Raw genomic sequence first — 122,570 nt, 5'->3', positions numbered from 1 at the left:
ATGATGAATTGATCAGTTTTGTCTTTGTGCAGATAGAAGTAGCTGGAGATATGATGGGAACATGGGTTAAAACTACATTGCGCAGCACTATGAATATCAGAATTGTCTGGTAATTATATAACTGGTCAAATTAGTTCACATTCTTTGGTTTCATTTTTCCATCTGAAAAATAAAGGATTGGATTTAATTAGGAGTTCTTAATCTCTAGTCTGTGGGCATCCAAGGGGATCAATAGATAGAGCAGGGGGGAGGGCACGGATTGTGAATCTGAATGGGAAAAATATATCTTTATTTTCATTAACCTTGGTTTCCCTGTGTGGAATACTTTGTATCTTATATATGTACTTAAAACCACTACTCTGAGAAAGGATTCATAGACTTCATCCATGATACAAAAAAAGTTAGGAACTTCTGGACCACAACTTTATTCTGTGAGTAGTAAAGAATCCTTGAAAGTTTTTGAGAAGGAAAGAGACATCATTTTGGAGGTGTTAGAAAAATTAATCTTAATATGTTATGTAAGAGGCCATTCCAATAGACTTTAATGGAGGGGCAGCTAGGGGGCGCACATTCCAATAGACTTTAATGGAGGGGCAGCTAGGTGGCGCAGTTGAGAGAGCACCAGCCTTGAATTCAGGAGGACCCGAGTTCAAATTTGATCACAGACACTTAACACTTCCTAGCTGTGTGACCCTGGGCAAGTCACTTAACCCCAGCCTCAGGGGGAAAAAAAAAGACTTTAATGGAAGAGATCCAGAGAATCCAGAGAAAGAATTATGAAGATTGAATCCATATTCAAATCAAAGAATAGTATTTTCACTTTGTGGTGGTGGTGTTTTTTTCTTCCTATCTCACGTTTTTTCCCCCCTTTGAACTAAGTTTTTTGGCTCAGTATAACAAATATAAAGCATCTTTATAAGACTTGCATACATTTAACCTATATCAGATTGCTTGCTTTCTTGGGGATGGGGAAGGGGAGAAGGGGGAAAATTTAGAACTCAAGGTTTAGTGTTTTTTTTTTCTAGTTTTAACTTTCAGAATGCCTGTCTCTTCTATCTCCCACTCTTAATCAATGAATCAATATTTATTAAACATCTATTACCCGGTGGGTCATACAGGAGATTTTTACAAAGGTGAAATAGACAGGCTTTGGACTTAATTTGGGAGGTAAGAAATACTGAAAAATCTAGGATGGTTACTAAGTTATGAGCCTGAGGGATTTATGGTAATAGGGAAGGTGGAATGGGAGGGACATTTCTTTTTTAATTAAAGCTTTTTAATTTTCAAAACATATGTGTGAAATTAAGACAACTCTAAGGTACCACTACACATTTCTCAGATTGGCTAAGATGACAGAAAAAGATAATGATGAATATTGGAGGAATTGTTGTGGAGTTGTGAACTGATCCAACCATTCTAGAGAGCAACTTAAAACTATGCCGTAAGGGCTCTCAAACTGTGCATACCCTTTGATTCAGCAGTGTTTCTACTGGGCTTATATCCCAGAAATATTAAAGCAGGGAAAGGAACCTACATGTGCAAAAATGTGTGTGGCAGCCCCTTTTGTAGTGGCCAGAAACTGGAAAATGAATGGATGCCCATCAGTTAGAGAATGGTTGGGTAAATTATGGTATATGAAGGTTATGGAATATTATTGTTCTGTAAGAAACGATGAGAAGAATTATTTCAGAAAGGCCTGGAGAAACTTACATGAACTGATGCTAAGTGAAATAAGCAGAACCAGGAGATCATATTATACACAGCAACAGCAAGATTATATGATGAGCAATTCTGATGGACGTGGTTCTTCCTAACAATGAGATGATTCAGGGCAGTTCCAATGATCTTGTGATGATGAGAGCCATCTATACCCGGAGAGAGGACTGTGGGAACTGAATGTGGATCACAACACAGCATTTTCATTTCTTTTGTTGTTATTTGATTGAATTTTATTTTCTCTCTCATTTTTCTTCCTTTTTGATCAGATCTTTCTTGTGCAGCAAGATAATTGTATAAGTATGTAGGCCTATATTAGATTTACCTATATTTTTACCATGTTTCACATATTTACTTGCCATCTAGAGGAAGGGGGTGGAGGGAAAGGAGGAAAAATTGAAATACAAGCTTTTGCAAGGGTCAATGTTGAAAAATTATCCTTGCATATGTTTTGAAAATAAAAAGCTTCCCAAAAAAACATATGCATATGTAAATTAAATTTTAAAATTCATATTCCCATCCCTGTTAAGAATTAATACCTGAGAACAAGCATTTTTATTGAATTGTGAAGTGTGACAATTTATATTTTAATTTACACATAGCTTTTCTGCTGCATATTATGTCAAGTGAGATATACTTAGGCTCTTGTCCTCAGGAAACTAATACTTTAATGAAAAGGGAAATGGGACCACCAGGAGAGGAAAATTAAGAAAGTTGTTTTGGAGGAGTTTTTATATTGGTACCAATATGTAGAAAACAATTTATTTTAAAATATGACTGTCTATTTTCACTTTTTCAGTTAAAACTAGCCACAGATAGAAAATTTGATGTAGGAATTTCAAAATGTAGATAATTGTAATAAGAATGAACAGCATTGTTTGAATTTTAAAATTCTGTTCATTAACACCAATACATTGGCTCACAAATGTTTGAACTTAAAGCTTTTAAAACAATAGTGATTTACAAATTTAGCTTGTTTCTTTTCTTTTTTTTTTTTTTTTTTACAATAGCTTTTTATTTTTCAAAATACATGCAAAGAGAGTAAGAAAGTATATTTGAACCCTGGTGCCTTTCCATAGGGCACTTAGGTGATACAGTAGATAAGAGTGCTAGGCTTGGAGTCAAAAAGACTTCTTGCATTCTTCTTGCATTCAAATCTGGCCCCAGACACTTATTAACTGTGTGTGATTAACAAGTCACTCAGTCCCATTTGCTTCAGTTTCCTTAAGTGTAAAATGAATTGGAGATGGTGACCCATTCCAGTGTCTCTGCCAAGAAAACCCCAAATAGGGTCACAAAGAATTTGAACAAGTAACCTTTTCCATTGCTTTCTCTTTCCTCCTATCATATCTTCCCTCAATATCCAGAGACCTCATGATATCTCTTAGGTGCCTTGAGTCCCTAGTATTCACATTTGGACCTAATTCCCTGCAGTTTTCTCTACCTCTTTCTCTCCTCCCTTAAAACCTTCATTCAACCTTAGTTGTAGCCCAGGTGAAGTAGTTATGATTTGAAATAGCTTTGATCCACTAATTCACATTAAGGTGTTAATTATTAATAAAGTCAATGTGTTACTTTCTTTAGTAAGAGGCAGTTAGGTAGTACAGCAGGTAGAATGTCAAACCTGGAGTCAAGACCTGACTTAAAAATGGACATGGATATCTATGTGACCTTGGACAAGCCATTTAAGTCTTGTTTGCTTCAGTTTCTACAACTGTAAAATGGGAGTAATAAAAGCACCTACCTTACAGGGCTGATCCACAGATCAGATGAGGTAATAGTTGTAATGCGTGCCTAGCACATAGAAGGTATTGTTAATGTTTTGGGTTTTTGTTTTTTCCCTGATCATCGCCTTTTATTTTCCCCCCACATATATATATTTTATTTTACATGTTTATTTTTACATTTTATATGATCTCTTAAGAGTTAAATACAAATACCTTTTCCTCAATTCAAGTGTCTCTGCAGCTTTTGACATTGTTAACCACTCCCAACTATTCTCTCCAGCCCCAGCACTTGTGACACTGCTCTCTCCCAGCTCTCATTGTCTGTAACTGTACCTTCTTTTGCTGGTCATCTGTGTCCCAAACCTTAATCATAAGTTAGTGAAATTGTCCAGGCACTCTTCTCTCAGTGATTTAATTTTCCAAATCTATATTTTTAGCTTTAATTTTTACCTGAGATCCAATCTCAAATAACCAATCTAACAGTTGGGTAACTCAAATTCCTTATGTCCAAGCAGTCACAATCTTCCCCCCAAAAACTATCCCTCTTCCAAAATTGCCTACTTCGCTTATAGGTACCACCATCTTTCTCATTAATGAGGTTTGCAATTTTGGATTCTCCATCTCCCCATATCCAATCAATTGAAAGGTCTTATCAATTCTATATAGGCCACATTTTCCATATTCCTTCCTCTCAATTCATAGTGGCCATATTCATCCAGACCTTCACAGTCCCTTTTCTGGACTGGTGCAGTAGCCTCCTTTTCAGTCTCCCTGCTTCTAAGGAGCATTTTCCTCCCTTCTAGTTATTCTCCTCCCAAATGCCAAAATAGTCTTCCTAAAGGTCTGACCACATCACTCTTCTAGGATAAAATACAAACTCCTTCATAATTTGACTCTAACCTCCCTTTTTTGATATTTCATATGAGTTCTTTTCACATACTCCCAGTAAAACAGAACTAGTGTTCCTATGGTGAACCATTTTCTTTTTTACCTTTACACTGGCTGGCCCAATCTCCTCCTGTCCCACCTCCCTGCTTCAGTGATTTCTTTCTTTACCTCCCTCCATTTTAGACTTCTTAGTTTCCTTCAAGGCTCATCTCAGGTACCACCTCTTCCAGGAAGCCTTTCCTGTTTCCACCAGTTTTCTCATTCTTTATAATATCGGGCATTTATTCCTCTGAATTCATTTGATATCCCCCAGGAAAATGTGAGCTCCTTCAGGACAATGTCTGGCTTTTGCTTTTGTCTTCCATCCTCACCATGATATAAGGAAGCCAGATAATGTGAATCAAGATCAATTTTGGAGTTAGGAAGACCTGATTTCAAATCTTGTTTTTTCTATATGTAGCCATGTGATCAAAGACAAATCATTATACCTCCGTGGCCCAGTTAACTCTCTAATACTTATGTTAGGGAAGAATTGCTGAACTGGGATGGTGAAATTTCCACCCCAGTAGTCTGTACATTCATTTTACTCAGTGACTTGCGTTACTTTGTAATTCGCTTATGGAATTGAATGTGACCATGGGCAATTCTCCCCTTAGTGTGCTCCCATTTCTTTAATGGGCACAACATTTATACTTCCTACTCCAAAGGGACTGGGACATTAAGGCTGCTGGTGAGACAGAATGAGACAGAGTGAGTTGAGCTGGAAGTGAACGTGGTTGGAGACTGGCAAGTAGTGGTGACATAGAGTGATAAGGCATGCCCAGATAGGCAAGGTTGCAGGTGTGCTTGCGTTGTAAAATTATATTAAGGGTATATAATCTCAGCCCCATGTAAGTGGGCCCAGAAGCTACGAAATAAACAGTCCAATGACCACTTTGTCCAGTTTATTTTCAGTTCATGGAAGTGATCCTCCCCTCTGTTGCTTCCCCTGCCCAGACACACAAGCATATATATAAACAGACACCTCATTCAGCTCTGTTGAACTCTTTCTTTTCCAGCACAAGAAAGGATCCAAGCCCTTGATGGAATCTGGTTGTCTCATAACTTGGTCAGACTTCGTCTTTCAAAAGTAAAAAGTCAGGATATGAAAGTCCAGAGCTTGTAAGTCCTAGGCAGAAAGGGTGAGCCCCAGAGGCAAGAGGCAGCTCTTTGGATCCATCCAAGGTATCACCTTTCCCAGAAATAGGCTCTGTGTGAGGGGCAGTCTAACAAGTTCTGTGTCTCAAAAGAGCCAAGGGGAAGATGTTGATGTGTTTTATCAGAGATGATTCTTTTCAAAGAGCAATACTTCCTTCTCTGCCTCTTCTCAGAGCTTGTGAGCAAATCACTTGTTCCCATTTCTTGGAGAAGTAGAAGGAAATGATCCCCAAAGCTTTCCTGGGGTCATAGAAAGCCACAGAACCCACTGAAAGAAGCCCAGCTCCTTCTTTCTTTATTTCCAAAGGAGAATCATTTGCACTGTATCTGATTGAGATGCCAAAACAAATTTCACCTTGCTCAGAACGCATCCCAGGTCAAAAAAGATAGCAGTTTAAAAGGCAGGGGTAGGGGAAAAGGGGTATTTCAGGTCAGTCGCTAACTCTGTTGATTATCTTAAGGAAATAATAATAAGGGTAGAATTTATAAGGAAGAATGTTTCAAAAGTTAAACTTCAACTGTGTGTGCACATATTGGCAGCTATTTAGGCCAAAATTTAACCATTTACAGGCAAAAAAATTTCCTTGCTCCTGAACCTGTCAGGACCAAGTAGGCTCACATGCAACAACGACATGGCTCTCTATCTCTTAGCTTATTCACTCTGCCTCCAGGCCAATTCAGAAAGTTCTTTGTTTAGCAGCATCTTTCACAATTAAGATTGGAGCAAGGTACAGTACAGGCTTAAGCCCTGCTCAGAATGGGGGACATCCTAATATTCAGACATCATTACTTACATTTTTCAGAATCCTCCTCCTCCAAAAGGTGTTATTTACATCACCAAATAACCCCACCAAGGGGACCTGGTCAGTACCAAAGTCTATCTTTGTTACCTTTTCTGCAGAGCTCTTAATTACTCCTTTCATAATAATGACATCCATGTTGTCATTCCTAGATCATCTGCTGCCTCCGGACTCAGATAGCGATCCTATCATACTGTTGATGGTGAGTCAGTTCTATATGATAAGCACCTTCCACAGGCCCACTGGAATGCTGCTTCCAGGAGGACCTCCACGAGGCCAGACAGCTCAGACTTAAGGGCATTGCCTGTTAACTATGGATCAAAAAACTCATTTTACAACTTCCTACAAGAATTTCAAAAGTTTAGTTTTCCAGATTTGGGAGATCAGGAAGCAGAGAGGTCCTTTATGGAGTGCAATCTTGGGAGAGAGCCTAGACAAATGGATTTCTCATGCAAATGCTTTACTAGAAAGGTATGACCTTAAGTACTAATCACTTAGCATAGGATTTACACAAAGCATATACTTAGAATTTCTTTCTGCTACCTCTCTCTCTTCTGCCACAAGAGATAGTTCTAGTTTCAGCTATTTACTAGCAACAAGGTTGAACCAGAGGTTCTCCAGTTCCATGTTCCAAATCCCTTCTAGCTCTAGCATTCTGCTTTTATAATACATCTTAGGGATGCACCACAGATATCGCAGTCAGAGAAATCAGAAGGGCAGTTTGAAAATAAAGGCCAGATAAAGTTTGTAGGACATTAGGCCTTTGCTATCAAGAAGTATTCAAGCTTTCTGCAGGGAGTAAAAAATAACCAGCCACTTTATGGCCAGAAAGGCTAAGCTCCTGTCTCTTAGAGTTCCAATGCTGGTCTTCATAGAAGTCTTTTTGGTACTGAGGTTTCTCAGTTCCCCACTGGCCTCTGATGCTGTCCCTTGAAATGGGACTGAAACTGTGCTGACTCCTTATGATGCTCACATATCTGGAGTTAAAAGTCCAAAAGTCCGTTCATCTTTTTGTCACATCTTTCTTATCCCTAGAAGAGACAGCATGCAGTCTGGCCCAACCTTCATTTCTCAACCATCTAGGAGTTAGCGTGCTGCTCCCCTCTGGGTCATCATTGGTCTCAAAGGTAACTTTTTCGTGATTCTCTGTTGGGCCCAACTTTTTAGCTCTTTCTTCCATATTCTCCTGCCTTTTCAGTACTGCGGGTTTGATTTCAGCACATTCACCTTCCTTTACTCATGATAATAGGAGTTGGGATTTAGAGCTAGCAAAAGATTATAGGACACCTGAATCATAACAAATGAAGACATTGACTGGTAGAAACTCTAGGGACAGCTGGGACCACGGAGCAGATGGGGAAAACCTTCGTGGTAGTCAGCTGTTTTACCTATTTATGGAGAAGACATCTACATTATCAGGAAGTCAGAGTCCTGATGGGGAAATTAAGAGGCAGGTAAAGTGAAATTCTGGCTCATATCACCCCAAAAGCTACTAGCAGAAGTGGGAAGATATCTACAAGTCCTAAATCTAAATCCCTTATCTCACTATGAAGTGCACCTAATTTCACTCAGAGACCTCATGGAAGAAAAGAAGATAGTGGTCTCCAAGGATGGGTATTTGGTTTGACATCAGTGATACCCCAACACTCATTTCAAGTCAGATGAACTCTTCTGCAAAAGAAGGGAGGGGATCAAAGGCATTGGATTTTTCCCATTTCTAACTTCCCTAAGGCAGATTAGTTTGTGCCTTTTAAAAAAATAATCACTAAAACTTTCTAATGTAAAAAAAATAAAGAAAAACAAGGAGCAAACAAAAAATACAAAGCAATAAGGAACAAACAAGAAAAGTCATAAGGAGACACAAGAAGCCCAGCTGAGTGCAGGCCGGGGAAAGCAGGCAGGCAGGCAGAGCAGTTATGTTCAGGGCAGGCTGGCAATGTCTCTCTCAGGAGGGGGGCCAACAGGTTTGGGGGCATTCTCGTTGGCTTTTCCTTCAAACATCATGACTCTGTTGAGGATGGGGAACAAGGAGAAAAGAAAAACTGGGTTAGGTGGTATGTGTGTTCTCCTGAAGTGGGAACATGCCTTTTATTTACACAGACTTTTACATGCAATCTCATCAGAACCTTATAACAACATTATGAATAAGGCAGAGCAGCATGGGAATTATTATTACCATTTTACAGGGGAATAAACTGAGACTCAAAGTAGTAAAGAAACATCCTCACATGGCTAGTAATTGGTGTAACAGAACTTATAGCCAGGTTTCATGGTAGATGGAGCATTGAAATTGGAGTCAAGAAAACTTGGGTTCAAATACCACCCTGGGCACTTATTAAACATGTGATTCCTTTAATCATTCCCAGTGTCAAGGTTCCTCACCTGTAAAAGGGGGATAATGCAGTTCTTGGGAGATTCCTAGCTATGGCATGCTAGTTCAGTTCCATGAAATTCCTGAGGTACTCAGGCATAGCATGCAATTGTGAGTTCCATGGACCATCTAGCAAGCTTCAAAGTACACTGCACACCTTTAAGAACCACTGGTCTGTGGGTAATGAAACCTCTGGCTCTGTTCTTTATTTCCAGCGATCATGAGATTAGGAGCAATTCTGGTTCTAGCTGGGACAGCCTGGGGTTACTTGAGTGAAGAGTAGGGAGGAATGGAAATATAAGTAGTACTTAAGTTATTACATTCTGGTAATAAAACATCAGCAATTCCCAGCCTTAGCTGCTTTGCACAGAGATTTAAAGAAACCAAAATTGGCAATGATATTTTAGGAATAGCAATTTTACTAAAAGGATTATATATATATTTTTTATTTTTTAAAGAAGGTCTAGTTCTTCTTCTTTATTAAGAATTAAGGCAACCTTTGAGAACAGAGTAGAATCATTACTGTCCCTGGAAAGATAGTGAGATTATGCTAGAGTACAAAGGACATGGCTTGAATGGGAAGAGCACGATACTGGAATTGGAAGAGATTCTGTTCCAATCCTATTTTACAAATAAGGAAACTGAGGTTCCTAGAGATTAAATGGGCTGCTATACAGCTTTTGAGCATCTGATGCAGGATTTGGACCAATCTTTTTCTTACTCTATCCACTATGACTTTTTGTTGTTGTTTGATCATTTTTCAGTTATCTTGACTCTCTGTGACCCCATTTGGGTTTTTCTTTGCCAAGAAAAGATATTGGAGTGGTTTGCCATTTCCTTCTCCAGCTCATTTTACAGATAAGGAAACTAAGACAAATAGGGTGTCCAGGATCATAGCGCAGTAGTATCTGAAGGCAGATTTGAACTCAGGATGGTGAGTCTTCCTGATACTAGGCCTGGCACTATCCATGGTGCTACTTAGCTGCCTTCCATGCCATACTTCTCAAATATAGATGTTACCAGATTGAGAGATACAGAAGTTGGAAATCAAAAGGCCTAAATTATAGTAATTCCTATATACATTATGTATGAAAGTTTTTAGGACCTTGAAGGGGTGCTAAGGTTTTGAGAGCACCATGTCATGGAATTCTCATCCCAACTCTGTCTCAAAGTTCTTATGTGATTCTGGGTAAATTGCTTCTAGGCCTTTTTCTTCTTCATAAGATAGGGATTGAAGTAAATAATTTCTAAGATTCTCTTAGATGTAACATCTCTCCATTCTGTGATGTTTCCAAAGAACTCATATACATGTCTTCAAGAATGAGAACCTGGGGACTCCATAGAATGATTATTTAGCAAAGAGGTAAAAAAGAGACAGGAAAGCAAGGAGATTAGTTCCAATGCTGGGGATAAATGAAAACTCCCAATTTGGGAAAAATGCCTTCACAGAATGGCTTTGGTTTTAGAGGTTTGGGAAGGTGGATTTAGAGACTGCTACTCACAGCTTGAGGACAGCTGAACGTTTTCCAAGCATCATATTCACAAAGTCCCGGTAGGAGATGGTATCACTGACTCCACCTGTCACTTCAGAAATCATCTTTTTCATCTCCAGATGGGTCTTTGGGACACCTAACTTCTCCATCATTCTCTTCAGGGACATCAGATCTATCAGGGAAAAAGAAAATTCACTAAACTGGGATAGACTATATATACAAGGAAGACTGCTGGACCAGAATATATATCTTCCTCTTTTTCTTTTCTCAATTTACTCTTCTGAATAATAACATGATTAGGCTAGATCAGAGAAGCTAAACTCAAAGCCACTTCCCATTGCAGCTCAAATCAGATTCAAATGTAATTGGGGAATATTTAACAAAATAAATAAAAATACAGTGCAACAAAATGTTAAATTGTGGTTTTCTAAGTCAATATGTGATCTGCAGAGATCCTTTCTATTTGAATTTGACACCATTGGACTAGATGATATTTAATAGTCTTTCCAGCTCTGAAATTCTACGCTCATTGTGTTTTTTAAAATCCTTTTCAGGTCTGTGATTTTATGATTCTTGTACACTGCAATAAGATTATGTGATGATCAACTATGATAGACTTGGCTCTTCTCAACAATGAGGTCATTTAAAACAAATCCAATAGACTTGTGATGGAAAATGCCATCTATATGTAGAGAGAGAACTGTGGAGACTGAATGTGGATCAAAACATGGTGTTTTCACCTTTTTATTGTTATTGTTGGTTTGCTTTTTTTCCCCATTTCTTTTTGCAGAATGATAAACTTGGAAATGTGTTTGGAAGAATTGAACATGTTTGACCTATCTTGGATTGCTTGCTGTCTATAGGAAGGAGTGGGGAGAAAGGAGGAAGAAAAGTTTGGAACACAAGGTTTTGTAGGGATGCATGTTGAGGACCATCTTTGCATGTATTTGGAAAGAAAGCTATTAAAGAAAAAAAAAGTTATCTTGCTCAGATTAAAAAAAAAAAAAAGATTTTATGATTCTAATGTTTTCTCTATGAAAGTACTGAGGAGTGAGAAAAGGTGATTTGGCACCCAAAGCGGGGTTTTAATACCCATCAGTGAGGAGTCTCTTCTGAGGAGACACTGAAGGATGTCCCAGTAGGAATAGAGAGTCAAAGCTTGATCTGAAGGAGAGATGAGAAAATAGAACTCTTTCCCTCCTTTCTTTGTAGAGAGGGGAGACTTTGGTTGTAGAATGTTACATATACTGTCAGTCTTAGTTGATGTACTGATTCGTTAAACAGAACTGCCTTTTTTTTCTACCTTTGTTTTGCCCTTTGTTACAAAGGATAGTTCTCTGGGTAGGGAAGGGAGAAGGATATATTTGGAAATGAAGATGATATAAAAGATATAATGAAGATATTATAAAATGTATTAATAACTACATGGGATCAGAGTGGATCTGACCATATTGCTACCTGCTCAAGAACCTTCTAGAGATCACTTTTGCTTTTAGGATAAATTACAAATTTCTTGGTCTGGAATTTGAGATCCTCTACAATCTGGCTCCAACCTTTCATCCAAATCTCCTTTAATCACTTTATATGCCAGCTAAACTACTCTTTAATCTTGTTCTGCACTCTGTTGCTTCCATGTTTGGGATGCACACCCTTCATATTTCCATCTGATGAAATTCTTCTTTCCCTTCAAGATCCAGCTCAGGTGCCACATCCTCTATTAAATTTTCTCTGATCTCCTACTGCAAATAATTTCATTCACCTCAAAATTTCTTTGGAATTTTCTTTATTTTAAATCACAGTTTACCTTGAAATATACGAGTGAGAATGTGAACCCTGAGAATAGACTGCTTACTTCATTAAAAAAACAAAACAACAAACAAACAAAAAACATTTGTTTTCTTTTTTCTTTTCTTTTTTTTTAATTTGAGGCAATCAGGGTTAAGTGGCTTGCCCAGGGTCACACAGATAGTAAGTATCTGAGGCTGGATTTGAACTTAGGTCCTCCGGATAGAGCTCTATCCACTGTTTAACCTCACTGTCCCCTTGCTTCATTCTTTATGTTTGTATTCTCAGTGCCTAAGACAGTGCTTGACACATAAAAAGACCTTGATGAATGCATGCTAATTGACTGATACTTATTTTATATGCATGAACTCCTATTAAAACATAAATTCATCACAGGATGAGATTGCGTCTTTATCTCCCCAGAGCAGTCATTCAGTAAGTACTTAAATGTTTGCTGGATTTTTGAAGGAAGTTAAAGTAGGGTTCATTTCTGTCTCCTGTTGCCCCCTTCCTGAAATAGAGTCATGTCTCTATTGGTTGTAGCTTCTTTTTTAACTTCATGATAGGGTGGGGGCAGCAAGTTGGCAAGCCGACATGTACTTTTTGCAATTCAGCAGAACAGCAGGTGCCAGCTCCTCACAATGTCCCCCCACCCCCACCCCATGGGGAAATGAAGGGGCACCTCCCCAGCTGGGAGGAACTGAGATGCCAAAAATACCACGCAGAGCAGGAAAACAAACAAGAAAAAAATGCAAGAAAAACAAAGAAAGCACACACAGGCAAAGAACCCCCACCCCGTGGAGCTGGTGCTTTGGATAGATCCCACCCTATTCCCAACCCCTTCCCCTCCACCACCCTTGCTCTCCTTTGAAACAATGCATTATCAGCAATCAGGGGAGGAGACAGCCAAGCTAGTTCCAAGGCTTTGGGATGAAAGAGTTAGATCAAACGGGAGTGAGACCAGTGCTTACTCTTTCTTTTCAACATAAAATTGTATTGATATATTTTGGTTTTTAACATCTCTAGAATTTCTCCTAGTAACCTTAATCTTTCTACCTCTCAGACAGCCATCCTAGATGACAAATTATGTTTTTCTAAATGTTTGCTGTTGTTTTTTTTTTCTCAAAAAGCAGCTTTCTCTATCCCCTAATTCCCTTCCCTTGCATTACAAAAAGATTTTAGTGACACTCTGCCTACCCAGCTGTGTACCAAAAAACCAATGGAGAAGTGTCACATTGCTCTCCTCAAAATACATATTTCCTATATAATAAATGTGTGTGTGTGTGTGTGTGTGTGTGTGTGTGTGTGTGTGTGTGTGTGTGTATAGATATATATGAATAGGTCAGAACCTGTGATTTCATCAACATGGTGAACTCTCAGCAAAGGAATTCTCTTGATTAATGCATCCTGACATCTGCTTTATAACTATAGAATTAAAGAATTTCGGGGTGATAAGAATCTCAGAAACCACCTGTTTCAGTCCATGTATGAAAAAATCCCCACTGTAGCTTACCTATTAAGCAGTCATCCAGCCTTTCCTTGAAGATTTCCAAAGATAGGGAAACTACAGCTTCTCTGTGCCAGACTGAGTAGCCCATTCTACTTTTGGACAGCTTTAAATGTTAAAAAGATTTTTCCTGATGATGAGCTGAAATTTCTCCTTTCAAGACATTCAACCATTGCTCTTGATTTTGTCCTGGATTACGCCAACCAAAACTAGTACCTTCTCCAAATTATAGCTCTTCAGATATCTGAAAGCAGCTATCATGTCTCCCTTATGTTTTTTCTTCTCTAACACAATGTTCATTTCCTTCAACTGACCCTTGTATGGCATCCTGAAGGCCATTGCCTTCCTATTACTAGAAGCTATGCCCCTCATGACTTAATCCAAGATGACTCTTATTGAACCTGTGTTCACACTAAAACTCCCAGATCTTTTTCAGAATTATTTGTTCCTCCTCCATCTTACACTTGTGATTTTTGTTGATTTTGTTGACCAACTTTTGTTGATTTTTTTGTAGCCAAGCACAACAATTTATATTTGTCACTAATTAGATTAGTCCAGTAGTCTAGCATGCAAGGTCCTTTTGGATCCTAACTCTGTCAACTGTGTTATGTTAGCTATTTAACCAATCAATCAATAAACATTAAGCATCTGCTATGTACAAAGTACAGTACTAAGTACTGGAAATACAAAGAGACAAAAGACAGTCCCAGCCTTCAAAAAGCTTACAATCTGATGGGAGAGACAGAAAGCAAACAAAGTTACACAAAGCAAACTATTTATAGAATAAATAGAAAGAAGGCATTGGAATTAAAGGGGGTCCAAGAAGGCTTCCTGTAGAAGATGAGATTTTAGTTGGGACTTAAAAGGAAGCCAGGGAGGTCAGTAGTTAGAACAGGAGGGAGAACCAGCCAGAGAAAATGTTCAAATTTGGAACTATGCTCAAATAGCTATAAAAATGGTGTACACCCTTTAATCCAGCAGTGTCACTACTGCATTTGTATCCCAAAGAGATCATAAAAGATAGGAAAGGACCCATATGTGCAAAAATATTTGTAGCAGCTTTTTGTAGTAGCAAGGAATTAGAAATTGAGTGAATGCTCATCCAGTGGAGAATGGCTGAACAAGTTCTGGTGTATGAGTATAATGGAATATTATTGATCTGTTAAAAGATGAATAGGCTGATTTCAGAAAAGCCTAGGTGGACTTAAAGGAACTGAGCCTGACTGAAGTGAACAGAACCAGAACACTGTACATAGTAATAGCAAGATTTTGTAATGATCAAGTATGATAGATTTAGCTCTTCAGCAATAAAGTGAACTGAGACTATTCCAGTGGTATTTGGATAGAAAATGTGGATATGGATCAAAACATACTATTTTTATCTTTTTGTTTTGTTTGTTCATTTGTTTTTTCTCTTTTATTCTGATTTTTCTTTCACAACATGATTAATAAGGATAAAAATGATTGTACATGTAGACCGATATGGCAGCAGCCTATTGCGATATCTAGACTTGAGAGTTTGTACTAAAGTAGTGACAGAAGATTTTGAAAGAAGGGGGCATATTTGAGAGATATTACAGAGGTGAAATCAAGGGGCCTAGGTAACAGATTAGATTATGGAGAGTAGTCCTAGTGATATCCAATCAGTCAATAAACATTTATTAACCACCTAGTATGTGCTGAGCACTTGGAAAACAAAAAGAGGCAAAACATAGTCCTTTTCTTTAAGGACTTCACAATTCAATGGGAGATTGCAAGCAAATAATATATATAATTATTTAGAAAAAATAGGAAGTAATTAAAAGAGGGGAGGCACTAGAATTATTATTATTTTTTCCCCCCTGAGGCAGGGGTTAAGTGACTTGTCCAGGGTCACACTGCTAGGAAGTATTAAGTGTCTGGGATCAGCTTTGAACTCCGGTCCTTCTGAATTCAAGGATGGTGCTCTATCCATTGTACCACCTAGCTGCCCCGGCATTAGAGTTAAAGAAGGATTGGGAAAGACTTCCTATCAAAGACAGGATTTTAGCTGGGACATGAGAGAAGCCAGGAAAGCCAGTAGGCTCGCTCTCAGTTTTGTGTCATCTTCAAATTTGATAAGCATAGTATCTGCATTTATCCAAACGGTGATAAAGGGGCCAAGGCTTGAGGCACTTCTCATCTTGACTTTGAAATAGTAATAACCACTTTTTGGGTTCAGCTATTCAATCAGTTCTGAACCCGTCTGATTGTACTACTGTCTGATCTACATCTCATCTGAGGTATAAAAAAGCATGAGATCAAGGTGAACCATAGCAGTGTCCAAAAAAAGAACTAACTTTAGTCTGCGCATGGCCTATATTTGAGTTTCTAGATAATTGTTAATTATATTTTTTGTGATCCATTCTAGAATTTTCCCAGGATTCAAGTTTCCTGGCCTGTAGTTTACATGTATTAGCATAGAGGGTCGCCCAGAGGAATAGGTATGTTGGAGTCGGAACATTCTAAGCCCAAGGCCTATTCTCTATCCACCATGCTCAAGCTGCTTAATTTTTCAAAACTTTTTTTAACATGTCTATGTAGGATTACTTTGGGGGAGGGGGGAGGAGGCGATTGGAGTTAAGTGACTTGCCCAGGATCACATAGCCAGTAAATGCATGAGACCAGATTTGAACTCAGTTCCTTCTGACTCCAGGCCTGGTAATCTATTTACTATATCACCTAACTGCCCCTATTTGATTATTTAAAAAGAAAATGAGGGAAACAGTTTAAAAACAGAAATCTAAGGTCTTTTAAAGGCATTTGACTCCTTGTCTGCTGCTAAAATAGCAGAAATGTTTCTGGGACCAAGATACAGTTCAATATCCAAGGATAGGTCCCTCTCAGATCTAAAATTTCAGGCAATTGCTGAATATGAAGTGGACTTTGGAAGAAAAGACTCCAAAAGGGGTGAGAAGTGAAGGGTATTGGCAATGCCAGAGGCTTGACTTCAATGGTAGACAATTAACCCCAGTAAAAGGCCTTGGAGTCTGGGAGTTGGGAAAAATCCTAAAACAATGAGCACACTTCCTAGAAACCCAAACTTCTCTTGAAATGTTACAGATGGGGGCGAGGGGAGTGGGGAAAGGAAGAAAAGTTATAAAGGCTTGACATCAGGAAAACCTTCCAAGGAACTGAGTTATTGAAAATGGAATGTCAGTCTTCTTTCTGAGACAGAGGGTCCCTACTCCTTGAATGTCTTCAAGCAAAGGCTGGATGATGGCTTACCAGGCATGAGCTGACTGAGTTAGTTTAATTCTGTGATCCTCCCAATCACATGCACTGGTCATTGAGCACCCTTACCCATCGCCCATGGGTATGGCCCCTGCATGCATGCACTTTCCTTACCACCTTCCCTCTCCCTCACCCACCTCCATGGAATTTCCCAGCTCCACTTAGTCCTTAGTGCATTGACTTACCAATTTCTCCTTCATTGTTCAGGTCAAATTCCATATACTTCTCTGTAAAACAGAGTAAGAGTCTATGTTAGCTAGAAACCAGGGAAAGTGACAAGAACTTCATCAAAGGGCCAGAGGAATGTTAGTTGTCTCAGGAGAACAGAAAAGGAGAGACAGGAGCACTGAACTGAGTCAGGGTGTGTTCTTCATCTTTGAAGTGGACCTTGACATCAGGAACAAGGTGCCATAACATGCAAGTGAATTGGATTTAAGTGAGGAGGCTGTTGCAAAGTCACCAGCCTCATTTTCCCCTCCAGAGCCATCTGGGTCCAGTGGCAGGACATAGAATCAGGACAAGAGATAGCCCTGGAGGCAGTGGGAGACCTTGGCTTCTTTAAGTTAAAGTCTTTAATGGATTCAGTTTGCCTGAAAGCAATGCCAAATCAAGGAAAAGGCTAGGTAAACAGACCTCCCTCAGATGGGTCAACAAACAAATCCCTCCAAGTTTGGGGAAGGTTATGATCTTTACTCTATTTTCCTAAGAAAAACCATTGTGTTCTTTTGTCCTGACCTATCATTCTCTTTTTCGAAGAATTTTCCCCAAAAGTCTGGAAACACCTGAGTGAGAAAGACTTGAGTTCAAGTCCTAACTTTAAGACGTTTTAGCTGTGTGCCAAAAGGCAAGTCACTTAATCCTGAACCTCAATTTTCCCATCTATAAAATAGGGATAATGAGGATGCTCCTCCATCTTCCTCATAGGATTGTGAGGGAAACACTATAAATCTCAAATAATTATATAAATTTGAACTATTATTTCCTACTAAGAGAATCTGCATTTTCTTTCATCCTTAGTTCCATTCTTGCACTGACATCCAGTTTATCTTGAAATGAGGCATTTAACCTCTCTGAGACTTAGTTGTCCTTTCAGAAAAGTGGAGGTAACGTTACCTGCTTCTTCCTTCTCTCTCAGTAATAGTATGAAGATAAATAAGAAATCATGGAGAAACAAGTACATCCATTCATTATAAGTGGAATTGCAAGCTTGCAGAATCTTTTTAGGGAACAGTCTGGCAATGTGTAGTAAAAGTTACAAAAATAATCACATCCTTCCACCCATTACAGTCATTGGGAATATACTCTTAAAGATTCATTTTTAGAAGGAGCAATCTATTTTAAAAAAAAAATCCCAAAGCATCATTTCATATGTGTGTTGTGTGTATTTACAAAACTAAATAAAAAACTTAAAAACAACCCAAATATCTAAAAATAAGGGGATTAAAGGTTAAATTATGATACATCAACATATAGTATAATGCATTTGAGACCAATAAGTTGGAGGAATTAAAAAACAACAATAACAAACCCTGTAAGGAATTCACATAGTTACGGGTTAGGTGGGAAGCTTACTGGATTTGGAGTTTGAGGTCTGGGTTTGAATCTCACCTCTGCTGCTTACTACCTGTGATCTTAGGTAACTCTTGACTTAGTTTCTGATTCCTTATCTGTAAAATTATGGGGTTGGACCAATGGCAGCTAGGATCCCTTCCAGCTCCAGATCTACGATTCTATGACCCTAACACCTTTATAGAATAGTGCAAAGGGGAAAAAAAAAGCAGAACTAGGACAGAATACACTATGACTATATAAGAGCAAAAAAATGAGAAAATAAAGAATCCTGACATGGACTTCAAGACTAAAAGATCTTTTGCAGAAAGTGAGATTTGAGCTGAATCTTTTTAATTTTTTACTTATTTAGTTTTTATTTATAAAATAAGCATGTCCAAAACAAAGTATAAAAAAATAAAACTGTAAATTTATTATGTACAACTTGTTATTCCTTTTAAATATATAATAAAGTTATCATGTAAATTTTTTTCCCTTTTTTTGAATCTTGAAGTCAGGAAAACTTAAGAGATAGAGGTGAGGAGGCTAAATTAATTTAAAGAGGACTGAAATGAATTAAGATGCAAATATTTACAAATCAAGTTAACTTGGTTATATTGATTTTAATAACATTTTTAAATAAAATTTCAAATTAAAAAAAAATGATCACTGAGATGACACATGGGACATTCTTTGAAGCACTTGCAAGGAAGGTAGTCTAGTGATCTATGAGACTGAGGGAATAAAAGAAATGTCAAGAAAGGGAACATTGTCCAACATCTTCTCCTCAATCTCCTTTGCTAGGTTTTCATCTGTGTCGTATCAGCAGCTAATAATGGATGTTCTCCAAGGCTGTCTTGAGCTTTCTCTTTTTACTCTAAACTCTTTTACTTGGTGAATGCCTCGGCTACCAAGAACTCAGATGCCATCTTTATGCATCCAATTTCCAGACCTACACATGCAGTCCTAGTCTCTCTACTGAGCTACAATCACAAAACTCCAATTGCCTTTTGGACATCTCCAACCAAAGACCCTATAGGCATTTTAAATTCTCCCACCTTCCTGAACTTTACTATTACTGTTAAAGTTACTGCCTGTCTCTCCCCTGCTCAGCAGCCAAAGTTATTTTCCTAAAGGAGAAACTGAGCATTTTATATCCTATTAATAAAATTCCAATGGCTCCCTATTACTTCTAGGATCAAATATGAACTACTCTGTTTGGCACTAAACTCTTCATAACCTGTTCCCTTCCTACTTTTCCTGTTTTCTTAGAGCTCTGGATTTTGCCACCATGACCCAGCTGCCTTTTCACTTGGAACATCCTTCCTCCGTGCAGGCCTTTCTTATCCACTGTGGGTGCCTTCATTTGTGAGTATAGGCTTTTTCATCTGCCTTAAAAAAAAAAAAAAAAATATCATCTCCTCCCTCTTTAGTGTAAGCTCTTTAAGGGCAGAAATTATCTTTCTTTTTGCTGGTATTTATACCCCAAGATGCTCAATTTCTAATCCATGCCAAACCTTTTACACTGACTGTCTTTTAGAATGTTAAATTCTTTGAGGGCAGGAATTGTCTTTGTTTTGTGTTGTATTTATACCTCAAGATGCTCAATTTCTAATCCATGCCATAACTTTTACACTAACTGTCTCTTGGGCCTGGAAGGCTCTGCCTGCTCACTCCACATCTCTTAAGTTTTCTTTACTTCCTACAAGAGTTATCTAAAATCCAACTTTCTGCAAGAGGCCTTTCTTGGTCCACAATACGGCAAGCACTTTCACTCTGAGACTGTCTTCCTCTTGTATACATCTTTGCTTATCTCCTCTTTAGACAGTGATCTCCTTGAGGGCAGGAACTAAGTTTTTTAGCCTTTCTTGGTTAACTCCAGTATTCTATGCCTGGCATTTTGTAAGTGTATAGTAAATATTTCTTGACTGATTAACATAGCATAAAGTTTGTTTGCTTAAGGTCACAAAGTTGTACATTACTGCTTATCTCCTGCCCAAGGACAAAGCTCCCTCAGCCCCATGAGTATGGGTCCATCTAGAAAAAAAAATCTACCCACGCACCCTCCTTATATATATATATTTCTTCTTTGAAGGGGTTGCTAGCTGGAAGCTGGAAGGCATGGCGTGAGACAGAGCAGCCTTTATGCTGTCTCTTTTCCAACATGGGCTCCATGTTCGTGTTTTCTTTTCATCCCGTGCTGCTGGGATTCAATGGGCAGAAATCCTGCCCCCTGCCCCCCTGCCCCAGTGCAGCTACACAAATGCCCATTCTCCACAGGGGCTCCTGAGACTCTCTGCTTGGAGGGGGAGAGGGCAGCTCACAATGGACTGATTGTACAAGGCTACAGAGAGCCAGCGGGGCTCGGGTAGCAAGGCAGAAAAAAGCCAGCCTTGCAGACCTGAGGCAGGGTAGGACAGGGAAGGAGAAAGGGTCTGCCTAGGATGTCTGCAGTCCTGTGGAGCAGGACGTCCGAAATGTGTGGCAAGCACTTTCTGAGCAAAGTGAGCACCAGGCTGAGGGACCAAGAAAGGAATAGGGGGAAGAACTCTCCCCTCAAGGAGGTTCACTGAGATTTCTACACCCAGCGTCTCCGGCCTGGATCCCACAAAGAAACACAAAAGGAAAAGGGACAGGGTGAGCTCCAAAATGGATCTAGGGTCATGGCCCAGACCCATGGGACGGAGATCTGTCTGACTGTCATCCAAAAGGAACAAGGGACAGCAATTGGCCCTGTGCTTTCCTAGGACAGAGGGCTTCGTCCGGAAGCCCTCCCAGGGGATCCCGGGGGCCACCAGCCCAGGCTTACCCTTGAAGGCCGTGAGCTTTTCCTCCAGGTTTTCTTCATCACTGTACTTCTGGTCACAGAGAAATTCCTGAGGGACAGAGAGGAACAGTCCTCAAGGGTGGGGAAGACAAGGGGAGGGGGATTCACTGATGCAAAAGTTCATTTGCCTATAGACTCCCTCCACCAGCCAACGAGCCTTGATGTAATCCAAGGTGGCACCAAAGGGACAGGCCAGACTCTACCATCTTCCTAGACAAGAGAGATTGGTTGGATACGCTCATCACTAAGGCATTCATTCAACAAACACAAGACAAGCACCTACTATGTGCTAGGGATGTGCTCAGGGCTACAGTTAGTTCACAATTGCTCTCTGAAGTCTAGAGATGAAGATGGATGCAAAGTGGGGGAGAGGAGAGTCTTTCAGTAAAAGTACCTGGCCAGACACATCCTGGCTCCTGTGACTCCCCTTCCCAAGGCTGCCTGAAGTGGTGCTCTAAGAGTACACCTGAGTTCTAGTCTAAGCTTCAAACACTTCTTGTAATCCTGAGCAAGTTGAGATTTCAGAGCCACAGTTTGTTCATCTGTAAAATGGGACTATAAACATATAATCTACCTATCCCTATTCCCTGAAGACTACTGGGAGGGTCAAACAGCATCCTAGAATTGAAAGGAAGCTCAAGGCCTCTCCCTCCCATTTTTACAGATGAAGAAAATGAGACCTAGAGAGGTCATGCAAAAAGCCTCAGAGATGGGATATGAACCTGTATGTAACCCTTTAAGTCTTCTAGTAATTTATAGTAAAGTACTGACACTGAATCTTTCAGAAGTAAGGAGGAATGTAAATCTCGGAACTTAGAAGGACTCTTAAGATCGTCTGGTTCAACCCCCTGCCTTTAAGCAAGCAAAGTATGAGTAATTCAGTGTTACAGATCAGGCATAAATCTCCTTAAATAAATACAAATGTGTTGGAAAAAATATGAAGTCATACGTATATAAAGGATTAATATTCTTTGGGGACATTTGTTTGTTTTCTTTCTCACACTCCCTCAAACTTCTATTTTTTTCTCTCCAGAATTTGAATGGGGGAAAATGGAGGTTAGGAAAAGTGACTTTGGGTCTACCAAGGGGGATGTGAAGGAGAATATAGTCAGTTCTTCCCTAGTGGAACATACACATTCCCTTCCAAAAAAAAGGATGGTCCTAAGCAAAAATCCTGCAACAAAAATTACAGGGCTTATGGGAAAATATAGGATTGGGGCACAATGCTCAAAAACTTAGCGACACATCAAACATGACACTTTTCCTTAAAAAAGACCTAAAGTTTGCTTGTGGAAGAAGGCATTGCCCTTGTGAGTTATGATGTAATGCAGTTTTCTGTTTTTTCAATGTTCTTCTTGGAAGAAATCAAATAGAAGCAAACTTGAAATTTGAGTTATGCTCAAAATGTTTCCTGATATTTCAATCACATTGGAACAAATTTATGTTTTTGAAATAGCATTGTAGCTGAATATTTCAGAATTTAAGTAGCAAGGACAGGAGGAAGTAATGATATCAAGTTCTATCATTAAAAACATCTTTTCCAACACCTCCTATACACCCCCTTCTCTCCTCTGACACTGCCATCAGCCTGGCACAGACCCTCACTATCTCAGACCTGGATGATTGCTATAGCCCGCTGACTGATCTGTCTACCTTGAGTCTCTCCCCATTCCAATCCATTCTCCAATCAGCTGCTAAAGTGATCTTCTAAAATGCAGGTCTCACCATGTCATTCCTTCACTAAATACACTCTAGTAGCTTCCTATGATCCCGAAAGAGGCTACTCTATGTTTCATTTCTCACCTAACCTTAATGAGTATTGCCTGTTGAAGGCCTAAGCTTGAAAAGGCTCAGATCTCCCACTGCATCCAGAACCATCTCCGTTGTTCTGATACACACCTGGACCCTGGACCTATATGACTCTGGAGGGGAAGGTGAGGCAGGTGACCTTGCCCAGCCCTCCCTGACTGAAATCATGTCATAGCATTACCTTCCTGATGTCATGGCGCTCTTCAAGAACGAAGGACAAACAACAATAAAATTAAATATAAAACCCTCAGGTTGGCTTTTAATGTGCTATACAGCTTGATCCCCTCCATCTTTTGTGGCCTTCTTATTCCCCTCCACACACTGTATGGCCTAGTGACACAGGTTTTATTTATCGATGTTCCTTCCCACATAACACTTCACCTCTTGCCTTATCACCGGCTGTCTTCCATGACCAGAATGCTCTTCCTCTTTAACTCTGCCTGCTGGCTTCCCTCAAACCCCATCTTCTGTAAGAAATCTTTCCTGGTCCCTATCCCCCTAACTTCGATGTTTTTCCTCTAAGATTATTTTCCATTTACCATATATATATATATCTTATACGTACACAGTTGTTTACCTGTTTTCTCCCCCATTAAAATTTGAGCTCCTTGGGGGAAGCACCTCATTTGGACTTTCTTTTGTAACTTCATCATTTGATACAATGCCTCCCAAAAAAGTATAATTTAAATATTTGTCAATGAGTTCATCAGTCAAGAGAAGGACATATAGGGGCAGCTAGCAAGTACAATGAATAGAGCCTTGAAGTTATGAGGATCTGGGTTCAAATATGACCTCAAATATTTACTAGTTATGTGACCCTGGGTAAGTTATATAACTCTGGTTAGGTGAGGGAAGAAAAAGGAAGGAAGGAAGGAAGGAAGGAAGGAAGGAAGGAAGGAAGGAAGGAAGGAAGGAAGGAAGGAAGGAAGGAAGGAAAGAAGGAAGGAAGGAAGGAAGGAAGGAAGGAAGGAAGGAAGGAAGGAAGGAAGGAAGGAAGGAAGGAAGGAAGGAAGGAAGGAAGGAAGGAAGGAAGGAAGGAAGGAAGGAAGGAAGGAAGGAAGGAAGGAAGGAAGGAAGGAAGGAAGGAAGGAAGGAAGGAAGGAAGGGAAGGGGAGGAAGGAAGGGAGGGGAGGGCGGAAGGAAGGAAAGGAGAGGAAGAAGGAAGGAGAGGAAGGAAAGAAGGGAGGAAGGAAGGAAGGAAGGAAGGAAGGAAGGAAGGAAGGAAGGAAGGAAGGAAGGAAGGAAGGAAGGAAGGAAGGAAGGAAGGAAGGAAGGGAGGGAGGGCAGAAGGAAGGAAGGAAGGAGAGGAAGGAAAGAAGGGAGGAAGGAAGGAAGGAAGGGAGGGAGGAAGAAAATCCTCTCTATGGATTCCTCTTTCTTCCCAGATTATCCATATTGGATTAATCAACCAGCCAGAAGCTAATGAGATTAAATGAAAAGAGCAAGTCAACACAAGAGGGGGTGAAAATCTCTGACTCTTTCACATGCAGTTATCTGAACAGTAGAGCAGGCATTGAGGGTCCTGCTTCTGCCAGTGACTATAGGTGACTTTGGGCCTCAGTAAAATGAGAGGGCTGCCTTAGAATTCAGGAGTTTTTAGTCTGGGGCTTGTGACCTTTTTTAAAAAAATTTTTTTAATATCTTGAAACCTTATTTTAATATAATTGATTTCTTTTGTATCATGTATTTTTACTTACGTATTTACATATTATATACACATTGTAGTTATGTACATGTATATATATACATGTGTGTATGTGGATAGACATAGACATATATATGTTTATAAACACACATGCATATACACACATCATTCTGATAAAGTTTTATTAGGTTTCACCAGACTGCCAAAGGGGCCTCATATAAGATAATTGTTCAGAACTCCTGGAGTAGAGGATCTTGATGGAGCCTCCCAAAACAATAGTCTGTATTGTATTCCCTTTGTTAAAGGAGGAAGCAAAGGTGACCACCCTGATTGGGGTACAGGAGTTTGGCAGCTGTAATTCCTTGGCTTGGCCACCGCAGGACTGCTGGCTTTATCCTAAGACAAACCTCAGCTTACTTAGCAGGCTACTGCGTCCCAGTAATCCCACCTGGGCCTGATTTGTATGCAGCCAGGGCCTTCTCTTCTATATTCATTTTACTGTAAGCTGAATCTAGTCTTCAGAGGCTTCAAAGTCTCTTCTCTAAGGCCCCTCTCTTTCAAGGTTCTCTACTTCCTCCCTTCCAGGCTTTTTCCCCCAAGGCTTTCCTCTAGGTCTTAGTTACTTCCTCTCCAAAATGAAGAGGTTGGAATGTCATCTCTAGCCTGCTATTTTCCTGTTTCTAATGTATCATGTTCTAAGGCCCTTCTAGATCTGATATTTAACAGTCCCTTCCAGCTCAAAATTTCTGTGAAAACTTGTAACAGTTCCTGACACTATCTTAAAAATGGATGGATTAACTTATTAATTCATGTATTCATTCAACAAACTTTTCCTGAGTACCATTAGTATATACAATAATTCCCTATTTAGGGAATGGGGCCAAAACCAGGGCCAATTCTCTCAAAAGTAAAATCCTTACCTAAGAAACAATGGGAAAAATTTCAGAACTGAACATAAATAGAAGAAATATAAATTATATTCCTAAGTGCAGGGCAGAGCTAATCAGAGAAGTCTTCTTGAAAGTGGCAAGTTTTCAATTTCATCTGATATAAATATTTTCATTTTGATCCCCTTAAACAAATTCTTTTGAAAAGAGAAGATGCGTGAGGCAGCTAGGTGGCACAGTGGAAAGAGCACCAGCCCTGAATTCAGGAGGACCCGAGTTCAAATCTGATCTCAGACACTTAACACTTCCTAGCTGTGTGACCCTGGGCAAGTCACTTAACCTCAGCCTCAAAAAAAAAAAAAGAAAGAAAGAAAGAAAAGAGAAGATGCGGAGGGAGATAATACAGTATATAGAGTACTGGCCCTGGAATCAGGAGGATCTGAGTTCAACTCCTGCCTCAGAACACTTAACATTTCCTAGCTGGATGGTCCTGGCAAGTCACTTAACCCCAATTGCCTTAGCAAAAAAGAAAAAAAGAAAAGTCGCAAATATGGTGAAGAGAAAGTAATCACACACTGGGAATCAGAATACTTGGCTTCCAATCTCATAAGATGGGAGGGACTTGCAAGATCATCTAGTTCTATCATACCCATCCCATTTTACAGATGGGGAAACTGAGATTCAGAGAGGGGAAATGACTTGCCCACAGTCACAAAGATAATTAGCAGAAGGGCTAGGATTTGTTCCCAGGCCTCCAATTCCAAATCCCACTTTTGTCACTGACTTGCCGTTTGAATTTGAGTCTCAGTTTTCTCATCTATAGAAGGTTGAGCCTCTTCCACCACACACACTCTATATTCTCACTGTACTGTGCCCATCAGCTGACTTGCTGTGGGACCTTGGTCAAGTCCCTTTGCATCTATCTGTAAAATGTAGGAGTTGAGTTAGAGGGTCTCTAAGGTCCATTCTAGATCCCTTGTTCCTTTAGAACTCTATTTGTGCAAAGCTCTGGGTTTTCTGCACTTCTTTCCTGCTGAGTCTAGACGTCACAGTCACTAACTCTACCCCTTATTTTTCTAGTACGCATGAGGCTTTCTTAGGCATATGGGATGGGGAAGGAAGGGGCATGAGAAGGGAGGTTAAAGAAGCCTCTTTTCTCCTGCAGCCCCAAAGGCCAAATGCCTTAGCTAACAGAGGGCCCAGTAAGGGCAGAAGCAGCTGAGTCCAAACTGCAGGAGAGAGAGGCTGACCCTCCTCCGTATGTGCTCCAGATGGTCCTTAGAGCTGGCCCATTGCTCATAGCAGCTGCTGCTGCCGAAACTCCCCTCTCTCCACCTCTCACAAGGGACACACAGCGGAAGGAGAGGACACAGCAAGCAGGGGCTCTTGGGCAGCTGAACGGCCAGAAGCCTCCTCAGCTTCATGTGTCTGGCTCCGGCCATTTGGACTGCCTGCCTCTCATCCCATCCTGTCCACAGCTTCTTCCTTAAAAGTGTGGAAAGGGGATAAACATTTATTAAGCAGAAGCAGATAAATGATTACTTGAAACTGAAAAGCTTCAGCACAGACAACATTGATGCATTGAGATAGAAAGGAAGTGGTAGAATGGGAAAAAACATTTTCTCCATCAAATTTCTCCAAGGGTTTGGTATCCAAGAAATCTTACAAAAAACAACCACACACATACACCAATCATATCTGTATAAATACAGATGCATATATAGCTACAGATATACATTTATGTCATTTCCCAATAGATAAGTGATCAAAGGAGGTTAACAGTTCTCAAAAGAATTGCAAAGTATTCACAACCATATGAAAAAGTACTTCAAATAGCATAATTTGAGAAATATAAATCAAAACAAACCTGCAAATTGGTAAAAATGACACGACAATTGTAAGCAACAATGTTGGAGGGGCTATGGAGTAATAGGCACACTAATATATTGTTGATGGAACTGTAAAATGGTACAATTATTTTGAAAAGCAATTTGGAATTATGCAAATAAAGTGATTAAAATGTCTATACCCTTTGAACCAGAGAATCCAGTGCTGGGTTTATACCCCAAGAAAGTTATTGATAAGAAGACAGTCTCCATATACTCCAAAATATTTTGGAAGAGACTTGTTTGTTTGTTTTTTTTTGAGGCTGGGGTTTAGTGACTTGCCCAGGGTCACACAGCTAGGAAGTGTTAAGTGTCTGAGGTCACATTTGAACTCGTGTCCTCCTGAATTCAAGGCTGGTGCTCTATCCACTGCGCCACCTAGCTGCCCCGGAAGAGACTTGTGATAGTTAAGAATTAGAAATAAAGTAGATACCCATGAATTGGGCAAAGGCTAAACAAATTGTGATATGTGAATATTGTGGAATACTACTATGCTGTAAGAAATGATGTATAATGAATAGAGAAATATGGAATCTATATGAACTGACGCAAGGTGAAATAAGCTGAGCCAAGAAAACACTATTCCCAGTAACTACAACAATCTAAATAGAAAGGATAACCAACCACAAACCACAAAAGTTAAAAGTAAATGTGACAAAATTATAAAGGTTCTTCAGAAGTTGAATGAAGAGGTATTAGAAAATATCCCCAACCTATTCCTTTGTGGGAGGTTGACAAAGAGCATATCATATACATTTTCAGACTTTTTCAATGTACGGATCCGTTGTGCTAATTTTCTAAAAAATTCTATTCTGTGATGTCTCTGGAAAGGGAATGTAGAGGGATATCTGGAAAACTGATGATGTAAGAAACAGAAGATACCAATAAAAACTTAAAAAAAAAAAAAAAAAAAAAGCCCAAGCTCTGTGTTCTCTTTCTCATTCCGATATAGATTGCTCAGCTCAACAATACTCAACTATCATCAAGGTCAAATTTACTTCTCTTTACCACCTCGCCTTTACACACATATATGCATAAAACACACACAGACACACACACTTCAGGCTTCAAATGACCTTACTGCAAAGGGTTCTTAACCTGTTTTGGCAGTATGGTGAAGCCTGTGAACCCTTTCTCAGAATGACTTTTAAAATGCATAAAATACATTGAATTACAAAGGAAACCAATTATATTTAAAAGTAGTTATTTAAAAAGAAGTTCACATACCCCGTGTTAAGAACCCCTGACTTATTTTCTCCTTGAAGACCACCCGTGGAGTACATTTTAATCGGATTTCACAGGAATAGAGATGGTTTCTTGTGTCAGAGTAGGGGCATCACATAGTGTGACTTGCCCTGGTCTTGAACTCTTTCTAAATAGAGTCAGAATGGCATGGCAAAAAGAACTTTGAACCTGTATTCAGAAGCCTCAGCTGAGCTCATAGTGTGGGCTGTCATAGACCTTGCTATGTGACCTGGGGCAAGGGACTTAACCTTAAGTGGAATCAGTTTTCTTATCTATAAACTAAGGAAGTTGAAAGAAAAGAAGATTAATACTAATGCTCTGTAATTTTAGATTCAAGTCTGCTAAAAACAATTTATCATTTCATATCTAAACTATTTTTAACTTAAAGAGATGTCCAAACTGGCAATAATCTCCCATGCCTCTGGACATGACTCCGCCCCCAAAAGATTTTTTGGTAACACTTAGAGGAATCTTAAATAAAGAAAAGATATCTTAAAATACCTCTGGGTTAACGTTTCATAAAGAAGCATCTAAATTATTACCTTATTTTTTCCAGGACTAGTGGGTCTTTTGAAATTAAACAAAGGTACTTCCCATCTCCAACAGATATTTTAATCCTTTCTCAGTATAGAAGGCCAGCCTAACAAAGACTTCAGGTGGGTAAGTGAAGAGGACTATGACATTAGGGATGTGATGCCATGACATGCAAATGAGTTGGATTTAAGTGAGGGAGGGTTGTGCCAGGTCACCTGCCTCATTTTCCCCTCCAGAGACATCTGGGTCCAGTGGCCAGATAGATCAAAATGAGTGGAGATGGCCCTGGATGCAGTGGGAGATCTAGGCCTTCTTAAGCTTAAGATCTCTAGCAGATATCAGTTTGTCAGTAATCAGTGATTAAGGGTAGGTAAAGAGATATTTCTCTGATGGGTCAATAATCAAATCTTTTCAAGTTTGAGAAAGGTGTAGTTAAATTTGGTTATCACCTTTACTTCATTTTCCTAAGAATAACCATTGTGCTCTTTTGCCCTAACCTATCATCTTTTCCAAGGAGTTTTTCCCAAAAGTCTGGAAAGGCCTTTACAGAAATACAATTTTTAAGAAAGTAAAAAGGTTTTTCATTATGCTTCCACAGGGCTAATAATCCCCGCTCTTCTTATCTCATGGAAGTGTTGTGCTGATAGAACATGTTGTTCTATCCATATGTTATTCATGCCATATAGATATGGTCAATAGGTTGTTCCACTTGAATATTACAACAGAAAATGTTTTAGAAGTGGAAGGAGTCACTGAGAAAGGACAGTGATGCTAAAAAAAAAAAAAAAGGTAAAATGCATAAATATAAATAAACGGCTTAGTGGGGACAAAATGGTTTAGCAGAAAATCCATTTAACTGGGTTTCCTCAGATTTGAAAAATTAGTCTTCCTTGAAGAACTGAGTTCAAATTCTGTCTCAGTCACTTAGCTGAGTGATCTTGAGCAAGTCATCACTAAAGCTCTCTCAGGTAGTAAAATGAGAATGATAGCATCTCCCTTATTGGGCAGCGAGGTAATAGAGCACTGGGTTTGAAACTAGGAAGATTCTCCTTTCCTAAGTGCAAATCCTGACTCAGATAACTTACTAGTAAGCTATGTGATCCTAGGCAAATCACTTAACCCTTCTTATCTCAGTTTATAAAGTTTGTAAAAATAAATTGAAGAAGGAAAGGGCAAATCACTCCAGAATTTTTGCCAAGAAAACCCCAAAATACGTTTATGAAGATTAGGGAAGTTCTGAAACAACATCTTCTGGGGTAGTTGGAAAGATTGAATGAGCTAGTTTATGTAAAGTGGTCTGCATGCCTTTAAGAGCTATCATATTATTATCTTCTGCTTAAAAAATATAGAAGGTTCTAGCTACAACTCTGAGACTGGGAAATTATTCACCACTTGTACTCTGGCAGAGTCTGAATCTGTCCAAGGTCCAGCCCAACTTAACCTTCACCAAAAGTCCTGATTGTCTAAACCAGCGTGGTTTCCCCAGCTAGTCACCATTCCATTGTTTCATCATTGCTCTAGCAGCCATCTTAGTTAGGATTAGTTCATCAGGGGGTGCTGTGAGGATCCTGGAAAAGAGAACCCTCACTTGTCCTAGAGAGACTGCTGCCTCCAGTCCTGTTTCAGGATCCACGTCCAAAATGAAAAGGAAGAAACAGAGGATTTTCACCTCCACTGACAGGACAAAAAGTTGATAGTAGAATACAGGAAGTTGCACCTCTATCTCTACAGTTTCCTGAAAGGAGTAGTGTATGACCATTCTCAAAAGTAGCCAGGGAGAATTTTAGGAACAATAAAGACTTACTACAGCCAGTCTGAGAGGTTTGGAGTGAAGTTAACTGTGGAAGGAACCACAGAGATCATGCAGTCCCATCCTCTGATTTTACTGAGGAGGAACCTGAGGTCCAGAGATTATAAATCACTGTGGCCCAGTAAAAAGAACAAAGGACCTAGAGACAAAATAGCTCTGGATTTGAACCCTGGCTCTGGTTTCTAGGATTGTGGAATGGAATCAGACATAGCCTGCACCAAGTAATAAATGAAATATCAATGCTAGCTGGGGCAGTGGATAGAATAGTGGGCCTGGAGCCAGGAAGACTCATTTTCCTAAATTCAAATTCAGCCTTAGATGCTTACTAGGCAAGTGCATTAGCTTAGTTTGCCTCAGTTTCCTCATCTGTAAAATTAGCAGAAGAAATTGGTGAAGCCCTCCAATATCGTTTTAAACTACAGTTGGGATCACAAAGAATTAGACACAACTGAAAACAACCAAACAACAACATAAATGCTAGCTATCTTAATAATTATTATTATTGCTATTTCAATGAAGTATATCTGAACTCTGCAGAATTTCCAAAAGGAATCAATTAACCATTTGTTGGAAAGTCACTGAAGACATTTGAACTCTAGGCAAGAGCTAGACTAGTCTGACTTGAGTGATTTTCCTAGAGTTATAGGACGACACTATTTCACATAGAACGTACTAAGGACCTTCTGAGGATTCTACCTTGCTTCTTTCTAGGTTTTAGCTAGATTTTCTGATTTTCTAGGTTTTAGCTAGATTTTCTGATTTTCTAGGTTTTAGCTATGATCCTCTGATTTTAGCCTGAAGAACATTTACGGATCCATTATATGACATTGGGCATCAGAGCACACTTTGCTAGTGACATTGATTCTATGATCTGTTTATTACTAGACTCTGCCAAGTTCCTTCTTGACTTAGCTGCCTTTTCTGAACTCTAACTCTTGCCTGCCTGCACCTTCCCCACCCTGTTTGGTCTTGTTTTATCCTGTGGAAGGCCATGAATGGAAGAACAGGGTGAAAGCCAGTTACTCCCTGGACCTCATCCAAAGGGGTCCAATGTCTCTGAAGACCAGGTGAATTTGAGTATAAGGCTTGGGCCCAAATTCGCTTACGGAAAGGTTCCGGTGTCTTTGTTGGTATAGCCCAGCATAGCTTCTACAAGGTCGAGACTGTATTGTGATCTGGGCAGTAGCTCTGTAAAGGTGATCCCCAAGACTAAGGATCTCACATTCCCTGTGGAAGCTCTTTCCCTGAGAGGACTTAACTCTCTTGCCAACGATCAGAATGAGAGAAAAACAACCAATTACGCAAATGATCAAACCCCACAGAAATTCCATCTTCAGCTCCCCATGACTCCGGTCCCGAAGCAGCCAAGGCCGGCTGAACCTTTGGTGGTGATACCATATCTGGGGCTCACGTGGCAGCTTATCAGCCATCTCCCTTATAATATATTAAGGAAGAGCAAGAGAGAAGGGTATTTTTGTAATGCCAATTGAGCACATTCGCCTGGGCACATATACTGGTGGCACTGAGAGGCACACAGCCTTCCCAGGTACGGCTGCAGACCCCTGCCCTCTCTTGTGAATGGACATGCAGATTCTCAGGGGGGCTACACACTCAAATGGTTTGTGCTTTGCATTTTATAGTGTGTGGGTTACTTTCATTCTAAAGTGACCCTTCAGAAATAAGGTGGATGTGAAACTTTAAAAGTCCTTTAAACCACTTGGGAGGGCGTATGAGAATGGGGCTGGCTTTGGACCAGAGATCCTTATCCCTCTAAGCAAGAGAGCACTGTGTAAGAGTAAAACTGCAGTAGGCTGGTGAACCAGCATCGGGGCAGACCATGTCTCTACAAAAGTCAGTCAAATATTACTCTGAAGGTAATTCTTGAATGCATGAGACCTTACAAAATCCCAGATTTAGAGCTGGCAGAGACCTTAGAGATCCAATCTCCCTTCTCTTTCCCACTTTCCTTTCTTTTGCAAATAAGGAAGTGACTGGCCAGAAGACACCTGGTCAATAAAGAACAGAATTGGAATTAGTATCCATATCCTTGGACACCAATCTGATTACCCTTTCCACTCTACTACAGTCTTTCCAGACGAGGCTGACAGAGGCAGCCTGGGCATTCTAAAGCTCTGCCCACACAGTCTTGGGCCTCCTGGCCCTTGTGGGAAGTCTGAACAATTTTCTCCCTTTCCCATATAAGGCTGGACCTGGCTGGCCTGGGGTGGCCCCTGCCCTGTCATCTGGGCTGTGGAGAATGTCAACTATGCAGGGAGAGTGGGGGGCAGTGCTCAGGCCTTAAACTCCATAGTTTTTAGACAAAATACACACAGTGAAAAAACAAAAACAGAAGTCTGGGGCTGGACTGCCCCAGCCCAGACAGCAGAAGGGAAGTTTGCTCAGAAGAAAAGAGGAAAGAAACAGATCGAAAGGCCCTTTTTCTGATGCCAGCCCCCAAACTATGGGCCAAATTCTCCAACTCCAATGTCCCGTGGGGAACGTTTCTATTTTTCTCTATTTGGTTTTCAGTTTTTGACCAGAAGCCCTATATCACTGAAACCCCTAAAGACTGGGGGCTGACATCAAAGAACTCCAGGAGGAAAAGTTCTTAGGACCCCAAACCAGGGGTCCCTTCCACGGTACAGAACAACTAGTGTCTCCAAGGGCAACATGCTTGGTACCAAACAGAGGTTGCACATGAGGATCAGAACTGGAGGTGCTTCCTCTCACAATGACCTCTATTCTTCTCCAGAGCAGGCAAAGGGGGCTGGCTGCCACTTTCAGCTGGCCACTGGCTTGGCATATGCACCCATATTCTGTAGTGGCAGTTGCACCACAATGTGATAGGAAAAGTGCAGAGAGGGAAGGAGAGAAGTTTATACATTCCCAGACTCTCAGGAGAGTTGGGAAGGGTAGTCACTGAGGGGCACTTGACCTTGAATGCAAATCCCTTCCACAGACTCCCCAGAGGACTATGCAGGCTCCTCTCTGGGAAATTGCCTCCAAACTCATTTGGGCAACTCCCCAGAGCCATAGCTTAGTGATAGTGGGCCATGACAGCACAAACTGTTTCTCTGGGGTAACAGCAGAAAACATGGCCTTAAATCATCAACTCAAGGGTGCTGGTGGGCAGGTCCAAGAGGGGCTTTTCTAGTATCGAGGGGTGGGGAGCAAGAAAATTATTTTTGCTCCCTAATTGCTAAATTTTCTTAGTTATGTGCTACTGAAAGATTTATCCCCACTGATTTTGATACCCTAAATATTCACCAGTGGGAGAATGAGTGAAAATAACTGTGGTACATGAATGAATGTAATAGATTGAAAAGAAAGAAAAAGAAAGAAAGAAAGAAAGAAAGAAAGAAAAAGAAAGAAAGAAAGAAAGAAAGAAAGAAAGAGAAAGATAGAGAAAGAAAGAAAAAGAGGGAGAGAAAGAGAGAAAGAAAGAGGGAGAGAAAGAGGGAGAAAGGAAGGAAGGAAGGAAGGAAGGAAGGAAGGAAGGAAGGAAGGAAGGAAATGAAAGGAAGGAAGAAAGAACGAAAGAAAAAAGAAATAAAAGGTTTGCTTCATCTTTGTTTTTTGTTTTTGGCGACAGTCTATTCTTTGATGATCTACCATGTCATTCCAACTATTCACAAACGTATCAGAGATTTTAACCTATGGGCCAGGCTTTTGTACAAACATCTAGTTCAAATTCTAGACTTCTAAATGCTTCAACTGCTCAATTTGTCTCTAAGCACAATGCAAAATACAAAATCCCTTGGGGGGGAAACTTATCTTGCCATTCCTGAGCCTGCCTAGTAGCTCATCCTTGGCCCTTGGCTATCAACTCATCCTAGTCTAGTACTACAAGGTACACCGAGACCTCCTAGCCTACATTCCTAACACAGTGGCTACTGTGGTGGCCTAGAGCTGCTATTGCTTGTGGTTTAGAGCTCAGGTGATGAGGGCTTGGCCCTAGAATTACAAAACCAGATAGCTCCAGGTTAGGTGGAGACCGGGCCCCGCCCTAGGGTCAGGGAGAAAAAGACAAAAAAACTTGGAATGGGACTAGCTCCAGAGGCCCAATTAAAGGTCTCACTAACAGACCTCATCTAGACCTCATTCAAGGTGGATCCTCTGTTGTCACTAAAATTCAAAGCTCCCTCTTCCCAAATCAGCCTCAGTCCCTCCCAAAGTTAGTCCCCAACTACCTCTCGGTTTATCCTTGAGCAAAAGATTTTAACCTCAGTTTCCTCATCCCTAAGATTCCAAGGGGGGCGTTAATAGATGATCTCTTAGTCATTCTACCCTAAGATTTATTACTTCTAAGATTCCCACCCCATTCTACCTCACCCCAGATCCCTTGAGGGTGTGGCTGGCTGAGGAAGCAGCCTGTTAAGCCGGCCCCCCTCCATTGTTTCTCCAGTCTGACTACGTTTCCCAGTCCAGACTTCAACAGCCAAATACTCAGGGTCCTGCTGGCTTTGGGTTGAACTCATCCAGCATGTAACTCAACCCTGGGCTGGAGGGCCGCACTGGGACCTGGAAGAGGTTAAAGCACCAGGATCTTGTCCAGTGGCCTCATGAAGAGCCAAGAATTGAATATGAATCTGGCAGTATCTTCCTGATGACCTGCCAGGCAGTTGCACATCAGAGCTGACCCTAGAATGAACAGGAAGCATCTTCCAGAAGGCCCTGAGCACCCTATCTTATTTTCTTCTCCAAGGGCTTTGAGGGGCAGAGAGTGTAGGGTGAGTCAACTCATTTGGGAGACAAGGAAGACATAAGATGTGCATGGAAACCTTAGAAGCTCCTCTACTTCCCCAAATCTCCAGTGTCTGGAGGATGAATCCCATACTACTAGACAAACCAGAATAAATAGTCAGGTAGATTAGAAAGCCTGCCACTGCATTTGTCCCACATTCCTGCCTCAGCACACACTGCCCAAGTCCAATCCCCATAGTATAGAAGGACAGACCATGGGAACTAGGCATTATAATTCAGCATAAGGGGTAAAGGCATATACTGAGAGGGGGTCAGGTCTTGGGGATAGAGATGGGAAGTCTGTGATAATAAATCTGGAATAGACCTGGAATTAAATACTTGCTCTAAAAACTTCGGACTAGGTGGTCCAAAGCAAGTCAATTCACATGATTAAGATAAATCTTATCTCTTAAAGGGAGATATTAATAGACCTAGTACTACTAGCCCAAGAAGATACTGACTTAGAAAGCACTTTGCAAATCTTACAGCACGATATAAATTCTCCTTACTGTTCTTATTGTCACTGAGGCACAGTTTGAGATTTTCTCCCTTGGGGGAAAATAAAAACAGTCCAAAATAAAAATCTTATTATGTCACTGAAATTATGCAGGCAGACTCCTCCCAAAACTAAATTCCTTAGTTTTCTTTAGAGCTAAAAGAATTCCCTAATATAAACTGATTTTTTAACAAATTCCTTTTCTCTCTGACCTAACATGTGAAACATCACTGTTCTTTGCCTTCTCAGGAAGTTCTTTTAAGTGCTATAAATAAAGCATAGAAGTGGGAAGCTTGGGAATGGGGAGAGATCAGTGATACATACTCCTGAACCCAACTTGTGGATGAGATGGGGGAAAGGGGACAGGAGGGACTCCTAACATCTAGAAACCAAAATATGCATTTAATCCATAAAACCTAGAGAAAAGAGCAAAAATCTCAAAGTAAAAGATCTAAGGGTCTGGGAGACTTTAATCGAGTCATTTGGCTTGCCTCTCTGGACCTCTGCTTCCCCATCTGTTAAAGGAATTAGGCTGGCTGTCTAAACTCCAGTCTCACCTTCTTTGTTCTGAAGTCCTACACTGATGTAATTTTCTATGACTTTAAGACTTCCAAACTGGCCTTTATGTCGTTTGTTGTCAGACTGAGAAAGCAATCCTAAATTCCCGGATGAAGAGAAAGCACCATACTCACCGAGAACGATCTGTCCCTGCCCCACATTTCTGGGGTGGGGATGAACAATTTGCAACCTGAAACTTCAGTGACCTTGAGCAAATTGGGAGAAAGATCTAACTCGTTTAATGGAGGGAGGAAAAAGGGTTAATTAGGACGTACATTTAGGAAGGTGAACAAAGTTAGGGAAGACAGGTTTCGTAAGGGATACGGGTCTATCACAATCAGGGTCCCGAGGAAAAAGAAGAATAACCAAGCGGAGGAAGGGAAAAAAGAGCGATCAGTGAACTTTTAGGCTGCAAATGTGGACGGAGGCAGATGCCAAGAGTTGGTTTTAGGGAAGACACACATATTTCCCAAAGGGAAGGGAGGCCAAAGAGACTCTCCAGGTCACTAGTTACGGAAAAGGAGAGAAACAAAGCTCTCGTCTCCAACGTAAACCGTGCGGACCCCCGGATCGATCGGGGGAAGTTTTCCCAGCCACCCAGAGGCAGCCAATGGCTCTCTTACCCTGTTAATTTCCTCCAGCCTCCTCCCCTGCCGTGCTTTCAGCAAGCCGAACGCTTTCCCTCCTGCAGAAAACAAAGAGGGGAGTTTTGAGGGGAGCGAGGAAGGGGCTCATCTCTTCCGAGAGGCGCGACTATCCCGGCCCCGACTTTCCAGGCTGTAAAAAGTTAGCTCGGAAAGTCCTAGGCAGGACGGAAAGTTGGAGGACGGTGGGAAGCGTGTGGGGTAGGCAGGTGTCCGAAGCAGGAGGGGGGAGTGGGGCTAAGGATGGAGGCGTAAGGGGACGGGAGACAGAGAGATCGTTTTACCTTGGAACCTCTTGCTCAGGGCAACAGACATGCCGAAGTCCATCTTTCTGACTCTGCGCGGGGAAACCTCCGGAGGAGAGTCGGAGAAGTGGGCTGTGGAGGAGTGCTCTGGCCAGAGGCGCCAGTGGCTGGGGGCAGCAGGAGGGGGGAGGGACCGCAGAGCTCCGGTCACACCCCCCTCCCTACACAGCCCAGCCTCTCTTCAATGCAACTATTATGTAGGACGACGGAGAGAGCCCAGACCCTCTGCTGGAGAAAAAGGAAATACGCAGAAAACGGCCCAGCCCGCCTCAACCTGTGGCCGTCCTCCTGGCCGGAGGGAAGGTTTAACCCCGTCTGCCCACAGGTTGTAACTCCCGGCCCTTCGGCCCCTCCTTCAGGACCCCCTGCGGAAGTTCCCAGAGGGGCGCGGGTTCCCAGAGGGATAAGGTGTGTCTGCCCGAGAGTCGGCAGGGCCAAGTGAGTCTAAGGAGATCAGGTGGGGATGGCCCGGCAAGACCCTCCATCTCCCAGGCGCATTTTCTCCGGATGTCCCCCATGTCCGCTCTGACTCCTGACCCCCCTGGTTTTCTTTAAGTCCGAACTAAAATCCCATCTATAGGAAGTCTTCCTTAACCCCTCAATTCCAGTGCTTTTCCTCATTAATTACTCCCATTTATCCTGTCCATAGCTTGTCTTCTTTTTAGTCTCCCTTTGTCTTCCCCCTTAGAATATAGATTCCTGGAGGTCAAGGAATGTCTTTAGTCTCTTTTTGTATTTCCAGCGTTTAGCGCAGTACTTGCCATATAAAAAGTACGTAATAAATATTTATTAAGAGGTGTGATTCAGGCCAATTCCAGTAGACTTGTGATGGAGAGAGCCATCTGCATCCAGAGAGAGGACTGTGGGGCCTGAAAGTGGATCGCAACATAGTAGCTTCACCTTTGTTGTTATTTGCCTGCTTTTTTTCTCGTGTTTTTTTTTTTCCTTTTTTCTTTTCTTTTCTTTCTTTCTTTCTTTCTTTCTTTCTTTCTTTCTTTCTTTCTTTCTTTCTTTCTTTCTTTCTTTCTTTCTTTCTTTCTTTTTTTTTTTTTTTGCAGCATGATAAATGTGGAAATGTATTTAGAAGAATTGCACATATTTAACCTATATTGGATTACTTACTTTAGGGGAAGGAAGGAGGTGAAGAGGGAGGGAGAAAAATTTGGAACACAGGGCTGTGCAAGGATGAATGTTGAAAACTATCTTTGCATGTATTTTGAAAAATAAAAAGCTATAATTTTTAAAAGTAAGTGTTTATTGATCACTTTTCTGATCCTGTTTCACTGACAAATCCTTGCTTGTCTAGCCTAGCTCTTAGAGAAGAATGAATGAAACAACATGTGCAAAATATACTTGAATTCTTTTTGGGGACAAAAAAAGGGTTGATAAGAGGCAACCTAGTAAAGGGGAAGAATGTTGAATTTGAAATCAGGAAAGAACTGTGTTCAAATCCTGACTGATATTCACTATCTGAATAGCTCAGTCATTTCCCTGCTTTCTGAGTGAGATGAGCCTATTTCTTTATCTCTAAAATGAGGGTGATCCTTTCATTATTTGCTTCATTTGACCTCTTTGAACAAGGTGAACTTCAATTTCCTTATCCCCAAAATGATGTTGCTAATGCCCACAATGTATACCTCACAGGGTTGTTTAAGGAAAAAGCTTTGTGAGCCTTCAAGTTTTATAGAAATGATCTATTATTAAAGAACTATGAGATATTTGGAGAAGGAAATGGCCACACCAATATCTTTGCCAAGAAAAGTCCAAATCGGGTCACAGAGAGTTGGACATGAAGAAAATGAGGTATTACTATTTGATAGCTCACTTTTCTAAAGTTATGAAAGGGACTTTAGTGGTCATCGAATTCAACTCCTTCATTCTACAGATGAGGAAATTGAGGTCCAGCTAAGACTTGCTTTTCAAGCCACACTGTTGGTGGAAGGTATGAGCTAATGGCAACTTAAATCCTCTGATTCCAGATTCATTGCTTTTTCTACTTCATAGGGATACTTTTATTAACTTCATAGTCCTCTGGAGATGGGTTCTTAGGTTCTTTCCCTCATAAAAACATTGGAGGCCAATGGTGAACAGGTCATTTCAGGAAGAGATGGGATGGGGGAGGGAAGGTGATTTCTAATCATCAGTATTGATATTATATCTAAGGGTTATATAAGATGGTAAGAGGAAGGCAGTGGAAGCAAACAAAACAATAATATCACAGTAGAATTCAGCTTCTAAAAATTTGGAAATTCTACCTCATTCTGGCTGGGCTGCTGTATATGTATGCCCAGCTTTCCTAAATCTTATTGCCATTCAGTGGCAGTAAGGAACTCCTGATCTCAGCAATTGTGTGGAGTCACAAACCAGATGTTGATCAGCTGCCTGCTTCATCCTGGGGTGACAGGGTCAGTGATTTCTTGAAGAAAATCAGATCAACAGTAGAAAGTCATGGAGCTTCAAGGTTCCCCATAAGTCTAAGCTAAAAACCAGAACACAGCTTTCCATCTTATTGAATGTGTAGAGGGAGTTAAGCTGATAAAAAAGTTGTAGCCTGGAGAATCACCAGAATCAGCGTCACCACTGGAACCACATTAGCTATAGTAGAATGTTAGAGAGTAAGGATCGTCTCATTCTTAGCATTTGTATCATCAGTACTATGTGTATCATCAGGGCTTGGTGATTAATAGGTGAATAATAACTGCTTTTTGCTTGACTGAACAAACGAATGGGAGGCCTACTTGATGGCCAAATCCAAAAGATCATTATATATCTTATACATCAGTATTCATAGTAATGACTAACATTTATGTAGCACTTTACAAATATCTCATTTGATCCTCATAATACTGGGAGGTAGGTGCTATTCTTTATCTCCCTTTTACAGTCAAGGAAACTGAGGCAGGCATGTTATTAAGTGATTCACCCAGGTTCACACAGCTAGTAAGTATTGAAGGCTAAATATGAAGTCAGGCATCTCAAGATGACTCCAGGTCCAGCATTTTCTATAAAATACATCCCCTAACTTGACTAATACTCCTGCTCCACAGTCCATTAGCAGTATGAGACTAAATTGCAAGCGGTTTCCTAGTTGTCCTTCCTGATTCTTGTTTTTTTCTCATTCTAATCCTACATATGCTGTTGGATTTAAATACTATTTTTATCAAGATGCTCTCTGACTGAAAACTTACTTCCTGCATTTTTATGGGGTGTCTCCCATGCCTACAATTTTCTCCTTCCTCATTTCTGTGTCTTGCCTCATCTAACTTCATTCAAGTCCCAACTAAAATCTCATCTCTGCAAGAAATCTTTATAATCTACCTTAATGCTAATACCTTCCCTCTGGTAGATTATTCCCAATTTATTCCAAACTAGACAGCGGGGTTCTTGAGAGCAGGGACTATTTTGGGGGGGTTTCTTAATCTCCCCAGAGTTTAGCGTGGTGCCTGGCATACAGTGGGCATGTAATAAATGCTTGTAGGCTGTTCTTTATCAGATCAATTTAAGCTTTTTCTCTGGCTTTCCAGTGACATGGCTCCTAACAAATTATTTTGTATCCTTTTATTTACATTTTATGTATTTTATATATTTATGTGTTCATGTACCCCTTCCTGTTCCCTTTGAATGTAACTCTTTGAGGGAGGGCAATGTTTCATTTTTGTCTTGGTATCCATATTGCCAGAACAATGCCTAGTACATAAAAGATGCTTAATACAGTTTTGTTGAATACTGGTTTGAAGGGTTAATGTATGCAAATATGTATATTTCTCTATTCCCCCACAAAGCAGTAATATCAAAATAAAACTCAAACATACTACTAAGGCTTTTATTTCTAGAGTAAACAGAAGAGCTTTACACTATTGCTGGGCTTCCAGACTAGATTCTAAAATATTAGCTCCTACTTGAAAAACCTTTGGAGATCTGGGAATCCTTTACTCCATATCCCTGTTTACAGCTAGGAATCTATGCAATGGGTTGGTGAGAGAGGGAAGGAAGTGGCACCTTTCAGAAAGGTGTTCAGACACCTTATCTCTCAGCTCTCTCCTCCTCTGTTACAACACCAGAATCCCTCTTTTCTGTTCCCCCTTTTTACTCACTCCGCTTCTCCCCCACCTCCCCAGGACCCTTCCTACATCCATGCTGTTATCTATTCCAAGCCTAAAGGCCAGAGCTGGAGGAGTAAGCACCTGGCTAGAAGAGATGAACCAACGAGAAGTCCTCTAGATCAAAGAGATGCAGAAGGCAGCTTTTCTAGCACTCCATTCCTTTGGTTGCTTCCCTGTGGGGGCTGCAAAGGGCGGCTAATAAAGTCCAACAGGAAACTGAGCGGCTGAGTCAGAATAACTTTAGCTGACAGAAATATCTGTGCTCCTGTTTACTCTGACCCAGACCTGCAGCCTTGTTCCCTCCAAGGTGCCGGCAATTTAGAAATGACTTCCATGTGGTATCAAATAGTAAGAGGGCCTCAGTGCAATGGAAAGGGCTGTCAGGGGAGAATTCCTTAGGAGATTGTAATTATTTCCAAGAAATAGGAATTAAGCACCAGTATATTATGAGAGAGACAGAGACAGAGAGAGAGTGAGACAGAGAGACAAAGAGAGACACAAAGAGAGAGAGACACACACACACACACACAGACACAGAGAGAAAGACACACAGAGAGAGACAGAGTGAGAGACACAGAGAGAGAGAGACAGACAGAGAGAAACAGAGAGAGAGAGAGAGAGAGAGAGAGAGAGAGACAGAGAGAGAGACAGAGAGAGAGAGAGACAGAGAGAGACAGAGTGAGAGACACAGAGAGAGAGAGAGACAGAGAGGAAAGAGAGAGAGAGAGACAGAGAGAGAGACAGAGAAAGAGAGACAGAGAAAGACACACAGAGAGAGACAGAGTGAGAGACACAGAGAGAGAGAGAGACAGAGAGAAACAGAGAGAGAGAGAGAGAGAGAGAGAGAGAGAGAGAGAGAGAGAGAGAGAGAGAGAGAGAGGGAAGAGAGAGAGACAGAGAGAGAGACAGAGAGAGAGACAGAGAGAGACAGAGAGGCAGAGAAAGACACACACAGAGAGACAGAGTGAGAGACACAGAGAGAGAGACAGAGAGAGACAGAGACAGAGACAGAGACAGAGAGAGACACAGAGAGAGACACACAGAGAGAGACAGAGTGAGGCAGAGTGAGACAGAGAGACAGAGAGAAACAGAGAGAGAGAGACAGAGACAGAGACAGAGAAAGACACACACAGAGACAGACACACAGAGAGACAGAGTGAGACACAGACAGAAAGAGAGAGACAGAGAGAGAGACAGAGACAAAGAGAGAGACAGCAAGAGACAGAGACAGAGATAGCGAGAGACAGAGACAGAGAGAAAGGAGGAGGGGTGGGAGAAGACTCTGCAGACCTACCTAACTGGTCAAGCAGTGGACTCCTGAATCCTTTGGTTTCAAGTTATACCACTGAGAAACCCTATGTTCCTACTTGGTTTCTCAATCTGTGAAATGGATGTGGGTGGTGGGGTGGGGTATGGGCGTAGAGGAGACACTGATCCTAATCTGTATGGAAGCTAGAGAGCCAGGAGGGAAAAGCTGGAAAGGGATAAGGTTGGGGGAGCCAGATCCCTCTCAGTGCTGTGGCACCGGTTGTCCAGGTTTTCCAGTGATCATCAGTAGCACCTGCCGGTGCTCCCGGCCCAAGGGAGTCAAGAACTCTGTCAGCTCATCACTGGAGTCTTGAGAGTTGGTAATAACTCTCCTTGGGAATCCAAGGCTGGCAAGCAAAGGGAGTGAGTACCTACAGCTCACCTGGCGGCAGAAATGGCTCACTGTGTGGGAATGGGTGCATGCGAGCAATAACATGGGGAGAGGCCACGGGGGCGTGTGTGTGTACTCACATGGGTATGAGTGGGAGCTCCCATGGGCACATGAGGTTATGTACGCACGGATTGTGAAAGGGAGGAGAGTAGGCAATATCATTCATGGAACAGGAATGTGTGCACAGCTGGTTATTTATAGAAGCACATGTTGGTGTTGGTCTGTGTGTACACAGAAAAGGACATATACATGCACACAGTGGTACGGCAGTGACCGTGCTCAGTAGGACAGGGCACGGGACATGTTGCAGGGTACATCACCACGTTTCTCGAGTTTTGGTCTGCTCAGATGGCGTGGGCCGGAGAGACCCTTGCGGACGGGCTGGTTGGACAGAGGTGAGCGTGTGTGCCCACGGGCCAGCATGAGCATGTGCACACATTGGGTGCCCCCGTGGCTGCACATGCCCTCAGGGGCTTGGGCGTGGTGTGGCCACCGAGTCTGGCTTCTCACTGCCAGCTGGCGCAGCCCTCAGGCAGGCTGTGCAGAATGTCCTCCAGGTTCTGCTTGTCTGCCTGGATTTCCTTGAGGTCGCTCTCCAAGTCTTGGAGCTGGAGTTCCTGCTGTTCTGCCTCCTGCACTAGCAGGTTCAGTTTGTCCTGCAGGGGCCCCTGTCCATCCAGGCGCTGCCTCAGTGGCTCCAGCTTCCGCTCAGTCTCATTCAGGGCCGAAGCGAGAGCTCGGTGGGTGTCCAGCTTTCCTGGGATGGGGGAGGGAGGAGAGGGAAGAACAAACACGGTCTCTCAGGTTTCCCGGCCTGGAGCCCCAGTTGTCCCTGCTTCTCGTTCTGTGGGGTCAGCGGCTCTGGATGGCCAAACCATCCTCCTCAGAGCCAGGCACTCTCTGGCCTACTGCGCTTCATGAGAGACCTTCTTCAGCTCAGGTGCCGTCTCCTTCTCTGGTCCCTGTCCCTTCCCCAGCAGAAGGTGTTCCCTTCTTCCTCAATTTTTCCTTTGGATCTTTCTTTCCAGAAAGTCACATTCACCTTGTATATGTATCACACTCACATACACACACTCTCACTCACATATACACGCACCGTGTATAGGGAGCCGGTTAAGGGAGGTACTGTGCCATTTATTGTCTGCGCCTCCCTAGTTCCCAGCACAGGATGCTAAATACGAATGGATGGAATGGAATGGGAAAAAATGCAATCCTGAAAAAAGATTGCTAGGCAAGAGACAAGCTGGGCAGTGGAATAAGGGCTGGCCTCTACTTTAGGTGGATTTGACTGTCTTGGCTACTTATGGGCTGTGTGATCAGTGCTCAGAGTTTCTTCACCCGGAGTTTCTTGGTCACTTTCCCTACATCCTCTCTCTCTATGAGAACACCCTGGCCCACTGGGACCTCTCACTCCTCTGTTGTTGAGGCTGTTGTTAAGGCTTTTTTCAGTGATATCTCACCTTCATGACCCCATCTGGGGTAGTTTGCCATTTCCTTCTCTGTTTGCTTTACAGAAGAGGAACCTGAGGCAAACAGAGCCAAATGACTTACCTGGGGACTTACAGTTAGAAAGTCTGAGGCCAGCTTTGAATTTGGGGAAGTGAGCGTTCCTGGCTCCAGGCTGGGCATTCCCTCCTTTGTGCCCCCAGCAGACATCTCCCTCCCGTCTGCCCTTCAATCACCCATTGGGCACTTCCACGGCACATACCACACACTTTGTGAATGATTTGTCCTGAGTCTTATCCCATATTTCCTCTTACTGTAATCTCAGGTGGGCAGGAATTGAATCTCATCTATCTGCATCTTCAACAGCATTAAGCAAGGCTCCTGGATAGATTTGTTGGTGGGGACGAAGCCCTCCATGGGAGATAGAGGAGAAAGTACTCCGAAAGACACAATTCTTACCCAGTCTAGTAAGCAGGACAGACAAGGTCTTGATATCCATCTCCAGGGAGATCCGAGCTTCCCTTATGTTTCTTTCCACCTTGTTCAGCCCAGTCCCTACCTTCCAAAAGAGACAGATGAGGTACGTCAGTCAGCCAGTCAACAAACATTTATTAAGCTCTGCTCTGTGTCAGGCCCTGTGCTAGGTGATAGGGCTACAAAAAGAAGCAAAAGACAATCCTTACCATTAAGAAACCTATCATTTAATTGGGAAGATAATAAGCACACACATTTATACAAACTATAAATGAGATAAATAGGAACTAATTAGCAGAGAGAAGGCATTAGAATTAGAAGCTTTTCACAAAGCTTCTTGTGAAAGATGGGATTTTAGAAAATATAATGATAATGATAAATGTTGGAGGGGAAGTGGGAAAACCAGACATTAATGCACTGTTGGATGAGTTATGGAATGATCCAATAATTCTAAAGAGAAATTTGGAACTATACCCAAAAAGCTATAAAATTGTGCATATCTTTTGATCCACCAATATCACTACTGGGTCTGTATCCCAAAGAGATCATAATAGAGAGAAAAGGACTCATGTGCAGCTCTTTTTGTAGTGGCAAGGAATTGGAAATTGAGAGCATGCTTATCAGTTGGGGAATGATTGAATAAGTTGTGGCATATGAATGTAATAGAATATTATTGTTCTATAAGAAATGATGAGCAGCAAAAAGTTATCAAACTGTGCATTCCCTTTGATCCAGCAGTGTTACTATTGGGCTTATATCCCAAAGAGATTTTAAAGGAGGGAAAGGGATCCACATGCAAAAATGTTTGTGGCAGCCTTCTTTGTAGTGTCCAGAAACTGGAAACTTAGTGATGCTCATCATTGGAGAATGGCTGAATAAATTGTGGTATATGAATATTATGGAAAATTATTGTTCTGTAAGAAATGATCAGCAGGATGAATACAGAGAGGCTTGGAGAGACTTACATCAACTGATGCTGAGTGAGATGAGCAGAACCAGGAGATCATTGTACATGGCAACAACAAAAATATATGACAATCAATTCTGATGGACATGGCTCTTAACAATGAGGTGATTCAAACCAGTTCTAATTGTTCAGTGATGAAGAAAGCCAAATATACCCAGAGAGAGGGCTGTGGAAACTCAGTGCTGAAGAATCATTCACGAATATGTTTTGAAAAATAAAAAGCTTTAATAAAAATAAAAAAAGTTAATATACTCTTTTTCTTTCTCATGTTTTCTTCCCTTTTGGTCTGATTTTTCTTGTACAAAATGATAAATGTGGAAATATGTTTAGAAGGATTGTACATGTTTAGCCTCTATTAGATTATCTGCTGTCTTGGGAAAGGGAGAGGTAAGGGAGAGAGAGAAAAAAAAATCAGAACACAATTTTTTTTTTTGACTTGGCATTTGGGGTTAAGTGAGTTGCCCAGAGTCACACAGCTAGTAAGTATTAAGTATCTGAGGCTGAATTTGAATTCAGGTCCTCCTGACTTCAGGGCTTGTACTCTACCCACTGCCAGAGACACAAAATCTTATAAAAATGAATGTTGAAAACTATCTTTGCCTATATTTGGAAAAAATAAAATACTATTGGAAAGAAAGAAGGTGGGGTTTTAGTTGGGACTTAAAGGAAGTCAGTGGAAATACAGTATTTTGTTCAAAGAACAGCAAGGAGAACAATATTAGTGGGGGGAGGGAAGAGGAAATATGTGTAAGAAAACTGGAAAGGTATGTGAGGTCTGGGAGGGGAAGGGAAGGCTGGTTTATGAAGGGTTTTGAATGTCAAGTGGAGAATTTTGTATTTGATCTTAGAGGTAATAGGGAGTCACTGTACTTTATTGAGTAGGAGAGTGACATAGTTGAACTTGTACTTTAGGAGAATAATTTTGGCAGCAGAATGGAGGAGGGATTAGAGTTGGGAAAGATGAGATAAGCAGACCCACCAGCAGGGTATTGCAATAGTCCAAGCTAGAGAAGAAAAATGCACTGGGATGATGGCAGCATCAGAGGAGAGGAGAAAGCTTATTCAAAAGATATTGCATTGGTGAAATCAATCGTTCTTGGCAACAGATTGGATATGAGGGGTGAGGGATAGTGAGAAATGACTAGAATGAGAACCTCAGGGACTGGGGGGATTGAATGCCCTCAACAGTAATCGGGAAGGTAGAAGGGAAAGATTTAGGGGAAAGATGAATTGTTTTGGACATGTTGAGTTTAAGATACACATATACAACTAATTACAGAGAAACCACTAACCAGGACAAAATTAAATGGACTTTGAGAGGACCAATTTACCCATTCAACTTTCTCCATCTCCTTCCTTCGTTCCTTGGACACCATCACCTGCCTGGAGATGTCTCTCAGGGTTCCTTGTGCTTGGTTGGCAAGTTTGACTGCTTGTCGGTATTCCTGTTTACTTTCCCTCAGCAAGGCTTTGGAATGCTGGAGGAGGAGAATAGGACAAGCTAAAGAGTAACCTGAATTGATTACCCCCATTTGATGGAAGATGATTTACCTGAACAAGGCCTAGGAACCCAAAGCACCACATGAACAAGATCTCACTCAATTGTCCCACTGTATGAATGAGAGCTGAAGGGCAGTCCTGGGGAGAGAGCTAACCTGGATTCAAGTCCCATCTCCAACACATTTTGGTTCTGTGACTCTGGACTAATTACTTAACCTTCCAGCTCTGGATCTATGAATGGCATTCCCAGTTCATAGCACTTTCCATTAGCCAAAAGTTCTTTACCCAACCAGACTTCTCCTGGGTGGGAAACAATGTTAGTTACAGAATGGTTAACACAACTCAGAGGAAGAAACTTCTCTTGGATTTGGGTTCCAGTTTGAAGCAGGAAGATGTGATTCGACCCAATACTCTTCTACTGGGTGAGAAAGAGAAGTAGCTCAAGGAAACTAGTAGCTGTTCTGACCTTTGTGCTCTCTTTAGCCAGTAGTTCAGCTTCCTTGGCCTTCTTCTTAGCTGTGGCGGAGACAGAAGCAGCATTTCCTAGCATCCTTTCTGCCTGTTTAGTCTTCTTCTGGGTGTCACTAATGAGTCTGTCTTGGATGATCCTTGCCTTTCTCCTTAGAGCAGCCTGGTCCTTTGGCTGCGGAAATGTTTTTCTCATTCCTACAAAACAACAATGGGACAGATAATACCCTTAGAACTTTTGGCTTTAGATGTTACTTGTTCATTCATTCATTTAACAAAAGCATCATTGGAGAGTAGAAGAAGCCTTGACCCTGGACTAGGGAGATCTGGTTATTAGTTGTGTGACCCGGGGCAAGGGACTTCAAAGCTATTTGCCTCAGTTTCCTTATTTGTAAAATGCAGATAAAAGTACTTGTATTTCCTACTTTTCAAGATTTTTGTGAGGAAGGTGTTTTTCAAACCTTAGAGAACTATATTTTTCTTATGAATTATTATTATTATTTTCCATAAAAAACTGTTTTATTCATTTCATGTTGTTTTGAAAACACAGAAACTTGTGCAGAACTAACACAACCCTAGAGTAGAGAGTCTCCCAAAAGTTCTCAGGTTACTCAGGAATGTAAGGATGAGGGGCAAGACCACTACATCATTTCTGTGTAATTTAGTGAAAGAGATAAAACTCAACTCTTCTTGAAAGTGTTCAGCATAAAGGGATGGGGGATGCATGCATTGTGTTAGGTGCTGAAACAGATGTAAAATTTAAATTTAGGTTCTGCTTCCAAAAAGTTTTTAGTCTGATAATACCTAACAATATATGAAATAGATGTATCAGAAAGTTGTAAAAAAAAAAATTCTAAGATTCATGAAAGAAAGCTCAGGGAAGGCTTCGTGGAGAAGGTGGCATATGGGCACTGATTAATCAACAAGCAAAGAGAGCAGTAGAAGGTATTAAAGGAACATGAGCAAAGGCAAGGAGGCATGAGATTACAGCTTGAGTTTGGTGAGAGAGTCTATTTTGGCTGAGCTACAGTGATCATGAAGGGGACTGATAATAGAAAAATTGGAAAGATAGAGTGGTCCTAGATTGTGCAAGACTTTGGCATATAGAGAAATCTGAAGTTTAATTAGTAGATAGCCTTTGAAGATTTTTTCCCCCCTGAAGCTGGGATTAAGTGGGAAGTGTTAAATGTCTGAGGTCAAATTTGAACTCAGGTCCTCCTGACTTCAGGGCTGATGCTCTATCCACTGCGCCACCTAGCCGCCCCATCTTTGAAGATTTTTGAGCAGAGGAATGGCATGATTAAACAATAATTATGTCTAGCATTTATGTAGCACTTTTAAGTTAGTAATGTTGCTTTAAATTTAACCTTCATTTTGCCTTTCTTTGTATCCCCAGCACTTAATACAGTGCTCAGCACATCATAGATGCTTAATAAATTCTGATGACTTGACTTGATCCACACAACAACCCTCCGAGGTAGTTGCAACTATTATTCCTAGTTTACAGATGAAGAAACTAAAGCTGAATTAGGCTAAATGATCCATCAAGGGGTCACACAGTTACTATTGTGTGAAACAAAGTTCATATTCAAGTTTTCTGCCCAATTACCCCAAATCTATGGAAAACCAAAGAGTAAAATCAAAAACCATAAAGTATCTGCTTGTACAAATCATGCCCAGGATCTGTGTTTGAAGTCCCTCAACGGGAGTTATTAATAAAACATTTAAAAAATCATTTCCCTTGGAACAAAGTGAGGCTTTTTTTTTTTTTAGCTCATCTTAGAAAAAGAAAAAAATAAATGAGCATTTATATAGCACTTAAAGGTTTGCAAAACACTTTATAAATATTTTATCCTCAAAACAGGTAAGTGAATTTATTGACTCCATTTTACAAGTGAGGACACTGAGGCACTTTGCCTTCCGTTACAAAGTAGGAAGGTTTTGAGGTTGGATTTGAACTCTATAACCAAACATCAACTAGTAGTAAAGGAAGGTCATAGGAGCAAGCTAAGAATTCAGAAATGTAAGCTTGGAATGATGTTTATTAAGCTTCCTTTTTCTAGAAAATGTAATTGGAAGCAATAAAAACTGACATATATATAACACCTCAAAGTTTTGAGATAGAACTTGAGATAATTTATTTCATTTGATCCCCCTGACTGTCTGAGAAAAATACTAAAAGTGTTAGTACTCCTTCCTTCCAAAACTACGCTGGATTTATTATGTGTGTATATATATCTTTGTGTACACAGAGTGTTTATATGTTGTCTCCAACTGGTTGGTGACTGGTTGGAGAGCTGAGATTTTTTTTTTTTCTTTCTTTGTATCCCTAGGGTCTAGTACCATTTTTGGCATAAAGTGAATGTGTAATAAATGCTAATTTATCAAATGCTTAATTAGTTAATTTCCAATAAAGTTAATAAGCAATAAATATAAAATTTAATATGTATATAATATATAAAATTTATAGTATATATATATATTATATATATAATATATAAAATATATAGTATATAAAATATAAAATTTAAAATTAACTTAATTAAGAAGAAATGTTTAATAAATGCTAATGGACTGACTAGACTTATCTTTACAGAAGAGGCAGCTGAAGCCCCCCAAAAACTTTTTTTGCATTACTTTTCTTTGACTTACTCATCCATGGTCACATAACTAGTAAGTGGCGAGATTTGAACTCCTTTTGGATTCCAATTTAGAACTCAATTCACCACATTAGTCTCTTTTGTGTGTTTTAATAGTTTCTTGTAGCAAAAAATTTTGTGATATGAAGAAACCTAACTGTCCTCCAGGCCTGGCTCTCCCTGCTCACCTCTGCCTCTTGATTTCTCTGAATTCCTTTAAAAATTAGTACAAATCTAGGGACAAATAAATGGCACTGAGCTCAAATATGACAGACACTTAACATTAGTTAAGTGTGTGTGTGTGACCCTAGGCAAGTCACTTAACTCTAATTGCCTTGTAAAAACAAACAAATTATCTCAAATCTGCTTTCTTCAGGAGGCCTTTCCAGATCCCTTCTGCTGCTAGGATCTTCCCCTAGGCTATCACCTTCCTTCAATATGTATATATCTTGCCCAAATCTAGTTATTCTCCAAAAGGTCTAACTTAGAACTAACTGCTCTTTTGGGGAGAAAGAGAGCATTTTTGCATTTCTTTGTATTCCTAGGCCTTAGCTAAGTATGTGATTTAATAAATGCTCCTTCTGGTTTCAGAGCAAAACAAGAAAACCGAGAAAGGCCTTGTTCTTTTATCTTCAGATTTTCAAGTTCTTCCACAGTGATTTTATTACTGATGGGACAAGTCTGGACCTCCTTCAACACTCCCCTTCACTCACCCAGAACTGGCTCAAAGGATCAAAAGAGCTGTATATACATATGAAAAGCCTGGAATGTGGTTAGGTGGAGGGGGAAAGGGAAGGGGAGAGAAATTAATTATGTCCCCTGGACTTAATTTTGTCCCCCACTTTCCCTATTTTTTACACTCTCCTCCTCCTAATTTGCATGGAAGAGCAAAACAGATTTAGAAAAGAGAAAGTGGTCTGCCCAGGACCAGGAAAATGCTGGGTAATTTGTTGTAATTGTGGTCTCTAGACTAGATCTTAATTTTTTTTTTTTTTGTCCAGGTCTCTTTCCAGAATTAAAAAAAAAAAAAAAAAAAAAAAAAAGATATATAAAATTACAAAGGAAACCAATTATGTTGAAATATAGTTATCAAGATATTTTTATTCAAAAACTCAGGGATACCATTGTAAGAACCTATGCTAAATAGATGCAAATGAGAGATTAGCAAGAGGAAATTAAGCTCTAAGTTATATGGAATTTTGTGCCTTCTATAATAATATTTATTTAATTGCTTTGTATATATTTGTATTGATTTGCTTTATATTTGTGCTGCATATAGATGGTCTTGTCTCCTTCGCTAGAATATAAATCTTTGGAGACTAGATTTTGTTTCATTTTTGGTACTTGTGTCCTCAGAGCCTAACAGAGCCTAAAGTAGAGGTTTAATAAACACTTTTTGGTTGATTGACTCTAAGTGAGATAGTGTGTGGCTCAGAATCTAAAATATACAATTCAAAAAACAGATTTAAGATTGGAGATACTAGGTAAACCTTGGCACCTGGAGAGAAAAAGATTTTTCTGGCAAGTCTAAGCTCCGAGAAAACATAACATTTTATAGGAAAGGTCAGAGGATCATAAAATCATTCACTGAGAACTAGAGGGACAAGGCCACTGGAGATTTTTCCTAGCTAGTGATTGGGTTATTAGCACTTTTGTTTTTATAAAAAAGCTGCAACAGCAGAGCCAAGATGTAGATCAAAGAAATATAACTGAACTCCATCCCACAACATCTCCACAACGCTCTAGAAAATGCTACAGATGATGTTTTGATTGGACTCAGAGTAGAGTTTGAGAGGGCTTTTTTGAACATGGCCAATGTGGGAATTTGTTTTCCTTGATTAAGTATGTTTGTTACAGAGATTTTGTTTTCCTTTCTTTTTCTGCAGAAGTCCTCTGTTTAATTAGATTCTTTTTTTGACCTCTAATGATGATAGCGTTTGGAAGGGACATATCCCCTCATATTAGAATAATTTACCTATATTTAGTTCCTAGTTCATGTTTACTCTTTTTGCATATTCCTGTATTTGACTTTAGATTTTCTATCAGCTCTGATCTTTCCATCAAAAATTCTTGGAAGTCCTCTGTTCATTAAAGGGGTTTTTCTTTTCTTTTTCCCCACTGAAAGGAAAGTCTGAAAGTCCCCAGGAAGGGAGACAGGGGAGAAAGTGGGAAGGAGAAGAGGATTTTTTATTGAAAAAAATTTAAAGAAATAGTAAAAAAAAAAAAAAAAAAGTATGATAGCAGAAGTCTTAGCCATTCTTCCTAAAAGGATATTAAGAACTTTATGCCCAGAGAATCTTGCTTAGCAGCAACTAGCAGAAATCATAAAACTTTGGGAAGTTATGAACATTATTCATGTGTGATCAGGAAGGTCATACATGTAGTAGAGATGTAGTAGAGATGACATGTTGGGCTGTGACTACATTTTCTGTAAAGATGATACCCAGAGGACAAAATCAGAGGATGCAATATGGTGATATCCTGGAGATATGGGGGGAAGGGCAGATTCAGCAGTATCACACTTTATGAGATGGCCCTGACTACCTATGACTCATATATGTACTCCTCGGTGTGTGCATCCTGTGTACACATCTACCTTATCTGTGTTCCTCTTCACATATACTCCTACTGTATATCCACTCTTCCCCCAAGGGTTATGTGTAATCTTAGAGAGTATTCCAGATTTATAGGGGAAAAATGTTTTATTGCTACTGTCCTTGCTATGCTATTTCATTGTCTTTACTTAGAGTTAATTGTGTCTTCTACTTGACTAGTAAAGGTCTGGTTTTGAGCTGTTAAGATCTTTAGGATGCTGTGAACTCAGCATGGCTCTTTCTGGGGATTCTAGGCAAGCAGGGTAAGGAGTGGGGCCTCGGTGTGCTACATCCTTAATACATAAGCACAGAGGAAGAGAGATTTTCCCTGGAGGAGAGGTTTTCTCAGGAAACCTCTTCCCCAAGAGAAGAGAAGTAGAACCGGTTGCCTAGTTCCAGTAGTACAGGTCACCTGGCTTCTTATTCCAGCTCCATTGTGGCTCTGTGCTCATATGTCAAGTCCTTTCCTGTTTACAGATCATTTTTCTCCTCTGCAGATCTTGGATTCTATGTTTAATGTGCCCAAAGCCAGAGGGAGCAGCTTGGGTAAAGACCAGAGTGGATAAGAATTTAGATGAAAGAACTAGGTGTCCCCTGGTGAAGGAGTTCCTATCTCAGAGGGTGGCTGTACCTTCCAGATCGGCCAGCAAAGTCCTGGAATCCTTGACCGTGACTCTGGCTTTGGCAATGGATGAGGTGGCCAGGGTGAGGGCAGCATCGGCCCCATCGTGGAGCTGTGGAGAGAGGTGAGAAAGGGAAGAACATTTATCGAACCACATCTCCTAGAATTGTTGTCTGATGTCAGAGCACAGGCAGACAACCAAGAGGAACCTCAGATCTTCTTCTGGAAAGGGGCAGAATGGAGTCATGAAAAAAACTCAAAGGTCCTATAAAAAACAGGGAAATGTAATGACAAATCTCAGTTCCAGAAGATCTTCACTCCTCTCGTTAGAGAAAGAGAGGTAGTAACTTGTGGGTGAGGAAAGAGGGATGCCACTGTGTATTTGTTCCCTTACTTTAACATTTTTTCATTAGAAAGGAAACTTTATGGAGGAGCATCATGAAGTGATGACAGTTTAAAAAACAGCATTGATAAAAACATTTAAAAAAGAAAAAGAAATAGTCATGGAGTTAGGCAACCTTGGTTCTATTATTAATTCTAGCACTAACTCTCTTGTGACCCTGGGCAAGTGACTTCCCCTTGGTGATCCTGTTTCCTCAATTGTAACCTGAATTAGAGGTTTCCAAAGGTCCTCTCGATTTTGACATTCTGTGTTCTTGTAACTTTAACTGAAAAAAAATTTTTTTAAATTCAATTTTTTAATGATTTTGTAAAAATAATGACTCTGGAAGAATTGAGAACGAACACAATGCCTTTCCATCTTGTTCCCTCTTAACCCTGGGGTGATGTAAGGTCCCTTGGCTTTCTGGGCCAGGATAAATGAGGTGATAAGGATCTCACCTGCTGAAAGGGCTGGATCTTCTGGAACTCTTCCTGGGAAGTAGCCAAGAGATCCTGGGCTGCTTTGGTGAACACTTGCTCCCTAGAAGCCACTGTCTTCTCTAGATCCAGTAATTTTCTGTCCAGGTCCCTGGCCAGATGTGTGAGAGGCTAGAGGAGGAGGCAGAGACAAGAACTCAATTCCTTGATAAGGATTTCCAAGGAAAGGTAAAAATAAGAGTAAGGATAAGGGTAGGAAGAGTCCCTTTGGCTGGTTTTGGGGGGCTATGGAGAAAAATTTGTAGGCCAAGGATTAACCATTTTACTCCTGACCTGACATCTAATCCAAAACCTCCCCAGAAAGCCCAAGGGAAAAATTCAATGGGGGTTTTGCCAAGCAAACTGACTCACTTGTAGTAGAGGGGTAACAAGGGGTATGTGTGTGTGCCTAGTGGGACAAACCCTTCTGCTTTTAGCTAGAATCTTTTAAAGGAAGCCCAGTACCGAACTCCCACCCACCAGAGCCAGGAAGGAAACATGCTCTGACCAGTATTTCAGGAGTGGAGAGCTTCGCTAGGTGCTGAGCCCTCTCTGAGCTGACATGCTGAACAGATGCTAATACACTCTTGGCTTCTTTGATTGCCTGGGCTGTAGATGTTCTGAGCTCCTCCTGGGCCTTCTGCACTTCCTGGTATCTAATGAGAATGAAGCCATCACAAATCATGAACCTGGGATGCCCATATTTCCATCTGCTAAGGTCCTTTCTAATTAATATTTTGGACTTATTTGATCTTGTGCCTGGAATTGCTGGAGAACTGCCTCCTTTCCTTGAATACTCTCTCTCCTTATTTTGCTGTCTTGGCTTCCCATCCTCCATATGAGATTACCTCCAATTTACTCTATATAAATCTTACAAATACACTATTGCTTGCATATTATCTACTCTTTTAGGTTGGAGGCGGGGGAAGGGGGATATAGTTCCATCCAGATAAACAATTTATTTAGCAATGCATGTGATTGCAAAACAAATTGGCTCCAAGGCTCTTGGTAGCCAAGGACTCCAGAATTTGATTTCTACCCAAATGATAGACAATTTGGAGGAATGAAAAATAGGATTATAGGAACTGAGATAGCTGGTTTCTCTTTGATGGAGGATATTTGATTTGAGATGCAAGGGAGTTGGGTAGTAACATTCCTTAAGTTGGATGAACTTTGGGAGAGGGAGTAATTCTGTAATTTCTTCAAAATCAAGTGATTTATACGTAGCTGAAACATAGCTTCATAAAATTGTGGCTAAAGGCAAAATGGAGTCATTAACGTTTTCAGAGCTGTATAAAATAGAATGATATGAGAAGACCAAGATGAAATATGTATACCAACTTGAGGTTCAATGAGGGCTTCGTAGACTAGATGGCATTTTGGTTGGGTTGCTTGATAATTGCATAGCCAGATGAGTTCTAAAGTCCATTTTGGACCTGAAGTTCTGATTCTACATGCTTCTTGTAATGGTCCCTTCCCTGTGCAGTCATTCACTGGCTTAGCTCTTTGACTTTTCATGCTCGTAACTCCTGATCGCATTCTATGAATGCACCTTTCTTTCTTTATGGACATTCCCACCTCATTTGGGGTCTTCTTGTTTCCAGGTTAGTATAGGAAATCAAGATATTTCAGAATATCATGAAATAACAAGGATGTCTTTGCAATACAGTACTGTTATGGTTACTGGTTGAGAAAATGGTCTAGGGGTCAATAAAATCTTTAACCAATAATTTCTATTTTTTTTCTCTCTTCCTAATAAGTCCACAGCCTCCTTGGAGAAGACTTACCTGTCCTCTAGCTCACGCTGGATCTTCTGGGCTTCCGTTCCCTCCACAAGACTCCATAGAAGAGTGTAACTGGTATTGGAAGCCAGCAGAGCCCTCTGTGCAGCTGCCTCTATCTTAGTGGCTGTGTCTCTATGACTGTGGGAAGAAAACACAGTCCACATCAGCAAGGTGGATTGACCCCCAAATCCACATGTTCCTCTGGTCATTCCAACAAAACTAAGCTCTGTGAAGGTTGGGACCAGGCTGGATATTTCTTTGAAACCATCACCAGAGTCCAACATAGGTGACTTAAAGCTAGCCATTCCCTCTCCCTGGGCCTAAATTTCTGAAAATTTATAAATGAAAAAACTGGCTCAGATGTTCCCTCTCCTCCTATCAAACATCCAGTCAGCCCACAATCTCCCCCCCTAAATTTGGGGTCTGTGACTTGGAAAATACCTCTCTCTTCTCATATGCACACAGCTGGTCAGTGTCAGGTTTAATTAATATTCTTTATAAGCAGATTTCACCAGCTTCTATAAAGTTTCTACAGCTTCTACCTCACTTTTATTTCTTGTTCCCCCAATAGAAGTAGATACGATCACTCCTCCAAGGCGAGGACAATCTAATTGGGATTTGGGAGTGTGTGTACAGAGTTTCTGGAAGAGCAAGGCGATTTACCTCTTGGCCAGAGCCTGAGACTCAGAGGTTAGATGACTCCAGTTGGTGAGCTGGTGGGGTACTTCTTGAGGGATTACCTTTAATTTTTTTTAAAAAAAAGAAGGATCAAAGGAAGAAATAAGTTGCACATATCTAAAGGCTTCAGTTTTGTCCAAGTTGCTTTAAATTCTAGAAGTGCTAAGTGTTGAATGAATCATAGAATGTCAGAGTTGGAAGGGGTTCTTGGAATACAAGAAGGTCAGAGCTGGGAGGGATCTTAGAACACAGAATGTCAGAGCTAGAAGGGGCTTTAGGAAAGAGTGTTCACAGGTGCTTTAGAATGCAGAAGTGTCAGAGCTGGGAAGGTCTTACAGTACAGACTGTCAGAATTGGAAGAACCTTAGAGACCATCTAGTTCGGGTATCTTTCTGTTACAGAGAGGAAACCTGAGCTTTGAAGAGAAGTGATTTGCTTACAGTTACATGGCTGGAACTAGAACTCATATCCCGGTTTGCAGTTCAATATCTTTTCTACTAAGCCATGTTTCTGTCTTTTAACCTAGAAGCCTAAGATTCCCAGGGATACCATGGTCCTGAGGGCTCCAGATGCCTGCTGAATCTCCAGCTCTGTGGAGAGCAGCAGAGCCTCGATATCCCCCAGTTGGATGCAGGTCTTCTCCGAACTATTTTTGGTACAGTTGACATGCTCACTTGCTGCCCCGAGCTGATGCCGGGCAGCCCTCATAGACCTTTCCAGTTCTTCCATTTGCTCCAAGAAGGCTTCTCTGGTGCCTGTGTGGCCAATAATCAAAGAATTAAAGGAGGTTCTCTACCATTCTTCTCAGGCAACAAGACACTCCCACCTGCCCTACCCATCAGGCCTTCCCACTTATCCACTGAACTACAGTCTAAGAGAAGGCAGCTAGGTGGTTAAATGGGTATAGCACTGGGCCTGGAATAAAGAAGACTTGAATTCAAATTTGAGCTCAGATACTTACTAGCTACATGACACTAGGCAAACTACTTAGTATCCATTTGCCCTAGTTTTCTTATCAGGACAATGGGTCTAATTATAACATCTACCCTCCAATGTTGTTTTGAGGAACAAATAATATAATGTTTGTAAAACTCTTTATAGGAACCTCCTGAAGAAGAGCATGCTTCTTATCAGAGCTGATCGAGAACTTAGGGTCTGAGAGAGTTACCTGGGTTATAGCCAGTTTTTGGTAGGACTCATACCCAGAGCCTCCTTCCTCTAAGATAACTCTCTAGCCATCATACTATACTGCCTTTGAGTTCCTGGCACTATTGTCATGATACTTAACCTTTAATAAATGCTGAACACAAGGAAAAGACCAAAGGGACTTTCTGTTCCAGAGAGTAACCTGCCTCTGATCTGGTAGACTTCCTAGGGATTCCCTGGACACCCAGTTCCCTTGCAGTACCTTGAAGCAAATAACTTCCCTGGTAGGCATCTCCTCTCGTTGACTCTCCCAGCAAGATATAATTCCTCCAGGGACTGTCACAGTCAGATTTTTGCAGCCACTGTTCCATCATTGTTAGCATGGCCTTGAGTTTGGTGGCCTGGGGGCAACATGGAAACAGCATTCCAGTAAGGGATGAAATTTAGAAATTGGTATCCAGAAGTAGTTTGCCTCGGCTCACTAAAATGCCCCTGCACTAATCTTTACATTCCAATTATTCTGGATATATCTAGTTTGTATTCATAGGTTGGTTTCCTTTTTTTTTTTTTTTTTTTGTAGCAAGTTTATTTATTTTAAATAAATAATTCCTTTTTGAATTGTGTTAGGAGAGAAAAATCAAAGCAAAAGGGAAAAATCATAGAGAGATAAAAACAAAAACAACCCCCCCCCCAAGAAGTGAACATAGCATATCTTGATTTACACTCAGTCTCCTTAGTTCTTTTCCTGGATGCAGATGGCATTTTCTGTCTAAAGTCTGTTGGTATTGCTTTGTATCACTGAATTACTGAGAAGAACCAAGCCTTTCATAGCTGATCCTCATACAATCTTGATGTTACTATATACACTGTACTCCTGATTCTGCTTGTTTCGCTCAGCATCAGTTCATGGAAATCTTGCCAGACCTTCCTATAATCAGTTTATCATCTATGAAAAATGATAATATTCTATTATCTTCCTGTAACACAACTTGTTCAGCCATTCCCCAATGGATGGCCATCCACTCCTTTTCCAATTCTTTGCTTCCCTCATTAAAATGTAAGCTGCTTGAGGGCAGGGAGTGTTTTTGTTTTTCTTTGTAAGCTCTGCAATTGGCATAGTACCTCGTTCTTAGTAGTTGTCCTTTGTTTTTGAAGAGCACCAAAACAACATCATTATATTAGAATCAAATTAGTGTGTCTGATTTGTGGCTGATCTGCTCAATCTGAAGTCTGCCGCAGGTCAGTCACTAATACAAACTTTTGGGGTGGATTCTCTAACTTCGTGTGTTTTGCATTTCTTCTGAGCTAATTTGATTCTGCTCTGCCCATACAACACATCATGTTTTCTGATGAGGGCCCACCATGCTGGGCATTCTGTGCAGTGTCTCCCATGTAATCAATTCTAAAACTCTTAAGAGAGACCTTGAGAACCTTCTTGTATGGCTTTTTCTGACCGCCTTGTGAAGGCTTCCCTGTGTGAGTTCTTCATAAAATAGTCTTTTTGGCATTTGAAGGCTTGGTCAATGCTTGTTTGATAGATTTGCCTTCTCAGGGGCTCCCCATTCTTGTAGGCCCCTGCTTAAGTCCTTCATCCCACTAAATTTTCAGAGGTCAGTCTTTCCTCTTCATATAAATGTTGTTCTCAACTAATCAAGGCCAAGTAGGTTAATGGATGCCTTGATGCTTCATCTTTACACAGGTCTGGAATGTTCTCTTCTCCTCTACCACCTGGAATCCCTAGCTCCTTTGAAGGCTGAGCTCAAATTTTACCTTCTACCCTAAGACCTTTCCTCATCACCCCATGTGTTAGTTGTTAGTATCCACTCTAAAATTACTTTGCTTATGTTCTGTATTTTCTTCTTTGTGTATAGGTTCTCTCCCCCTCCCCCCAAGAATACAAACTCCTTGAGGGCAGGAATGATTCACATTTGCCTTTATACCCTCAGTGTCTAGCAGACAATGAGTGGCACTAAATGGGCATGATCAATGCTTGTTGAATTGAACTTAATTCAGCTAAAAAATATGTGTCCTAACCTCCATGTCCCTGAAACTAGAAGGATGAAGATAAATTTTTAAAATAACTTTTATTCAAATAATTGGGTGAAACCCCAAAAGAAGATGGGTAGATTGAGGCAGGATAAGATAAGAAGTCCAGGGATGAATTACCTCTTTCTTCACTAGGGAGAAGCAAATTGGGCATTCCTGGCACTGAGATCCCTCAGCAGTGAGGAAAAAGTTCTCCTTGCAGTGATCACACTTGTAGCCCACGAAGCCTGGCTTGCACACACAAGTGCTGTTCTCGTGGCACTGAGTGGTGACAGAGCCCAGCGGGGAGCAGTTACAGGCTAGAGACAAAAAATGGAGTTTATCAGGAGGTGCCCATCAGCTACTGCTTTTTGTGTAAAGATTGAAGTGGAAGGAGCATTCAGTCTGGATTGAAATGTAGGCTGTGCTGTGAATTCACTGTGAGACTTTTGACACAGTCACCTAACTTCCTGTAAGATCTCTTTCCTCATCTTTTAAAATGAACACAATGGATTAAATGATCTCTAACTTGCTATCCTATTGTGGAAGTTCCTGAGGCAGTGCTGGGGGAGCCTTCTGAGCCTCTTCAGTCAGTACTTTAAAAATCTCCTTGGAATGAAAAGGACCTGATGCTTTTGGAATTTTAGATTTGGGTTGGTCCTTTGGAGGTCACTAAGATTAATGCTCCATCTCTGTAATGGCTCCATGGGCCTTACCAAAGTCATTTTCTTTATCTTCCTCCCTCCTTCCTTCCTTCCTTCCTTCCTTCCTTCCTTCCTTCCTTCCTTCCTTCCTTCCTTCCTTCCTTCCTTCCTTCCTTCCTTCCTTCCTTCCTTCCTTCCTTCCTTCCTTCCTTCCTTCCTTCCTTCCTTCCTTCCTTTCTTCTTTCCTTCCTTTTCTCAGACTTATTCCTTCATTGATGTGGGAAATTCCAAGCATGGAAAACTTTCTTCATTGATGCAGGCCAGCAATTTGTCTATAGCTTATAATCTTAAGAGAGTCGCCTGGGAGTTGATTGGGAAATGAAATGGCTTACATAAAGTCACCTAGGTAGAACATATAAGGCATAGGACTTGAGATTCTACAACTAATTTTCTAACCACTATATGACACTGTTTCTCAAACCATTCCATGAGATCATAGAATGTCACATCTGGAAGGGACTGAACATCACCAAAGCAGATGTGTCATGTTGCAGAGGAGGGGACTGAGGCCTGGAGTGGTAGAGATTCTTGCCCAAGGTCTCCCAACTAATTAGTGAAAGTGTCCTGCTACCTAGTTCCATGCTCAGACAGATGACCAAGGGTCATAGATCTCCACCATTTCTTGGACTCACCTGCAGTTTCTAGCATCCGTTCTTGGAAGGCAGCTCTGTCTGAATTACCTATTAATGTAGGGATGTTCTGCCCAAGGATCTCAATGTCCCACTGCCCAAGGAGACTTGCCACTCCTCTGTCCTGGTGAAACAGCTTTGAAAACTGCTTGCCCCAACCCTCCAATTTTGTGATGTTTCCTTACCTCGGCAGCCCTTGGCAGAGAAGCCAAAGAAATCAGGTTGGCAGTGGGTGCATGCCACTCCACTGACCCCAGGAAGGCAAGGGCACTGCCCAGTCACAGGATGGCACTGGTTCTCCTGAGAGCCTACAGGATGGCACTTGCAGCTGAGATAAAGAAGAGCACTAGACATCAGAACTGAGCCCTATACCCCTCTTGTTTAGTCTAGCACATAATGGGTACAGAGGTTAAATCTAGCCTTTTTATATGCTCAGGCTGGGGAAGAATGTAATCTATTCAGGAGAAGGTTACGGCTACTAAAAAATGCAACAAGATGTTTAGACATATTCTTTTGTGAATTAATATGCTATGGAGACAGATTTGTTGAACAAATACTAGAATGAAGGATCACCTTTGAAACTAGAGTCTAACCCCCTTCTCTTCTTTGTAGAGCTAAGAGACAATGAGTGTGGAATATCACATGTATTGTCAGACATAGTTAATGTGATGATTGGCTCTGTGCTGGTTACTTTTTCCTTTTCTCTCTCTCTTATAGAAAGAGAAAGAGACAGAGACAGAGACAGAGAGACAGAGAATAGAAGAGAAGAGAGACAGACATACTCACAGAGAAGACACACACAGAGACAGAGACAGAAGGAGACACACACACACAGAATCACTACCGAGCATCTTTTTAAAAAATCAACAAATGAAAACAGAAAAAAAGATCAAAAGGAATCACAAACAGGACAGTTCTGAAAATTACATGTTGGATTTATTTATTTTTTTATTAAAAAGAATAAGCTCTATATGATAGAGATTCACAGATCTGTGTATAAATTTTTTTTCTATTTTGTTATTTCAGGGGTTCTTTTGTGTGTCAGGTATGCATCTGGCAATCTGGCTGAAACCTATACACTTTTTTCTTTTTGAGAGACAATTGTGGTTAAGTGACTTGCCAGGTCACACTAAGTATCGGAAGCTGGATTTGAACTCCGGTACCGGTGCTCTATCCACTGCACCATCTAGGTACCCCAAGCCTATACACTTTTTCTCAGATTAGATATTGTTGTTAAAAATTCACAGTGGAAGAAAATGCTAAATTTCAGGTAGAGGTTAATGAAAATAATGTAATTGTTTCCTCATCCAAGTTCCTGGGTTAAGAAACTCCTCTACTGTTTACATGAAAATGTTCATTTAGCTTAGTGTTTATTAAGCTGAAAATGTAAACAAATGGATGAATAAACAAACATACATAAATAATTTTTTTTTAAACATCACTAACCAACCAGGATATTGCTGAAGAAGCTGAGATAAATGGAACGGAGGAGGGCTTAGTCTTGTTTCTGAATGGCAGAATCACACACTGACAGAAACTGGAAGCCTGCTGCCAGGGAGAACACTAGCCCTGCCAACCCGCTCACTGAGCCCTGGGCGCCTCTGGTAGCCAGCTAGACCAGGGGTCTGACTCAGTGTGCAATTCCCATGTGCTTATTCAGTAAGTGCCACCTGCCTGCCAGGCAGATGGCACAGGGCAGCTGGGACAGATTTATTCACAACCACAACTCCCTTCTCTGGACGACCCAACCCTCCCAGACGGGAGCACAGAGGAGAGCCAGGGAATGAATGGCACTCTAGAAGTAGCTTGACCTGACGCTACCCACCTCCGGCAGCCCCTCTCTGGCTGGAGGTCATAGAAACCAGGGCTACAGTGACTGCAGTCCCGTCCGGTCACGTGGGGGAGGCACGAACATTGGCCTGTCCTAGGGTCGCAGGCCCCCTGCTCTCTGGCTGAACCCGATGGGTTACAGCTGCAGGCTGGGGGACAAAAAGGGAAAGGGGGAAGATGTGAAATGTTTGAGTACATGAGCCAAAGGCAGAAGAGGGCTACTACTGTGACTTTCTTCTTGGATTTTCCTCTCGGGAGCTTCCCTTCTGGGAGCAATAGTGAGAGAATCCCAGCGAGGGAGAGGGCAGAGCCCTGTGCCATCCTTCCACTCTCCTCCCTTTTCCCCACCGGATCTCCCGGGGCCTCCATACTCACGGGTGCATTTGTCATGAGGGTGTGGGGCCAGAGCACTCCCGTAGAAACCCTCTTGGCACTGCTCACAGTGGGCACCCGTCGTGTTGTATAAGCAGCGCAGGCAGTGGCCCGTCGTGGGGTCACAGTTGCCCACAGCGTTGGGGTCCACATTCCCGTTGCACTGGCATCGCTGGCAGGGCTGGAGAGGGCCAGATCTTCCCAGGGGGTCTCCGAAAAAGCCATCATCACATATCTCACACAGACGGCCTGGGGGGAGAAGAACCTCAGAAAGGCCTTTACAGAGGTGGGGCCTTACCCTGCCTGCATGGAAAATCACCTAACAGTGAGGGAGGGAGGAAGAGAACAGTCCAGGGAGCTGGAAAACCCGAATTCTTATTCTGGCTCTGGCTTTTAGATCTAGAGAGATATCTCTATTGTTTCTGCAGCATTTGTCTTGTGTTCATCTATGAGATAGGGTGTCTACTTTCCTCATTTACTTTACACAGTAAGTAGTTGAGGAAAGTTTTGCATCTAGAATCCAGTTCTCCTGCTTTTCAGTCTTGTTATTTTTCCTACTAGAACCTTTTCATTTCTCTTTCCATATTTTATATACAGACTATTCACACGGAGCCAAAGGGCTCCATTGTTTTTCCAGAGCTGGTGATTCCTCAGAGCAACGTCATCAATTTTACTTAGCTTCGTTGGGACAAAAATAACCAAATTTTAAAAAGACAAACAAGCAAAAAATAAACTTCTGAAACTCAAAAGGGAAATGGTATGATTTGTTATAATTTTTTAAAAATTGACCATATCTCCCTCTCTAAAATCACCCTTCCTCCAACGTTTCCCATTTCTCTCGATGACATTGCCATTCTTCCAATTGTCCAGGTTTAGAACATGAGTCATTCTCGACCCTTTTCAGTTTAGTCACTGAAACTTGTCAATTCTGCCTCTTGTACCTCTCCCCCTTTTAACACTCTCATGTTATTCAGGTGCAGGTTCTTGGTCCCTTGCCTGGACTATTGAATAATTTCTAAAATGGCGTTCTTCCATTCTCCCCCACTACAATCCACCCTTCAAATAGATGCCTACCTAATGGTTCTAAAACACAGACCTGACCATGTTGACCCTCTCCCTATAAGAATAGAAGATATTTTAAGAAGAATATCTTCGGTGGCTCCCTGTTATCTCTTGAATACAGTGCAAAATACTCAGGCTGACCCTGAAGATTATTGCAATGATTTCCAAATTGGTTTTCCTGCTTCCAGTCTCTCTCCTGTCAGATCCATCCTCTACACAGCTGCCAAACTGATATTTCTAAAACTAGGATAAAATACATATTTCTTTGTCTGCTCTTCCTAACCTTTCCAGGATGATTTCATGTTATTCCAGTTAATTAACTCTGTTCCATTCAAACCAACCTACCAGTTCCAAATACAATTCTACCTTTTAAAGGAAGTTTTCCCTAACCTCTCTTAATTCTAGTGTCTTGCCTCTCTTAGTTATTTCCTACTTATTGTATAATTAATTTGTACATCTTTGTTGTCTCCCCTGTTAGATTGTAAGCTCCTTTAAGAGAGACTCATGGTGAATTTTGATGGACACTGATGAAGTTCTTTAAGGTGTGATATAAATGCTTATTATTAGTCACTTTGGGTTCGAATTCTCACTCAGTGATATCTAATCTTTATTTAAGGTTAATCAAAGTGCTTTCCACATTTGATCTCACTTGAATTTCATAGCAACCCTGTGAGGCAGGTGTTTTGTGTTCAAGTGGTTTCAGTCTCCAAGATCCCATTTGGGGTTTTCTTGGCAAAGATTCTGGAGCAGTTTGCCATTTTCTTTTCCAGATCATTTTACAGATGAGAAAACCAAGGAAAATAGGGTTAAGTGATTTGTCCAAGTGTATGACCAGCTGGGTCATACAGCTAGCAAGTATTTGAGCCCAGGAAGATAAGTCTACCTTGGCTCTACCAGGAAATCATCCATTGTGCCATCTAACTTCCCTTATCTATAGCATAATTTGTATTCTAAAGCAGCTTTCCATACTAGAAATACCTTATCTCCAGGCCCATTCTCAGGACTGGGAAGGCTGTAGCCTGGAATGCAATGTTCACTAGATTCCTTTCTCTACTTATTCTTTATATCTCCTTGTGAGCTGCCTATCCTATGTTGGTACCCCTGAAATTTTTACGTCCCCTTTATATGTTATCTTCCTCAATTAGAAAATAAACACCTTTAGAGTAAGGATGATCTTGTTTGTTTTTATTTGTATCACCAACCTTTAGCATAGTGCCTCACACACTTAATAAATGCTCTATGTCTATCTACTTATCTCTGTCATTTATCCATTTATTCATCAATTATTGATTTATCTGCCTATTTTTTAATCTATCCATCTATCCATCCATCTATCCATCTATCTATCTGTCTATCTATCTATCTATCTATCTATCTATCTATCTATCTATCTATCTATCTATCTATCTACCTACCTATGGGGGACAGGGAAAACAGCAATCTGCTACTAGTATACTCCCTTGTCACTCCCCTAGCCACCCTCCTCCAGTGACATTCCTCTCCTCCCCCAATGGCGCAGCATCCAAGGAATTTGTCCATCCCTTTGAGTCATAGTAATCCCACCCTTTCCTCCTTAAACCTTCATATTTCTCTTATGAAGTCAGAACCAACAAGCAGTTGCTGCCCAGATTTAGCCACTTACCTCTCTGGCCCTTAGGGCAATGGGTACACACCACCTCTCCACTCTCTGGGATGGTTGTACAAGCTGATTGACCAGGACAAGGACAGGGCTTGCAGTCATCCACATGACCCAAAAAGGGGTTACCATAGAAACCAGGTGAGCATCGCTCACAGTAAGGACCTTCTGTGTGGTGGAGGCACTGACAAATCCCTAAGAGGAGACAATAATTATGTGATGCCTTGGGTTCTTGGGCTCTGAGGAGTCCAGAGCACTTTAGTGACGGCATATCCTCATTTTTCTTTATAAGAAAAGAAGGAAACACAGTATATTCTCAGTTTAAATAGAGAAAAAGAGGTCCAGAAAAATAGCAAGAAGCAACTAAAAGACATATAGACTTATGTGGCCAGATGATGATTGTGGTCTAAATTGTGGTCTTAATCCAACCAAAGGATTATCTTGTAAGTACATGACTTCAGTATTTCTTTTGACATCCTTCTCTCAAGTTATAACAGCTAGGTCACTCACTTTCATATTTTGGGAAAGAAAAGCACAGTAACATACGGTTTGCCCCAAGGTAGAATAGAACTCAGGAATCTCACTCCTTATTACCTCCATGCTAATCTGGAGGCATTGCCAAGTTACAATTGCCATGTAGAAATTACCAGCTCTTTCCCAAATATTCAGTTTCCCACAGAAGCAGGAGGGGGAAGGGAGCAGGGATGCTTTAGTTTTCTTCCCCAGGAATCAGCACCAAGACTTAAGTCTGTACAGCACACAAACTTAGGGCATCAAGGCAAAACTTGGCAAAATGGAGCTTGTCCTGGGGTCCAAAGGAGATAATCAAGATGGGCCTGACTAAGAAGGGCTAACCAGGATTTCCCTGTGTGAAATCATTCCCGGGGGTGTCCAGAGCTCCCAGACATCACACAGCTGGGATTTGGGACTGATAGGATTCTGGAGAAAGAGCTCAGGAGGTGAACAAAAGGAGATACAGCCTTAGAAGGAGACCTTCAGGGTTGAGCTGAGTCACCGGGCTTCCTCTGAACTGCAGAAAGCAGAGCATGGGGAAGAACATTGGCTCTTAGTGTAGTAGATATGTAGGCCCTGCATATTTTCATTTTCTACAAACCCAGGATTTCCTGTGGGTGTTTCTCACAAGGACAGAGCCCCCGTAAGGTGATGTCAGTTCACATTCTCTCTCCATTAAATGTGACTGGTGCTGGAAGCTGTTTTCAGGATTTTTCCATTTATATCTATGAAACATTTAGAGGCTACCTGGTCACTCAGGAGCCTAGGACTCAGGGTGACTTGGATCACTGAGAAGGAAAGATGGTGAAAAGAGGGATCTGCTCTGACCACACACCCCATAGCTAAGCAGTCCAAGTTCATATGAAGGTCTACCTATTATTCTAATGATAGAGTCAAGAAAAATCCCAACCTGTTTCAGGATCACAGGTGCCATGTTGATTGCAGGTGCAGGGGACACAGCTGGCATAGGGCCCACCCAATGGTGTCTCCCTCTTGTACCCCAGAGAGCAGGATTCACAGAACTGCCCCATGTATCCCTTGGGACACGTGCACTCCTCTACCCAGGGGGCCAGTGGGGACAGACTGGGGCCTGCTGAAGTGAGCTGGACCTCAGTCAGGGTCATTTGACCTGCAGAGGGGGAGAAAACAGAGACAGAAGATGAGTTAACACATGCTCATTCCTCATAAGATCATTCTTTTTGACTCTCAACACTTCCAGACGACAGACAGTTAATCCTCAAAGAATCACAGACCACAGATTTAGAAGCAGAAGAGACTGCGGAGGTCATCCAGGCCAGTGGTGTCAAACTCAAATAGACATAGGGGGTGCACACTGACTTAGAAAACCACATATCAGTTATTATCTAGGCTTTATAACTTTGGTAAGCATTTCCCAATAACATTTTAATCTAGTTTTCACAGCTCTTGGAAGTGGTGTAGGCTGCATGTGTCTTTGCCTTGTATTTGATATCTCTGAATAGTCCATTTTCCTTCGTTTTGCAAATGGGGAAACTATGGTTCACACAGAGGAAATGATTTATCTAAGCTGACACAGGTTGTAAGTAGCAGAGCCAGAATTTGAACTCAGATTCTCTGACACCAAATACATCCACTGGATCAGCTGCCTCCTATCTGAGAACACTTTCCTTCTAGGTAGCCCCACTCTGGGTTAGAGAGTGGAGGTAGGGGGTGGTTCTTTGTAGAAAGGGGGCTTTACTCTCTTAGAATCTCCCTTCGGCCTTTTATCCTTGCCATAAAGCAAGCTTCCTTCTCTTGTTCCTTTAGGCCCCTCCTTCAAGAAACCTTGAGGGTCCTTCCCTCCTCCCCCATCCCCTTCCTATCCTCTCCCCACATGTCTCTTCATGTTGACAATGTATGTTCCCTTTGTGAAGGTGATTGTGGACATTTGCAAGATTTTTCCATTTGTATCTTCCTGCAATAGAAATGTACTCAATTTTCTCCAGGAATTTATCACTTGTGTCCTAGTTATCTAGCTGGTTTCAATCTTAAACCTAATAGAGAGAGCCTTGCCCATATTTCCATTTTCCTCTGCTGCTAGAAGAATCTTCTTGCTCAGTGGATGTTTTTTAACATGAGAATCATCTTTAATAGAGAAGAATTTGGCACACCAGGCAGAATAGCAAAGGGAACTGCTAAAAGCAGATAGAAATGTCTTATGTAGGACAGAGAGGACCTGCTCAAGAGAGATTATAGGGGTCAGGTTGCAATGAGGAAGAGATATTGATTGCCACCATAGTCTCCAGAGGCAGCATTTATTCAACAGATAGGGGCCAGGCTTGAGAGTTCCCTAGAATCAGGGGATTCCTGGGGGAAGAAATTCCTCTTATCAAGGCAGGTCAGCACCTTCTCTAAATGGATAGTCTTTGAGAATTTCCTAGAGCACTAAGAAGCTAAGTGGCTAGCTCTTAGCTAAGACTAGAACTCTGAAGACTGGAAGCTATTGTGGTTTTAAAGCTGGCTGTTTGGCCATTATTCTGTGATGATACTTTCCTTCCTCTTTTCCCTGCCTTCCTTATCTTCCTCCCTCCCGCCCTCCCTTTTTCCTTTCCTTCTTCCCTGCCATATCTGTAAGGTTCCTGCTAGACCCCAGGAGGGGGTAGCTAAATGGGGCAGTGGACAGAGCATTGGACTTGAAATCAGGAAAACTCATCTTCATATGTTCAAATCTAGCCTCAGACACTTACCAGCTGTGTGACCCTGGGTAAGTCACTTAACTCTGTTTGCCTCAGTTTCCTCATCTGTAAAATGAATTGTTGAAGGAAATGGCAAATCACTCCAATATTTTTGCCAAGAAAACCCCAAATGGCATCATGAGGAGTTAGACACAGTTGAACAACAATAAAAGAAGCTAGCAAATTAGATTAAATATGAACATTCTCCTCAAGGAATAGGGGAATTAGAAGCAAAAACACACTATAAGACATATTACAAAATGAATGCATTAAGTCTATCAGGGAAGACTTTATGGAGAAGGTGGTAATTGACTCATTTAAAGTGTTGCAAAAATTCAAAAGGTAAGGAAGGGGTGGCAGGGAAGAATCTTATCCTATGGGAAGCCTCTTCCTTTTCACCTCTCTGCCTACAATCCTAGCTTTCTTGAAGTTTTAGCGCAAAGGTCACCTTATGCAGAAAGACCTTTTCCATTGCTAAAGCCCATCTCTCTAAGATTCCCTTCCACCAATTCAGTATCATATGATATTCCCTACTAGAATGAAATTCCTTTAGGATGGAACTGTACTTGACTTTCTTTCTATACCTAGCAATTTTAAAATTAGTTAATTAATTATAACTAATAGGCACTTAAAATGCTTGTGGATAGATGGATGGATGGATGGACAAAGGCTTAATCTTGTTTTGGACAATATTATCGTATTGGCTATCCCGGTGATCCTGGGTAAAGAACTTAACCTTTTTTGACTTCAGTTTCCTCATCTGTAAAAAGACTTAGAGGCAATATAGTATAGAGCTTACTTAGGGAACAAAGAGTTTGGTTGGAGCAAAAGACTTGGAAAGATTATAAAGTTAAGAAAGAAAGAATGAGATAATATCTGACTATGAAGGAAATGCTTCTAAGGAGTTGTTTAAAAGAGAGGAACAAGGAAAAAAATAAAGAATTGTAGCCTTGGGTATAAAGACTATGGGGCATCAGGAATGCTGAAGTGGAGAGATGTTAAAAATAAAGGAAGGACTAAGTTAGAAGGTAAAGCCCACTGTAGGGGAAAAAAGAGCTAATTGTGTTGACAAGAAATTGATGTATGACTAAATTTGGTTGTGGGAAAATATGTAAATATGTCTGATAGTTTTTTAAAGCCCTGTGGAATTTCCTTGTTTGAAAAACTTAAAAATTAGATTTATCTGTTTAGGGTGAGTCTGGACACAAGGGGATGGGCCAGAGGAATTCCCAAAGACCTTTCTAGGTCTGGATGCCAAAGTTAATCCATAAATCTGTTGTGGAGAGTTTTTTTGGGTACAGAGCAGTTTAAGCACCATTCAGCTTCCCTTCCTTAGACCCCACGTTTTCCCTCCTGTTCCTCACCTGTGGGGTGCCTGTCTCCAGAACATGTGATTTCAATCTGGAGTCCTGTCAGGTTGGCCAAGAGCCTCTGGAAGTGAAAGGCAGGGAGCGGGAGATTTGTGTCCTCTGAGGTCTCCTGCAAACTGTCAGGGTGAATGGAACAAATAAAGGGAGGAATGGCACTCTGCTTCATTTCATGGATCTGAAATGCGTGGGGCCTTTGCCCCTGTCTGGGTGGGCCAGAGCAGAGAACAGACTGAGTTGCTTGCTTGTTCCCACTGAGATAAGAGATTTCTGGGGAACTGGAAAGACCACCAATTATTGAGAACTTTCTGATAGGCTATAAGGATATGGCACTGGGATCCCACTGTCTTTCAGATTAGACTAAACTAGATTCGATTAGGCTATTTTGAGATAACAGAATTGGAATGAAACTTTTAACCCTCCTGTTTTACAGAAGAAGAAACTGTGGTCACAGAGGAGTTTATGGCAGAGATGGCATTCAAACAAAGGTCTCTTGATTCAATTCTCTAATGTAGAGCATAGGATTTGACTTCAGAAAGACCTGAGTTCAAATCCAGTTTTGGACAATATTATCCTATTGACTACCTCTGTGACCCTGGGCAAGGAACTTAATCTTTCTTGGCCTCAGTTTTCTTATCTGTAAAATGGGAATGAAAACAACATATCTCTCTCATGGAGTACAAAATGAAACATGTAAAATATTTTGCAAATCTTAAAGCATTATGTAAATTTTAGATATTATTATTATTATTATTATCATATGTTTTTATCAATATTGCCCCAAATTGGCTTTGATCAGATAGGGGATAAGAAAACACATTGATATTTTTGAAGAAGGTAGGAGGGTCACCCCCTATTTATTTCTTTATAAACAGCAAGATCCCAGAAAGAAAGTCCAAGTATATCTTCTTTGGTAGTTCTTTGCTGGAAATCACCATTAGAGTATCCCTGGTGTTTAGCACCTAATCGGTGCTTAATAAATGTTTGTCATACTGACTTACTTGACCATGCCTGGAACACAGTAATCCCTTAATATATACATTTTGATTGATTATAGTTGATTGTCTAGTCCCTGCTCAAAGACCTTCAAGGAAGAGGAACTCATCAACTTAAGAAATATTCTAGTCATTCCATTTTTGGACAGTTTTAGGAAGATTTTCCTGGAATGGAAATAAAATGTTCCTCTTTGTAATTCTGGACCATTGGTCTTGGCTCTGTCCACTGGGGCCCACCCTCCCAGACCAGGTGCTTGGTATGTCATTCATCATCCTTACTTACCTGAACACCAGTAGGTATTCCTCAGGCTGTCCAGGCTGTTGGGAGCTTGTTGGGCTGGAGGGTTTCAGAAACAGGGTTAGTCCTGCCCCTTCCAACTTCAGGCGGACGGGGAGGAGAGAAGCCCCAGGTGGGACCCGGAAGGTCAGAGAGAGGGGCTGCCCATAGCTGAAGTGCTGGTCTCCCAGGAATTTCTCTAAGGAAGAGGGGGAAGAAAGAAAAGGCTAGCAGGAATGAATGGCTAAATGATCCCAAAACCTGTTGTTCCTGCTCTGGGTTATTTGGGAAGTTAGAGGGATGATAAAGAGATACTTTGAGATTCCTAGTTTGGTGGGAATTCCTGAAAAGGGAATATCAAAAGAAAGTCTTGGCAACAAACCATGGGGCTATCTCTACTGATAGTCTATGGAATACCTGGTGCAACAAAGTTCCACAGCTCCTCTCCCTTTGGCTCCAGGAAAATTCCACGCTGGCTCCAATGTGCAGGCTTTTCTCTGCCCCCTGGACTTCTGATTTGCCAGCCCTCAGCTCCTTTACAGAAAGCACACAAGGAAAGAAAGAAGCTGTGGGAGACTGTCAGGGAAGCATGGATGATGTTAGAGGCCACTAGAGAAAGACAAACTCAAATGCTACTTAAACACTAGCTGAATGATTTGGGCAGGTCACTTGCTCCCTCTGTGCCTCAGTTTTCCTTTCTGTAAAATGAGAGAATTGGGCTTGATGGCCTTTAAGGTACCTTTCAGCTAGATGTACTAGATCTAGCCAAGTGTAAATAGATCACAAGATTTAGTATTGGGTTTAAACCCTCTGTAGCTTTCTATCTGTGTGACATTGGACAAATCACTTATCCTCTCCAGATTTCAGTTTCCTTATCTGTGAAACGATGAGATTGTACTAGATGAACTTCCTTTCCAGCTCTAAATATTATAGTAAATTGAATACGTATTAAATTCCTACTGTATGTAGAGCCCTCATCCTACAACCCATCAAAGGGCATGGAGTCTGGCTTGTCTCCAGGGACCCACGCCCTCCCTTTAGTTCCAGGAATAGCACAGACACAGTCTCTGTGTGGGGAGCTGGGACTGGCTTCCCATGCCTAAATGTGTATCACCCCCAGGCAGACCTACAGCAGTTAATTGGAACACATTGAATCAATAGAAGACAATGGTTTTATTTCTAACAATGGAGACAACTCCCTAGAAACTGGCAGAGAGAGAAGAATGAGCATGAATGCTCCATGAATCTCTTTGGACTGTATACATCCTGTATCTGTTTTCTTCTGTGCTCAAATCATAGTTATTCTTTGTTCATTCATTCACTCATTTTCAATAAACACCTCTCATGTGCAGAGCTGAATGGACAGGTACTGGAATCACTGCACTAATCTTTCATACATGTAGCTTTTTTGGGGGGGAGATGGGGGAGAGGCCCGAGGCAGTCAGGATTATTTGCTCAGGATCACATAGCTAGTAAGTGTCTGAGGCTGGGTTTGAGTTTGGATCCTCCTAACTCTGGACCCAAGTCTCTATCCAGTGTGCTACCTTACCGCCCCCCCCCATACACATAGCTTTTGACAATTTAATAATAACAATAATATTTGTATTAGTGTTTTAAGGTTTACAAAGTGCTTTACTAATATTATCTCATTTTATCTCCACAACCACATTTGGGATTATGATCTCCATTTTAAAGAAAACTGAGTCAAGAAGAAATTAAATAATTTGCTTAGGGTCACATAGCTGATAAATGGAGGATTTGAACTCAGGTCTTCCTGACTCACACCTAGCATCATACCATCTAGCTGCCCACAGTAGTTTACAAAGAGATTTCATTACAAAAGCTATATAAAGTAGGCAGTACAACTGATTCTCGGAGCAATAAAGGACCCTGCCCATGGTTCCCCACCAATGCAGATCAACATCTGCTCCTGCAATTTCTAGTTCCAGAGACTTGACTCAGGACAAAGTAAATTGGAGGTAGGGCAGTGGTGGCCACCGGGCTTCAGGAAAGGCTGCCTACGTTAGAAGGCTTGATCATCAGAGCTGAACTTTGAAGGGAGCCAAGATGCCAGACACTGAACTGCTGCTCAAAATGTCCAGCAGAGAGCAGCCTTTCCCCACATTTGGAAGCTCTCAGCTCCGACTTCAGAGTGCTTCATGAAAATCTCAAAAGGATGTAACGGTCAAGAGGGAGGGAGTGGGATTCAGATGAGAGTCCCAGTGGAGAGTTGACTCTTGCCTGGAGGGAAACAGTTCTTGGTTGGTTGAGGTTAGACCGAGGGTCATGAAGACAGAGGCTTGGGGAAGAGTGGGGTAGGAAGAGAGAGGATGGCAGGCAAATATTGAAACTAAGGGATGGCTCACAGAGAGAGGGACGGCTTCAAAGTAGGACTCAGAACATTGAGTAACTCATGGAGCTGAACCTCACATCTCTCCCCACCTGATTAACTTGAGGAAGCTCAGTAACCCATAGGGAATCTCACAGCTGCAGCTTGAAATCTATGACAATCTTTTATTATTATTATTAAATATATTTATTAGTTTTCAACATTTACTTTTATATTTTAATTTCTATTTTTTCCTCCCCCAAGATGGCAATTAATCTGATATAGGTTATAAATGTACAATCATACTAACCATATTTTCACATTAGTATGACAATTCTAAGCTGACAATCTAAAACTACGATTCTCTGTCAGGTACCTACCCCCCCACCCCCAAGGCAGATTATTCTTTTTTTTTTTTTTTTCCCTGAGGCTGGGGTTAAGGGACTTGCCCAGGGTCACACAGCTAGGTAGTGTTAAGTGTCTGAGACCAGATTTGAACTGGGGTCCTCCTGAATTCAGGGCTGGTGCTCTATCCACTGCGCCACCTAGCTGCCCCAAGGCAAATTATTCATTCTATCATTTTTCAAATGAAAAAACTGGGGTGGAGGGCAGTTAAATGCTCACACATTTACTCACCTAGGCAGTGAGCATCAGAGACAGGATTTGAACCCACATCCCTTGACACCAAATACAACACCCTTTTTTTGTACCAGCCTAATTATTTCTCATTTTCCTAAGTTAGAGGAGCTGGTTTCAAATCCTGTTTCTGATGCCTATGGAACTCTGGGTTAGTCAATTAACCTCACTTCACTCAAATTTTCTCATTTGAAAATTAAGAGAGTTGAACAAGATGGCCTCTTACACCCTTTCTAGATACAGGTTTGTGATCCAACAATCTTTTGCCTTAGCATTTTTAAAAATTAAGATCAGTATGTCCATCCAGCATCCAGAGGCAGGGAAATGTGTAAGTTAAACATCTAGGGAATAGGTTGGGAGTTTCTGCACCCAGGCAGCTAGGGAAAGCACCCCAAACTTAGAGTCAGGCTTGAGTACAACTTACTTAGACTCAGTTTTCTCATTTGTAAACTGGGAATGATCATGCTGATACAATATAGCTTGCACAAGAAAATGGGATTTACACACATGTATTGTATCTAGGTTATACTGTAACATATGTAATATGTGTGGGATTGCCTGTCATCTAGGGAAGGGAGTAGAGGGAAGAAGGGGAAAATTTGGAAAAATGAATACAAGGGATAATGTTATAAAAAAATTACTCATGCATATGTATTGTCAAAATTTTTTTTTATAATTTTATAATTATAAAATTAATTTAAAAATATATAGCTTGCAAAGCTATGGTAAGGAAAATATTTTGTACACTTTAATGATTTTTTTCTACACAGGAATTATCATTACTAGATAATTACCATTATCTAGTAGACATGAGCACATAAATCTGAATATGGGCATACCACTATATTTACACAATCAATTTCCCCATCTCAGGACTAGCAGAGCCTAGAAAGACATGGAAAACTGGGGGAAATCTGTCACATATGGAAGGGAACCTCTTACCCTGGCGGAAGTCAGAGATGATATAGCGAATACCATAATGGGGGGAAGCTGCACACACCATGGAGTGGCCGTAACAGAAGCAGCTGGTGCAACCAGAAGGATTATGGGGCTGCAGGTTAAATGTCCCAGGTTGGCATCTAAACACAGGCAGGATACAACAAGCAGGTAATGATTAACTGGATGTGGGAGGGAAGAGAAAAACTGTCCAGCAGCTGCTAGTTTCACCCCTTCTCATTTCATCTCTTCTATTTCCCTAGAACCATCAACCAATCAATAAGCATTATCAAAACACTTACTATGTGCCGGGCGCATATCATCAACCTAAGGGTTGGTATATAAACATAAAAATGAAACAATTCTTGTCTTTAAGAATCCTGTATTCTAATAGAAGAGACAACATGTATTCATGTAGTACATGCATAGTGTGTGCCCATGTATGCTTGACAAGTGTGTGTGTGTGTGTGTGTGTGTGTGTGTGTGTGTGTGTATAATCTGCAAGTAGGTGGATTAAAAAAATAATTTATTGTATGAATATATGGACATTCTGTTTTTATACACAATTCTCCTTCTCTAATTGTATTGATTTTTCCCCTCCTAAGATGTCCAGTCTGGTCTCAAGTTAGGTTCTTTGGCATACTTTTGTCATGCTGGCCATGCAAATATTTAATTAAATCTCATTTTGCAAACTAATAAAAAAGTATATCCATGAAATATACAAAATATTTATGGGATAGAGGGTCCTAAGAATAGGTTACAAGATGGGGATCAGGGAAAGCTTCATGTAGAAGATGGTATTTCAGCTTAGACTTGAAGGAACTCAGAGATTCTGAGAGGTCCAGGTGAAAAGAAGTATATCTGTGCATGGAGGAGAGCCAGTGCAAAGATATGGAGGCTGGAGATTTAGGATCATGGTTACAGAGCAACTTGTAGGTAAGCATGGCTAGATTGAAGAGGAAGTAAGTTAAGTACAGAAAGGTCGGAAAAGAGTGGGGACAGGGTGTGAAGAGCTCTAAATGCCCAACAGGAGTTTCTAATTGAATCTAGAAGTGAGAGGATCTTGGGCCTCTCTAATTGATTCTAATTGAATCTAGAAGTGAGAGGACATGGGTATTACTGATGGGCTTATATTGATTGCAGCTCCCTCACCTATCACATAAGTAACCTTCCACCTTGTCCTTGCAGGGGCATCTTCCGTTTCTGGAATCACAAGGTCCTAAGCTGCCGGCAGCATTGCAGGCACAGGCTCTGTCAAGAAAGTGGAAAGAGCAAAGCTTCTGTGAGCACCTTTACAGCAGATTTAAACAAATCTTTCCCTCTTGTCTCTGTGAGCATCAGGAGGCAGACTGTTTCAGGATCGGAGTCTTAGATCATAAATGTTTCTTCCCTTGTACTTCCCATTCCCATCTCTTCTATAGAGAAGCATTATTGGCCAGTTGGCCACTCAGTTACAGGTAGAAGCATACAAGATCAGACCCAACAGGATAGGAGGAGTGGAGATGGGCTAGTTAGGGACTGGCTTTTTTGTTGTTCACAACTGAGCATTTTTGGAGATTTAAATAAACTGAAGAATGAAATGAGCAGAATCAGGAAAACAATTTACATGATAATAGCAACACTAAAAAGAAACAACTAGAAAAGTCTTAAGAATTATGATGAATAAAAATAAAAATAAAAAAGAATTCTTATGAATGCAATGACCATCTGTGTTTCCAGAGGATAGATGATGAAACATATTATCTATGACATAGAGGTGATGGATATAATCTGTAGAATGAGATTTTTTTTGGATATGGTTGATGAAGGAATTTGTTTTGTTTTGCTTGACTATCCATATTTATTATAAGGATTTTGTTTTTCTTTTTCTTTTTGTTTAGTGGAATGGGACAGAAAACAGATTTCTGTTTAAAAAAAAATCATTAAAACAACAATCCTGGATGTGCATTCAAGTATAACATCTAATATTTACTATCTCTATGATCTTGGATTAGTAATTTACATTCTCTGAGACTCAATTTCTTTGTAAAATGAGGGGATTAGATTCTGAGGTCCCTTTTATCTCTTAAATCTGTGGGTTGTTTTTTTTTTTTTTTTTGATTGTAGAGCATGTTCCCATGTAAACACAGACCCACATATATCAACAAACACATTTTTGTCTGCTCTATTCACTTTTCCTAGTGTCCTCCCCTTCTTCATCCTAGTCTGTTGAATCCCAATGTTTGCTTTAAAGCTCAATTCATATGTTACCTCTTGTAGGAAACATTTCCTCAACTGCTACAATAACTTATCTATTGCCCATCCTCTCTTAACTTCATAGTATTGTATTCAACTCTCCAGTGCATGTATCACATTATATCATATATTAGAGCTACTTGTGTTTGTCAATTAATCCATCAACAAGTATTTATTAAGTACCTAATGTATATCAGGCACTTTTTGAGGTCCTGGGAATAAAAGGACAAAGAAGGAAACAATTCTTAATCTCAAGGAGCTCATGCTGCTAGTTTCTAAAATGGAGAAGTGCAAGGGCTTTTGTTTTATCAATGTATCTCTTTGCATCTCTCTGGCAACTCTAATTTTTAAAAAATAAAATGGCATTGGGGCAGCTAGTTGATATGGTAGATAGAGCACCAGCCCTGAAGTCAGGAGGATGTGAGTTCAAATTTGGCCTCAGACACAACTAAAATACAGACTTTTACAAACTATCAAATAGACAATTCCTCCCAATTCCTATTATTTGTGGCAACTTTCTACTATGCCAAATTGCAAATGAGGTGTGGACTGCATCAAAGGGGGAAGTTTCCATGTGGGTAAATATAATTCTATGTTCCATACACTAATATTATCTCAAGTCTGAACACCCCCATCTCCCATCCAAATCAACATTATGATGCTCACTGAAAAAATACATAAAAGATCTTAAAATATGCACATTTATTCATACCTATATAGTATGCTTCTCATAGACACATCTCCCCACTAATGTTTATTTACATATATGTATACACATTCATTCATATCATTTGAACCCATTTAGAAACATGCATATACACATAAAGATGATATAAAAAGATGAAGGCATATGCACATAAGTGTATACTTATGTATACCAATTAAAGTACATGGGGCCACTAGGAGGTACATTGGATAGAGTTTTGGGCCCAGAGTCAGGAAAACCTAGTTCAAATCTGACCTCAGGTATTACTAGATGTAACCCTGGTTAAGCTACTTTATCCTATCTGCCTCAGTTTCCTCATCTGTAAAATGAACTGGAGAAAGAAATGGCAAGCCACTCCAGTATCTTTGCCAAAAATCTCCACCAAAACCCAAACGGTATCATGAAGGATAGGACACAGCTGAAAAATGATTGAACAACACAAGTTCCCAAGCCCTTGTCCCTGCTTACCTGCATCCACCTTCACTAAGAGAATGGAACCCTGTCAGGCATCGATCACACTTCCAACCAGTCACACTGGGTTTACACTCACAGGTGCCTGAGTTGTCACACTGTAAGCTAAGAGATCCTGGAACAGAATGAGGAGAGAGCATCATGAAGTCGGGATTGGGGGTGGGGGACAGGACGGCTAGGAGACCAGAGGGATGGGAGGTGGTGGAAAATGTGGAATTTGGAGTTAGGAAATCTGGGTCCAAATCTTGATTCTGCTACTTAGTGCCTACATAGCTTCAGGGAAGTCACTTTATTTTTTGAGCCTCAGTTTCCTTACTTGGGAAAATCCTACAGTTTGACTTGATGCTCTTAAACATTCTTTCTGGCTCTAACTAAGCATCCAACTAGGACACTATAAACATGGCCTGAGCTGAGCTGGAGGAACCTCACACCCCTTAAAACTCAACATATTCTAGACTAATTGGAGCCTCTCAAGCCCTCTTCTCCCAGCTGGGGAGGAGATAGCACAAGTTGCATTATCTCCTCCTTGTCCTCTTACCACCTCACTCCAACTGTTTCTACGTACCAGCTGGGTGGCAATCACAGGGCTGGCACGGCTGCTGCTGATCCCAGCGATAGAAGTTCTCTTGGCAATGCTCACAGTGGGGTCCAGCAGTGTGGTCCCGACAGTTCCGGCAGTGACCCCCATGACCAGTGCTCCGATACAGCTCCCAATCATAAAAACATTCTTCAGAGAGGCCACTGCAATTGCAGGCTGTGGACAAACAACAATATTATTCATCTCTCTCTGTCTGTCTCTGTTTCTCTCTGTCTCTGTGTAACATGATATATAATATAGGGATATTATATAAAATATTCAATAGTATAATATAATCAAATATAACATATTTAATTTGATAATATATAATATGATTATAAGCTATATAATAATACTATTACATTATTGCTATCTAAAATATAATAATATTATATTTTGTTGTTGTTCATTCACTCATGTTTGAGTCTCCATGATCAGGCCTCTCAACAATCTCATCAGGCAAGTATTATTAATATTATTCCATTTCACAGATGAGGAAACTGAGGCTTAGAGTTTATTTTAAAAAATCTTTTCCTAAAAAATTTCATTGATATATTTTTACATTGATATATATTGATACATTGGTATATTTTTACATTGATATATTTTTGTTTTTACATAATATTCATTCCCAAATATTACCAAATAGTTTAAATGACTTTACCAACCTCTTTCCAAAATATTTTATTTTGGGTTTGCATTACCTTTATTCTCATTGTCCATTGACCATTGTCCATATTGGCCATAATAAATGTTGAAGGCAAGACTTGAGTCCAGGACTTCCTCTCAATAAGGGCAGCACTCTTTCCTATGGCGTGCTGTCTCTTGAGAAGATTGTTTAAGAATTTGAAAGGGGATAGATATTAGATGGGGGGATAGGGGGAAGGAAGCCAGGCCTCCTGTAGGGAGAGCCTGAGACTTTTCATGGGGAGGAGCAGCACGATATGATAGAAAGATGAACTGGACATCAAGATACCTGGACTCTAGTACCCACCCTGCTCTAGGTGATCTTGGCCTCTCCAGGATTATTTCCTTATCTGTTAAATGTAGCAACAGAACCAGATGGTCTCTAAGGTCCCCAACAGTGTTAAAATGTCTGTATCTATCATTTCATTCTCTCCCTAATGCCTTGTGGGCTCTATCTCACTTAGACTTAGTTACTCCAAGTTGTGTATCTATTCCCATTTCATACATAGGAATACCAAGGCACAGAGCAGTGATTAATTCAAATTATTATACACTTTTTAACGGCAGAAATCTGATATTAATCATCTTCCTATCACCTATGGTGCTTCGAACATGATAAGTGCCCAATAACTATTTATGGAATAAATGAATCATTGTGTGGTCCTGGAATCAGCATTTGAAGACCCCACTGTGTATACAGCTTTAAGCAAGTCACATAATCTCTCTAAGTGTTAGTTTTCTCATCTGTAAAATGGTAGGCAAAAGGCTATTAGACTGATCTCGGCACAAGTCCATTATGATTCTAACATTCTATGGTCCTAGGAGTAAAATCCTTTGCAGAGATGCCATAAAACAAACCTGGGCATTTCTGTATGGTTCTTTCCTATTTTCTTAACCTACAAAATTTCTTTACTTTGTAGTAAACAATTATTGAACTAGGTAACCAATTGATTGGCTGTGTTTTTGCTCACAAGGTATTTTATATTCTTGACTTCTAGAAAGCGGCCAGGGAACAGAGGATCCCCTGCACATTAGGGGGATATTTGGGGGAGCTATTATATCTACATCCGACAAGGTAGGGTGGAACAGATAAAGAAGGAATTTGGTCAAAATACCTAGAAAAATCTGAGGAGAGAATTCTACTACCTGGAGAATGGGGGAAGGAGGCAGAATTCATGAGTGGGAGAGGATGGGGTGGGGAGGAGGGGAGACATTTGAGTGACTCAAAAGGAAAGAAGGATTTTTCAGTCAAGACAAGGAGCACATTCCAGGCATGTCAGGCAGCCTAAACAAATGTACAGGGCTGGGAGACGGTGTGCAGAGCTCTGGGAGCAGATTAGTTAGTAGGCCAGTTTGGCTGGATATTAAAATGTATGAAGAGGTGTATGATTCCATATATTTAAAATAAATAAAATAACTTTAGAAAGGCAGGTTGACGCCATTGTGACTTACTCTTGAGATTTTATGTCATTTTGTCTTGCTAGCAGGGAACCCAAGGACCAGGAGGAGGATGGTTGGGCTTCAAAATTCTGATCATGTTTCAGGTTTGCCTCCTCCTTTTCTTTCTTCTTTGATAATAATAATAATAACTCACGTTTATATGGAAGTTTAAGGTTTGCAGAACAATTTACATACATTATCCCTTTTGATCCTCCTAACAACCCTGTGAAGTAGGTGCTATTATTACGACTATTTTTACAGATCACTTAACCTAGAAGTTAAGTGGCTTGCCCCCAGTCACATAGGGAGTAAGTATCTGAGGCTAGGTTTGACCTTTGCACTAGTCAGACGACAATATTTCAATCTTTTATTCCTCTCTGGACCTGCTCTCTAGACACCCCCTCCCTCCAATTCATTGTAGCCTTCTCATCCTGTAATATACTTTTGACAGTCAGGCTCCAGGAGTCTTCTCAGGCTGGAAGATCCCTCCACCCTGCAGCTCCTTTCTCTGATTGGTCAAATCTTCTCTTCCATTTAAAGGAAAGACCCTAGGCAGTCATGTTCATTCCTCTCCGGGCTCCATTTCTGATTTTTCATATTTCCTTCTCCACCATGCCCCCTTTATGGGACCTTCTTTTTCTTCCTCCTACCTTTCAGCTTTTTATGTGTTATCTTCCTCTATTGGAATAAAAGCCCCTTGGAAGTGGGGGCTATTTTGTATATCCAGTGCAAGGTATACTGCCAGGCACCAAGTAAGTACTTAAATACTCATTAGTGATTTGATTTCAATGGCTCTATCAATTCCTTAGTAAGCTTACTGTCTGCTGTGGTATAGATCCTATCCCATCCAGCCCTGTGCTATTTAACTTTTGTCCATGTCTTCCCATGCATCCTTCTGAGGAGATCATTCTGTGTTCTTGTTGCATGATCAGCCCGTCTCCTTTCCCAATGACATCTTCTGAATGTGATCTTTTATGATACTTCTGATCAAGCACCATTGGGTAACGATTGATACCCTATTTGATGGTAACTGTCTTCTGGGTCATCTGAAGTTTTGTTTCTTTAGAGATTGTGGTCCATGAAGGATTCCATGATATCTTGTCTGGAATCAGTTCAGCAAACACTCATGAAATGTCTACTATACAACAGGTATCATGCTTGACAATGGAGTTATAAACAATCGACTCTGACACTTCCTCTATTACTTTGGACAAATCACTTTATCTCACTTTTTCTCACTTATAAAATGAAATGATTGGATTGGATGTATTCTGAAATTCTTTCTAGGTTTAGATCTGTGGTCTTTGGAGCACAGTGCCTACCTTCAGAGAGTTGACATTCTACTGGATTGAGGAAGAATTGGGTATAGACAATAGGAAGGTACTATGGGGGGAGGACATAGTCAAGCCTTTGCATTAGGAAGATGATTTTGGCAACTGTGGAAAAGGTATACTTGAGACACAAGCAAATGGAAACAAGGAAACTAGTTAGGAGGCGATTCCAGTAGTCCGAATGAGAGGTCGTGAAGCCCTAGGTGAGGGCTGGACATGAGATGTGTGGGGCCACAAAATCAACAGGACTTGCGAAGATGGTCATCGGAGGAGCTTGTCCACCTGGCAATGACCCAGTTGTAGCACAAGATTCAGAGAAGAACTATACAGGAGAAAGGTGGAAACACTCCCTTAAAGAGGCCCCACAACTGAGCCAGCAGGAGCGCATTAGGGCAAGGCCTGGATTCTGCAGGGGTGTATCAGTAAAGCTCACCCTTTCCTGGGGAACACAGTGTTCTCCATCCTTCTCCCAGAACCAGAGTCCGTTGCAGGCCAAGTCCGCAGAGACAGTCTGGCTCGGGAGTCCTAAGGAGCTTTTCAGCTCAGCATCCACAGCCCAACAACAGCTGGCAATGAGCAGGATAGACTTAAATACAAACTGATGGTTGTCTGGCTAGAGGAAAAGGGCAGAGCCCAAAGAGGGAGGTGGGAGGATGGTGGGAGGATGGTGGCAGCGGGGATTGCACGCTATGCTTAGGGCAGGCAGGGGATGATGTGGCTGCTGATTGGCCAGTCCTTTTCCCCTGCCGGCCCAGGCTCTCCGGGAGAGTGAGCCATCCTTGCTTCCTTTGTGTTTCTGAGGTTACACTGGGAAAACCACAGCAGGCCCAGACTCAGAAATGAGGGGGTAACGGGTGGACATCAAAGCGTGGCCACAGGCCTATTGGGAAAGATTGAGTGGGGAGGCTTAATCCTTCTGCCCAGCAAAGCCCGCGTTTAATTACCAGCTGGGACTTGAATGGTTAAATCCACATAAGGAACTACAAAGCCTCTCCCTAACTTCTGTCTTGCCTCCTTCCCCCCAATGAAGCCAATCACTGACACATTTCACAGACTTGGAGGCCAGCTAGGACAAACTAGGACTTGGCCAAGCATCACTTCTGGGGCATGACAGCCTAGTAAGGTCATCCAGCCTTAGATTGGAAACTTAAAATGGAAGAGGTCGCCACCTCAAAAGGCAGCTTCTTTGTTGGATCAGTCCTGATTTTTAGGGCTGAATCTGGCTTCTGGCAGCTTCTTCCCATTGCTCTAAATTTCCCCCTCTGAGGCCAAACAGAACAAGCCCATCCTTTTTCTGCCCTTCAAATGCTTGAAAATGGCAATTGTCTCTCTCCTAAGTTTTCTCTTCAAGAGGAGAAATATTCCAAGTCCTTTCATTTGATCCTCATGGGGGATGATCTCTAAATCTTTCAACATCTTTATAACTCCATTTTGGATGCTTTCTGGCTTATTAATGCTTTTTTCTTTTTAAAAATGATTTTAGTCAATTATCTTTTATTTTACCCTGCCCCCATCCTGAAGAGAACTAGCTCTTTTAACAATGAATAAAAAAGGGGAACAAAATACAATTTAGCAAAACTAACAATAGATTTTAAAAATCTGACATTATATGCAGAATTCCACACTCATAGTTCAGCAAAACTAACCAATTTATATTAAAAAAATCTCCAACATTATAAGTAGAGTTCCACACCCATAGGCTACAGGGAAGGGTGAAAGGGCTTCATCTTCTTTGGGAGCAAGATTATCATTATAGTTTTTCTGCATTCATTTTTGGTTGTTTTGTTGTTCTTTTCATTTAAATTGTTGTAGTCATTGTACATATTGGTTTTTGCTGAGGCAATCCAAATTCAGTGACTTGCCCAGGGTCACACAGCTAGGAAATATTGTGTCTGAGACCAGATTTGAACTCAGGTCCTCTTGACTTCAGGACCAGTGCTCTATCCACTGAGCCATCTAGCTGCCCCACATATTGTTTTCCTGGTTCTCTTCATTGTGCTGCTGTTCAGTCATGTCTTCCTCTTTGGGATCCCCCGTTTGAAGTTTTCTTGGCGAAGATACTGCCATTTCTTTCTTCAGCTCATTTTACAGATGGGGAAACTGAAGCAAACAGTGACTTGCTCAGAGTCACACAGCTGGTAAAGGTCTGAGGCCAGATTTGAAATTGGGAAGATGGGTCTTTCTGACTCCAGGGCCAGCATGGTGCCTCCAGTCATTCTTTGTTATACTTTGTATCTATTTATGTCTGTATGTGTGTGTGCACGTGTATAATATGTGTGATATAATATACATATATACACACAAATATGTGTGTATATATGTCTGTATGTATATGTGCATGCTATCTATATATCTATATTGTCATAGTTTTTCTATCATCCCTTCTTACAGCACGGTAATATCTCATCACTATTAATGTAGCACAGCTTGTTAAATAATTGTCCAACTGATGGGTATCTGTGTTCTCTCTAAAATGTCTTTCCCAGGCCAGTCAGTCAATAAATAAATGCCTACCAAGCAACAGACACTGCCAGGCACTGGAGAGACAAAAAGAATATAAGGACAGTTCCTGCTCTCAAGAGCTTACAATCTAATGGGGAAGACAACAAGCCAACAAATATATTCAGGATAAATAGGAAATAAGAGAAAGAAGGCCTGGAATTAAGAGTGGTTGTGAAAGACTTCCTGTAGAAGATGGGATTTGGGGGGACTTGAAGGAAGCTAAGAAGCCAGGATACATGGATGAGAGAGAGCATTCCAGGCATGCGGGACAGTCAAAGAAAATGCCAGGAGACAAGAGATAGTCTTGTTTGTGTGGAGCAGCAAGAGAGTCAATGTGATTGGAGTGGAGAGTATATGTGGGGGAAAGAAAAAGTACAGTGTAAGAAGACTGGAAAGGGGGCAGGAGCTCGATTATGAAGGGCTTTGAAGGCCAAACACAGGAATTTTATTTGATGCTGGAAACACTAAGAAGCCACTGATTTTATTGAGTAGGAGGAGATGGCTTGGTTGGACCTGTGCTTTAGGAATATCATCATCCTGAATGGGGGATGGCCTGGAGTGGGAGAGAGACTTGAGGTAGATAGACCCATCATCCAGCTACCTCAAGTGTGAGGTGAGGAGGGACTGCGTCAGGGTAGTAGCAATATCAGAAGAGAGGAGAGGCAATATTCTAAAGATGTTACAAAGTGAAATCAATGGGTTTTGGTGACAGATTGGCTTTGGGGGTAGGTGAGAAATAGTGAGCAATCAATTAGCATGATACAATAGAAAGAAATGTTGGATTTTGGGTTGGAGGAATTAGGTTTGAACTCTGTTTCTACTATTTCCTTTCTTTCTTTTTTTGTTTGACAAGGCAATTGGGGTAAAGTGATTTGCCCTGGATCACACAGCTAATAATTGTCCAAGGTCAGATTTAAATTCAGGTCATCCTGACATCAGTGCCAGTGCTCTATCTACTGCAATATCTAGTGTTCCTCTGTCTCTACTATTAACTACCTTTGTGATTTTAGGCAATTTGTTTGACTTCTCTGGACCTCAGTTTCCTTATAAATAAAATAAATGAGTTGAACGCAATGACTTTTGAGGTCCTTTCCAGCTCTAAAATTACAATCTTCTGATTTCTAAAAGTTCTTTTATGAGAGATCCATGATATTAAGGCCTTCCTAAGAGCCAGCTGCCAGGGAAGACATTGGCATTTTCCCCCCAATTGGAGCTTTGTTGAGAACTCAGATAACATGCTAATTTTCCTAAGTCTATTTGTGCCTTCATGCCATCTTCCAACATGTGTAGCAGCAGAAATAGACACTTGTCAGCTCATCATCTTCCTCCCCCTCCCACAGCTTCAAGGCTGATTCCTCCCTAAGATACCTACGCAGACACTCATTAGCAGCCTCCGCTGTGCCCCGAGCCCAGGGCCGGTCTTGGTAGAAGGGGAGGCATTTCTCACAGTCAGTTCCTGTAGTGTTGTGTTGGCAGCTGCAGACTAGCTGGCCTCCTTCATCAAGCACACATTCACTAGCGTGCCCGTTACACTTGCACCTGGAGGGAAAAAACAAGGAGGTGAGACGGGGCACCTGTAGTAGAGGCAGCATCATGTAGTGGATATAATAGTTTGAAGACCTAAGTTTTCAGTTGTGTGATTGGGAGAAACATTTATCCTTTCTGGGTCATGATTGTCATATGTAAAATCAGAAGTATGCTCTTTCTGGCTGAGATGGTAATGCAAATAAGGAAAAGATAATGATAAATGTTGGAGGGGGATACAGGAAAACTGGGACATTAATACATTGTTGATGGAGTTGTAAAATGATCCAACTGTTCTAGAGAGCAATTTGGAACTATGCCCAAAGAGCTGTAAAACTGCATATCCTTTAATTCAGCAGTCTCACTACTGGGCCTGTACTCCAACAAGATCATAAAAATGGAAAAAGGACCCACATGTGCAAATATGTTTACAGCAGTTCTTTTTGTAGTGGCAAGGAACTGGAAACTGAGTGGATGCCCATCTGCTGGGGAATGGCTGACAAAGTTATGGTTTATGAATGAATGGTATATTATTGTTCTATAAGAAATGAAGAGCAGGCTGACTTCAGAAAAACCTGGAAAAACTTGGATGAATTGATGCTGAGTGAAGTGAACAGAACCAAAAAAACATTGTGCATTACTAATAGCTAGATTGTGTGATGATCAACTGTGATGGATGTGGTTCTTTCCAATAATGAGATGATCTAAGGCAATTCCAAAAGACTTGGAATAGAAAATGCCAATCACATCCAGAGAAAGGACTAAGGAGACTGAATGTGTATTGAAGCATAGTATTTCACTTTCTGTTTGTTTGTCTGTTTGTTTTTCTTTCTCCCCTTGATCTATTTTTCTTGTACAACATGACAAATACAGCAATATGTTTAGAAGAATTGTACCTGTTTAACTTATAACATATTGCTTGCTGAATTGGGAGGGAGGAGAGAGGGAGAAAAATTTGGAACACAAGGTTTTGCAAAGGTTAATGTGAAAAGTATCTTTACATACATGTTTTTGGAAAAATAAAATACTATTAAAAAATCAGAAGTATGGCCTTGATCTCTATGATCCTTTCCAGCTCCAAATCTATGACCCTAGGAGTAACTGCTAACAAAAGCAACCATAGAATCATAGATTCTAGACTGTCTTGGGCAATTCTCTCATTTTACAGATAAGGAAACTGAGGTTCCAGAGCCTTGTGGACATAATAGCAAAAATAAGACTCAAAGTCTTCTCTCTCCAAAGCTGGGTCTATGCCTATGGTTCTAAACACTTTGTGCCAGAGACAAGAATCTGGATTCTATTCCTATTGTTTATCTGGCTGCTGAATTCCTCCCAAACTTGGCAGCTACCCTGAGTAAAGTGTACTTCTTTCTAGATGGAAGTAAAAATGTAGGGGATAATTAAACAGGGTTAAAGATAGCAGCTGTAGCAGATACTCCACCCCTACTCTCAATAAGGAGGCCCTTGCCCTTTGAAATGAGCTCCACCCACTCTTACTACCATCACACTGTCCCTGGGTGCTTGGATTGTGTCTTTTCTTCAGGTCCCTCAGTACCTATCTGTCCTCTTCTTTCCTCCCATAGGACTGACAATCCCTCATCCTCATTTTGTGCTCAATAAATACTCAATAAGTTCAACTGAATATAAAGTCATTTTCATTTAAATGGAATTGGGAGTTAGGGAGCCATTATTCTATGGGTTAGTTCTTTAAATTTGGAGAGGACATATCTTAAGATTGTTGTGGTTTATCCTGTGTTCAGGAAGAGGACCCCGACATCAGGGAGGTGACACCATGGGAGGCAAATGAACTGGATTAAAGTGAGGGAGGACTGTGAAGAATCACCAGCCTCCCTTTCTCCTCCAGGGCCTTCTGAGTCCAGTGGTCAGAGATAGATCACGACGACTGGAGATGGCCCTGAATGAAGTGGGAGACCTTGGCCTTTTTAAGTTTTAACAGGTCTCACTTTGACTGAGGGAACTACCCATTACCTAAGGCTAGGTAAGAAATGAAGCCTCTTTAATCTGTTTTTAAAAAAGAAAGAAAGAAAGAAAAGAAAAATATAAATCATGGAGGGGAAAATCCGTGGGTTATCTGGCCAAACAGAAACATTTGCTATTTACATTCACTCAGAGACCGTGAAGACCCAAACAGGAACCAAGTGGGGCTTGGCCTGGGACCTATTGTTGGCCAATCAGTGAGAACTAGAGTGATTTGGGCTTAAGGCATGGCCTTAGCCCAGAAACCCCAAGAAACATTTTGAGGTTTGGGAGATCAAGGTTTACATTTCTTTAGGAAGAACACCCACAGATATAGGATACCCTACATGGACAGGGGAAAGGGAAGGGAAAGAAGAAATAAAATTTAAAAAGAGCTGTGCTGCTCATTAAGGCAACAGCAAGAGGATGGAGGGGCAGTTCCTGGAATAGACCCAAGACATCAGACCTCTCAATAGGCTGCTTTGATCTCCATATACCAGCATGGCTTAGTCAAAGGACAACTTTGACTACTTCATGGTTGGGCGTCAGGCTGGTCCTGGGGACAGGGATGGACTCCCCGCAGAGAGCCAGAGGGTGCCTTCTTGCAGGACCACCTGTCCGGCATCACTCTCTAAAACCAGCTGCTGGTTTGAGGGTGGTCTGGACTGATGTAAATTGAATCCAGATGTTCTCTGCCTCAAACCCCCCCTAAAGTGAAGGGCGGTGAGGAGGAGGAGCAATTGGAGACCTCTGCTCTCCCTATCCCACCAGGCTGCTCTCCCTCTCCCTGGAGGCTTCAAAGTGAAGATCCAGTGGGGATGAGGCAGGAGCCAGAGAAATGCAGCTGCTCTCGCCCACCCCACTTCCAGTGCTCCTCTGGGAGCCTTTCTCACCTTCCTTCATATATCCTGGGGGTGGAGAATGGTTGGGGGAGAAGAAATGTCCTACCCTGTATTGCTCTCTAATGGTTTGAAGTAGGCTCCTTTTTTGGGTCTTCCACCAGTGAAAACCACTCAAAGAAAGAAAAAAAAAAGTCTCCTTTTCTGTCCTGCTTTTGTGTGCGATCCGTACCATACCTCGCATAGTGCCAGGTACATGGAGTTTGTGGATTGGCTAGGGCACTAGAATAGCTCTGGGTTCTGAACTGAGATGATCTTGTTCAAGGGAACAATAGGAGGCACAGGAGTGACTGGCACTATCACCCCTGGGCTATAGTCCGCCTTCCTTCTTCAGCCTTCCCTTCTCCTGCCTGTGTTCCTCCAGCTGCATTGTCGTTAGCTGGGTGCTAGTTGTTCAGAAGGTGAAAGACCTGCCCCTACCTCAAAACAATTGTTCCCTCTTTCTCTCCCTGGATGAGGAGGTGTCATCACAGGTGGTTGGAACAGGAAAGGCCTTCATGTTATGGAATATTACAGTTGGAAGGGAGAGTGAGACTCAGAGAGGAGGAAAAGTTCTTGCCCAAAGACACACAGAGTTAGTGGCAAAACCAAGACCAAAATCTATTTCTCCAGATTCCTCATCCTGGGCTCTTCCCTGGGCTCCATGTTATATTATCTTCTAGAATAATTCTGGGTCATGCAGAGAAGTTTTTCCATTCATTTTCAGTTGTATGGGGGCAGGGGTGAGAAGTGTTCTTTCAGCAGCTTCCAAGCCCAAGCTAGGGAGGTTGCAAATCTAGGCAAAGTGGAAACAGATTGAGTTTCACAAGAGCCCCATTGGAAATAGAGCTGGGGCTACTAATTGGCAGGATCAGCTTTTTGCCAGTGGCAGGTCTGGCTGAGGCCTAGGAGAACCCAGACTGGAAATCAAAAGTGATTTAAGGCAAGTCACCCAATTGCAGCCTTCGGGTCCGTAAGGATGCTGTTTCTTTTCTGGGCCTCTTTATCATTCCAGACCATCTCCATTTAACTCTGGTCTATGGATTATGATGTTGGAGAGCCTGGAATCCAGTCTTGGTTCTGCCACTGATTTGCTATGTGACAAAAGGCATATTGCTTTCCCTTTGAGACTCAACGTACTCATGTGCAATGTGTGTGAGTGTACGTGTACGTACGACTAAATGTCTAAGGTCCCTCCTCTAATGTTCCGTATTCTATGTTCTTTTCAGCTCTGATAACCTCTATTTTAAAGCCCCTTTCAGCTTAGATGTCCTGTATACTTATTTGCCTTCCGGATCTGCCATTCTGTGATTTAAGTCCTTTTCTAGTGTGGACTTTCTCTATCTTCAGTTCTTCCAGCTGTCACAGTCTATGTCTTAAGGCTCTTTCCACCTTGGACAATCTATGATCTCAGCTTCCTTTCAGCTTTGACATTCTCTATCGCAAGGCTTTTCCTAGCTCAGACAGTTTTCCTGTTCTAACATCTGCTTCTATAATTCTTATTCTGCCCACTTGTGTAAAAGTTGGCATTCGGAGTCAAATACGGAGTAGGGAGGAGAGATGAGGGAAGTCTGACTCAGTTCCAGAATTGTTGTTTTCCCTTCTTCTCTGTTCTCAGGGGAGGACTGTGCAGGAAGGAGGAGGGAACTGATGGAAGGGGGATCGATTGCCTGATCCTACTGGGCTACCGAGTTGGGGCAGACTTGGTAGTCTGGATGGGTCAGTAAGTCCTCATTACATTCTACCTTTCTGTTCTGTCCTGAAATCCTTCCTAACAGGATGTTCAAAAACCATTGTTTAATTTTCTTTAATGAGACTCTGCTTCTCTTTCTCTCCACAACCACTCCCTCCCACCAGTCTCCTTCCATTCTGCCCCTCAGCTGCCTTGACTTCCTCCCCAGTCAATCAATAGCAGTCAGTTGTGCTTAGTGGACAAGACTCCCTCACTTGGAGAAGTGCTGAGCATGCAGAAAGGGAAGAGGAAGGAGATGAAGGGAATGGGCCAAAGGGACTTGCTGAGAAGATCAAATCAATGAGATCAGAACAGACTGTTTCCCCTCATTATTTTTCCCAGCCTGCTAAGTGGTACTCTTTCATTTAGTGCCCTAGAATGTTACTGTTGATAAGGATTTTAGACATCATCTTGTCCATCCTTTTATAAAGGAGGAAACTGAGTCTTAGAAAAAGTGACGTGGCCAATGTCATATTGCTAGACCTGGTAGAACTGGAATTTGAGACCTGGATTTTTTTCTCTTGGTCTAAAAAAAAAAAATAACTGATGATAACAATGAGAAAGATGACTTGGTTTCTATCATTCTTTTGTCAGGATGTCAAAATGTATGTATGAGTATACAAAGGCAATAGCATGGTTGATAAGATCCTTTCCAATATTGTGATTTTAAATAATAATAATAACTCATTTTTATTTTAAGGTCTATTTAAGATTTATAAAATACTTTTCTTCCTGCAGTTTGGTGACAAAAACATAGGGAAACTATCTCTACTTTTCAGATGAACAAACTGAAGTCAGAGTTGATAAGTGATTAATAGTAGAGTAGAAACTCTTTTAAAAGAGTGTCAATCAAAAATTACTCATGCATATGTACTGTCAAAAAAATTTTTTTTTATAATTTTATAATTATAAAATTAATTTAAAAAAAGAAAAAAAAGAGTGTCAATTACAGGGCATTTACCATCAGAGACATTATGGGATAGTGGATATAAAGTCAACTTTGATGTAGGGAGATCCTGTCCTGCCTCCGACACATGCTACTTTTTAAATTATGGAAAGCAGCCCAGGTAACTCTTTTTTTTTTTTTTTTTTTTTTAGTCTTTTTTTTTTAGGCTGGGGTTAAGTGACTTGCCCAGGGTCACACAGCTAGGAAGTGTTAAGTGTCTGAGGTCAGATTCGAACTCGGGTCCTCCTGAATTCAAGGCTGGTGCTCTATCCACTGCGCCAGCTAGCTGCCACCTAGCTGCCCCCTCGAGGTAACTCTCAAAGACGGTTACACATGAAGTACTAAACTGCAGAAAGAGTTTCCACACTGGGAGTTCCCTCCTCTGATGAAATACCAGGGCTGGATCAAAATACCTTTATTTAATGATCATTGAGAAAGGCATGCAATTTGTTTCTTCTTGGTGGAATCTTGAGTCAACCCTCAAGCCAGTTCAGTCTGACCTTTATTACCATGTTAGTCATATTGTGAAAGAAGACAGACCCAGTAGAGAAAAAAAAATGGAAAAAATACAGAAAGTAAAAAACAGTATGCTTCGATCTGCATTCAGACTCCACCAGTTCTTTTCCTGGAGGTAGAGAACATTTTTCATCATGAGTCTTTTGGAACTGTCTTGAATCATCATATTGCTGAGAATAGCTGAGAGATTCACATTTAATCATTTCCCAATATTATTGTTACTATGTGCAGTTCTTTTGGTGCTGCTCAATTCACTTTACATCAGTTCATATGAGTCTTTTCATTCTGTCTTTCAAAAACTACAGAGCTCAGGTGTTCTTTATATTCAGCTGTGGCCTGGGACTGCTTCTTACCTTTCACTTTACGTCACTGGAATCTACCCCCACTTACCTGCCCCCCACAGAAAAGTCAGTGATGGCGTAATAGTAGGACTGTAACACCTTAGGGTCCTTAAAGATGTCATCCCCAAATGTGTTGAGCCGGTTCAGGGAGATGAGTAGGTCTGTGCTGGTTACCCATTCCTGTGGGAAGGGGGGAGGGACACACATCAGTGGCTATGTAGGCATGTGCCTCCCCCCCCCCCCAATTCCTTGGTAGTCTTTCCCCCCCCAGGACATTCTACATTCCAGCTGAGGATAGCCACAGAATCCTGTGACTGAGAGGTCATCTCTCTGCTTTTGAACTGTGGACTATCTGTGCAATTTTACCATTTCCATCAGTTTCCTTGAGGCTACTTAACCTGAGATTCATGATAAAATCATTGATTTAGCTTTGGAACAGATGCTTGAGAGTATAGCCCAAATCCTTCATTTTACAAATGAGTAAACTGAGGTCTCATAGAAGTTGGCTTGACCAATGTCACAAAAAAAAGGCAGAACCAAGATTTGAATCTGGATTTTTAAAATCAGATCAATGAACCTATTAGCAAGCATTGATTAAGTGCCTACCACAAGTCAAGCAGTGCTCTAGACACTGGAAATACAAAGACAAAACCAAAACAGTCTCTGTCCTCACGAAACCATTGCTTCTTACCATCACCCAGTCTGGTAGCTGGCTTGCATTCTGTCCTTAGCAATTTCTCTTCCCTGCCAAACAATAATTGTTCACCCTTGTTAGGACCAACAGTCCCTAAACTCAGCAATATCCTTACCCTGTCTATGACTCAAGTGTCTGACTGCACCTTCTTCAATACCTTATCTTGGACCAATGTTCAGCTTAGCAAATTTCCCTAGCCTTTTCCTTCACTTCAATACCTTGCACTCTACATTTTTTGCCATTCCCATCATGCTTTTTCCCTTGGGGCAGATGATCACCATCTTCCTCCATTTTATCTACTTCCACATAACAAAACCTGGCTGGAGGTAGTTAAAACATCTTTCTGACTGGTTCTGCCACAATTTAAAGCTACCTCCAACTGAGTCCTTCTGGCTGCCCAGCAAACCTTTTACTCATCTCTAATTGACTCCTTATTGACACTGAGGCACTTTTAAAACCTTTTTTCTCCATTGCCCAACTCTAGCACTCCTCCATTTGCCCTTAGCAGATTATTGTAACTCTGACTCTTCTGAGGAGGCAAAGCTCATCTAGTGTGAAACTTCTTTCATTCTGCAAATATTCAGTTTAGTATTAAACACTGTGACTGGAACAAGGCATTGTGATGGGTACTGAGGACATCGAGATGAAAAATGACATAGTCCGGATCTTTAAAAAGCTTATAGTCTAATAGGGGTGAGGGTGAGCATGGCAAGTATAGATAGAAAGCAAGCTCTTTGAGGACAGGAATTGTTTCCTCCCTCCTTTCCTTTCCTTTCCTTTCCTTTCCTTTCCTTTCCTTTCCTTTCCTTTCCTTTCCTTTCCTTTCCTTTCCTTTCCTTTCCTTCCTTCCTTTCCTTTCCTTTCCTTCCTTCCTTCTTCCTTTCCTTTCTTTCCTTCCTTCCTTCCTTCCTTCCTTCCTTCCTTCCTTCCTTCCTTCCTTCCTTCCTTCCTTCCCTTTCCTTCCTTCCTTCCTTCCTTCCTTCCTTCCTTCCTTCCTTCCTTCCTTCCTTCCTTCCCTTTCCTTCCTTCCTTCCTTCCTTCCTTCCTTCCTTCCTTCCTTCCTTCCTTCCTTCCTTCCTTCCTTCCTTCCTTCCTTCCTTCCTTCCTTCCTTCCTTCCTTCCTTCTCCTTCCTTCCTTCCTTCCCTTCCTCCCTCCCTTCCTTCCTTCCTTCCTTCCTTCCTTCCTTCCTTCCTTCCTTCCTTCCTTCCTTCCTTCCTTCCTTCCCTTCCTTCCTTCCTTCCCTTCCTTCCTTCCTTCCTTCATGCTTGAGAGTATAGCCCAAATCCTTCATTTTACAAATGAGTAAACTGAGGTCTCATAGAAGTTGGCTTGACCAATGTCACAAAAAAGGCAGAACCAAGATTTGAATCTGGATTTTTAAAATCAGATCAATGAACCTATTAGCAAGCATTGATTAAGTGCCTACCACAAGTCAAGCAGTGCTCTAGACACTGGAAATACAAAGACAAAACCAAAACAGTCTCTGTCCTCACGAAACCATTGCTTCTTACCATCACCCAGTCTGGTAGCTGGCTTGCATTCTGTCCTTAGCAATTTCTCTTCCCTGCCAAACAATAATTGTTCACCCTTGTTAGGACCAACAGTCCCTAAACTCAGCAATATCCTTACCCTGTCTATGACTCAAGTGTCTGACTGCACCTTCTTCAATACCTTATCTTGGACCAATGTTCAGCTTAGCAAATTTCCCTAGCCTTTTCCTTCACTTCAATACCTTGCACTCTACATTTTTTGCCATTCCCATCATGCTTTTTCCCCTTGGGGCAGATGATCACCATCTTCCTCCATTTTATCTACTTCCACATAACAAAACCTGGCTGGAGGTAGTTAAAACATCTTTCTGACTGGTTCTGCCACAATTTAAAGCTACCTCCAACTGAGTCCTTCTGGCTGCCCAGCAAACCTTTTACTCATCTCTAATTGACTCCTTATTGACACTGAGGCACTTTTAAAACCTTTTTTCTCCATTGCCCAACTCTAGCACTCCTCCATTTGCCCTTAGCAGATTATTGTAACTCTGACTCTTCTGAGGAGGCAAAGCTCATCTAGTGTGAAACTTCTTTCATTCTGCAAATATTCAGTTTAGTATTAAACACTGTGACTGGAACAAGGCATTGTGATGGGTACTGAGGACATCGAGATGAAAAATGACATAGTCCGGATCTTTAAAAAGCTTATAGTCTAATAGGGGTGAGGGTGAGCATGGCAAGTATAGATAGAAAGCAAGCTCTTTGAGGACAGGAATTGTTTCCTCCCTCCTTTCCTCCCTTCCTTCCCTCCTTCCCTTCCTTCCTTCCTTTCTTCCTTCCTTCCTTCCTTCCTTCCTTCCCTTCCTTCTTCCTTCCTTCCTTCCTTCCTTCCTTCCTTCCTTCCTTCCTTCCTTCCTTCCTTCCCTTTCCTTCCTTCCTTCCTTCCTTCCCTTCCTTTCCTTCCTTCCTTCCTTCCTTCCTTCCTTCCTTCCTTCCTTCCTTCCTTCCTTCCTTCCTTTCCTTCTTCCTCCTTCCTTCCTTCCTTCCTTCCATCCTTCCTTCCTTCCTTCCTTCCTTCCTTCCTTCCTTCCTTCCTTCCTTCCTTCCTTCCTTCCTTCCTTCTTCCTTTCCTTCCTTCTTCCTTCTTCCTTCCTTCCTTTCCTTCCTTCCTTCCTTCTCCTTCCTTCCTTCCTTCCTTCCTTCCTTCCTTCCTTCCCTTCCTTCCTTCCCTTCCTTCCTTCCTTCCTTCCTTCCTTCCTTCCTTCCTTCCTTCCTTCCTTCCTTCCTTCCTTCCTTCTTCCTTCCTTCCTTCCTTCCTTCCTTCCTTCCTTCCTTCCTTCCTTCCTTCCTTCCTTCTTCTTCTTCTTCCTTTTTTTTTGGGGGGGGGTCTTTCTATTCTACTGCCTAGCACATAGCATAATTAGCACTTAATACATTTTGGTGACTGATTAACAATGCCAATACTGGCTGCACAAATGATTAGGGTCAGAGATGCTGACATGGTCTGGGAGTCGTTTCATGGTGCCCTGCTTTCTGAAAGAGTGAATCTGCTGATGGTCTCAGGTTATAACCCCACTTAGTTCCCAGCTAGTGAAATAGTACCCCTATGAACAAATTTCTCCCTCTTTTGCAAAAATGGAAACAAGATTCTTGTTAGTTCATTCATACTAGCAGTTTAATATTAAGGTGAGAGAATTCCAAAACATTTGCTCCATCTTCCTGTTTAACAGCTGCTCAGATGCCAGAATCACAAAATGTAGAACTAGAAGGAAATTTAGAGAGATTATCTAGTGTACTCTTTTCAAAATATAGAAATGAGGCAACTGAGGCCTCCATGGTTAATTGATCTGCCCAAGTTCACACAATTACCTATGTGAATATCCCATGAGCAGAACTGGGTCTCTTGATTCTTGGTCCAGATCTTTCTCCCCATACTAGTTCCATGACTTCTAGACCTGTGATTTGCTGGAGATCAGACAAAGAGCCAGAACTGAAGCACCTTTGTGTGCTAATTCCCGACTCAGGCCTTTCTCCTGAGCCAGGCTGGACCTCTCTTACCTGCAGGATGGGACTCTCATCAAAGCTGTAGGCACTGGGCCGGCCTTCCAGGGTGGAAAAGGCTACGTTGCCTCCACTCAGTGGAGAGATGTCGCTGAACTCATCAGTGCAGAAGGCCACCCTCTCATCCTCCCCGGGCCGGAGGTACTGGCCCTCCCGCTTGCCGTACGTCTTCTCACAGGAAGCACTGTAATACTGATATGGCACCCAGGGGCCCCCGGCCCGGCTGCGTTTGTAGATGGCAAAACTCTCAGGACGGCTGGTGTGGAACTTCAGCCTCACATAGGTGATCTCATAAGCTTTTCCTGCAGTCAAGAAGAAATCAGCCCTTGCTGTTCAGAGGATCAGGACCTGGGAGGTCAACTATCCAGCCCTTCCACCCACACAAGTCTGTGGCTCTAAACAATCTAAATAGTTGTTGATCTAGCTGCTTCTTCAACACTTCCAGGAAGGGGAGACATAAGGCAGTCTATTCCACTGTTGGCTATCAGTGTCAGAAAGTTCTTACAGGGAGCTAAAAGCTGCCTCCCTAGGGCTTGCATGGGGAGAGCAGGGCTTTGCCCCAGGATGTTGACTTCTGGGGTAGTGGAAGTAGGCTGCCTTCCTGGCAGCTGAGCTTCTTCTTCAGGAAGACGTCCCTCTTTCCTGTGGGGACAGATCACCAAACTCTAGCATCACCTTTTGGTCTTCTGTCAACCTAAATTACAGTGCAGCACAGCTGCCCTTGGGTCTGCACAACCGTGCCCGTGGCCAGATCATCCTCTGCATCACTCCTGCCCTGCTCCACTATTTTTGCTCCAGGTGAAATAATTCCCCATTAAAACTCTGTACTTCTATCCACTGATCCTGGAGATGGTCTCTGTAATCAACCAAATATATTCCAACAAATATATAAGGGGTGGAGAAGGGAGAACTGTTCAGTCGTTAAGTTGTGTGTACCTGACTCTGTGACCCCATAACCCACCAATACTTTCCATGGGGTTTTCTTAGCAAAGAGTCTGGAGTGGTTTTCCTTCTCCAAAGGAAGAGTTAATCTAGTCCTGTTTGTGGGGTCTTTGGTGCTATTATTACAAAAAAAAAGAAAAAAATCCAAATCTTAGGGTCATAGGACTAGAAGTAACCTTAGAGATTATTTACAGTTAAGTTCCACATTTTACAAGTGAGGAAACTGAGACTCCCCAAAGGGAAGTGCCTTTCCCCAAGTTATATGAATACTAGAATATTTTGGGAGCCAGATGAGTTGTTCAGTGGCTAGCTTGGAGCAGGAAGTCTTGAGTTCAAGTTTTACCTTAGACAGAGATTACATATAGGACCCTAAGAAAATTATTTTACTGTTCAGCCTCAGTTTCCTCATGTCTAAAATGGGAATGATAACAAGACCTACCTCATAAGATTATTGTGAGAATCAAATGAAATAATCTATAGATTATGTATAGCCATAGATACCTATAGCTATAATTAGAAATCACCTTAAATCAATGCTGGCTTTTGTTAAGCAAGGATTTGAAATCAGGTCTCTTTCTGCTATTTCATAATGTCTCCCTTATGTAAAATGGAAAAATAACACTCTACCTTTGTTTAAAAAAACCTTGCTGCGTTCTATCTGAAATCCCAAGAATCTGAGCTAAATTCTGGTATAGCTGTTTACTGTGTTCATACCAGTGCTTGCTGTAAAAATGCCAGCAGGCTTTAATGAATCAGAGAACAATGCAAGAGGGAGGAGATCTGGCCTGAGCCATAGGCAGCAAACTCGGGGGTTCAGAACCTTAATCCCACATTTGCTAATTTCACATTCGCTTGGACGTGCTGTGTGACCTTGAACAGCTTCCTTGCTTCCCCTGGGTCTCCCTGACTCTCTCTGTCCCCCACCCCCACAGTAAGATTAATGGTCCTTCAAGAGGTGAAGGGGCAGTGGGAGGGAGACAGGGATCATTATTGCAAAGCCCCGGCCCTGTAGGACAGTAGTGGCCAGCGAGCAGACCCCCAGGCCCAGGATATCTCTGCCCGTGCTGGGATGGAGCTGACGTGCTAAGACAAGGAGGGCTGCGGCTGCCAAAAGCCGGAGCGGGCAGCCCCACCCCTCCACCTCCGAGGGTTTTTCCTATTGTGCTCGGAGGGCTGCGGTTGATTTCCTTGGCTTGTTAGGATTCTTAGACAAGCTCTTGGGATCGGAGAAGCAGCCCAGCAGCCTAGCAGCCTGAGGCAAGGCGGAGAAGGGAAGCCTGGCTTGGGGGAGACGGGGACCCCTGAGGGTCAGTGTTTCTCCAGTGTGAAGGCCCAACTGAGCTGGGTCAGAAGGCACAGACTGCAGGGCCTCGCCCTGGCATTGGGTCACTTCTGGCTGTGCACGTGTGATGGCAAGACTTTAACTCGTTCTGCTCGTGGTTCTGGTCCAAGTTCTGTCTCCACTTGGGCTCTCTTTTGGATTAAGCTTTTGGGGATATCTAACAAGAGGGTGGTCCAGCCTGCCTCCAGATGGCAGAGAAACATACTAGAACCCCCAACAGCTCTACCCACGTGACATTATCCACAGTTCACCTCCACAGACCTTTAGGCAGCTTCTGCTCGGAGCAGAGTTCTACCCTTAGCCCAGGGGAAAATGCAAAGTTTAGCCTTGATGGGATTCCGGTATGGACGGAGCTCCCAGTTCGGAGATAGGATTTAGATCTCTGATCTCCTGGCTGCCCTGGAGGGCTTAACCCTTTCAGTTTCATCCGTCCCTCCCCTTTTCCTTTTCTAAAGAGAACCTTACTTGGCTCTAATTGGTCCATGTTGTTTGAGACAGTAATTTTTTTATTTATTCACTGATCATTCATTTATGCATGAAACAATACAGGGTAAGTGTAAAAACATGCAATCTGATCAATTCTCTGATCTATTAAAAGTTTTCAATATCTTCCATTTTTTTGTATGCCCAGTTTGGGAATACTGGAAGTAATGCCAGTTTGTCAACAAGCATTTTTTAAGGGGTTACTATATACCAAGGCACAGTATAACCTCTTAATAAATGTTTATTGGCTGATTGATATCACCTCTAGTTACCATTAATTATATCCCTCTATTCATCTTAAGAAAAGTTTCTTATAACAAAGACTAAAGAATAACTTCTCTCCTCAAAAAACAAAACAAAAACAAAAACAAAAACAATTTAGTAAAACTAATCCAACCCATCAACCAAGTCTGATATATATAGTATCCTATACCTAAATCCTTCCCTCACCTTTGCAAAGAAAGGAGAGCGGCACAAACTTGGTCATAATAATCATACATTATTCAGTCCAGTATTTTTGTCATTACTATTCTTTCAAATTTCATTGTTGCAGTTGTTGTATAGTGCTCTCCTCATTCTATTTGTTTCATTTTATTTCAGTTGATATGTCTTCCTATGCTTATGTTATCCTCCATATATTATTGTTGTTTGGTCACTTAGTCATGTCCATCTCTTCATGATTCCATTTGGGGTTTTCTTGGCAAAGACACTAGAGTGGTTTGTCATTTCCCTCTGAAGCTCATTTTACAGATGGGGAAGCTGAGGCAAACATGGTTACGTGACTTCCTCCGAGTCACACAGCAGTAAGTGTCTAAGGCCATATTTGAACTTAGAAAGATGAGTCTCCCTGATCCAGGCCTTACATTCTAAACACTACCTATACTTAATTTCTAAAATCATCACATTCACATACCATAATTTGTTCAGTGCTCCCCAATCAATGTATTTTCATTTTGTTTCCAGTTTTTTATCACTACAAAAAGTACAGTTATAAATATTTTGGCGCATTTGGGACCCTTCTCATTATCTTTGACTTCTTTGGCATATGTGCCTAGCAGGGGGATGTCTGGGTCAAAGGGGATGAACATTTTAGTCACTTTCTTAACATAAGTCTGGGAATTCTGGTACAGGAAGCCAGGTGGTTATAAGAGACTGTTCTCTGGGTAAGATGAATGGAGGAATATAATGGTAACTAGAGGTGATATCAATTAGTCAAAAAATATTTATTAAAGGGTTATGCTGTGGCTGGTATATAGTAACCCCTTAATAACAAGCCAGTAGAATGCTGGACCTAAAGTCCATGAGACCTGCGTCTGAATTTGGCTCTTGACACCTATTAGCCATGGCATCTTTGGCAAATGATTCTGCTGATCTCTGGTTTTCCTCAGTTTCCTCATCTATAACAGAGATGATAATGATAGCATCTAAACTTCCAGGGTTATTGTGAGAATAAAATGAGAGATTTGTAAAGCCTTTTGCAAGCCTTAAGTACAATGTAGATAATATCTATCATGAATAACTTGATAATGATTGCTACTATTATTTATTCCAAATTGTTTGCTAGATTGGTTAGACCAATTCACAGCTCTACCAAAAGAGCCTTAATGTACTTATCTTTCCATAATTCCTCAACACTATTTCCATTTTTATCATCTTTGCCAATTTAACAGTTATGAGTTGAAATTTCAGTTTTATGTTGATTTGCATTTCTTATTGTTAGAGATTTGGAGCAATTTTTATATGGTTAATAGTTTCTTATTCTTTTGAAAATTATTAGCTTACATATCCTTTGAGTATTTATCCATATCTCCAAGCATCTTGATGAGATTACAAGATGTGGACCTCAGTCCTGTATCATTTGGAGATGCCTCCATGGAGGTAGGCATATGCACCTGAGTGTTACTGAAAGGATACAGGTAGCTCTTCAAATTAGCCCTTAGTGACTGAAGTCATCTCTGAGAGGATTGGCAGTTGAGAGTTAGTGGATTGAATTTGCCAGAGGCTTGCAATCTTTCTTTCTTTTTTCTTTTTTTTTTTTTTTCCTTTCTTAAGGTAATTGGGGTTAATTGACTTGCCCTCTACAGCCAATAAGCGTTAAGTATCTGAGGTCAAATTTGAACTTGGGTGCTCCTGGCTCCAGAGCCAGTGTTCTATCCATTGAGCCATCTAGCTGCCCTTGCTGCCTCTGGCCTTTTTCAGGATTCTCCTTTTGACTTTTTTCCCCTCTTTTGGATTACAGCAAGGGGTTGGTTTGGAGGCTTCCACCTCTAGGAGCATTTAATAACTGCTGGTAGGAATTGCATGGCAAGCTGCATGAATTTACCTGATTGTCCCGGGATTGTCCCTGCTTTTTGGCATTTACTTTTCTGAGTGCAGATCAGAGATTAGATTTCCTGAGAATGGACTTTCTCTGATTCCAGTTAAGGAAGCCTCTAGGGTATTGATAAACAGTTCCAGCTAGAGCATATGGCCAAGGATTGTAAGGCCTTCTAAGAGAGAACCTTGGAGTGAACTTTCTCAGACTTGGAATAACCCTAAATTTGCAAGTTCCCAGGTTTATAAGTTCCTTAGGCCAGGAGTGGCTCCTATGGGGAGAAATGTTTATCAATGATGTGCTTCTTGGAGAAAGAAGTAGTGCAGAGGATAGAGTGGATAGCTCTGGAATCAGGGGGACCAGAGTTCAAATTTGATCTCAGATACTAGCTGTGTGACTTTGGGCAAGTCACTTAATCTCAATTGTTTCAAAACAAACAAACAAAAAGCAACAACAAAAAAGAAAAAAATTATGGATGCCATCTGAGAGGTTCTGTAGGAGGCTAGTCAAATGAGATATCTGTAAAGTGTTTGGCACATAGTAATAAATGTTTATTTCTTTCTCCTTCCATCTGCAGTACCCCAAAGCTTGATGAAGTCAGAACATCTGCAAGCAGGAGCATGTAGAGGTTCTCATCCCCCATAGAAAATCCCTCTTCTATTGGACTATATGCTGGATCTCTTCCTTAATGCTGCCTTAGCACCTTATGTTTCCCTGTTCCATGCCTTAACAACACAAGCATAGATGCTTTAAGGTTTGCACAGCATTTTACATATTTTGTCTCATTTAATCCTCACGACAACATTATGAAGTAAATACTGTTATTAGTCTCATTTTCTATAGAAGATTATGTATTTATAGATCCTCATTTTATAAGACTAAAACTTAGAGAGATGAAGGAAAGCCTTTGAGGCAACTTTTTGCTGAGCTAAATTAAATGTTTTTTTGGAGGAGTAGTCAATAAACAATAATCACAGTGGAATCTTACGATCTCTCCATGTAATTCAATTGAATGATAATGAGAAAGTCACTTTGAGAATATCATTTATTAAAAAAAAAAACTTTCTGTTCCCTTTTAATACCCTCATCAAGGATATTTTTGATAAGCATATAGATAATTCTCATAAACATTTTATATAAATGGGATATTAGAAATCATCATAATAATACTGGTAATAAATGATTCCTACTAGCACTTTAAAATTTGCAAAATACTTTCCATGTATTATTTAATTTGGGCATAGTGAAGGACTTGGAGAGCACATAAAGCCCCTAGCACAAGGACTGCCAAATAACAAATAGGTGATTAATAAATGTTTGTTGACTGATTGATACCATATGAGGACTACTAGAAGAAGCCGGTGATGTTTAGGCTGGAAAAATGAAGATCTGGGGTGGGGGATATAATAGTTGTATTCAAGTTTTTTGAAACTATCACTTAGTTGAGAGATTAGGTATCTTCTGTTTAGTTCCAGAAGACAAAAAAAAAAAGGAAAATTGAGTGAAAGTTGAACAATCAGTGAATTAACTAGCATTTCTTAAGCATCTCCTATGCCTGAGGCATTGTGTTAAGTTCTGAGGATATAAAGAAAGGCAACACACACTCAGATTCATGATTCACAGAAGAGAAAATTTATAAACAATCAGTTATTCCAAAGTGGAAGGTGTGGCCTTAGGGAGTTAAGCAATAGGTTAGATGTCAACTTGTGAGGCAGAATCTTGCTCAGGTATAATTTGAATTAGATGGGCTTCAGAGATCCTTTCCAACCCTGACATTCTGTGTACCCTTTCCAGCGAGTCAGTAAATAAACATTTATTAAATACCTACTAAGTGCCAGTCATTGTATTAAGCTCTGGTAATATAAAGAAGAGCTTCTTAAACTTATTCCATTTGTGACCCCTTTTCATGGGAGAAATTTGGGGGCATAAAATAGGTTATACAAATCAAACATTTATTGATAAGAAATCATAATTTCATGACCCCCCATTCAGTTATGGTGACCCTCAGTTTAAGAAACTTTGATATAAAGAAAGAAAAAAGACAGTTCTTGTTCTCAAGAAGCAGTCTAACAAGGAGACAATATGCAAAACATTATGTACAAACAAGCTATATATTTACCAATTGAAACTATCATCAGAGGGGATTATATCCTCTGATCTCACTGGGGGTCTCCTGGACAAGACTACCCTAGTTTCAACATACTCCGTGAATGTGCATCCACTCAGCCTTAGGTGACAAGGCCCCACTGATGTATTTACCTTTACAAATCAGAGGACACAAGGCTGATTCAAAGCTAAGACATTGCTATAGCAAGAAAAGAGTCTAAAATGAGGGAGGCTCCGGAAAGGCTTCTTGAAGAAGATGAGATTTTAGCTCAGACTTGAAGGAAGCCAGGAAAGCCAGAAGATGGAGATGAGATCAGAGACGCGTGTGAGTAGAAAAAGGATGCTGGTCAATCAAGCAAAGAGGCTGAAGCTTAAGCAGGGAGTAGCTTGTGAACAAAGGCTTGTAGTGCCTTAGGATGTCTTCTGTGAAGGATTTATGGAAAGACATGGAGAAGTTGAAAAGGAAGAGAAGTTGTGGATAGGTTTCAGATCTGTGCCAGTGGTTGGAATGAATGCATTGATGAGATAGATCCCAATCCTTTTGGAAGTACAGAGGTGAGATGCCTTCTCTAAAGTCACACAGCTTGTAAGAATATGGACTGAAACTCAAAATCATATCTCTTGCCTCTAAATTCTGGACTATTTTGATCATAGCTAGGAGGCCTCTGGCAGCTTAGATTGCCACTGGGAGATATCAGGCAGGTTTGAGAGTGGGAAGAAGTCAGAGGGAAAAAAAAAGGATGGAGGAGGGGGGGAGAATGTGGAAAGAAGTAGATATGAGAGATAGTGGAATGGGGGCTAGTACCAAAGTCCTCAGGTGTCTCAAAGACCTGCCCCCACCCAGTCTCCATCCCCAAGCATCAGCCCTCACATCCCCTTTGTTTGGGTGGTCCCAGGAGGAGAGGAATCATGCTGTGGAGCTGGGAGAGCAAAGCCAAGCTCAGACTTCCCTCTTCTCTCGTTTTCTACTCTGCTCCCCCTCACCCACCTTCCCAGAGAGCCTGGGCCCAAGGCGACTGCTCCCCAGATGGGTCTAATTACAGAACTTTGTTTTGTTTGCCTTTTCCCAAAATAAGCCTCTCCCACTTTGAACTCATTATTTGCTTGGACAGAGCCAGGAAGTGGGGCTGGCTTTGTTTTTTATTAACGGCCCCAAGTGTCATTTTAGATGAGTTTCATTCCCAGCTGGTCCAAGGAAATGGCTATTGGCCCATCTGATTCTCTTATTTGGAGTTCAGATGGATTGGGGCACAGGTGATGGACTGTACTGCACTGGGAATTCTATGGTCCTAACAGGCTCACTGCCTAATGTCTCTCCTGGGCCAGCTGAGAGCACAGCTCTCTGGTCAGGTGATAATAGTCTAAGGTCTAAAAAGACCAAGTCTTCAGTCATCTCTTTTCTCCAAACTCCTACAACCCTTACTATATGTGCTGCCCATTAGTGAGCACTTATTGAGTGCCTACTGTGTTCTGCTTAGGAATGCTGGGCTCTGGACTCACAAAGATGGATAAGATATGGTCCTTGCCTTTAAGGCACTTACAATTTATCCAAGAAGGCAAAGCATGGTTTATAAGTAAAGTCTCTGTGTCCGGGCATAGAGACTATGGCTGTGATTGATATGGGAAACTCTCACTATCCATGCAGGTTATAACCTTTCCTGAAACTTGTAGGCTTAGAGCAGGGGGTATTAATCTATTTTGTGTCATGGACCCCTTTGGATGGGGTCTTTGCACTTCTCAAAATAATGGTGTTAAATAACTGAAGAAAATACTGAATTTCAATTAGAGATGAGTAAAAATTAAAATCTATTTTTTCTCCACCCTAGCTACCAGACTCCCTAACATCTATCCATAGACTGAGCCATGTACCCCAGGTTGACTGTCTCCCTTACAGATTTTTTTGGACCTCAGATGCGATTAAGTGAATTGTACAGACAAGTCTCATCCATATGCATCAGAGGGGAACCAGCTTTTTCTGGCTCTAAGACCAACTCTTGGTTGAACCGCAATATTCCTCTAAGTAACTATGGTACAAATTGTAACATGCTAAATTTATAGGAGAAACCCAAATCCAGTTTTGTTATCTTTTTATCAATCTCTTGAGGGCTGATTCATCTCGGTACACCCACAAAGCAGTGTTCTTCTCGCAGCTGTAGGGTAGTAGAATTGACGTCAAAGGACTTGAGAGGGAATCTGCTGCTTATTACCAGTGTCAACTTAGACTGGCTACTCAAACTCTTTCTGCCTCAGTTTCCACCAACCTATCGATGAGCATTTATTAATTCAGCACCTACTACATGCCAGGTAAATGATAGTCTGCCATCATCTTCAATTATTATTTTAGAATTTTTTAGAATAATGTAGAAATTAGAATCAAGAAGACTACGGGTTTGAGTTCCATCACTGATCCTTATTAGTTATGTGACCTTGGACATGGCCTTTCAGTGTGCTAAGCCATTCTGTAAGACTTTAACTTGCAAAGTGGGTGGCAAGCAAATTGGTAAGAGGATTTCCTTAGAAGAGAGGTCCTTTTAATGAATGAAATCACAAATGCAGTTAAAAAAAGAAAGAATTAGAGAAAGAAAAAAAGGAAGGGAGAGAAGGAGAAAGGGAGAGAGGGAGGAGACAGAGAGACAGAGAGAAGGGAGAAGGGAGGGAAAGAGTGAGAGAGAAGGTACCTGGCACCATGATAGGTGCTAGGGATACAAGACAGATCCCACCCTCAAGAAGCTTCTATTCTGTCTATGATATGATGAGTTTGGATTGGATCATTTCTGAGATACCTTTCACATCTAAAGTCCATCTTGACATAGTTCAGAATCTTAGATCTTCAAGGTCATCTAGTCCTACCCCCACCCCGTTTTATAAGAACTGGGGCCCAGATTCCATGCAAGTTAGTGATGGAGCCAGGACTAAAGCCTGTGTTTCTGGTTCCTAGTACCATGCTCCCTTTTCTCTCTCCCATTTTAATTTCCTGGTTAATAAGCACCAATTCCCTCCTCATTCCTCTGCTAGACCTCAAGAACCCCACCCTTATTCAATTTCAGTTTTTCCCAGCTCAGTTTTAATTTCCTCTGAAGTTGCACAAGTATTTGGGCATCATTTATTCTCATCTGTTAACGGGTATCTTCACAGGATTGTTGTAGGGCTTTGCAAGATCATTCATTATGCCATTTATTACCAAAATGACCTCAAGTAACTCACTTTCTGAGCAACAGTTTCCCCATCTGCAAAATGAGCAGTTTGGGCTGGATGATCTCTAGTGGTTTTCAGCTTTAGGGCTAGGACCCAGTGAACTCTGGGCATTTCTTCCCTACAGTATCTTAGGTCTCATACTCATAGCTGAGTTTTTTCTTGCTTGCCTTTCCGTGTATTATAGTGTTTTTATTTTATTTATGGTGTATTTATTACACATTATTATAATATATAAAATATAGCATGTAAACTGGGGCCATGATATTGCCTTTTTTCTGTATCCCCAGGAGAAGGGAACAAGCATTTATGTTGCACCCACTATGTACCAGGCACCATGCTAAACACTTCACAATATTTATCTCATTTGATTTTATAATAAATCCGTGAGATACGTGTTGTTGTTATTTCTATTTTCCACTTCAAGAAATAAAGGCAGAGAATTTTTACAGTGATTTGTCTAGAGTCACACAGCTAGTAAGCATTTGAAGCTGGATTTAAACTCAGGTCTCTTGACACTAGAGCCAGTATTCTTTCCTCTGCTTCACCATTACTTAGCACAAGTCCTGGCACTTAGTCAGTCCTTAATAAATGCTTGTTGATTGACTACTTGACTATTTCCCAATGCACCATAACTCTCCTGAGAACAAGGACCATGTCTTTATTCTCTTAGTCTTTTATTTCGTTTCTAAAAACATTAAGCATGTGCTTTATGAAGATGTCAGGGAGTCAAAGTTTCCATAGGATAAAGTCCCTGCCTGCAGGGAGCTTATAGTCTACTAGGGAGGCAGCTAGGTGATTCAGGGGATGGAGCGTAGACCTGGACACAAGAAGGCAAATCTGACCTCAAACCCTTACTAACTGTGTGACTCTGGGCAAGTCACCACATCTCCTGTTTGAACCCGGTGGGGAAGGAAATAAGGGGTCTAGTGTCCAAGAAAACTCCAGTCATGAAGAGCTGGACACATGAATGACTGAACCAGAAAACTGTAACATGCCCTTACCCGAGAAGAGCACTTGACTCTGACCACACATGTAAGGTATATGCTCACCGTACTGCAACACATCTTTGAGCTCCACATTGGAGCAATCCCACGTGTGACTTAAGGGACATGTGGGGCACTCGGTACTGGCTGAGTCAATCTGAAGTGCAAGCCAGGTGTTAGCAGAGGAAGTCTACTGGGATTGGCTGAATCCCGCGTATCCTGTGGAGCTTGGATAAAAACACAAGATACTGGCAGGACAGCTTCGGCCAAGCCCTGAGAGAGATCCGGTCTGTTGCAGAGACAGGGGAGAGGCAGAGAGTAATGTACAAAGTGTAATAATAAGCCTCACATGATAATGATATAATGATCAAATGTAATTAATAAGAATAAACCTCGAAGCCTCAGAGGAATGTGAGCTACCCTCATTATTGCTACAGTGAAATAACAAGGGTCAGAGCCCAGGTTTTCCTTCTGCATCTTTCTGCCTCCAGCTATTGTGCACAGAGCTCTGAGCTCTCCTTCCCCTCAGGATTTTGAAGAGCCTCTCATGCAGTTGGCTGACTTTTCCCAGTCTGATTCTCTTTCTGGGCATGGTCCTTGTGGTTCTCCTACAGGATCCATAGTCCAGCTGGGCCTCTCAGGCCAGCAGGCCGTGGGTTTGTTCTGGGAGACTCCCCAAGCCCTCCAGAGCCCTCCTTCCTGGGGAGGAAGGGAAGCGCAGGGGCCGCCAGCTTGGGAAGGGTCTCTGCTGAGGTCAGTACAAAGGAGGAATCAGGGGACAACCGGCTGGGCTATTTCCGCCCACTGGGGGTGTCATGTCAACAAACAATCCCTGATCCGACCCAATAGACCTGCCTGGACCCAGCATTCCAGACCAAATCCGCAGGGAGCACAGAGCAGGGAGTTCTTCCCCTGGCCCCCCACCAAGTTTCCAAAGCAAATAAAACTAGACTCTAGACAAAGTTGGGGCGGGGGAGCGGAGGCAGAGGGGGAAGAGTCTCTCCCAGGCATCAGGGCTGGGACTTCCCAAGGCTCCCAGCTCCCAGGGTCTGGGACGCCATTTCCCAGCTCCAGGTAGAGCCATCCACTTCAGGTGGGATGGGCCGGGAGGAATTGACCGTATCCTCCACTGCCTGTCCTGGAGTATCCTGGGCTTTCTCCTGGGATTGTGAGGAATGAGACTGGCCGTTCCAGGAGCAAAGCAATAACCCACTGTTGTTTTCCCACTGTTTAACTGCTTTTTCTAACATGTCTTACTTCACTCCATGGCCTTCTGGGGGTGGGGAAAGGTGAGGAGACTGGGATAATGGGGAGATGGGAAAACCTCTGTTTGGGAGTCAGAACGTTTTCAAAGGTACATGGGATGATGGAAAGAGATTGTTCTGAACCCAGAGGCCCTGAGTTTATATCCGCTTATTGTTTGGGTGACTTCAATTTTTCAGGACTCATTTTCCTCTTCTGTAAAATGAGGGGGTTGGATTGGATGAATCCTAAGATCCCTTCCAGCACTTGGTCTATGGAGCTACGATTGTGTGATTTTGGGGCACTCTAAGGTCATATTTCTCAAAAACAACAGATTTGGCAGATCTAGCTTGGGCTGTAACACCCACACTACTCGGACCAACAGATGGAGCAGGGGGCCTTTGGTAGAGAGGAGCAGGGTTCAAGCTGACCTCCGAAATCTAGGACAGTTTGTTGTTGTTGTTCAATTGTTTCAGTCTTGTTCTACTTTTTGTGACCATATTTGGGGTTTTCTTGGCAAAGATCCTGGAGGGCCCTATCATTTCCTTCTCCAGCTCATTTTACAGATGAGGAAACTGAGGCAATTGTTAATTGACCTGCCCAAGCTAGTAAGTATCTGAGACCTGACTTGAAATCAGGAAAGTGAGTCTTTTTGACTCTATGTCCAGTAGCACTGAGCCACCTAGCTGCCCTCAAATTTTAATGGAGAGAGACAGAGATGGATCTCTGGATTTGAAGTTGACCTGGAATAGTGAGGGCCAGTCCAGTTTGGAGGTGGTGGGCAATCAGACCATAGCTGAAAGGAAGCAGTTGCTGTTCAGTTGTGTCTGATTCTTTGTGACTCCATTTGGGGTTTTCTTGGCAGACGCTGGAGAGGTTTGATTTTACAGATCAGAAAACTGAGGCTAGGTGACCTAGCTGTAAGTGTCTGAGGCCAGATTTGAATTCAGGAAGAGTTCCTGGGTCCAGACCCAGCACTGTATGCACTGCACTACCTAACTGACCCACCTGCAGAATAGATGCAAGGGAAGGGAAGGGAAGGGAGGGAAAGCCACTGGCAGGGGGGGGGGGGGCTGGTGGGGAGCAGGGAAAAGCCTCTCTCTAGAAGGGGGATTTGAGCTGAATCTTCAATGAAACCAGAGACTGTAGAGGTGGAAATGAAGGAGGAGAGTATTCTAGGCATGGGAAACAGCCAGTGCAAGAAGTGGGAGACATAGCAAGGGGAGTCTGGCTGGACCATTGGGTGCAGGGAGGGGTGTCAGATTGTGAAGAGCCTTAAGCACCAAATGGAGCAGTTTATATTTGGTCTCAGAGTAATAGGAGGAGACCCTGGAATTTACTGAGTAACAGGTAGTGACATGGACCTATTCTTTAGGAAAATCCCCTCGGCAGTAGTGTGCACCTGGCTTGGAGTGGAGAGAGGCTTGAGGGATACCAATTAATAAGTTATCCCAGGGGGAATGGACTGAATCTGGAGGTGGGTTCCCTCTAATGACAAGTCTTCAAGCACTTGTGAGGTTGGTGTTGAGGGGATTTGTGTCAGATATGGGTTGGATCAGATGTTCCTGAGGTTCTCTTTGACTCTGAAATGTGGGCAATTCTATTTTGCTGTAATTTTGTGATTTTATTATCATGCCCATTTTGTAGATGAGCAAACTGAAGCCTTGAGATGCTAAATTATTTACCTAATGAATTAGTTACTAGACCTCAGATCTCCTTTCTCCAAAAATGGAGCCTCCAGGATACAATCCTCTGGGAAGTCCATGATGGTCCTATCTATTTTTCTCAGTGGCATCTTTATTCATCCCTGCTTCCTCTTCCCATTCCACAGGCAATCAATTGCTTCATCCTGTCATTCTAGCTTTGCAATATTTCTCTTTCTTCCTTTCTATTCCCATGGCCACAATAAATCCAGGCCTCATTACCTCTCCCCAGGATTATTACAATAACCTCCAAACTCATCATCCTATTTCTGTAGTTTCTCTCTATAATCGTGTATTTGTTGCCAAATTAATAGACCTAAAACAACATTTTGATCAGGATCTCCCAACACACACACACCACACACACACACACACACACCACTTTATAGCATCAAAGCTATTCATTACCTACTTAATAAAGTTCAAACTCTTCAGTCTGGCATTCAAGGCCTCCCATAATCTGGCCCCAGACTTTGTAATCTTATCTCCTCTTCAGGCAAATACAATAGAGTGCTATCTGGGTCATCAGAAGATGTCATTCAATTACTGAATCGGTCATTAACCTATATGATTTTAAGCACATTATTTCATCTCTCTGGGATCTCAGTTTCCTCATTTGTAAAGTTATTTATAAATAGTTATTTGTATTACACGGTCTAATGTCCCTTCTAGCTGTAACGTTCTGAATCAATTCCCCTTTACATGTAGAACATTAAGCTTGTACCAAATGAATTTACTTCCCATGGCCTGACGATGCCATGTGTTTTCCCAAATCTGTGTCTTTGCTCATATTGTTTCCCCCACTAACTTTCTGAATATTCTCTTATCACATTCCTCTGAACCAATAACTATTTAGCCATTCTTCAAGTCCTGGTTGAAATGTCATCCCCTCCATGAAACTTTCCCTCCTGATTTCCACAATGGAAATGATCTTGTTTCCTCCCACTCCTAAATTCTTTGTTCTCACCTCTTTTATGTCACCAATCACATCTCAATATGATGATCATTTATGCATTTGTTTTACCTTTCCTGTTATATTACTTATTCTATTGTATTGTATCCTCCTTGAGGAAAGGTCATGTTTTATCTAATTTTATTTCTGCATCAATATTCAGTGCTCTGTACACATTAAATATTTATCAAATGAATGAAAGAATGAATGAACGAACTTGCTCCATCCATCCCTCCTCCACAAAGCAAAAGCTTCTCTCACCCTTTATTGGAGAAGCTGGGAGCCGGCCAGACATTATTGCCTTTCATTCCAGACAGGAAGGGTAGGCCTAACAACTTGAGGATTTGGAACAGATGTCCATGAGCTTGCAGGGGGCTGGGAAAGCAGCGACCTCCATCCCGTTCTGGCTGTCCTGATGCCTTTACTTCTGTCCCTGATCCCATTCTCCTCCAGAAATTCCCTCTGGGGCATAAAGCAAGGCAAAAAGACAAGGGCCCATCTTCCTGCCAGGGACTGTCTCCTATTGAACGTGACCTAAGATCTCACGCCAGATATGTTGTTCAACTCAGCCTTGGCCTTGACCCTTGCACATGGATCCCCATCCTTAGGAGGGAGTAGAAGAGTGGGTAGAAATTCTGACATCAACCGGATGACAAATGGGTCCCCCTTCTCCCCAGATGTTACACAATCTCATCTCTTCCTAGTTAAAGTTGAAATCCATTAGCGCCCACTCAGGCCAACATAGCCCCCACATTCTATTCACATAGCCCTATATTCTATTTCTCCTTAATAGCAGGGATTGGGGTTAGCTCTATTTTGTGTGTATATAGCATGTCCAGGCTGAAGAGAATACCCGTGCTTTGTAATCCTGCTTTAGTACATTTTTAGAGATTTTTTTTTTTTCTGATATAAGTAGGGTTAAATGACTTGTCCAGGGTCACACAGCTAGGAGGTGTTAAGTGTCTGAGACTAGATTTTAATCGGGTCCTCCTGACTTCAGGGCTGGTTCTCTATCCACTGCACCACCCAGCTGCCCAAGTTTTAGGGATTTTTAATCACCTTGCAGTGAATGTTTTAATTTTCCTTACTCATTGGAAAATAAAGATTTCAAACTTATATAATGGGGCAAAATATTCCACAATATAGCAGGATACGACACAATCAGCTATAGGATGTTACAAAATAAATAGCATGGCAAGAGAGGCCATGGCTAAATATGTGATGTGACAGAGTTCAGGAATTTGAATGCCATTGCTTTTGTTCCATGCCTCAATCATAAAGTTCCTAGGCTCATAGACACATGTAACACATTTAATCAAGCCAGCCTCTTTGACTCAAAACCAATACATCTTCCCCCTCTTCCCTCCCCATCCCTATTCCTGTTCCCTGTCCCAGATTCCAAATTCCTTCCCCCTTAGCTCTGGGCTCTGGCCAGTCCTATCCCTGGGTAGCCAGCTTTCTCCCCAGCTGCCCACCTCTGCAGGCACTGGACTTATATCTCTCCTGCTTCCGGGCAGCCTTCACCCTGTAGAGACCCCAATCCCTTCTGGGGAGTCCTCTTTAGCCTTCTTTGAGAGAACTGCCAGATCTGGAACCACACTGGATTAGACTGTTCTTGGCCCCCCAAATAATAAAGATAGATTCTTGATATGTTGCTGGGTTAATGTGGAAGGGTGAGGGATTCGGGGAGTGAGGGTAGCACCCAGATGGGCTATTATTTGAATTACTTGGCTCTTAAAAGATTAAGTCCTTTCCTTAGCATAGAGATTTTTAACTTGGGTCTATGAATTTTTTAAAGAAATATTTTTATAATTATCTTTTATTATAATTAGTTCATTATTTAACCCTATGTATTTTATTTTATGTATTTAAAAACATTATTGTGAGAAAAGGGACATTGACTTCACCAGCCTATTAAAGGGGTTGAAGAACCAAAAAAGATTATGAGCTCATTTCCTCATCTCACATCTATTCTTCCCCATAAATGTATATAAATATATGCAGATGTCCTAGCATATATATCCCATGCACCATCATACATTCTGAGTGCAGGCACAGAGAACTACTCATTACAGAGAAAATTTAATTTCATCTGGACCGATGCTCTGCAAATATTCTCATTCCTACTCTGAAGTGGGAGATTCACTCTCACCTTTATGCCCCAGTGTAAAAAAAAATCCATTTTGACTTCTGTGCTATGGGAGCATGGAGGGTAAAAGCACTGTTCTTCATTCTGTCTAGTTAAATGCTCCACTTTGGCTTCCATGAGAGGGATGGAAAGAGTGGGGGGGGTCAAAGAGGGAAAGCTCCCTCAATTTCAGTGTGACAGCAACCTTTTTCTCAGCCGGCTCCCCCATCTCTCACTCCCACCCAGCTCTCCAGATCTTGCCCTTCTGCCGTCACTGTCTCTGGACCCAAAGGCCAGGAGTGCTCAGGAGTGTGGGGAAGGAGAAGGGAGTTCCGGGGGCTGAAGTCAGGGCAGTGGAGGGGCCTGGGATTTACTTACCCAGCTGCAGGGTGATATTGACTGAGTTGGGGTACTGGATCCCAAAGGCCATGGACTGGCTCTGCCACCAGGTGCTCTCCTCCTGGCTGTGGAAATCAGTCAGGTAGGAGGCATTGTGGCTGTGGTCCGGGTGGCGGGCGTCGCAGCGATGGCACAGCTGGGTGTCTCCAGGGGCGCCCATCTGGAGGCAGTACTCTTCCGGTGGAGAGCCACAGGTGTTGGTCACCTGGGCCTGGCGGCCAAAGGCTGCGTTCTCAAACACAGGCAGACAGCGCTGAGGCCGCCCTTGCTCATCATAGCAAGCATCCATGCCCCCGTGGGCCAGAGCCAGGCAGAGCAAGATCCCCAGAGAGAACCTGAGGAACTCTTCCATGGCGAGCTCTCAGAATGCCCTCTCCTTGTGCTCTCTGCTCACTTGGGATTGGGCTCCAGGTCCCTCCTCCAGGAAAGACAGCCGCCCTAGAAGAACAGGCCCCCTTTTCTCCCACTACTGGGGCCTTTTCCCTCGCGCTCAGTTCCATCTTGTGGACGTGCCTGGGAATGCCCAAAGCCCTGGTCTTTTTAGCTCAAAGCCTGGATGGAATTTTCCCTTTGCTCCTTGACCTTGAAACAAAGTGGATGTTGTTGGCCAGCCTTTCCAGGGCTCAGAATTCAGATCCCCTCCTCTTCCTTCTGCTGGCTGTAGGAAACCTGAACAGATCATCTCCCTCTTCTTCCCTGAGCCATCTTATGGTAGTGGTATGATTGTCATCTTAGCTGTTTAAGATAAAAAAGACAGTGAAATTAAAATGATAATAAATAAAATTAGTGATACACAAGTCCTTCCATTCCCAGGGAAACATGGTCTAGAAACCTTCCATCAGGCAAATCTAGAAGTCTCTGAAAAATCAACCAACAAATATTCATTATGCATTTACTATGGGCCAGGAACTGTACTAGGTATGGGGGATATAACTATAAGGAATGAAACAATCTCTATGTTATATTCTAGATGTATTCTAATGAAGGAGACAATAAGTACACTGTGATATGTAGCACAAAATAAAATTAATACATATTAGATATCTGTGCATACACACAAGGTAATTAAAGGGAAGGTTTTTGGTGGGGACAGCATTAGCAGCTGGAGGCATCAGGAAAAGCTTTATGTGCTTGATTTCAGTCTTAAAGGGAGAGAGGGTGCTCTGAGGTAGAAGTAATTAGGGAGGGAATCCCAGGCACCTGAAATGTCCATTGCAAAGTACAGAGATGGGAAATGGAGAGTCACGAGTGATAAATAGGGGGAGGGTCAGTTGGGTCTTCCAATGAGTAATAGGAATAGGAATGATATCTAAGGGGGCTAGAGAGGTAGGATGAGGTCACTTAGTCCTTTAAAAACTAAGCAGAGGAGTTTAGTTTTTTTCCTAGAGACTATGGGAAGCCCTTGGAGTTGACTGACTAGGGGAGTCATCTCCTCTTACTGTCTCCTCAAAACTGTTTACTTCTCTGGACTTCCTTATTACTGATAATATCGTCATCATTCTCTCAGTCACTCACCCAACTCAAACAAAGCGTTGAAGTCTTCTTTAACTCCTTCCTGTATGTCATAGCTAGTCAACGTTATCTAGTCTGAGCAGTTCTACCTCCACAATATTCCTTACATCTTTATTCCTCTCTGGGAAGGCTTCTGACTCTGGTCTTTGCCACCATGACTCGGATCCTTCTCCTTTTGGGGGCTTCTCTGAGTGTCTGGAGTCTCCTCACCCTGGGACATCCTTCCATTAGGCTGATCTTCTCCCATTGGTGTCCTTCTAGAGACTCCATTTGGGGGAGAGGCCACGGCTGCTCATATACCCCTTCTCCCTCCTTTATTTATTTTATTATTATTATTTTTTAGGTATTATTGCCTCCGTTAGAATGCAAGCTCCTCGAGGGCAGGTGCTGTTCTCTCTTTGCTTGTATTTTTCTCTCTAGCACCTGGCACATGGAAGTGATTATTAAAAAGCCTGTTGCCTCCCTGCCTAGTCTCTCGTCTGGACTTGCACTATGTCACACCCCACTTGAAGCTGGTTGGTTATTGTCCTTTGTTCTTGAAGAGAAGGAAAATCACTACATTAGAGTTACGGCATGTACATCTGTGGCTGTTCAGATCAATACCAGCTCGGAATGCTCCACCACAGGTCAGGCACAAGTAGGTCATGGGAACATTTAGGGCAGGTTCTATAAATTTGCACACAGAATATTTGAATTCTGCTTTGCTTTTAGAGCACGTGCCTATAGAGGGCACGCCATGCTGGGTGGTCCTGTACCAGTGTCTCCCATGTCCCACCATCAAGTCCAAAGATCCTTGATAGTGTCCTTGTATCACTTTTTTCTGAACTCTTATTCTCACAATCTATTTGAGGCACTCATCTCCTCTTATATTCCCAGTACAATTTCTCTCAACTCCTCCTTTACTCCAATACTCCAGTGAATTTATGATCTTATTGATGAAAGATATTCCCTCCTGTGATGCATATAATAATAATAATAATAATGATAATAATGACGAACATTTATATAGGTCTACTACACAGCAGGCACTGTGCCAAGTGCTGTGCAAATGCCGTCTTGTTTGACCTTTATATCAGTCTTGCAAGGGATGAGATAATGTTCACAAAGCACTTAGCACATTGTAGGCACTTAACAAAGAGGCAGCTAGACGGTTTAGTGGATCGAGTACTGGACTCAGAGTCAGAAAGTCCTGAATTCTTGTTCTGTGCAAATCTCACCCATTCTTCATCCATCATCCCAAAGTAGCTTCCTAATTCAAAGCTTCTTACTTAAAAACCTTTGATATCTTACTCAAAAATCATCACCTGTTACAGAAAATACAAAGGTTTCATTTTGGTTTGGAAAGCCCTCCACAATCTCTTTCTGACTTTATTTCACATCATCCTTTACTTGACATTCCAACCAGAATAAGAACCCTAAGAGATTTCCTTTATCTAATCTGTCATCTCTCAAGCAGAAGTGTTTGTACACACTGTCTTCCTTTCCAGGTCATCCTCCTTCCTCATCTCTTGAGGATTAAAATATTTTTCTTCCTTCAAGGATCAATTCAAATGCTACCTCCTCCAGGAAGACTTCCTTGATTCCCCCTAGCTGAAAGTGTCTTCTTCTTTCTAACATTTCCTTTTTTTTCCCTCACATTTTTTTTTCCTCCTAACATTTTCTAAGAACACTGTGCTTGGATCTCTCCTTTGTTCCTATTATTAAAGCAGCCAGGAGACACAGTGGATAGAGCACTGGGCTGATTTAGAAAGAATTCAAATCTGGCCTCAGATAGTTACTAGCTGTGTAAGCCTGGACAGGTCACTTACCCCTATTTGTCTTCATCAACTGGAGAAGAAAATGGCAAACCACTCAAGAATCTTTGCTTAAAAAAAATCTTACATGGGGTCACAAAGAGTCCGAGATGATGCGACAAGGCACCTAAATAAATGCTTCTTTTCTTCCCTTCTCCCTTCTTCCATTATAGTCTGTATTAAGCTTGTTAGTGTACATGGGATATGTTTTTTGTTAGATCATCAGCTTTAAGAGAGAAAAGACTGAGATATAATTCATCTTTGTAGCCCAGTCCTTAGCACAGAAGTTTCTTGAACAAATGTATGTTAAATATAATTATTCTGATGACTGCAAAATTTCTTTCACAGGCACTTCCTTTTTCATTGCTCTTTCCAATCCTTTGATTTCACTGGGGAGAAAAATCTCAATTAGATGTTAATGCGATTTTTTTCATTTGATTTAAATAAACAAATATCTTTTGAAAAATTAGACAGTCTAATTTGAGCTAGGAGATCTCTCTCTCTCTCTCTCTCTCTCTCTCTCTCTCTCTCTCTCTCTCTCTCTCTGTTTAGTGAAGCAATTGGGATTAAATGACTTGTCCAGGGTCACATAGCTAATTACATATTAAGTATCTCAGGCTGGATTTGAACTCAGGTCCTCCTGACCTAAGAGCTAGTGTTCTATCCACTGTTCCATCTAAAAACAGTCTATCCTCAACATCTAATTTAACAATGATTAAGTATTGGCAGTGGATAGAATGATGCGCCTGGAGTCAGGAAGACCTGAATTCAAATCTGGCTTCAAATACCAGTTGTATGACTCTGGACAAATCACTCACCCTTGATGCCTCAGTTTCCTCATCTGTAAAAGGAACAGGAGAATGAAATAGCAAACCACTCTAGTGTCTTTGCCCCTTCCCAACCTTCAAAACAAATGGGGTCACAAAGAGTCATACATGACTGAAAAAATAATCCAACAGTAGCATTTTATGATTTGTTTTCTTTGCATTTTCCATATAACAGTGACAGGTTGTTTGTTTTGCTATTGAGTCAAAACTGGGTGTGCCTACAAAAGACTGTACTGTTCAAGTAAGGAGGCAATAACTACTGCAATATTGCAGCTGAGGAGATTACCAGCAATCTGCTTTTCCTACTACAGTTGACATGAAACTACAGGCTTGTATTCTGCTGCTACTTGTGTCTATGATGTTTAGTCTTTCCCTGCCTTAGGAGAAGAATTATTGGAGACGTAATGGAAGTTGAACCTCTGTGAGCTTAGAAATCTTGGGAGAGTACTAAGGGCCCAAGTCCTGAAGCCCATGCTAGAGTTTATGGGTAGCCAAGCTGGGTGAGAAGTCTCCAGTGACCTTTTGGACACAGCCCAGTGGTGTCTAGGCATTGAGATACTGGTTTCTGAAAACAAGAGGATGATTTTATCTTTTTGCTATGCTTCTTTTGGAAAGCAACTTGGCAGGATTCCAGTAGACTTGTGATAGAGCCATCTGAATCCAGAGAGAGGATTGTGGGACTGAATGTGCATCACAACATAGTATTTTCACCTTTTTGTTATTATTTGCTTGCTTGTTTTTTCCCCTCTATTTTTCCCTTTTTATTTTATATATTTATTTATTTTGCAGAGGCAGTTGGGGTTAAGTGACTTGCCCAAGGTCACACAGCTAGGAACTGTTAAGCTAGGAATCTGAGATCAGATTTGAACTCAGATCCTCCTGACTTCAGGGCTGATGCTCTATCCACTGCACCACCTATTAGCCCCTATTTTCCCCTTTTTGATCTGATTTTTCTTGTGCAGCATGATAAATATGAAAATATATTTAGGAGAACTGCACATGTTTACTTTATATTAGATTATTTGCTGTCTAAGGAAGGGGTGGAGTGGGGAGGGAGGACGAAAAATATGGAACACAAGATTTTGCAAGGGTGAATGTTGAAAACTCTTTGCATGTTTTTTGAAAAGTAGAAAGCTAGTTGCAAGAAGAAGTAGACAGCAAAACTATAATAGTGGGAAGTCTCAACCTTGCACTCTCAGAATTAAATAAATCAAACCACAAAACAAATAAGAAAGAAATTAAAGAGGTAAATAGAATATTAGAAAAATTAGGTATGATAGATCTTTGGAGAAAACTGAATGGTGATAGAAAGGAGTAAACTTTCTTCTCAGCAGTTCATGGAACCTATACAAAAATTGACCATATATTAGGATTTCAAAATTAAATGTGGGAAGGCAGAAATAGTAAATGCTTTCTTTTCAGATTATGATGCAATAAAAACTACATTCAACAAAAAGTTAGGGGTAAATAGACCAAAAAGTAAATTGGAAACTAAATAATCTCATCTTAAAGAATGATTGGGTGAAACAGCAAGTTATAGACACAATCAATAATTTCACTCAAGATAATGACAACAATGAGACATCATACCAAAATCTGTGGGATGCAGCTAAAGCGGCAATAAAGGGAAATTTTATATCTTTAGAGGCTTACTTGAATAAAATAGAGAAAGAGAAGATCAATGAATTGGGCTTGCAACTTAAAAAGCTAGAAAAAGACCAAATTAAAAACCCCCAATAAAATACTAAACTTGAAATTCTAAAATTAAAAGGAGAAATTAATAATATTGAAAGTAAAAAAAAAACTATTGAAGTACTAAAACTAAGAGTTGGTTTTATGAAAAAACCAATAAAATAGATAAACCTTTTGTAAATCTGATCAGAAAAAG

General features: G+C 41.5%; 2 protein-coding genes across 2 annotated transcripts; both read right to left on the bottom strand.

Moving 5' to 3' along the window:
• Positions 1-5,260: 5,260 nt before the first annotated feature.
• AIF1L (allograft inflammatory factor 1 like) lies at positions 5,261-37,996 on the bottom strand. The gene is made up of 6 exons (XM_074293892.1): positions 37,653-37,996; positions 37,348-37,409; positions 21,094-21,160; positions 16,922-16,963; positions 10,202-10,364; positions 5,261-8,336 (listed from the first exon to the last, which is right to left on the bottom strand). The coding sequence occupies exons 1-6, from the start codon at positions 37,693-37,695 to the stop codon at positions 8,249-8,251; spliced, it is 465 nt and encodes a 154-aa protein (XP_074149993.1). The 5' UTR covers positions 37,696-37,996; the 3' UTR covers positions 5,261-8,248.
• A 3,486-nt stretch (positions 37,997-41,482) lies between these two features.
• On the bottom strand, positions 41,483-116,965 carry LAMC3 (laminin subunit gamma 3). Its single transcript, XM_074293891.1, has 28 exons — positions 116,530-116,965; positions 98,759-99,063; positions 94,568-94,698; positions 87,977-88,143; positions 80,633-80,821; positions 80,065-80,182; positions 77,808-77,906; positions 76,662-76,798; positions 73,172-73,288; positions 72,761-72,953; positions 71,480-71,601; positions 68,333-68,551; positions 66,916-67,104; positions 64,215-64,460; positions 63,835-63,988; positions 62,195-62,337; positions 60,818-60,996; positions 58,914-59,052; positions 58,055-58,260; positions 57,491-57,567; positions 56,831-56,965; positions 55,552-55,699; positions 55,026-55,175; positions 54,195-54,297; positions 48,329-48,528; positions 47,694-47,840; positions 45,381-45,480; positions 41,483-44,232 (listed from the first exon to the last, which is right to left on the bottom strand). The coding sequence occupies exons 1-28, from the start codon at positions 116,900-116,902 to the stop codon at positions 43,982-43,984; spliced, it is 4,737 nt and encodes a 1,578-aa protein (XP_074149992.1). The 5' UTR covers positions 116,903-116,965; the 3' UTR covers positions 41,483-43,981.
• Between the last annotated feature and the right edge of the window lie 5,605 nt (positions 116,966-122,570).

The sequence above is a fragment of the Sminthopsis crassicaudata genome, chromosome 2 (genome assembly GCF_048593235.1).
Source record: "Sminthopsis crassicaudata isolate SCR6 chromosome 2, ASM4859323v1, whole genome shotgun sequence".
Lineage (NCBI taxonomy): Eukaryota > Metazoa > Chordata > Mammalia > Dasyuromorphia > Dasyuridae > Sminthopsis > Sminthopsis crassicaudata.
This window is presented reverse-complemented; position numbering and strand designations above follow the sequence as displayed.

Coding starts and splice junctions, on each gene's coding strand:
- AIF1L (XM_074293892.1), bottom strand. CDS start 37,695: ATGGACTTCGGCATGTCTGTTGCCCTGAGCAAGAGGTTCCAAG. Junction 10,365..16,921: donor GAACAATGAAGGAGAAATTG/GTAAGTCAATGC, acceptor TTTCCCTGATAG/ATCTGATGTCCCTGAAGAGA. Junction 8,337..10,201: donor CGTTCAGCTGTCCTCAAGCT/GTGAGTAGCAGT, acceptor CATCCTCAACAG/AGTCATGATGTTTGAAGGAA.
- LAMC3 (XM_074293891.1), bottom strand. CDS start 116,902: ATGGAAGAGTTCCTCAGGTTCTCTCTGGGGATCTTGCTCTGCCTGGCT. Junction 80,183..80,632: donor CTGTGATTGCCACCCAGCTG/GTACGTAGAAAC, acceptor ATTCTGTTCCAG/GATCTCTTAGCTTACAGTGT. Junction 56,966..57,490: donor TCTCAGGCTCTGGCCAAGAG/GTAAATCGCCTT, acceptor TTCTTCCCACAG/TCATAGAGACACAGCCACTA.